The following is a 144179-nucleotide window of genomic DNA, read 5'->3' on the forward strand; positions in this document are numbered from 1 at the left end:
CCTACAGCATGGCATGGTGGGAGTTGTAGTTTTACAACAGCTGGAGAGCCACAGGTTGGCCATGCCTGCTTTAGGAGAAGTCAGAGCCAGACGTGATCACGTTTACACTGCCGGGCCCTGTCAAAGTGCCGAGGGCGCCTCTAGGTATACCGGCAACGCCCCCGTTGTTCTTAGAGGCATATATATATATATATATATATATATATATATATATATTTTAAAACCTCATTTTTCTCAGTAATGCGGACACATATGAACATGGGACCAACACAGATGCCTTCAGCTGCCAAGTGCACATGCAACAGGTCAGCCAGTGTCATAGGTACAGATCTGCTGACAGAGGCCTTTTAATATAAACACATTCTTATTTGCCTATAAAACAATACCGAAAAGAACAACACTGTCTCTCTACAATTAACCTGGGAGTTTTGCATCAGTTAGAACCATATGTAGAAACCAATAATGGACGCTCTAAAATCCAGAAGACAGCAGTAAACGCTTAGAAAGAGTCTATACAAAATCCACCTCCTGAGTCTGTGTAAAACCAAGACAAACTTAAGAATGCATGCACGCTTTAGCAGCATTGAGCCAAATAAAAATGTGACTAAAATGTTAAAATAGCATTAAAATGACTAAAACAGATAATAGGCTAGAACTAGAAAGGACATGAAAAGAATCAGCCTTAGAAAAAGGTTAAATGGTACAATATAAGAAATGCTCCTTAGTCATTAAAAAGGGAGGCACCGATATTCTTAAGAGGTGTCGGAGCTCTTCTACATGGTAACATGCTGTCCCAGCAGCAATCGGCCCCGCCACCCAGCGCAGTAAGCCACTGAACGATTCAGGGCCGTATATGGTCCTTGAAATAGCCACGAGGCCTCATGCACACAAACTTATTTTCTTTCTGTGCCTGTTCCGTTTTTTTTTGCGGATCGTATACGGAACCATTCATTTCAATGGGTCAGCAAAAAAAACAAAAAAAAAAAAAAACGGAAGTTACTCTGTGTGCATTCCATTTCCGTTGCGCAAAAAAATAGAACATGTCCTATTATTGTCCGCATTATGGACAAGGATAGTACTGTTCTATTAGGGGCCAGCTGTTCCGTAATATACGGAATACACACGGACGTCATCCGTGTTTTTTGCGGACCGCAAAATACATACGGTCGTGTGCATGAGGCCCGACTGTGAACTTCACTGTACGAGCCAACAAAAGTAAGCCTTTAGGGTACCTGCTCACTGCGTGCAGATTTGTACGCAGACAATCCACAAAAAATCTGCACTAAAACCGCACAGAAATCCACACCATTTATTTCAGTTTCATGCCAATATAGATTCAACGCGGCACTCACCGTTAAAATTCTTCACTTTATTTCATATTTAAAATCCAAGTGTAGGCAAGCAAGCAACAGCAGTTTCACGGGGGTGTGTGCTTCCTCAAGCCTCGGTCAGCTGTTACTTTATTTTTATTTTTTTCCCATCTGTGGATTTTATGCGGTTTTGATGCAGATTTTTGTGCTGCGTTTTTTTGGCAATGCTGCACAGAATAATAAAGCAAAGTGGACGTGAGAGTTGTCAAATCTCATTCACTCCGCTGGTACTGGATTTCGCTGCGGTTTTCCTGCACGTGAAACTGCGCTGAAAAAAAAACAAAAAACGGTACGTAATCTGCATCATGTGCAGATGCCCAAAAGGTTCACACACAACGCTTTGTCGCATGCATGGACCCTGTACAGCTGCAGGAACATCTACATGGGTAATATAAAATCCACACTGACTTACATGTCGAATTCACCCTGTGCATTCCAAAGGCTGAAACCCACTGGGGAAATCCACAGCATTAATGCGGCTGCACACGGTGCAGATTTATGTGCAGAAAATACACCTGAAATCCGCACCAAACCTGCACTATTTATTGCGTTTTTTTGGTGTGGATTTTCTGAAGATCTCACGGGTGAAATCTGCACAAGAAAAATGCAACAACTGATTTAAAAATCCTCACAGCAGGTCTAGCTCCACACCTAAGAAAAAAAGTCTACATGAAATTTGTCCGATGTGGAAAAACCGCACGTAATCCACATCGTGTGCAGGCACCCTGAAAATCTGCAAAAGCTCAGCTCTGTTGCCGGTACTGTAAAACGCTGTGGATTTGCCGCACACAAAGCCGCAGTGTTCCAGTCCCACGTGGACATAAGTGCTCGGCTATTCCCCGCTAGAAGCGTTGCTTCCATGATACAAAGTCTGGAAAGAGAATTCATTGTGTGAATGGTGATATGGATCTATAGATATTCTAACTCTAGTCTATTATCGGTTATCGATGCACTTGCTGGCATTGGATCATCCGGTTACACTGCAGTGACCGGATTTCTAGAAGTACTTGTGTGTAAAGGCAATGTGACAATCTTAAATTTCATTGTAGTATAGACATGGCTGCAAGATCTGCAGAACTCCTCATTCTACACCAAGATGTGCGTCCTCTGATGTTCGTAAGGTCAATGTGCCCTGGGTTACAAAGTCGCTAAAATCCTTAAAAAGGAAACGATAAGCACACAGAACGTCTGTCCTACACCCAGAACAAGAGCCTCAAACGGAATCATTTCCTTGGCAGCGGCTTTGTAAACTCCGGCAATGGCGGCACCTGCGAGACAAAAGGAAAAACATATTTAAGGGTTTTATAGGAATTCAATATTGTTGCCCTACCCTTAGGACAGATTGGTCGGGGGGTAGCCTTTTGTAAAATGGAGAGGATGTGCGCTGCTCCAATTCACAATATATAACTATATGAAGAATAGATCGCTATTTAGAATAAGTGATTTTTAAAAATACCTTTAATGGTGATACAGTGGGTATAGGTATGTATATACCAACAGTGAGTACTACAATTTCAAAAGGTTTATATATAAATTTCTTTTGACAAGGGAGTAGTAACCCCTAACAGAGAACATGTGCTAGTGATACAATGACTATCAATAGACTTACGGTGGTCCGAGGATCAAAATCGAAAAAATTATTATATAAATACGATAGGGTCTGAGGGAAAAGGGCAGGGCAGACTGGATGCTTACCCTAAATACTGCTCAGCCCAGGGTAACCCCCTGATGGTGGAGGTTCCCTGTCCCCGAACCTATACCTGTCAACTCCCTAGTTTGACCCTAGCCAGGGAATAATGATAGGTATACAACGATAATATCAAAATATACCGGGGAAAAGGGCAGGTGGCTCAGGTGATCAGAGTCACCACCCGTCCTCTCCGAGATTTAAATAAACATATACAGAAAGAAGGAGTATGAAGAATAGCCATCGGCCATGCATGCACAGTGCGCTCTGTTCTAGAAACAGGTGTGGGTTCTAGAGATGGGAACTACACCTATTAGATACCCATGTATGAGATGGACCAACCGCTTTAATGCTTCAGCAGACCAAGACATTTGGTCGGAAAAATTTGGGCAAGGCCCTCTTCTGTTCCAGCATGACTGTGCCCAGTGTACAAAGCAAGGTCCAAAAATACATGGTTGGGCGAGTCTGCGGAAGAACCTGACTGGTCTGCACAAAGCCCTTAAAGGGGTTCTGCACTTTGTCTAAACTGATGATCTATCCTCTGGATAGATCAGCATCTGATGGGCGGGGGTCCGACACCCGGGACCCCCACCTATCAGTCGTTTGAGAAGGCAGCGCCACGGCCTTCACTGTTTACCGCTGGCCAAGTGACGTCACGACTTGTATCAACTGGCATGGGCGCAGCCAAGCTCCATTCAAGGGAACTGAGCTTAGCCGTGCCCAGGCCAGTGATACTAGTCGTGACGTTACTGGGCGAAGGCCGTGCCACTGCCTTCTCAAACAGCTGATCGGCGGGGGTCCCAGGTGTGAAGATGTAGTATCCGATTGTTTGAATTTCATTTTCAGAGACATTCTTCGCAAATCTGACATGTGTCACTTTATGTGGTAATAACTTTAAAACGCTTTTACTTATCCAGGCCATTCTGAGATTGTTTTGTCGTCACATATTGTACTTCATGACACTGGTAAAAATGGAGTAAAAAAAATTCATTTTTAAATTATAAAAAAAAATACCAAATTTACCCAAAATTTGGAAAAATTAGCAAATTTCAATTTCTCTACTTTTATAATAGATCATAACTCCAAAAATAGTTATTACTTTACATTCCCCATATGTCTACTTCATGTTTGGATCATTGTGAACGTAATTTAATTTTTTGGGGACTTTTAGAAGTTTAGAAGCAAATCTTGAAATTTTTCAGAAAATTTCCAAAATCCACTTTTTAACCACCTCAGCCCCCCTAGCTTAAACCACCTTAATGACCAGACCACTTTTTACACTTCTGACCTACACTACTTTCACCGTTTATTGCTCGGTCATGCAACTTACCACCCAAATGAATTTTACCTCCTTTTCTTCTCACTAATAGAGCTTTCATTTGGTGGTATTTCATTGCTGCTGACATTTTTACTTTTTTTGTTATTAATCGAAATTTACCGAAATTTTTGCAAAAAAAATGTCATTTTTCACTTTCAGTTGTAAAATTTTTCAATAAAAACTACGTTTCTATATAAATTTTTCTCTAAATTTATTGTGCTACATGTCTTTGATAAAAATAAAAAAAAATTCAATAAGTGTATATTTATTGGTTTGGGTAAAAGTTATAGCGTTTACAAACTATGGTACAAAAATGTGAATTTCCGCTTTTTGAAGCAGCTCTGACTTTCTGAGCACCTGTCAGGTTGGTCCTGAGGTTCTACAATGGCCAGACAGAACAAACACCCCACAAATGACCCCATTTCAGAAAGTAGACACCCTAAGGTATTCGCTGATGGGCATAGTGAGTTCATAGAACTTTTTATTTTTTGTCACAAGTTAGCAGAAAATGATGATTTTTATATTTTTTCTTACAAAGTCTCATATTCCACTAACTTGTGACAAAAATAAAAACTTCCATAAACTCACTATGCCCATCAGCGAATACCTTGGGGTGTCTTCTTTCCAAAATGGGGTCACTTGTGGGGTAGTTATACTGCCCTGGCATTTTAGGGGCCCTAATGCGTGAGAAGTAGTTTGAAATTCAAATGTGTAAAAAATGTCCTGTAAAATCCTAAAGGTGCTCTTTGGAATGTGGGCCTCTTTGCCCACCTAGGCTGCAAAAAAGTGTCACACATGTGGTATCGCCGTACTCAGGAGAGGTAGGGCAATGTGTTTTGGGGTGTCTTTTTACATATACCCATGCTGGGTGAGAGAAATCTCTCTAAAAGACAACTTTTCCCATTTTTTTTTTATACAAAGTTGTCATTTGACAGAGATATTTCTCTCACCCAGCATGGGTATATGTAAAAAGACACCCCAAAACATATTGCCCTACTTCTCCTGAGTACGGCGATACCACATGTGTGACACTTTTTTGCAGCCTAGGTGGGCAAAGGGGCCCAAATTCTTTTTAGGAGGGCATTTTTAGACATTTGGATTCCAGACTTCTGCTCACGCTTTAGGGCCCCTAAAATGCTAGGGCAGTATAAATACCCCACATGTGACCCCATTTTAGAAAGAAGACACCCCAAGGTATTCCATGAGGGGCATGGCGAGTTCATAGAAGATATTTTTTTTTTGCCACAAGTTAGCGGAAAATGATTTTTTTTTTGTTTTTTTTCTCAAAGTCTCCCTTTCCGCTAACTTGTGACAAAAAATAAAATCTCCCACGGACTCAATATGCCCATCAGCGAATACCTTGGGGTGTCTTCTTTCCGAAATAGGGTCACATGTGGGGTATTTATACTGCCCTGGCAATTTAGGGGCCCTAAAGCGTGAGAAGAAGTCTGGAATATAAATGTCTAAAAATTTTACGCATTTGGTTTCCGTGAGGGGTATGGTGAGTTCATGTGAGATTTAATTTTTTGTCACAAGTTAGTGGAATATGAGACTTTGTAAGAAAAAACAAAAAAAATCTATTTCCGCTAACTTGTGCCAAAAAAATAAATAAAAAAATCTTCTATGAACTCGCCATGCCCCTCAAAAGTGATCTTTTTATAGCGCTGCAGCGATTTTAGTGTTTTTGCAGTGATCAGAAAAAAAAATAAAAAAATTCTGGCACTGCGGTGGGGCGGACTAAACGCAAGTGTGCGCACAAGATCTGGCCTTATCGGGCGAACACTGCGTTTTTTCCTGCGCAGAATGAAAGGAACGCCATGTGGTTTTTGCTGGGCTGGTTTTTTGACACCATGTCCCATTTGAAGCCCCCCTGATGCACCCCTAGAGTAGAAACTCCAAAAAAAGTGACCCCATTTTGGAAACTACGGTATAAGGTGGCAGTTTTGTTGGTACTATTTTAGGGTACATATGATTTTTAGTTGCTCTATATTACACTTTTTGTGAGGCAATGTAACAAAACAAAAAAAAAAAAAAAAAAAAAAAAATTGCTGTTTTGGCACAGTTTTTATTTTTTGTTATTTACAACATTCATCTGACCGGTTAGATCATGTGCTATTTTTATTATTTTTATAGAGCAGGTTGTTACGGACGCAACAATACCAAATATGACTACTTTTTTTGTTTCAGTTTTACATATTTTTTTTTTCAAAAATACTTTATTTTTTAGTGTCCCCACATTCTGAAAGCCAGAGGTTTTTTTGGGGCGATTGTCCTACATAGGGGCTCATTTTTTGCGGGATGATGGTTTGATTGGCACTATTTTAGCATGCATATGACTTTTTTGACATTTTTTTTTTTTTACGGTGTTCACCTTAGAGGTTAGGTCATGTGATATTTTTAAAGAGCAGGTTCTTACGGACGAGGCGATACCTAATATGTATACTTTATTTACTTAAGTTTTACACAATAACAATATTTTTGAAACAAAAAAAAAAAAGATATTTTTCTGTCTCCGTATTCTGAGAGCCATAATTTTTTTTGGGCGATTGTCTTAGGTAGGAGCTAATTTTTTGCGGGATGAGATAGATGACTGGCACTATTTTGGGGTGCATATAAGTTTTTGATCGCTTGGTATTACACTTTTTTTGATGTAAGGTGACAAAAAAAAATAAAAAATTGCTTTTTTTGTGGCACGGTTTCTATTTTAATTTTATTTTTTACGGCGTTCACCCGAGGAGTTAGGTCATGTGATATTTTTATAGAGCTTGTTGTTACAGACGCGGCGATACCCAATATGTCTACTTTTTTATTTTATTTAACACAATAATAGCATTTTTTTAAACAATAAAAAGATTTTTGCATAACTTACCAGTAAAATCTCTTTCTCGCTCTTCATTGGGGGACACAGGAACCGTGGGTATAGCTATGTCCTCTAGGAGGCGTTGACACTAGTAAAAGCTGTTAGCTCCTCCCCTGGCAGCTATACCCCCTCCAGCCTGGAGAGAGAGCTTCAGTTTGTGTACAAGCAGAAAGAGAAGCAAGCCAACCAAAGAAAAACACGTGGAACACCAACTATGGCAAAAGACCCAACGGGGTTCAAACAAGCAACAGCTATAACTGTGGTTGAACAACAATACTGGGTGGGTGCTGTGTCCCCCAATGAAGAGCGAGAAAGATTTTACTGGCAAGTTATACAAAAATCTCCTTTTCTCGCCCATATTCATTAGGGGACACAGAAACTGTGGGACGTCCAAAAGCAGTCCACAGGGAGGGAAAAACCACAGACCCATGGAAGCAAGCGTCCCTGCAGGCATCTAAGAAACTGACGCCCGCAAAACTACGCGGCCCGATGCAAAGTATGCACCTGGCAAAATCTTGTGAATGCGTGTAAGGAGGACAAGAAGCCGCCTTGCACGACTGTGCAGCCGAAGAGCGATTCCTCAGAGCCCAAGATGCGCCCACCGCTCTGGTGGAGTGAGCCATGACACCTAAGGGCAGAACCCTGTCTCGGGCGTGGTATGCTTCAGCAATTGCAGACCGAATCCAACGTGCGATTTCCACCTTGGAGGCCAATTCCTTGCGAGGACCCTCCGGAATGACGAAAAAAAAGGGAGTCTGTACGGCGGAAGGGACCAGAGGCTGCTAAATAGATCTTCAAAGCTCTGACAATGTCCAAATGGTGCAACTCCTTTTCCATAGGGTGTGAAGGAGAGGGACACAGTGAGGGAAGGAATTTCCTCATTAATATGGAAGTCAGAGACTACCTTCGGAAGAAAAGAAGGGACAGGCCGGAGAACCACATTGTACCCTACGAATAACCAGGAAGGGTTCTCTGCAAGAGAGCGCCGCCAACTCGGACACCCGTCTAATGGATGCGATAGCAACCAGAAAAAAACTACCTTCCAGGACAGGAGTCTGAGCGAAAACTCCCGCAAGGGCTCAAAGGGGAAGCCTGGAGCGCTGAGAGGACTAATTCAGATCCGAAGGAGTTAAAGGAGGCCGGTACGGAGGACCCGTATGTGCCACTCCCAGAAGGAAGGTTCTTACAGGCCCTAGGGGGCCAGAGGACGCTGGAAAAAGATAGAAGCACCGACACCTGAACCTGCAAAGAACTAGGGGCCAGACCAAGGTCCAACCCTGATTGAAGAAAGGATAGGACCCTAGGGAGAGAAAACACGGAGTGAGGGAGTGTTCCGGTTTCACAAAAAATCCAGGAGGACCTCCAGGTCCTGTTATAGATCCTGGACGATGCAAGCTTCCTGGCCTGAATCATAGTGCGGATGACATCAGCCAAAAAAAACTCTTCGCATCAGAATGGAGGTTGCAATAGTCCCGCAGTCAACGAAGAGACCTTAAATGCTGATGGAAGACTGGACCCCGAAGAAGGACGTCTGAGTGGCAGCGACCAAGGGACGTCTCCTAGAATGAGAACGAGGTCGGCGTATCACGCGTGACGGGGCCAATCCGGAACAACTAGGATTGTCGGAATGCCCTCCATCGTGATCTTCCGTAGAACCCTGAATAGGAGGGAGGGGGGGGGGGGGGAGAGCACATAGAGGAGGGAGAACTCCTGCCAAAGGGAGATCAGGACATCCACGTTGCATGCTTCCGGATCTCTTGCTCGTGATAGAAGGGTGGAAAACTTTGTGTAGACACAGTTAGCACACCCAGGACCAATGGGAAGGATTCCCTGTAGAAGAAGGAATGTGGTGGGCGCCGCAGCCCACCAGTCGGGACCAAACATGTCTGGAAGGGAAGGCCACAACGAATAATCTGTGCAATGCAGATGAGGGAAGGCAGTAACGTAGGAGCTACTAAGGCTTGCGGGGTGGCTATGAGCCTTAAAATCTCTACCTGGAAGGGAGCTGAACAGGAGCAACTGGCAAGCTAACGCCAGGGCAGGACCACTACCTGAGGGGAATGTCCCACTGTAGCGACCACGAACTCGAGCCTTAGCGTACAATCTGCCCCTGTGGAGGAGAACTGGTTGTAGTAGCTAAACCAGGGTGCCAGCATAAGCACTTTCCCAATAAGGAGGAGTGGTGGATAGAGAATACAGAGTCAGTGAAAACACCCGACTCAGTGGAACGCACGCACCATATTAGTTCAAATGGTGTACGCACTATGTATTGATGCGGACAAAATCATGACCAACTGGAACAGTGGAGGCCCATGGAGATGGGGGGGTCTCTAGGACACATAAGTGTTGCTAGGTAACCCCCTGAAGACAGAGGAAGTCATAATCATGCTCAAAACCAGCACCAAAAAGAAGAGGATACGATGTGGAATAGCTACCGTATCCACTGGCGGTACCCATATGCCACTAGATGAAGAGTACCGGGCACCCGCGGGTACCGCTGTTGCCACGCCCCACTTGCGAAATAAGATAAGGCATCCAGGAAGCCAGGCAAGGTAAGTCATACTGTATTTCTAGCCCCCTACCCCAGCAAAGGAGGGGGCCACCCGCAGAGGCCACCAAATTCAGTACTATAAGAATCCGCCACCTGCAAAGCTGTGCAGTAAGCACCCCAGTATGTAGTGGTAAAGCAATTACCACTCCCACAGTAGTAGCCAGCGCTTGCCCCGTCAGCGCAAAACTGAGGGGGAGGCCTGAGACTATCCCGTAGAAGCCATGGTTCAGCTGAATTGCGGCATCCCAAGATGCTCATTAGTCCCCCGCTAATGGATCACTAGTGGAAGGGGGTAATGCAACAGGAAGCACAGTGATGTGCAACACTCCGGCTATGGAAGGGATAGCGAGACAGTCGGGACCGAATCCAATGGCAGTGGAATTACCCTACCTATGCAAAGTGGAATGGATACGGCAAGTACTAAGCCAGCGGTAGGGAAAATACTCCACCTGTGAAGAGGGGGAAGGCGGGGGGGGGGGTCAATGCCTACAGCAGGAACTAGTGCATATGGCGAGTCCTTACCCCGTGGGAGTGCAATTATTGCACTTAAGTAAGTTGCAAACAGTGAAAATGTCATTGCGCCACCTATGGAAGGGGCTAATGCATACGGCAGGTACTGAACCCCGTCCGGCACTGAAAACCAATGTTATTGTACTTAGTCCACCTAAGGAAGGGGACAATATATAAGGAGAGTACTGTATCCCATAGAAGGGCAATACTCCACATATGGAAGGGGCTAATGCATACAACAGTACTGCTGGCCACCGTAGACGCAATCTTGGGAGACTGCTTCGGGTGCACGTCAGAGACTGAATTAGTGATCGATCCCCCCCCCCTCCCCGACTGACCCTCTCCGGGGAGGGAAGGTATGTCCGAGCATGACCCAGGGAGGAAGGGTGGGGGTGTGGAGATATCCACAGAGAAAGGATGTCCTACTCTGTGGTCCGCTTGCGCGTACGTCTACCCCTCAGGACCTCGCCCCTGGCAGTTGTGAACTGCGCAGGTGGGGGCTCATCAACCAAACTACCCGGAGGGTGGAATGGGAAGTCTAGAGGTCCATCCACTGGAATGCGCAGGCGGTGCATTATCAACCAAACGACCCGGGAGGGTGGATTGTGACGTTCCAGAGGTGCTCCACTGTATTGCACTGGTGGAAAATAATCAACCAAGCTACCCCGGAAGGTGGGTTGGGAACGGTCAGAGGTCCTTCACTGTATTGCGCAGGTGGGGCGTTATCAACAAAACAGCCGCGGAGGGCGGATTGGGAAACTACGAGAGGTTCTCACGTGTCCGGAATAGGGCACGGGCCCAGTTTGGTGCCGCACAGTCAGAGTGGATTGTGACTGAGGGGAGTAGGGCCCGTATGGATGTAAACGTTTGTTTTTATGTCTTCCTTTTTTCTTTAACTGGAATGCCTAGCCTCAAGTGGATAAGAGGCAGGCAGGGGTTAACTGTGCAATAAGAAAGCAATTTTTGCACTGCCCATCTATCCCCTGATAATCCAGTGCCTGCCTAACAGAAGCGGCTGGCCAGGAAGGGTTAAATAGGACTTGAAGCCCAGGGGCGGTGCTGAAGGGGGTGGGGGACAGCTAGGCGGGAAGAATTCGCGTCAGCCCGCCCGCCTCCCTCCCCCTCTCATACTTGTGGATGGGAATGGGATAGTAGGCTGCGAAGCCGGGGCCTAAAGTTCCGATGCTCGGCCAACCGGGACCCTCCCCCTCTGTACTGAAGTCAATCGAAGGGTAGAGGGACCCAGAGCGAGGAGCGACATGCACATCCTGGCCGTGGGTGCACGCCCCGCGGGCCGGGATGACAACAGGGGAAGGAAGAACCTGTAGGCCCCATTTGAAGCAGGGGCCTAAATTTTGCGACGCCCGGAAGACCTTGATGTTCACCCCGCGGGCCGGGAACTCGTGACAGCCGGAGGCCCCCATGCAAGTCTACCCCTCAGAAATGCCTCGCGGCACGAGTCTCCCGCAAGGGCTCAGGCGTCCGCGATCATCAGAGGCATTAACCCTTTAGGAGCGGCGCGCTTGGCGCCCGCTCCCGAAAAGGTCGGAATATGGCTCCCTCCCCCATTAGATATCGGGGAGCGGGAAGTCTCATCAGCTCCCCTCCCTGCCTGCTCGGCTGCCCAATGTACCAGGAGGACATGGGATTAACCTCCTATATGCCTGAGTTCACCATCGGCAAGAGGGGGGGGGGGGGGGGAATGAGGGGGCCTGACTTCAGGGGTGCAGTGCTACAATAAGTGGAGCCCGGGCCTATTAACCCTATAGCCCCCTTAAAACCATTGCTGCCAAAGGGGGAGAGAAGGAGGGGGAAGAGGGTTAACCATATTTACCTAATCCGGTGTACTCACCTCATCTTCATCCTCTTCACCCTTCATAAGTGGACCTAGAATGTCACCTAGTTCCAGCAGGGTCACCTCCTCAGAGCTGGTACCAGAGTGGCAGGAGTCTGGCATGGTGGGAAGGTCTTCTCTTTGGCGGACCTAGGTGACCCTTCTGCTGGAGGGATGCAGGGGAGCGAGGCTGCCCTGGTCCACCTTGTCTTCTGGTGGGGGGAGGAGGCAGAGTGGCGGCGAGCCAACGCTGGCATGCTCCCCCTGGGAGAACAGGGAGGCGAGGAGACCACTGTTTCCCACCTAAAAGAAGAGAAAAAAAATAAACTAAATTAAAAAATCTTCAGAAGCTCCTATTGACACTAGAAAAAACTGAAGCTCTCTCTCCAGGCTGGAGGGGGTATAGCTGCCAGGGGAGGAGCTAACAGCTTTATCTAGTGTCATCGCCTCCTAGAGGACATAGCTATACCCACGGTTCCTGTGTCCCCCAATGAATATGGGCGAGAAATGATGTTTTAATGTCTCCATGTTCTGAGAGCTATAATGTTTTTACTTTTTGAGCGATTTTCTTGTGTAGGGGCTCATTTTTTGCGGAATGAGGTGATGGCTTTATTGGTACCATTTTGTGGAACATACGCCTTTTTGATCACTTTGTGTTGCACTTTTTGTGATGTAAAGTGACAAAAATGGCTTTTTTCTTTTTACAAAGTTTTTGTTTTTTATTTTTTTATGTTGTTTATCGGACTGGATGGATCATGTGATATATTTATAGAGCCGGCAGGCACAGACGCAGCAATACTAAATATGTCTATTTTATTTATTTTTTCCTTTTTTTAATATTTTTTCTTAATTAGGGGATTTTTTTTTTACATGTGAAACTTTTATAAAAATAAAAATAATACAAGACCTCTGGGGGACATTTGACCTCATTTTTTTTTTTTCAGTATTGATTTCTCCTGTAACTGGGGCTGACATGGTTGCCCCAGTTACAGGGGAAATACACCCCCCAGAGAGGCTGTACAGCGCTGTACAGGGCTGATAGAGGTCTGTAGAAGACCCGACAGCTCCTGCACTCCCGCGGCCCCAGCGGTCACATGACCACCGGGCCAGGACAGGAAGTGCATAGCGCTGTGTATACAGCGATCTAGAAGGCAGGGACACTTGGGAACTGTCCCTGCCTTCTCTCAGGGTTGCTCTGCTGTCACTGACAGCGGGCAACCCGACCTGCAGCCGCACGATTAGCGTTCAGCTGCGATCTCTGAATGGACGTTCCAGAATATCCATTCAGAGTTGAACATCCACTCATAGGACGTTTATATCCTATGGGCAGATGTGAGGTGGTTAATAAGGGTCATCTTATGACCTGTGAATGCAGGTGCAGGGAGTGAGGCTTTGTCTACATATCTTCTCAAGGTCATCTTCGGATTCCACCTCTTTTGTGTGCATGAGCCCTAAAGCTGTAACTCTTCAGGAAAGAAGCTCATCTTATGGGGAAAGGGGGTTAGTTTATGGCGAGTCTGCAGACAGCCTGAGCATGCCATCCCTGCCACCGCTCTCCCTGTGGGCCTCCTTAGCACACCTGCACTGCCAACAATGGCCGAGGAGGCTGAAGGTCCCCAGCATCAGCAAGGAGCTGAAGTATTACTGCTCCATACAAGCTGTCCCTCCACCAGCGCGACTCAAAAATAACGTGAGCATAAAGTCAGCTGGGCAGAGGGAAGTTCATTCACAATCCACCGCCGTGCCCGGGCATGCACAGTACATTGCGCATTGTGGGCAGAGGCATACTGATATGCAGTGCGCATGCGTCGGTGAAACACACAGGCGGTGAATTATGAATGAAGACGAAAATGACGCCACAAGAATACAGGTCTGGCCGGACGATACAGAGGGGAGCAGTCAGGCGGCGAGCACCGGGCACTTGTGATCAGTAATTTGCATATCTTTAAAACTTTGTTTTTGCCACTTTAGAGACTGAAAAACTAAAGCCAGGTACCATCATGGGTACGCATCCGCCTCCCACCATGGGTACGCATCCGCCTCCCACCATGGGTACGCATCCGCCTCCCACCATGGGTACGCATCCGCCTCCCACCATGGGTACGCATCCGCCTCCCACCATGGGTACGCATCCGCCTCCCACCATGGGTACGCATCCGCCTCCCACCATGGGTACGCATCCGCCTCCCACCATGGGTACGCATCCGCCTCCCACCATGGGTACGCATCCGCCTCCCACCATGGGTACGCATCCGCTTCCCACCATGGGTACGCATCCGCCTCCCACCATGGGTACGCATCCGCCTCCCACCATGGGTACGCATCCGCCTCCCACCATGGGTACGCATCCGCCTCCCACCATGGGTACGCATCCGCCTCCCACGTTATGTCGGTGACAGACTCCCTTTAACTTTCCCTACATGATCAATGCCATTTATTTATTTATCTAAAGTGACAACTCCTTCAAGAGTGGATTTTCTTGTGCAAAATCCACAGCATAAGGCTCCTTTCACACTAGCGTTCGGGTGTCCGCTCGTGATCTCCGTTTGAAGGAGCTCACGAGCGGTCCCGAACGCATCCGTCTGGCAGCAATGCATTCTCAATGGAGGCGGATCCACTGAGAATGCATCCGCCTGCCAGCGTTCAGCCTCCGCTCCCTCCGCTCAGTGAGCGGACACCTGAACGCTGCTTGCAGCGTTCGGGTGTCCGCCTGGCCGAGCGGATCTGTCCAGACTTACAATGTAAGTCAATGGGGACGGATCCGCTTGAAGATGACACTATATGGCTCAATCTTCAAGCGGATCCGTTCCCCATTGACTTACAATGTAAAGTCTGAACGGATCCGCTCAGACAACTTTCACACTTAGAAAATTTTCTAAAGTTTTAATGCAGACGCATCCGTTCTGAACGGATGCGAACGTCTGCATTAAAGGAGCGGATCCGTCTGATGAAACATCAGACGTATCCGCTCCGAACGCTAGTGTGAAAGTAGCCTAAAACAGTTCCAGACGAGACTCTCACAAAGTCACATATATAGTGTGGTAATGGACTGCGGTGCAGATTGTGAAGTCCGCAGAACGTCGTTTGTCCGGATTTTGGCAAATCCGTGTCAATCTGCAAGTAACACATAAGGACTTTTGGTGTGGAAACGCAGAAAAATCCGCATAAACTACGCGGCCATGTGCATGCGCCCTAAAAGGCAGCCCTTAGGACTTCTGTCAGCTCCCAGACTGTCTCTGTAGTGATGAAGTCAGCATCCTAACATATGGCCGGCCCGGGTAGAAGAGTATAATGTCTACAAGGCCCCATTCAGATGACCATATGGCCGCCGTGCCCGTGTGGCGCACCGCAAACAGCAGCTGTGCATATCACTGGCTCCGGCCGTGCGAACTCCGTGCAGCGGTGCGGACTTATTGCCTTGAATGGTTCCGAGATCCGCAAGATACGGCAAAGGATAGGACGTGTTCTACCTTTTGGGGTTAGGAGGCACGGACGGGCTTCCATGTGTTTCTGTGGGGCTCCGGTCCGGCGCGGCGGCTGTGCGGTTGTCTGAATGGGTCGGTCAGACACTGGTTTTACGTTCATAGAACAGCATGATGATGATGGGGGTTGTACTTCACTTACTTGTTAATATCCCTGCAGATATTGGTTCCAGAATACCCATAAGCAGGATTCCCACCGACATAAACCGTCCGTATTTGTGATGACGAAGCGTGAAGAGCGCCAGCAGCCCGGCGGGTATGTGAAAGAAGAGGGAGGAGACCAGTGCCCACAGGAAGACGCCATACCACATCTCTGCAAGAAGCCATCAAATAAGAAAGTGGCGTCAGGGACCGTACACAGAACCCCCTACTACACCTCGTCAGCGCAACCCCAAGAGCAGGACGGGCCAGCACCAAGCGGGTGACCCTATACTTACCCAGGTCCACACCCAGCACCAGCATGTGAAGGGCTGACAGACACAACTATGGCCCCTGCACTGACTGCATGTGGACCGTGACCACGTGACCACAACATCCACAGACTGGCACCAGAGAGCCACCGAACCACGTGACCGCAGTTATCAGGTGTAACGGCACTACGTCACCTAATAGACTGTCTGCTCACCCGGGAAGGCGCACAGGGCCGTGGCGCTAGGGCACACCGTCGCATTTCCGACCCGCGGGACTAGACTGAGGCTTAAGATCTGTTTCAGTAGCCCGGTCTCGCCTCCCGGGACTCCTCCGCTGCTGCTGCTGTCCATACTTCCGCCATCCACAGCGTCACAGGCCGCAGCGACTCCCCAGTGTCTCCCAACTCAACTTGCCCGGGCCTCTCATCCCTTCACACCGGGACAGGCAATACTGGAAACTTAGAAGCTTTCAGCCAATCAGCGAACGGGGAGGGACTCTCTGACTGGACATACTCGTCAGTGAATGGATGGAAGTGGTGTCAATCATCTGCTCAGCCAATGACAGACTTGTTATCAACGTGGAGTATGGCAGTGGCGTTTTATTTGGCTTGCTGACGTGCTGTCACGCACTGACAAGCGGAGGGCCGCCGGGCCGTTACGTAGGGTAGATGGCTCTGCGCATGCGTAGCTTTTTGGGTTAAGAAGGCTTAGCAATGGGAAACAAAAGGAAATGGTCATTTATGAAGGCTCTACTCACAATAATCGTAATTCATCTTCATACTACAGGAAGTGATATTTTTATCTTGACTGTTTTTCCAGGAGTTGCCCTAAACTAATGGACCTACTGTAGGGCAACTCCTGGAAAAACAGTCAAGATAAAAATATCACTTCCTGTAGTATGAAGATGAATTACGATTATTGTGAGTGGCTGGAGGGTGCGTCAAGACTAGAGGTGCCCTAATTGTAGCCCACCCTATCCTTTTGTGACACCCCCTGACGCATACCTGCTTGTGAAAAGATCCAGTCCAAATGTATTGGGGGAGATTTATCAAAAACTGGCTTAGTTGCCCGTAGTAACCAATCAGATTCCACCTTTCATTTTCCAAAGGAGCTCTGAAAAATGAAAGCTGGAATCTGATTGGTTGCTACGGGCACCTACGCCAGTTTTCCTTTACATCAGTTTGAAAAGTCTCCCCCATCCAGACCCTTTAACCCCTTAAGAACATGGCTTTTTTTTTTGCGAGGGTGCATCGCTGTATTTCAAAAGAAACATAGAAACATAGAATGTGTCGGCAGATAAGAACCATTTGGTCCATCTAGTCTGCCCAATATACTGAATACTATGAATAGCCGCTGGCCCTATCTTATATGAAGGATAGCCTTATCCCTATCCCATGCATGCTTAAACTCCTCCACTGTATTTGCAGCTACCACTTCTGCAGGAAGGCTATTCCATGCATCCACTACTCTCTCAGTAAAGTAATACTTCCTGATATTACTTTTAAACCTTTGCCCCTCTAATTTAAAACTGTGTCCTCTTGTAGCAGTTTTTCTTCTTTTAAATATTCTCTCCTCTTTTACCTTGTTGATTCCCTTTATGTATTTAAAAGTTTCTATCATATCCCCTCTGTCTCGCCTTTCTTCCAAGCTATACATATTAAGGTCCTTTAATCTTTAAGCCATTACTTTTTAATTTTCCTGTTGCCATAACTACGAGAGCTTGTTTTCCTACATGATTTTAAAGGGTCACTGAGTTTTTAAAGGGGTTATCCCAGGATGGAAATGCCCCCCCATAGGCCCGGTCTCCGCACCGCCACCGCTGCTTCTTCCTGTGCGCAGATGAAAACAACCAGTGTCGGGAGAGCAGCCAATGGCAGGCAGTGGTGGGGACAACCCTCCCTTGCATCGCGGGTGACACTAGGGAGGCTTGTCCCCGTCACCGCCTGCCATTGATTGCCTCCTCCCCCTGACACCGGATGTTTTCATCTGCGCACGGGGACCAGGGGCGGTGCAGGGAGCCAGGTAAGTAGAATCAGTGTCATTTTCACGTATAAAAATGAATCTCTGTCTGATATTTATGACGGCCAGAAAACTGGACCAATCTGCTCCAAATTTGTCATATAGGTAATCAAGTTGCTTAGAAAGGTTTTAGACCAGTTTCAGCTCTCTAGGACGTACTGTTCTTGAGATATTCATTTTAAAAAAAGCAACTATGGCACATCAGATCACGTCACTGTTATGGGAGCACTGTGGATGTCACTGTTATGGGAGCACTGTGGATGTCACTGTTATGGGGGCACAGTGGATGTCACTGTTATGGGGGCACTGTGGATATCATTGTTATGGGAGCACTGTGGATGTCAGTGTTATGGAGGCACTGTGGATGTCACTGTTATGGGGGCACTGTGGATGTCAGTGTTATGGGGGCACTGTGGATGTCAGTGTTATGGGGGCACTGGGAAAGTCACTGTCATAGTTGCCAAATGTCCTGAATTTACAGGGACTGTCCCTGTTCTGAAGAACGGTGGTGTTACTTGCACCATTTACTTCTATGGGTCTTTGTGTAGTCTGATAAAAAATAGGGTAATGTGAACAGGCCCAAACGGTGACTGCAGAGAACACAATGTAACTGGAAGAGGAAGAGACTTGACAAACTGATGACAAGGGCCAGCTCCGTCCTGGGGACCCCCCTAGAACCAGAGAAGGATTCTATCCAAGCTGATCTCCATGCTGGAGAATAACTAACGTCCCATGTATAAGACGGTGATAGCATTGGGCAGTACCGGCAGTGACCGACTGCTTCACCCCGTGTGAGAAGGAGCGCTATCGGAGGTCATTCCTCCCCGCTGCTGTACAACTAACGCCAACCCAGGCGGAGATAGACCGCACTCATCGCCTACAGGTTCCTGAGGGTATCAGTCCATCCAGAGACCGGATGCTATGAGCTGTGATATTTCCCAGGACCCTGTACTGTAAATAATGCCTTGTTGTACTCTCTGTGCTGTAACACTGTGAATGTCCCCATGGTGGGACTATTAAAGGATTATCTTATCTTAATAAGGAAATGAACTGTAATAAAGCCAACTGTGACCAGTTTTCTATTGGAGGAGATTTATTAAAACTGGTGTAAAGTAGAACTGGCTTAGCCACCCATAGCAACCAATCAGATTCCACCTTTCATTTTTCAGAGCTCCTATGGAAAATAAAAGGTCGAATCTCATTGGTTGCTATGGGCAGTTCTGATAAATCTGTCCCAATATGGAAAATCTTCGCAGCTCTACCACCGTGCTCTCCCTACACAATATGCCACAGAAGTACACTGGTTTTATTGCATGGTATCTCACTGCAGACATCAGCACCAATCACGCATGCGCCTCAGGCAGGGTTGTGCCTAAACTCCATGAGCCGCAAGGGCCTGGTGATGGCACAAGGTCATGTGATATGCAGCAGAGTAATATCTCTACAGCCCATGCGCTGCAGTAATAAAGATTAGTAACATATTACAAAAACAATAATAACTATGGTGTTTAGGGTGAGGCGCATGGTCCTTTTAAAATTGAGGGTTTCTTTATATGTCACGTGACCCTTTGACGTCGTACGGTCCATACGTCGCATAGAGTTTAGACTCTACCGTACAGAGAAGTCGCTGAATAATTCGAGCACGCGCTCTGGGGAGTCTCATTGCGCATGCCCAGTAGAATGACCCGGCTGGGTTGTGGGGCATGCGCAGTGCCGTGTTGGTGGCAGGTTACTGCAGGTCAGAACGGCGTGCGGCGCCGAGTCCAAATACACGGTTATGTCTGACTCCGAGGACTACTCCTCCTCTGACGACGAAGATTACGTCCCCTCTGGTAGGTGCTGCGCCACATACATCGTACAGGAGCCTCTGTAGAACGACCAGTCCCAGCAGCCCGAGCTGTGGTTATACCGGAAACTGCCCATAGAGGGGGTCAGGCTCAGCATGTTCTGGAGCAAAACCTACGGGAAAACCCCCCAAATATTGTCTGAATGCCTATGGTGCTGTCCTAAAGAACACTGAGTTCATTGTCTGATTGGGGACATGTTTTACTTGTCACATCCACAGTAGTCGCAGGATGGAGAATGCCGCCATGTATGTCAGGCTCAGCGCTCATGCACACAACCGCCTCTATTTTGTGGTCCGCAAAAAAATACGGATGACGTCCGCGTGCATTCTGCATGTTGTGTAACGGAACAGCCGGCCCCTAATAGAACAGTCCTGTCCTTGTCCGTAATGCGGAAAATAATAGGACACGTTCTATTTTTTTTGCAGAACGGAAATACGGAAACTAAATGCACACGGAGTAATCTCAAATTTTTTTTGCGGACACGTTGAAAAGAATGTTTCCGCCTACGGTCCTCAAAAAAACCGAACAGACACTAAAAGGAAATTTTGTTTGTGTGCACGAGCCCTTAGGGATGTGGAGCAGGACGGATCCAGCATGACGCACAATGTAAGGCCTCGTGCACGCGTCCGTGCTCAAATCTGTGAAGAGGCAGTGCGTGATGCCTCCGTGTGGGATCCGTGTCTTGCTGTCCGTGTGCCATCCATGTTTTACGGACAATGCACAGCTGAAAAATAATTCATCTTAATGTTCCGTGAAACACGGATGTAACACAGATGGCGTCCGTGTTGCGTCTGTTTCTTTTTTTCTCCACGGAACCATAGACTACAATGGGTGCCGCGTGATGGATCAAGATAGGACATGCTTCCATGCTAAAACCACTGATGTGTGAATGGGGACGTGTGCTGTCCGTGGAGAACATGTACAGGACACGTCCGTGAATCACTGACGTGTGAATGAGGCTTAAGTCAAGGGTGCTGGATCCGTTTTCTTGGACACACAAGAAAACGGATCCGGGGCCCATTGACAAGCAACGGATGGCTATTTTAGAGATAATACAATGGGATCCCTTCATAACAGATGCAGGCGGTTGTATTATCATTACGGAAGCATTTATGCTGATGCATGACGGATCCAGCAAAAACGCAGATGTGAAAGTAGCCTTAAAGGGGTTGTTCACTCCTGTGGACCCTCCAGCGTGGCCGGTCCTGCGGTGGGAATCACACTTGTCTCATCCGCTGCTGGATTCCAGCGCCCCCCCCCCTCCAGTCTCCCCAGGTCAACATCTGGTTTGACTCGGATCGCATGGTCACTGCAGCCAATGACCGCCTGTGGTGGTGATATGTCACCCATGCGTCATGTGACCCAGTGACATATCACCACTGTAGCCAGTCATTGGCTGCACGGACCACGCGACCTGGGGAGACTTGAGACCCGTGGCACCAGAGAGGGAGTGGTAAAGCTGAAACCCACCAGTGGGGATCAAGTAAGTGTGTTTACCACCGCGGGTCCGGCCACGCTGAGGGGTCTTCAGCAAAAGTCCCATTTAAGGCTACACGTGACTGAAGCACAGTGGAAAAGTCCGGATATGGCTGCGGATTTCACCCTCTCCATTGCCAAGGGCGAAATGCGGGGTGGAGATCCGCAGCACAGACTGACAAGCAGATTTCAAATAAGCAGCGCAAGTCAATTTATGCAGAGTGTGTGTGTATGAGAGCTCTGCCGGTACTGTGCAGCGCTGCGGCTTTGTCGTGTAGAAATCCGCAACTGAAAACTTGTCAACTTTCAGTCACACGAGGGCGTATTCTAAGGCTACTTTCACACTGGCGTTTTGGCTTTCCGTTTGCGAGATCCGTTCAGGGCTCCCACAAGCGGTCCAAAACGGATCAGTTTTGCCCCAATGCATTCTGAATGGATAAGGATCCGCTCAGGATGCATCAGTTTGCCTCCGTTCAGTCTCCATTCCGCTTTAAAGGCGGACACCAAAACGCTGCTTGCAGCGTTTAGGTGTCCGTCTGATGAAACTGAGCCAAACGGATCCGTCCTGACACACAATGTAAGTCAATGGGGACGGATCCGTTTTCACTGACACGATCAGGCACAATAGAAAACGGATCTGTCCTCCATTTACTGTCAATGGTGTTCAAGACGGATCCGTCATGGCTATGTTAGGCTGCGTTCACACGGGCGAGTATTCCGCGCGGGTGCAATGCGGTAGGTGAACGTATTGCACCCGCACTGAATCCGGACCCATTCATTTCAATGGGGCTGTTCACATGAGCGGTGATTTTCACGCGTCACTTGTGCGTTGCGTGAAAATCGCAGCATGCTCTATATTCTGCGTTTTTCACGCAACGCAGGCCCCATAGAAGTGAATGGGGTTGCGTGAAAATCGCAAGCATCCGCAAGCAAGTGCGGATGCTGTGCGATTTTCACGCATGGTTGCTAGGTGACAGTCTATAAACTGTATTATTTTCCCTTATAACATGGTTATAAGGGAAAATAATAGCATTCTGAAAACAGAATGCTTAGTAGGTGATCAGTTGAGGGTTAAAAAAAATAAAAAAAATTAACTCACCTTCTCCATTTGTTCGCGTAGCTCCCTGTCTCTTCTTTACTTCTCAAAAGATGAACTATGGGCTAAAGGACCTTTGGTGACGTAAGATCACATGCTCCAATCACATGGTCCATCACCGCGGTGATGTACCATGTGATTGGAGCATGTGATCTTACGTCATCAAAGGTCCTTTAGCCCATAGTTCATCTTTTGAGAAGTAAAGAAGAGACAGGGAGCTACGCGAACAAACGGAGAAGGTGAGTTAATTTTTTTTATTTTTTTTAACCCTCAACTGATCACCTACTAAGCATTCTGTTTTCAGAATGATATTATTTTCCCTTATAACCATGTTATAAGGGAAAATAATAACATCTACACAACACCGAACCCAAACCTGAACTTCTGTGAAGAAGTTCGGGTCTGGGTACCACAGTCGTTTTTTTATCACGCGCGTGCAAAACACATTGCACACGCACGATAAAAACTGAACATCGGAACGCAATCGCAGTCAAAACTGACTGCAATTGCATTCCTACTCGCGCGGGTTTGCCGCAACACACCGGGACGCATCCGGAACTAATCCGGACACGCTCGTGTGAACGCAGCCTTAAAGAAAATACAACCGTATCCGTTCTGAACGGATGCAGACGGTTGTATTATCTGAACGGATCTGTCCATGATGGATCCGCACACAACGCGAGTGTGAAAGTAGCCTAAGTGCACTTCCCCCCATAGGTCTTTTGCTGGCATTCTCTGCACTTTGTTTTACATTTTTACATCTTTCACTATAGTGGGAAAAAAAGGGCAGAAAAAACCCTTGACACAACCACTTAGAAAAGAAAGGCCACTAACAAAGTGCAATGAAAACCACAGCAAAAAGGCGGTGCCTTAAAAAATGCATGAGCTTATTTTTATTTTTTTTGTTAACCACTTCCCATCTGGGCCATTTGCCCCCTTCCTGACCAGGCCTAATTTTGCAAAACGGACATATCTCACTTTATGTGGTAATAACTTTGGAACGCCTTTACTTATCCAAGTCATTCAGAGATTGTTTTCCCGTGACACATTGTACTTCATGATAGTCATAAATTTGAGTCAATATATTTCACCTTTTATTTATGAAAAAATCCCAAATTTACCAAAAATTTAGAAAAATTCGCAATTTTCAAAATTTAAATTTCTATGCTTTTAAAACAAAGTGGTACCTCATAAAATATTTATTACTTAACATTCCCCATATGTCTACTTTATGTTGGCATCATTTTGGAAATGTCATTTTATTTTTTTAGGACGTTAGAAGGCTTAGAAGCAGTTCTTCTAATGTTTAAGAAAATTGCCAAAACCCACTTTTTAAGGACCAGTTCAGGTCTGAAGTCACTTTGTGGGGCTTACATAGTGGATACCCCCCATAAATTACCCCATTGTAGAAACTACACCCCTCAAGTTACTTAAAACCGATTTTACAAACTTTGTTAACCCTTTAGGCGTTCTACAAGAATTAAAGGAAAATGGAGATCAAATTTTTAAATTTCACTTTTTTGGCAGATTTTCCATTTTAATCCAATTCTTTCTTTAACACATCGATGGTTAACAGCCAAACAAAACTCAATATTACCCAGATTCTGCGGTTTACAGAAACATGTGGTCATAAACTGCTGTATGGGCACACGGCAGGGCGCAGAAGGAAAGGAACTCCACATGGTTTTTAGATGCCATGTCCCATTTGAAGCCCCCTGATGCACCCTTACAGTAGAAACTCCCAAGAAGTGACCCCATTTTGGAAACTAGGGGATAAGGTGCCAGTTTTATTGGTACTATTTTTGGGTACATATGATTTTTTGATCATTCATTATAACACTTTATGGGGCAAAGTGACCAAAAAATTGGTTGTTTTAGCACAGTTTTTTATTTATTTAATTTTACAGCGTTCACCTGAGGGGTTCGGTCAAGTGACATTTTTATAGAGCAGCCAATGTCAGGCGGGGACGAGCCTCCCTCGCATTGCGGCACAGGGAGCGGGACAAGTATATTCCCTGTGAGGGGCCAGGCACGTGGTGGTGGGGGGGGTTCTTGAAATTGGATAACCCCTTTAAGAAAAAAACACTGCAAAAATTCTGTTTGTCCCATAGACTTAAATGCAACATAATAAAGCTGCAAAAAATGCGATGCCTGAGGCCACACAAATTTGCTGTGGTGTTTTTTTTACTACAAAGAAGCCATAGATTTCACTTGGATTTTTTTTTCACAACAAAGGGCTTTTAGTGCTTTTTTTATGTCAGAGGTTTTTTTTCCCTACGGAGGAGGAGATGGGAGAAACGCCAGTGCTTCAGCATGCTGTGTTATTATCCCCTTAGTGATATCCTCCGGAAGTTGGTGTTTTAAACATGACATCAGCTTAGAAGCTGAGCTTTGTCATAACTGTGTTAGGCCTCTTGCACACGACCGTATGTATTTTGTGGTCCACAAAACGCGGATCCGCGAAATACGGATTATGTCTGTGTTGTACCCATTTGACACTTTGTAGTCAAGTATAGGACTCCCTTTATTTTTTGTGGAAAGCGCACAGATGATCCGTGTACTTTGCGCATCTGTATGTCTGTTCTGCAAAAAGATAAAACAAGTCATATACTGGCCTGCAAAATGCGTACAGTGGACCCAAGTGAATGGGTCCGCAAAAAATGCGGATGCAGCACGGATCCGCAAAACTGATACAGTCGTGTGCTTGAGGCCTTATACAACAATTTCTGCCAATGTCTGTGATGGGACTGAAAATAAAGTAAAAAAAAAAAATAATAATCTACAAATTGAAATCTCCCCCTTTCCCAATTTTACAAGTAATAAAAATATGTAAAAATGAAAAAATCTTTGATACCGCTGCATCTGAAAATGTTTTGCCTCCAAGGTTTCCATCCCTAAAATTGTATCAAGACTCAGTCTTTCTTTTAAAAAGGACCTCTCACCTCTCCTGACATGCCTGCCTATTGTAATAGCTCCATGCATTCCCCATGTAATAACCATTCTGGAGCCTCTATTCTTATTGCTCTATGTTGTGCCGTTCCTTTATTATTTGTACTAGAAGTTATGAATGAATTGCCAGCAGTCTGCAGTAAGGGTACAGAGGGGAGGTAACCAGTTGGGGGTGTGTATCTGCACAGACTGACTCTATCCAATCAGTGCTGCCAACTGGTAACACCCCTCTGTACCTTTACTGCAGAGTGCTAGCAATTCATTCATAGCTTCTAGCAGGAATAATAAAGGAACGCCACAACATAGTCCTAAGAATAGATGCTCACAAATTGCTATTACATGGGGAATGCAAGTAGATATTAAAAAAGACGAGTCAGGAGGTCCTCTTTAAGTGTGTCCTCGGATATGATCCACTCCTCCTCATCGAGAAACGTGGACAGCCAGCCTCGTGATTGTACCATCGTTCTGCCATTATCACCACATGTAAATAGGCCCTAACCTGTAATAAAGCGCAGAACACATAACAAGTGTCTTTGTGTCTTAGGGGGAGAATACAGTGAAGACGATGTGAATGAATTGGAGAAGGAAGAGGACGGTGATGATGAAGAGCAAGAAGGTGGAGGGAAAAAAGAATCGTGCAAAAAGAAGGATAAGAATTCTGTTTTAGCAAGGTAAGCAGACCAGTGGCTCCACTATGGACATCGCCTGCCGGAATAATGTGATGGTTATATGGGAGAAGCATATTGCCAAATCTCTTTAGGACGGACTTCTTTTCCTGGAAATATGTGGCGTATGTCTGGTGAGCTCCCAGTAACCTGATGTGTGCAGTGTATCGGATACTGTGAAGGCCTCACTGCTTGCAATTGCTGTTCCACACCTCAGCCATGGTCGTATATCTTCCTCCATAGGTGCTCCTTCACATAAGGGAGCGCTATTTTGAGGAGTCAGGGTTTCAATGTTCAGGCTTCTTGATTCAGTTATTGAAGCCAAAGGAACAGATCAGAAACTAAGGACACTTATAAGGCTACTTTCACACTAGCATTAATATTTTCCAGTATGGAGATCTGTCATAGGGTCTCAGTACCGGAAAAAAACGCTTCCGTTGCCATAATACAACCGCATGCATCCGTCGTGAACGGATCCGGTTGTATTATGTCTTCTATAGCCATGACGGATCCGTCTTGAACACCATTGGAAGTCAATGGGGGACGGATCCGTTTTTTATTGTCAGAGACGGATCCTTCTTGCTCCGCACCACATGGCGGACACAAAAAACGCTGCAGGAGGCGTTTTGGTGTCCGCCTCCAGAGCGGAATGGAGACTGATCAGAGGCAAACGGATGCATCACAGAAACGGAAAGACAAAACACGAGTGTGAAAGTAGCCTAAGACTATGGCTGCTCTCATGCCGTCACATTTTCTCGGAAATCTCATAAACGACCATGCTTTAATCTAGAAGTGCTGGGAAAAAGTTCATTTTCATGTGGATTTCGATTTTCCAAGCCGGCAATCACTACCAGCCCTCTGAAGTAAGAAACGTCCGTCATGGCATCAGAGGGAACGTGGTCTGCTCTTTCATCATGTACACCACATTTAGCTTAGTAAATTTCCCCCAATGTTTTCTTTTCCCATAGAAAACGGAAGAAAGGTGTGCTGTCCCTGAACTTAGAAGAAGGCCCCGGGGAGAAGGAGGACGAAGATGATAGCCCAGAGGAGGACGATATAGGGACATTTGATGAGTTGAAAAAAAAGAAATTGGAAGAGGCAAAAAAGAAAAGAGAAGAAGAGCTGTGGTCAAGTTTTCTTTCTGATGTTGGAAAGCCACCAAAAAATCAACCTACTGTTCCTGTAGCCCAGAATAACCAGGTGATGTCGGTGTGCCATGCTCCACAAAGTGTGTCCTCTACAAACAAAGCAATGTTGGGCTATTTGTAGTGTATACTAATTTAAAGGGGTTGTCCGAGTGATTAAAAAGAAATATAAAGCACTGTAAATCTGATGGGGTACATAACCTTATATCTTATTACATGGTTTCTTAAATGAGTTAACATCCTTTATATCATGTCACAATTTAGAAGGAGGTAGAAGCAAAGAAGAAAGATGTCACCCAGTCTTCAAAGGAGGATTCCGAGAGAGAGAACAGCTCCAAAAAACTCACCATTACCAAAGTGTTTGATTTCGCTGGGGAAGAAGTCCGGTAAGTTTCTCTGCTTTACTTGGTCAAACTCCGCAAGAAGTAGAATGTGGTGTGATGGCTTAGACCTTCGATACAGACTTCTGGGATTGTTAGCCATCTTCATGCATTACCTTATGGGGCTAAACAATACTTTTACTACTTCTCCATTTTGGTCACTGACCTTATTGCTGTGGATGTAAACCCTCTAGCTTCCCTTAGATGTGCCCTGTAGATCCACAGCTCTGCACTGCTCTTCTGTGAATTTGCCTGCAAGTGAACATAGAGTAGATAGAACACCATTAAAGGGGATCTGCCACTTAGAACACTTGCCCACAGAAGAGGGCATACGAGTTTGATCCCTGGGGGTCCTATCGATCACAACAATGGGGGTCTGCAAGTGCCACCAAATTGCCCCATGTGAACAGATCTGTGATGCGCATGTGTGTCCTCCACTTCATGCACTCAGTTCGGCGGAATTTGCAGACCTCCATTCTTGTGATTGATCAGGGTCCCATTGTATGGACAGGAATGTCAAAAGTGGCACGAAAACAGCGTTATCAAGTTTTCTCGCCCAGTTTCCTTGGGGGACACAGAAGACCTTGGGTATAGCTCATCTCCCTAGGAGGCGTGACACTAAGTGAAGACTGTTAAGCCCCTCCTCCACAGCTATACCCTCAGCCTGGAGAGAGAGACTGCCAGTTTTTGCTTAGTGTCCAAGGAGGCAAGACACTCCCTGCTCTGCAGGGCTGGTTTCTCCTTGTTTAAATTTTAGATTTTTACTTTTTTCTTTTCTTTTTGTTCCAGATCATCAGGGACAACAGAGACGCACTAGACCTCTCTGTTTCTCCCGGGGTTGAGCTGCGCCAGTGCCGGTCACCCGCACGGCTGCCTCCCCCACAGAAGGCAAGGTGGATCAGGGCAGCCCAGCTCCCCTACATCCCGCCAGCGCAAGGGTCGCCCGCACGCCAAGTCCCCCTTCCAGCGTCCTGCCACTACGGTGCCAGTAGCTGAAGGGGCGACCCTGCTGGAACGGACCGAGGGTGAAGACGTCTATGGTGAGAGATTGGCTTCTCCAGCCCAACGTCCCCGTCCCCCCCGGTCTCCTGCGTGCCTGACCCTATACTGGGCCTATGGACCCTTCTGTCCCTGCTAGACCTAGGCTGGCCCCTGGGCTGCCGCAGGGCGACATTCTGCTCCCTCTCTCCTGGCCTCCATAGGTCATTGGCACCCTTCTCCCTACAAGAAGAATGCCTGGGGAGCTGCAGAGGTCCGCAACTAGCTGCCCCTGACGGAGGGGTTATGCAGGCGTCCCACCCTCACAGGCACCCGGTCTCAGGGTCCCCCTCCCTCTTACCGGCTACTGCTTCAGGGCCAGAGCCTTGCTGCTCCTGACCCTCCTCTGCCCTCACGGGCACCGGCCCAAGGGCAAGGTGGTTGTGGCTGTTGGCCACATGGTGCGCTGTTATAAGCCAGGGCCCGCTCCATGGGTAAAATGGCTGCCGAGCGCAGGGTCCTCGCTTCTGGGCAGCGGGGTGGGCACCCGCGGCCTGCAATATGAGCGCTATGCTTCAACAGCCCCAGGCCGACCGTCGGAACATTCCGGTCGGCCGGGCACCGCAGGCTTTACGGCCGCGATCCCGGCGCTCTATCCGGGTCCCCGGCTCTTCCGGCCCGCGGGGTGGGCACCCGCGCCCGGCATGTGCATGCGCCGCTTCGTTCCCCGGCCGGTACTTGAATACTGTGCGGCCCCGGTCAGCCGGGCGCCGCTAATAATTTAGGCCCCGGCTTCACGGCCTACAATTACTAGGCCGCAAAATTCCGGCCTCTGTTGGAGGGGGCTGGAACTTCTCCAGGCGGGAATTCTTCCCGCCGGGAGGTTCCCCCGCCCCCAGGGGATCGCAGCGCCGCCCTCCAGGCCGGATCCCTGTTAACCCTTTGGGTACAGGCCGGCTTCAGATGGCCTGTATGGGTGCCCCCAGGGGATCGCAGCGCCGCGGTACAGGCCGGCTTCAGATGGGCCTGTATGGCTGCCCCCAGGGGATCGCAGCGCCGCCCTCCTGGCCGGATCCCTGTTTAACCCTTTGGGTACAGGCCGGCTTCAGATGGGCCTGTATGGCTGCCAACCCCCCCGTGCCCCTGTAGGTGGCTCCCCTTTCTGTTATATATATAAAAAAAAAAAAAAAAAAAAAATTTTTTATATATATAACTTGTGGGCTGCGCAGAACGCTGCAGCCTCATGTCAGTACATGCCCCCCTTCCCTAGGCGGCATGTCGCACTCCCCGGCTGCGGCGCTGCCAGGGTCATTTTACCCTCCTAGCCCTCTCTCACGATACGGCGCTGGTCAAGTGCATGCGGCCCTTTCTGTAGGCAGCATTCGTCACCCTCTTCAGTTATGGTACTGCCATGTGCGGGACCCCCCTCCTGGGCGGGATACTGTACTCTCCCTGGCTGCGGGTTGGCCTTGTGCATGATCCCCCTTTCATTGGCGGACTACTGCAATTTCACCGGATACGGTGCTGGCCATGTGCACGACCTCCTTCCATAGGCGGAACGCTACACTCTCACTAGATTCGTTGCGATCTGTGCATGACCCCCTTTCTTAGGCGGAATACTGCACTCTCACCAGATACGGTGCTGGCCATGTGCACGGTCCCTTTCCATTGGTGGAACGCTGCACTCTCACTGGATTCGTTGCCGATCATGTGCGTGACCCCCTTCCATAGGCGGAACGCTGCACTCTCTGAATTCGCTGACGCCCATAGGCATGACTCCCTTCCGTGGACGGCATTCGGCACTCTCACTGGATTCACTGCCAGCCATGTGCATGACCACTTTCCATAGGTGGTATGATGCACTCTCATTGGATTTTCCCTGTGGCGGCATACATACACTCCCTCGGTCGGTGATGTTCTCTCGCCGGTACGTTGTTGGCCATGTGCATGAACCCCATACATGGCGGGGTGCTTGCACTCTCACTGGATCCGCTGCCGGCCATATGCATGACCCCTCTTCCGTGGGCGGTGTACGCACTCTCACTGGATTCGCTGCCGGCCATGGGCACGCCTCCTTCAGGTGACATGCACACATTCTCACCGACTGATCGCACTCTCCCTGGATGCGATGCTGACCGTGTGCATGACCCCCCCCCCCCCTCTTTTCTGGGCGGCATACTACACTCTCACCGGATACGTTGCTGGCCTTGAGCATGGCCCTCTAACATGGGTGGAACGCTTGCGTTCTTATTGGATACCGTGCTGGCCTTGTGCGTGACCACCCCTCATTCCATGGGCGGAATTTTGCACGCTCACGAGATTCAAGGCTGTCCTTGTATGTGCCGTATTGGACTTGCACATGTTCCCCTTCATTGGGAGTAGTTACACTCTCATGAAGTTGCGGTGTTGGGTGAGTTGTTGCACACTCACTTAATGCTAGGATAGCCCTGTGCATGTCCCCCTTTCACTAGGGGACCTCCTGCATTCCTGCTGGATACTGTGTGGCTATGTGCATGGCGCCCTTCTGGGCGAAGTATGGTATGCCCTACTTCTCTGACGTAGGTACGGCCTTGGGCATTCCCCCCTTTTTTTTTTTTGGGGCGGGCTTTTGCACCCTTGCCGACTGCAATTTGCCAGGTACATTTCCCCCCTTTCGGGGCGGTCAGTTTTGCGTTCCATCGCATACCATACTAGTCTTGTGCATAACTCCTTTTCAGTTTGCACTTTGCACTTCCGTAGATACTGTGGCACTCTGGCTGGCCTTCGCTGAGTGATATTTTTGCAGTGAGCGGACGTTTTTTGTGCGTTGTTTGGGCCGTGTATACCTTCTCGTCCCGTAGGTGGGTTGGCCTTCTCACTGCTTACGGGGCTACTCGTACGTATCCCTCCTTTCCTCCTGCGACATATTTTTTTCTCTTGGGAGACGGTGTTTGCAGCAAGCCTTGCACTATTCTCTAAAGAGATCATTCTGTCCACCTGTGTAAGCCTAAGGTGTTGTCCAACAAACAATAAATGAATGCCTTATATATAAGTAGACGGCCTCTACCTGCTCGCTACTGCTCCGAGCTGGGCGGTGCTCATTCATTTCGTTGGCCCTTCCGCCGGGGAGTGTTCGTGGTTCCTAGACACGTACCCATTCGTCTTCCCGCAGCATTGTTTCCCTGCGCTAGTGGTCACATGGTCGAGAGTGCTGTCTGCAGCGCCCTTCGCATTCTATGTTGGCTCTGGCGGGACTACGGTCCCCTCGCCTACTACTATTTCCTCCTACCAGGTTCGGGCCGCTCTTCTTGGGAAGGTCACCCAACTTCTCTTGGGTGCTCGCTTACCCAGGTCCGGAGGACATCCACCTTGAGTTCTTCAGGATATTCGCCTTCTGCGAAGCGGTGAACCGGGCGTCTCAGTGTAGCGGGGTTCTGCTTTTGAGCTGTCCTATGGCTTCTCTATGCCCACTCCTCCTTTCTTTTGGAGGGTGTTATCCCGGCCTCTGTCTCGACTGCCTTTTCTCGCCGGTTCTGTTTGGCTCCCACTCGGTACGGATCTCTCCGATGTGGCTTCTGTTCCGGCCACGCTTCAGAGGATGTTCCTTCTCTGCCCTCCCCTCTGGGAAGAGCATGGTTGTTCAGGTGGATGGTTCTGGTGTCTTGTCCACACTGACTGTACTAGCTGTGTACCTATCTAACGGGTCTACCGCGTTCTGTCCTCCCGCTGGGTGCAGATTGCGTTTTTTCCATTCTAGGCAATGTTTCTGCTATGGATTTACCTTCTCGGTAACTTGGGAGGACTACCATTTAGTCCGTCTTCCTGTGGTGGCTACATCGGCTTGGGCTTTAGCCTGTCTTGTCCTGGCATCGGGCGGTTGCTGGGCGGACCCTTCGGTTCCTGTCCGTCTGCTCCCCCACTCCGGGTGGATACGGGACAATATTGTTCGGGGCCGACGGGACCAGTTCTACCGACCGTTCTGCCCGTGTTACTGATCATTGGGTTTTCGCCCGCTTGCCCAGGCGACTCTAGTGAGCTCGCTAGTGTTCGCTTCTAGCCGAGTTTTCGTCCAGGATCTGTGGTAGGACTTAGGGCTTTACCTGGGGTTCTGTGGGAAGCTGGGCGTTCCCCCACTCTGCCTTTCTCTCTCCATGGTTCTGTCTTTCTCCAGTCCGGCCTGGACCTGGGGCTGGGACTCCGTTGCTTGAGGTATCAAGTGTCGTTCCTGTCCTTCCTCTTTCAGCGTTCCCCGACCCTCTGGGCCTGTCAGGAACTTCTTCCATGGAGCGGCTCTTGGGTTCCTTTGTACTGCCCTCCGTTACCGTCCTGGGAACTACATACTGGGCTCTTGGCGCTCCAATTTTTCCTTGGAGCCGTTACTGAAGTCCTCTCTACTCCTTCTGTCCTGTACGGTTGGGTTTCTGTAGCCATCGTGTCTCTGACTGGTGCCTGAGTGGCGGCCCTTCTTGTTCCGAGCCTTCTGTCTTCCCCCAGGACAGGGCTGTTCTCCATTCCGTCTCTTCCTTCCTTCTGAAGGTGGTGTTTGTCCTTCATTTCATTGAGGCAGTCGTCCTCCCCTTCCCACCCCCGGGAACGGACACTTCACCGATTTGGACGTTGTTTGGGCCTTGCAGTTTTTTTTTGTTTTTTTTTACTTGGAGATCTCCGACTCTTGTCGACGTTCGGTCTCTTGTGTTCCCAGGAGGTCCGCGCAAAGGGTTGAGGGCCTCCAGGGTGGCTTTCCTCCGCTTTCTCAGTGTGGCTCTTGCTGTGGTTGTCGCACCAAGGGCAGGGTTCTGCTTTTGGTGTCACCATTCATTTTGCCAGAGCTGTCGGTTTTTCCTGGGCCGGAGGCATTAGGCTTCGGCCATGCATTTGTAAGGTGGTCACTGGTCTTCCTTGCACACCTTACCGAGTTCTACAGGGTGCATACTCGGCCTTCGGCGTATGCTGCCTTGGGCCGCCTGGTCTGCAGGCGGCGGTTTTTTGTTGCCTTCGGGTGCTTCGCCTTGGTGCTGTGGTCCCTCCCCCTTTGGACTGCTTTTGAACGTCCCAAGGTCTTCTGTGTCCCCCAAGGAAACTGGGCGAGAAAACGAGATTTTTGTATAACTTACCAGTAAAATCTCTTTCTCGCTCTTTCCCTGGGGGACACAGCACCCACCCATTCTTTGTTCTTCTCTGACTGTTTCCGAGTTTGTTTTACCCTTTGGGTAGTTGGCTTGTTGGTTCCACTTTTTGGACTTTGCCTTTTCTCACTACTTGGACACGCAACTGGCAGTCTCTCTCTCCAGGCTGAGGGTATAGCTGTGGAGGAGGGGCTTAACAGTCTTCACTTAGTGTCACGCCTCCTAGGGAGATGAGCTATACCCAAGGTCTTCTGTGTCCCCCAAGGAAAGAGCGAGAAAGAGATTTTACTGGTAAGTTATACAAAAATCTCGTTTTTTCATATACTACTTTGAATTCCACTATATACATTCCATATTGACCAGGGGAATGGTATCGCTCATTTATTTCCTGGATAAATAAAGGAGGAACAACACGTGTAAGAATAGATGCTCCCAAACTGTTATCACATGGGGAATGCAAGTAGTTAGTAAAATGGACGTATCAGGAGAGGGGGCAGGTCCTCTTTAACCACTTCACATCCGCCCATAAGATATAAACGTCCTATGGGTGGATGTTTATCTCTGAATGGACGTTCTGGAACGTCCATTCAGAGATGGCAGCTGCATGCTAATCGTGCAACTGCCAAGCGAGGGGCCCCCTGTCAGACAGTGACATCAGGCTACCCCAGAGAAGGCAGGGACAGTTCCCAGGTGTCCCTGCCTTCTAGATCGCTGTATACACAGCGCTCAGCAAGCGCTGTGTATACAGGTCAGGAAGCACTATGCGCTTCCTGTCCCGGCCCAGTGGTCATGTGACCGCCAGGGCCAGGAGAGTGCAGGAGCTGTCGGGTCTTCCACAGATATCCATCAGCCCTACACTGAGGCTGTACAGTGTTGTATTCTGCAGCCTCTCTGGGGGGGTGTATTTCCCCTGTAACTGGGGCTACTATGTCAGCCCCAGTTACAGGAGAAATCAAGAGTGGAAAAAAAAAGTGAAGGTAAATGTCCCCCAAAGGTCTTGTATGACCTTATGGGGGACGCAAAGTGTAAAATAAAAAATTAAAAAAAGGTTTCACATGTTAAAAAATAATAATTCCCAATTAAGTAATAATAAAAATAAAAAAAAGTTAAAAATAGAAAAAAATAGACATATTTGGTATTGCCGCGTCCGTAACAACCGACTATATAAATATATCACTAGAATTAGACAACAGATCCGATGGCACTGCACAACACCCCTCTTCCTCCAGACACCATTCTGTGTGTCCCCTGGTCAGGCGGTGCTCAGCTGGTATCAGGTATTAGTAATTCACATATAATGGAAGAAAATACTCCGGCGGCACTCACCGATCAATGTTTTCATTTACTTTATTAACCACGGGTCGGGAGCAGACACGATACAGTGCAACCAAACAAACAGGCAGCGGTGACAGCCGTTTCGCCCACAAAGGGCTTCCTCTGGCCACAGCTCACCAATCAAGCACACCTAACACCTTTTATAGGTAAATGCACTAGGGGCGTATACCCACTCCGTCACTTCTCGTCCACAACGCGGCTCAGGTGTGCGGCGCTGCTGCAATCGCACTCACCCACCTCCGCCACACACAATTACAATAAAAGTGTGTACTTTAGTGGTGGCACGATCGCTAACCTGCCGGATCACCATACACCGTGTATTGGTGGGTTCGATCCCGTTCTGTGCCATCTGCCCATCACTCTGCAATCAAGCAGTACTACTTCATAAAAGGACATCAAAACATACAGTATATCAGGTGATATTAAAAACAATAATGAAGACTGAGCAGATCCATAACAAATAATTACAAAAATACGCTTGTCTATTTTTTCATTTAGATCAGGATCCACCTGCCTTCCCTTCTAAGAAGTTCACGATCCCTGTCCCCTCCCCTCTGAGAGGTTGGGACAACCTCCAGACCTGCAAAGCGTAAGACTACTGTCTCCGCCGTGTACCGTGCGGACATGTTCTACTAATCGTGGGACCCCTTTGCCTGAGGTAAATGATCCCACATGTTCATGGAACCTTTCAAATAGACAGCGTATGGTCTTAGCAATATAAAACCTACCGCACACACATAGTACTAGATAGACAACAAAACGACTTCTACATGTTATCAATGTGTTCACGCTATGATGAAAATCTCAGAACGAGACCAAAGACCCTTGTAAATTCAATTTACAAAAGGAACAACTTCCACAACGTTTATTCCCCTGTGGACGCCAACTATTCAGCCATTTTTCCAGTTTTTTTTTTTTCTTAAAATGGCTTCTTACCAATTTATCCCTTAGGGTATGACACCTTCTGAAGGATGTGAGGGGTCGTAAACCCCCAACATCCCCACGACTGGCGTCTCCCTCCAATATGTTCCAATTATCCTTAATGATTTTTTTTATTTGCTCTGCCATCGGGCTGTATTTAAATGAAAAAACTACTGGAGGCGGCTGACCTCTATCATTAGGTCTTTTTTTTCTTTGCTCGTGGTCCCCCCCCCCCCTCCCCCCTCGGACAGTATCGGATGCTCGCATCATTGTGTCATTTAATAATTCCATGGGGTAACCCCTAGAGGACAACCTACTCTTCAGGTCTCTTGCTTGCTTTTGGAAACTTTCTTTGGTGGTATTAATTCTGGCCATATGGCACAGCTCGCTTAACATTAGTTGGATGGAAACTCGAGGGAGTTGGTGGCCGTGGGTTTTCTAAAACCCTCTGTCACCAATCTACCTTCCTTAACGGATACCAGGACGTCCAGGAATTCTAATTTTGCACCTCCAAATACATATGTAAATTTCATATTCCTCTCATTTACTCTATTGAGGTATTCTACGAAATCACTGAACGTTTCTTCATCACTACGCCACACGATGAAGACATCATCCACGAACCTAAGATAGGTGTGGATATGTGGAAGATATGGGTTGGCAGTCGAGTATATATATCTATCTTCAAAACGTGCCAAGTAAAGGTCGGCAAAGGTGCAAGCCACGGGCGTACCCATAGCAGTACCGCACCTTTGCCTAAACCAACTGTTCCCAAACATGAAGGCATTGTTTTTTAGTATTAAGGCAAGAGCCTCTTCAACGAAATTCAAAAAAGTCTCACTTTTGTTCACATTCTCCATCCTGGGAAATCCACGTATAAAGACTCTCAACATCCAGGGACACCAACTGAAATCCTTCCTGGACAGATCTTAATGCCAGTAGCATGTCGGATGTGTCCCTGAGATGTGAGGGCATCATACGCACAGTTGGTCTACGAAGCCAATCTAGATATCTGGAAAGGGGCTCAGTCACTGACCCAACCCCCGAGACAATCTATTTCTCTTTCTCTATATAAAATTCTTCTCCACATGGATCTCATGAGTGGGGTCCCTCTTTAATTCCTCATATATATTAACATCTTTTAATTGTCTATGGGCCTCACTGATATAATAACTTTTACTTAAGAGGACCACATTACCCCCCTTGTCCGCCGGCTTCACAATGATATCCTCGTTGTTCTGTAGCCATTTCAAAGCCAGTTTTTCTCTTTCTGTGATGTTTTTCTTAGCCTGGGGGTAAACCAGGGCCTTTACCCCTTCCAGGACTTTTTGCTGAAAAACATCAATACTGGAACGTGCGGGCAATGGGGCTATACGTGGACCTAATACCGCCCATAAACTCTTGAGATACCTCCGTATCCTCTGTCCTGTTGAGCTCACCGCCCACCATCCATTCGAGGCAGGAGATCTCTGCGGAATAAAAATTTGCATTCATACTGAATCCTAAGTATTCACCACCGCCTTCCCTATATCAACCTTTTTCTCCTGTGTGTACGGTAGGTTCTTAAAAATCCGTCTCAAATTCAATTTTCGTATAGCCTTAAATAAATTGATTTCAAAATCAACCGGGTCAAATTGTTTCTACAGACTGTAATTTAGCCCCCAGGTAAGGACCTTTTCACAGTCTGGCGGCAATTCGATCCCGGTCAAATTGACAACTAGGTTCTTCACACCCTGACTCTGTCTGATTCTTCCACTATTGTCTCCAGGACACATGCTTCCGCTTGAATCCTAACTTGCCTCCCCTTGTGGTTTTTGTTTGACCCCCGCCCCCTTCTGACTCTCTTCCTAAAGGGCCCGTGCCTCCTTGAGAGCTACCCGCTCCTGACAGACTTAGGGGGCCCAAGTCATCTGATAGACTTGAATCTGAATCAGTAGTCCAATAATCACTTTTCCTTCTAGGGGGGTTGTCGTTTTTTCCTCTGTGGCTTGTTGCACCATTCAAAAACCCTCTTTTGGTCATAATCCTGTTTGTCTCTGACAAATTTATCAAGTTTTTTTCCCTTAATTTCACTTTGTGTAACGATAAGTTTCCTATCTAAGCGTTTATTAAAATTTTGCAATTGTCCTTCTGGGAGATGTGCATTCAGCGTAGATCTTGCCTTCTGTAATTCCTCTTTAATCGTTTGATATTCTTTTTCATTTCTTTTTAACACTGTCTCTAAAACCTTCATGGAGAATTCAAGATGTATTTGTTGCCACTCCGCTACAAATTCAGGATCCTCTTGAAACTGAGACATTTCTTTATAGATTCTGAGTCCCCTTGGTACTCGATTGCTTTCGCTGTATGACCTGCGGGAGTTCATTGTCCAATACATACGGACCTCCCTCTCCGCCAGTTGAGTCACTTTAATTTCCAGTGACTTAGTGCTCAATGTATCATTTAAATCTTCTTGGTTACACTGTAAAAAATACATGTCTGCTCCCACTCGACCCTCTTCTACACCTAAGTGTGTCTCTAGCTGCTGTGTAATTTCCATTACGGGATTTTCTTGCGATAAGCCCATGGAGATATGAGGTTTGATGCGTGCTCAACCGTTCACATGCAAATGGCAAAGTCCACAAAAATCACTAGAATTAAACAGATCCGATGGCACTGCACAACACCCCTCTTCCTCCTGCAAGTGCAGCTCCAGACACCATTCAGTGTGTCCCCTGATCAGGCGGTGCTCAGCTGGTATCAGGTATTAGTAATTCACATATAATAGAAGGAAATACTCCGGCGGCACTCACCGATCAATGTTTTCATTTACTTTTATTAATTTTATTTATTTTAGTTGGTGTCCCTGGATGTTGAGAGTCTTTATACGCGGATTCCCCAGGATGGAGGCGTTGAGGCAGTAATTGAGATCTTAAAGAATATGGACAAAAGTGAGACTTTTTAGAATTTTGTTGAAGAGGCTCTTGACTAATACTAAAAAACAATGCCTTCATGTTTGGGAACAGTTGGTTTAGGCAAAGGTGCGGTACTGCTATGGGTACGCCAGTGGCTTGCATCTTTGCCAACCTTTACTTGGCACGTTTTGAAGATAGATATATATACTCGACTGCCAACCCATATCTTCCACATATCCACACCTATTTTAGGTTTGTGGATGATGTCTTCATCGTGTGGCGTAGTGATGAAGAAACGTTAAGTGATTTCGTAGAATACCTCAATAGAGTAAATGAGATGAATATGAAATTTACATATGTATTTGGAGGTGAAAAATTAGAATTCCTGGACGTCCTGGTATCCGTTAAGGAAGGTAGATTGGTGACAGAGGGTTTTAGAAAACCCACGGCCACCAACTCCCTTTTACATCACTCGAGTTTCCATCCAACTAATGTTAAGCGAGCTGTACCATATGGTCAGAATTAATACCACCAAAGAAAGCTTCCAAAAGCAAGCAAGAGACCTGAAGAGTAGGTTGTCCTCTAGGGGTTACCCCATGGAGTTATTAAATGACACAATGATGCGAGCATCCGATACTGTCCGAGGGGGGGGGGGACCACGAGCAAAGAAAAGACCTAATGATAGAGGTCAGCCGCCTCCAGTAGTTTTTTCATTTAAATACAGCCCGATGGCAGAGCAAATAAAAAAAATCATTAAGGATAATTGGTACAAATTGGAGGGGGACGCAAGTTGAGGGGAAGTTGGGTGTTTACGACCCCTCACATCCTTCAGAAGGGTGTCGCACCTAAGGGATAAAATTGGTAAGAGCCATTTTAAGGAAAAAAAAACTGGAAACATGCTGAATAGTTGGCGTCCAACAGGGGAATAAACGTCGTGGAAGTTGTTCCTTTTGTAATTCAATTTACAAGGGTCTTTGGTCTCGTTTGGAGATTACATCATAGCGTGAACACATAGACAAAACGAACGACTTCTACATGTTATCATCTAGTACTATGTGTGTGCGGTAGGTTTTATATTGGTAAGACCATAACGCTCTCTATTTGAAAGGTTCCTAGAACATGTGGGATCATTTACCTCAGGCAAAGGGGGTCCCACTATTAGTAGAACATGTCCGCTACGGTACACGGCGGAGACAGTAAGTCTTACGCTTTGCAGGTCTGGAGGTTGTCCCAACCCCTCAGAGGGGAGGGGATAGGGATCGTGAACTTCTTAGAAGGGAACGCAGGTGGATCCTGCGTTCCAATACTATGGGCCCCCTTGGGCTAAATGAAAAAATAGACAAGCGTATTTTTGTAATTATTTGTTATGGATCTGCTCAATCTTCATTATTGTTTTTAATATCACCTCATGTATGTTTGATGTCCTTTTTATGAAGTAGTACTGCTTGATTGCAGAGTGATGGGCAGATGGCACAGAACGGGATCGAACTCACCAATACGCGGTGTATGGTGAAACAGTGCCAAAACAGCCATTTTTTTGGGGTTTACCTTGCTCACAAAATTTTTATATAGAGCAATTAAAAACTATATGTACTAGGGGTGGGCGATATATGCGATATAAATTGTGCCACCATATGGATTTTGTGCATATCGCCGGACCGCGATATGATCGCGCTCTTCGCGCGCACCATGTTCTCCTGAGCCGCACAGTGGAGAAGGAGGGAGTCCCTCCCTCCCCACTGCGCGGCTGCCGCTGACCACCAATGAGAACAGAGTAGGAGGGGAGGGACTGTGGCCACTGCGCCACCAATGAATGTGCCAGCCATATAACCGATCGGAGCTCCGATCGGTTACCCTGGCAGCCAGCAGTCACGCTACTGAAGTCCTGGCTGCCATGGTATGTTAGTGAGCAGCATTATACTCGCGTGCGCCGTGGCCGCCGGGCGCTCCTTCTCATAGGTCTGTGCGGCGCATTGCTAATGCTTATAGCATTAGCAATGCGCCGCACAGACCTATGAGAAGGAGCGCCCGGCGGCCACGGCGCACATGAGTATAATGCTGCTCACTAACATACCATGGCAGCCAGGACTTCAGTAGCATGACTCCTGGCTGCCATGGTAACCGATTGGAGCAATGATGGGGGGGGGGGGGGAGGGGGGCGACGACCCTGTGGCCACTGCCACCAATGATTAATACTGGGGAGGGAGGGGGGGTGGGTTTGGGTTACCAGAGGGGGCTGATAAGAGGGAGAGGCTGGGGGGCGGATCAGGGGCTGGGGGGCACATGAGAGGCTGGGGGGCACATGAGAGGCTGGCTGCCATGGTCATGTACAAAGCAAGGGGCAGCAGGGAGAGTGTAAAGTCCTATTCACCCTAATAGAGCTCTATTAGGGTGAATATGACAAGGGTTCTAGCCCTTAAGAAGGCTAATAGTTATTAAATAAAAAGTAAAAAAAAAAAAAAGTTTAAACCCCCCCCCCCCCCCAAATATAGAAAACAAAATATTGCGATATGCTTAAAATTATATTGCAATATAGATTTTAGGCCATATCGCCCACCCCTAATATGTACCCCAATAAAGTACCAATAAAACTGGCACCTCCCGTATATCCCGTAGTTTCCAAAATGAGGTCAGCTTTTGGGAGTTTCTACTGTAAGGGTGCATGAGGAGGGCTTCATATGGGACATGGCATCTAAAAACCAGTTCAGGTAAATCTGCCTTCCAAAAACTATACGGCGCTCCTTTTCTTCTGCGCCCTGCCGTGTGCCCTTACATCAGTTTACGACCAAATGTGGGGTGTTTCTGTAAACCGAAGAATCGGGGTAATATTGAGTTTTGTTTGGCTGTCAACCCTCAATGTGTTAAAGAAAAAATTGATTCAAATGGAAAATCTGTCAAAAAAGTGAGATGTCATCTCCATTTTCCTTTAATTCTTGTGGAACACCTAAAGGGTTAACAAAGTTTGAAAAATCAGTTTTGATTAACTTGAGGGGGGTAGTTTTTACAATGGGGTCAATTATGGGGGGTTTCCACTAGTAGGAAGCCTCACAAAGTGACTTCAGCCCTGAACTGGTCCTTTAAAAAGTGGGTTTTGGAACTTTTCTTAAACATTAGAAGAATTGCTTCTAAGCCTTCTAACGTCCTAAAAAAAAAAAAGAAGACCTTTCCAAAATGATGCCAACATGAAGTAGACATATGGGGAATGTTAAGTAATAAATATTTTATGAGGTATCACTTTCTGTTTTAAAAGCAGAGAAATTGAAATTGTGAAAATTGCAATACATAATTTTTTTTATAATTTTATATTTTAGTTATTTTTTCTTCAAAATTTTGGATTATTTTGTAAATAAAGGTGAAATATATCGACTCAAATTTACCACTGTCATGAAGTACAATGTGTCGCGAGAGAACAGTCTCAGAATGGCTTGGAAAAGTAAAAGCGTTCGAAAGTTATTACCACATAACGTGACAGGTCAGATTTGCAAAATTAGGCCTGCTCAGGAAGGGGGAAATGGCCCGGATGTGAAGTGGTTAATAACCCTTCACAAAGAATATCCAGACTCCCTTTATGAGGAGAGTGCCGCCCTGTCCTCCAATGACTGCCATCATGCCAGTGTGAGGAGGGTGAACGCTCAGGACTGTGGCATATTCTTTGTAGAGGGTTATTAGACAAATGGCACAATATCTTTTGGACCTAAGGGGACAGGATCATATCTTGGTTAGAGGTTTTCCAAATGGTACACATATACATAGTACATAAGGCCGAAAAAAGACATTTGTCCATCCAGTTCGGCCTGTTATCCTGCAAGTTGATCCAGAGGAAGGAAAAAAAAAAACAGTGAGGTAGAAGCCAATTTTCCCCACTTTAGGGGAATAAAAAATTCCTTCCCGACTCCAATCAGGCAATCAGAATAACTCCCTGGACCAACGACCCCTCTCTAGTAGCTATAGCCTGTAATATTATTACGCTCCAGAAATACGTCCAGGCCCCTCTTGAATTCCTTTATTGTACTCCCCATCACCACCTCCTCAGGCAGAGAGTTCCATAGTCTCACTGCTCTTACCGTAAAGAATCCTCTTCTATGTTTGTGTACAAACCTTCTTTCCTCCAGACGCAGAGGATGTCCCCTCATCACAGTCACAGTCCTGGGAATAAATCAGGGATGCTCAACCTGCGGCCCTCCAGCTGTTGTAAAACTACAACTCCCAGCATGCCCAGACAGCCTTCAGCTATCAGCCTACAGCAGGGCATGGTGGGAGTTGTAGTTTTACAACAGCTGGAGGGCCGCAGGTTGAGCATCCCTGGAATAAATAGATGATGGGAGAGATCTCTGTACTGACCCCTGATATATTTATACACAGTAATTAGATCACCCTCAGCGTCTTTTTTCTAAAGTGAATAACCCTAATTTTGATAATCTTTCAGGGTACTGTAGTTGCCCTATTCCAGTTATTACTTTAGTTGCCCTCCTCTGGACCCTCTCCAGCTCTGCTATGTCTGCCTTGTTGACTGGAGCCCAGAACTGTACACAGTGCTCCATGTGTGGTCTGACTAATGATTTGTAAAGTGGTAGGACTATGTTCTCATCACGGGCATCTATGCCCCTTCTGATGCAACCCATTATCTTATTGGCCTTGGCAGCAGCTGCCTGACACTGGTTTTTGCAGCTTAGTTTGCTGTTCACTAAAATTCCTAGATCCTTTTCCATGTCAGTGTTACCCAGTGTTTTATCATTTAGTATGTACGGGTGACTTGCATTATTCCTTCCCATGTGCATAACTTTACATTTGTCAGTGTTAAACCTCATCTGCCACTTCTCTGCCCAAGCATCCAATCTATCCAGATCCCTCTGTAGTAGTATACTGTCCTCTTCAGTGTTAATTACTTTACACAGTTTAGTGTCATCTGCGAAAATTTATATTTTACTATGCAAGCCTTCTACAAGATCATTAATAAATATATTGAAAAGAATAGGGCCCAATACTGACCCCTGAGGTACTCCACTAGTGACAGTGACCCAATCTGAGTGTGTACCGTTAATAACCACCCTCTGTTTTCTATCATTTAGCCAGTTACTTACCCACATACAGACGTTTTCTCCCAGTCCAAGCATTCTCATTTTATATACTAACCTTTTATGATGTACAGTGTCAAATGCTTTGGAGAAGTCCAGATACGACATCCATTGATTCGCCGCTGTCAAGTCTAGAACTTACGTCCTCATAGAAACTGATTAAATTAGTTTGGCATGACCGATCCCTCACGAAGCCATGCTGATATGGCGTTATTTGCTTATTTCCGTTGAGATGCTCTAAGATAGCATCTCTCAGAAAACCTTCAAACAGTTTACCCACAACAGATGTTAAACTTACCGGCCTATAGTTTCCAGGCTCTGTTTTTGGACCTTTTTTGAATATTGGCACCACATATGCTATGCGCCAATCCTGTGGGACATTCCCTGTCAGTATAGAGTCCGCAAATATCTGAAATAAGGGTCTGGCTATGACATTACTTAATTCCCTTAGGATACGGGGGTGTATGCCATCCGGTCCTGGCGATTTGTCTATTTTAATCTTTTTAAGTCGCTGTTGTACTTCTTCCTGGGTCAGACAGGACACTTTTAATGGGGAATTTATTTTTACATTCAGCATTTCATCTGACAGTTTATTTTCCTCAGTGAATACATTGGAGAAAAAAATATTTAACAGCTTTGCTTTCTCCTCGTCGCTCTCTGCGACTCCCCCCCTCATTACTCTTTAAAGGGCCGACACCTTCAGATTTATATAATTGTAGAACATTTTAGGGTTAGTTTTACTCTCTTTGGCAATTAATTTCTCGGTCTCTAGTTTGGCCGCTTTTATTAGTTTTTTACATGTGTTTTTATATGCTTTTTTTTTTGTCATTTAATGCTTTCTTTACAGTTCTGTTTATCCACATTGGTTTCTTTTTGTTCCTTAACCTTTTATTCCCATACGGTTTGTACCTCTCACAATGAGCTTTTAGGATGCTTTGAAAGATATCCCATTTTGTGGCTGTATTTTTATTTTTGAGGACATTGTCCCAGTTAGTTTGGCCTATGGCCTCTCTTAGTTGGCTAAATATAGCTTTTTTGAAATTTGGTATTTTTGTTCCTCCCTGTAGAAACGCTCTTTTGAATGATAATTGGAAGGTTATTACTTTATGGTCACTATTTCCCAGGTGTCCCCCAACCTGCACGTCTGTTGTTCTGTCAGGCCTATTGGTTAATACTAAGTTCAGTATGGCCGTCCCTCTAGTCGGGTCCTGAACCAGTTATAGCTCAGTTAACTCAAAATGAAATAAATTGTCAATTCTTAAAATTATCTGTAGGATTCTGCTCCAGTCCTCCTCCGCTGCTGTAGAGGATATCTTCACTGGCTAATCTTGACCCATGCACTGTGATGTGCCCTAAGGGCAGGGGATGTCCTAAGCAGGCACCTTATTAATGCTTCTGGAGGTTCTCAGAACTGGAGATGTTGGTCATGGAGGCATACTTACTTATTTTTGAAGCAATACTGTTGAAAAGCAGTACAGTCACATTCTCCCAACCTGAACTTCAGCTATAGTTTACAAGTGCTTTGGAAGTCCTGCAGTTTAATCTTAAAATCCCTTGACTATCAGCGCTATGCATGACGGAAGTAGTCACTTTAACCACCTCCGGACCGCCTAACGCAGGATCGCGTTCCAGAGGTGGCAGCCCTGCGCAGAGTCACGCATATATGCGTCATCTCGCGATGGCCGAGATTTCCTGTGAACGCGCGCACACAGACACGGAAGGTAAGAGAGTTGATCTCCAGCCTGCCAGCGGCGATCGTTCGCTGGCAGGCTGGAGATGTGTTTTTTTTAACCCCTAACAGGTATATTAGACGCTGTTTTGATAACAGCGTCTAATATACCTGCTACCTGGTCCTCTGGTGGTCCCCTTTGTTTGGATCGACCACCAGAGGACACAGGCAGCTCAGTAAAGTAGCACCAAGCACCACTACACTACACTACACCCCCCCCCCGTCACTTATTAACCCCTTATTAGCCCCTGATCACCCCTGATCACCCCATATAGACTCCCTGATCACCCCCCTGTAAAGCTCCATTCAGACGTCCGCATGATTTTTACGGATCCACTGATAGATGGATCGGATCCGCAAAACGCATCCGGACGTCTGAATGAAGCCTTACAGGGGCGTGATCAATGACTGTGGTGATCACCCCATATAGACTCCCTGATCACCCCCCTGTCATTGATTACCCCCCTGTCATTGATTACCCCCCTGTAAAGCTCCATTCAGATGTCCGCATGATTTTTACGGATGCACTGATAGATGGATCGGATCCGCAAAACGCATCCGGACGTCTGAATGAAGCCTTACAGGGGCATGATCAATGACTGTGGTGATCACCCCATATAGACTCCCTGATCACCCCCCTGTCATTGATTACCCCCCTGTAAAGCTCCATTCAGATGTCCGCATGATTTTTACGGATGCACTGATAGATGGATCGGATCCGCAAAACGCATCCGGACGTCTGAATGAAGCCTTACAGGGGCATGATCAATGACTGTGGTGATCACCCCATATAGACTCCCTGATCACCCCCCTGTCATTGATTACCCCCCTGTAAAGCTCCATTCAGATGTCCGCATGATTTTTACGGATGCACTGATAGATGGATCCGATCCGCAAAACGCATCCAGACGTCTGAATGAAGCCTTACAGGGGCATGATCAATGACTGTGGTGATCACCCCATATAGACTCCCTGATCACCCCCCTGTAAAGCTCCATTCAGATGTCCGCATGATTTTTACGGATGCACTGATAGATGGATCCGATCCGCAAAACGCATCCAGACGTCTGAATGAAGCCTTACAGGGGCATGATCAATGACTGTGGTGATCACCCCATATAGACTCCCTGATCACCCCCCCTGTCATTGATCACCCCCCTGTCATTGATCACCCCCCCTGTCATTGATCACCCCCCCTGTCATTGATCACCCCCCCTGTCATTGATCACCCCCCCTGTCATTGATCACCCCCCCTGTCATTGATCACCCCCCCTGTCATTGATCACCCCCCTGTAAGGCTCCATTCAGACATTTTTTTGGCCCAAGTTAGTGGAATTTATTTATTTTTTTCTTACAAAGTCTCATATTCCACTAACTTGTGTCAAAAAATAAAATCTCACATGAACTCACCATACCCCTCACGGAATCCAAATGCGTAAAATTTTTTAGACATTTATATTCCAGACTTCTTCTCACGCTTTAGGGCCCCTAGAATGCCAGGGCAGTATAAATACCCCACATGTGACCCCATTTTGGAAAGAAGACACCCCCAGGTATTCCGTGAGGGGCATATTGAGTCCATGAAAGATTGAAATTTTTGTCCCAAGTTAGCGGAACGGGAGACTTTGTGAGAAAAAAATTAAAAATATCAATTTCCGCTAACTTGTGCCAAAAAAAAAAAATTTCTATGAACTCGCCATGCCCCTCATTGAATACCTTGGGGTGTCTTATTTCCAAAATGGGGTCACATGTGGGGTATTTATACTGCCCTGGCATTCTAGGGGCCCCAAAGCGTGAGAAGAAGTCTGGTATCCAAATGTCTAAAAATGCCCTCCTAAAAGGAATTTGGGCACCTTTGCGCATCTAGGCTGCAAAAAAGTGTCACACATCTGGTATCGCCGTACTCAGGAGAAGTTGAGGAATGTGTTTTGGGGTGTCATTTTACTTATACCCATGCTGGGTGAGAGAAATATCTTGGTCAAATGCCAACTTTGTATAAAAAAATGGGAAAAGTTGTCTTTTGCCAAGATATTTCTCTCACCCAGCAAGGGTATATGTAAAATGACACCCCAAAACACATTCCCCAACTTCTCCTGAATACGGCGATACCACATGTGTGACACTTTTTTGCAGCCTAGGTGGGCAAAGGGGCCCATATTCCAAAGAGCACCTTTAGGATTTCACAGGTCATTTACCTACTTACCACACATTAGGGCCCCTGGAAAATGCCAGGGCAGTATAACTACCCCACAAGTGACCCCATTTTGGAAAGAAGACACCCCAAGGTATTCCGTGAGGGGCATGGCGAGTTCCTAGAATTTTTTATTTTTTGTCACAAGTTAGTGGAAAATGCTGATTTTTTTTTTTTTTTTTTTTTTTTTTTTTCATACAAAGTCTCATATTCCACTAACTTGTGACAAAAAATAAAAACTTCCATGAACTCACTATGCCCATCAGCGAATACCTTGGGGTCTCTTCTTTCCAAAATGGGGTCACTTGTGGGGTAGTTATACTGCCCTGGCATTCTAGGGGCCCAAATGTGTGGTAAGGAGTTTGAAATCAAATTCTGTAAAAAAGGACCTGTGAAATCCGAAAGGTGCTCTTTGGAATATGGGCCCCTTTGCCCATCTAGGCTGCAAAAAAGTGTCACACATCTGGTATTGCCGTACTCAGGAGAAGGTGGGGAATGTGTTTTGGGGTGTCATTTTACATATAGCCATGCTGGGTGAGAGAAATATCTTGGCAAAAGACAACTTTTCCCATTTTTTTATACAAAGTTGGCATTTGACCAAGATATTTATCTCACCCAGCATGGGTATATGTAAAAAGACACCCCAAAACACATTCCCCACCTTCTCCTGAATACGGAGATACCAGATGTGTGACACTTTTTTGCAGCCTAGGTGGGCAAAGGGGCCCATATTCCAAAGAGCACCTTTCGGATTTCACAGGTCATTTTTTACAGAATTTGATTTCAAACTCCTTACCACACATTTGGGCCCCTAAAATGCCAGGGCAGTATAACTACCCCACAAGTGACCCCATTTTGGAAAGAAGAGACCCCAAGGTATTTCGTGATGGGCATAGTGAGTTCATGGAAGTTTTTATTTTTTGTCACAAGTTAGTGGAATATGAGACTTTGTATGAAAAAAAAAAAAAAAATCATCATTTTCCGCTAACTTGTGACAAAAAATAAAAAGTTCTATGAACTCACTATGCCCATCAGCGAATACCTTAGGGTGTGTACTTTCCGAAATGGGGTCATTTGTGGGGTGTTTGTACTGTCTGGCCATTGTAGAACCTCAGGAAACATGACAGGTGCTCAGAAAGTCAGAGCTGCTTCAAAAAGCGGAAATTCACATTTTTGTGCCATAGTTTGTAAACGCTATAACTTTTACCCAAACCATTTTTTTTTTTTACCCAAACATTTTTTTTTTTATCAAAGACATGTAGAACTATAAATTTAGAGCAAAATTTCTATATGGATCTCGTTTTTTTTTGCAAAATTTTACAACTGAAAGTGAAAAATGTCATTGTTAAATTTTGATTAATAACAAAAAAAGTAAAAATGTCAGCAGCAATGAAATACCACCAAATGAAAGCTCTATTAGTGAGAAGAAAAGGAGGTAAAATTCATTTGGGTGGTAAGTTGCATGACTGAGCAATAAACGGTGAAAGTAGTGTAGGTCAGAAGTGTAAAAAGTGGCCTGGTCTTTCAGGGTGTTTAAGCACTGGGGGCTGAAGTGGTTAAATATGGCCTCCGCTCAAAAACACAGTGGGTGCATAGCCGCCGGGTTTCTGCTGGTTTTGCAGAAATTCAGCCCCTCAGATGCCTTGTTTAATTGTGACCACGACACCTGAGTAGTGTAAGGGTCCATTCACACGTCCGTAGTGCATTGCGGATCCGCAATACCCCCGGCCGGCACCCCCCATAGAACTGCCTATTCTTGTCCGCAATTGCAGACCTGAAAATCCGAGCATCCATTCAGTCCCCATAGAGAATGAATGGGTCCGCACCCATTCTGCAGAATTGCGGAACGGGTGCGGACAACACTTGCGGACGTGTGAATGGAGTCTAAAATGTGGGAGCCTCACGCTCTCGGGTCGTTAACACCTTCTCCTCGCAGAGATTGAGGAAGCTTTTAACTCTTAATTAGCGATGAAACGAAGCAAGCTTTGGATGCTAAATCCGAAGTCGCTTCGTTCAAAACTTCGGATTAATACTGTATAGAGATCAGTCTCCGCACAGTATTAAAATGTATGGGCTCCGATGAGCCGAAGTCATGTGTGACTTCTTTGAATAACTTCAGTAGTTGATTTTTAAAGTGAATAAAGCACTTTAAAACTTGCGATACAACTGGTACGGCTCTGTAGTATTTTCTTGAAAAGACAAGCAGTCCCATTGAAGGGAATGGGGACGCCTTATGGGGACGTAATTACACCTGCACACCACTACAATTATTGCGGCGAGCAGGTAAGCAGAACAGAGAAGGCAGCACTTGTATGAGCACTGCCTTTTCATTAAACAGCTGATCGGCGGGGGTGCAGGGAGTTGGACCCGTGCTTTTCTGATATTGATACCTATCCTGAGGATAGGTCATCAATAGTAAACAGCGGACAACCCCTTTAAGTTTAGTGTATTTTCTCCCCTATTTGTGGAGCCTCTTTGTTCCTTGTATTGACCACTAGGGGGTGCAGTTGCACCATCAGTGTTGGGGAAAGCTGCTGTTCTGTTTCCTGTGTTAGCCCATGATATCATTGAGGAGGCCTGTTATAGGAACTGCTTGGTAAAAATCAGCTCATTCTGTCCTGGCAGATGCTCGGGGCCTCTTATAACAATCACAGTCTTTATTCCGTCTGCTGTAATGTTCATTTTAACCTCCTGCATTTGGGAGTTGTCTTGAGCAGGGGCCCAGCTTTAAGAACAAGATGGAGCTCTGCCCTATTGCCATCTGATGCAATCATTGAGAGTGGGGCTCTCACAATGCGTATGCTCCCCTGGGATGCTCTTCAGAATTACCAGTGACGTGATGCTATAGGAAGATTAAATTAATAAGCATTTCTTTTCAGGCCTTGTGTCAGGATCTCAGAGTTGTTCCTATATATTAAGTGACCCCCCCCCCCCCTCTCCCGGACCTGCAGCATTTTTAGGTATCTATTATCCAGTGGTTATATATCTGCCACTCTTTACAGTAGGCTGGGAAGGCCATGTCAAGACTGTATAATACATTTAGATTGTAAGCTCTTAAGGATTGTTGGTTCACGTCCCCCGTGACATGTGGCCCAGTGACCTGTCACTTGGGGGCACGTCACTCCAGCAGCCAGTTATTGTCCGCAGCGGCACACCTGACCCCGTCCACTTTACAAGCAGGAAACCGGAGTGCAACGCACCAAAGGAGCCGGAACGGAGTAGCCGGGAGCAGGTAAGTATGCTTCCCTCCACGGGTCTGGTGGTCAAGGGAATTGGGGGCTGCTTAAAATTGTCTCAAAGCTAGAGAATTTAAAGGGGACCTCTGAGGACAGCCTAAAGTGTTGAAAGTTGTTGGCACTTATGTGACAATGTGCTGTCGTTTTGTTGGCCTTACAGTTCACTCATTGCAGTATGGTGGCAGGACAGCAGTGTATTTATGAGATACAGGCTCCCTCACCTACCTGCTGCTTTAAAGAGCTTTCCTTACACTGGAAGGAATATTCTGTAAGTTCTACTAACCCAAATCATATGGTCACGGTAGATGAGGGAAGCAAACAAAATGAAACAAAACAGCAGGCTAGGCCCCACAGCTAGGGAACAGGGAAAGGTCACCTCCTGACAATCCCTGAGCCTTTCCCTGACTGCTACCATCGAGATTTGTTCATGTTGGTAGTGTTCATGCACACCAACCTAAACCCTGCTGCAACTGGCACAAACCCTCAGCTAGGGAGCTGGCGAAAAGACAACCGGTTCCTTGCACAAGATGATGGAACCAGCGTCTACCTAAGGCCTAGTCAGTACAAAGAGAAGGAAGGAAGGAGAACTTAACTGAAGACTAACTGGGAGCAGGAGATCCACCAAACACCAGCAGAGATCTCCAGGAGAAACCACAAGGGCTATAGTGAGAGGCAAGAATAAATAGCATCACTAACTAACTAATGAGCAGAACCTGTGAGGGGGTGGGATCCTGCCCAAAGCCACAACAAAGCAATCTGTCAGGTTCACGTGCAGCAAGTCTGACAGATCTTCTCAGATCACTCACAGGGCTGGGTGTGACACACATTCACAAGTACGTGAGAAACCAGCGTCTGTTACTGCTTTATGCTGTCACCAGAGGGCAGGACAGGTTTTCTTTTAAAAATGAAAAATGTAAAGAATGCAAAGACAAGACATAGAGTATGTACATACATGTTGAGTGGTTCCCTCAGGTTACAGTATTAAAGGGGTTCTGAAAATACCTTTGCCTTGTGCGTTTCAGTGCAGGGCAAGGGACAGCATCGGAGCAATACTCCAGTGCTCAACTCGGAGGGGCTGCCTGGGTGAAGAAGAGGATAGGTCTGGGTTCAGCTCTGAACCTGGACAACCCATTTAATTGGTTCTGGGAAGACCATTGTAACTTGAGTCCATAACTCTATGGAAAACTACTAGTACAGTTGACCCCCAAGATACAATGACCTCAGGATACAATATTTTCAGCATACAATGGACTTTCCTGGAGCATCATAAGTTGAAACCAGACTCTGCATACAATGTCTCAGACCCAGATCAACCAATTAAGGGCGGGTTAACATCTGCGTTGTGAACTCCAGCACTATAATCCGGTCACTGTATCCGGCATACATGCCGACTTTCAGACGGACAAAAAATGCTACAAGCAACATTTTTTGTCCGGCTAAAAGTCTGCATGTATGCCAGAAAGTAGCCAGATTACCATTACAGTGAATAGGGATCCGGTGGTGCACGGTGGTATCTGGCTATGCGGCAGCCTAACATGGCCATTGCTCTGGTAAAACGCCTGTATTGGTTGTCTGGGAGCTCGTCTTTACAGTACAGTGCAGTACTACATTTCCTGTGCACCCTCTGTCTGTGTCAGGGTGAGCTGCTCCTTTGGATGTCAAGTGAGGGCGACTACATTTTATTTTTTGGGTAAACTGTATGCTATACAGACCCTGAAGAAGTTCCTGTCCTCATCATAAATAGTGAGTTACAGCTCCCAGCAGACGTTATACAGTATGTAAGGACTTTCTTTATCTGCCATAGTTATCTATATGCTCATTTGAATCTTCATTTTCTCTTACCTAGGGGTGACGTTTTGGGGCTTTGGAACCAATTACTATTTTTCCCCTCCCCCATGACTGCACCCATGCGACTAGGATCTCCCATCCAGGACAGGAAACCTGAAGAGATAAAATGGTTCACACCCCCACCACATCTCAGTTCAGGTTTCCTGTCCTCCGGATAGGAGGTACCTGAGTAGCTCTTGCTCCTTTCTTACTTGGTTCTCACCTCCTGGGGACTGGGGTAGGTCCGGGTCTACAATACCGTAATGGGACCTATACCTGGCGGCCTAAGTCTCCTTGGGAGTCGTTGCCTAAGTCTGTCCTGCTTCCTGCCTCCTTCCAAGCCTCATTGGGGAGCCGCTATGGCCGTGTTCAGGCGGCTCCCGGTCCATAGTTGTGCGGTGGCCAGCGTCCTGCTTCCAATATGGCAGCGCACATTTCTGATGCGCTCTGCGGATGTGGTTATTCCCGGCGCTGGCCGGAAGGGGGAGGGCACCTTCTTACATAGGCGTATTTGGGCCTAGAGTTAAAAGGAGCCGAGGCGCGTTACAAGTCGGCAGCAGAAGGGGACAGCCAGCCTTGGTGCGCACACAGTGCTGTACAGGATCTGGAGTTTTCCACAGGCATGTCGGAATCAGGTGACGCCGGACGCGACGATCCCTTGGAACCCTCGAGGCCCACAAGCCTGGTATTGGACCTGAGGAGTGGAGAAGCTTGACTCTACAGTTGGTGAGATTTATCCTCTCATAATAACATTGGGTGTTTGCTTTATTTTTGTAGGTAGCAAAAACACCAAAGAAATCTTCCTGCAAAACTAAACCTAAAGAGTGTGGAGGATGTAGAGTAGCTTTATTACCTTCGTATGTTAAACCACTTTGTCAAGCTTGTATAGACAAGTTAGTTTTGGTAGAATCCCATAGCTTATCTAAAAGCATCAAGGCCTGAAATAAGGTGTGAAATTAAGTCCTTCGGTCGGAGCCGTCCGAAGTCACCAGAAAGGTGTAACTATAATATGGACTCTGATTCAGATTTTTCTAGGGAGGACGAGGACATAGAATCCGACCAGGTCTTATCTTCTGATTTTTTCTTTTCAGATGAGGATTTAGTGGGGAAGGCTCTATTCCCACCAGAAGATACCGAGCCTTTGTTAAAAACTGTTAAAACCACTATGCAATTAGAGGATGTAAAACAGCCTAAAACTATTGCTGTCCAGGTGTTTGAGGGTCTCGGACCTAAACGTCAGAGTTTTTCCCGTTCATAAGAACATGGAAGCACTGATTAGAAAAGAATGCAAAAACCCTGACAGGAACTTTTTTTATACCGGTTTCTGTTAAAAGAAAATATCCATTTGAAGAGTCAGTGGCTGGAGTATAGGACAGAGCTCCTACCGTAGATGCCCCTGTAGCTAAAATAGCCAAGAAATCGGCTCTTCCTTTTGATGATTTAGGCTGTTTAGGAGATCCTTTAGATAAAAAAGCAGACGTTTATCTTAGACGTGCCTGGAAATGTGCCTCAACAAGTCTTAGGCCGGCCATTGCCGCCTCTTGTGTCTCCAGGTCCTTAAGGCTATGGTTAGATCAAAGAGATCATAGAGTCTCATATTAAAGACAAAATCCCTACAGAGGATTTACTGTCTTCCCTCCCTACCTTCCTTAAGGCAGCAGATTTCCTTGCAGACGCTTCTACTGATGTGGTCCGTTTTTCTGCCAGAGCAGCTGCCATGTCAAACGCAGCAAGGCGTGCTATTTGGCTTAAATCGTGGAAAGGGGATCAAGGTTCTAAGTCGACTTTGCTCTCTCCCATGTGAAGGTTCTAGGGTGTTTGGTTCCTCTCTTGATGACATCCTAGAGAGAGCCTCAGATAAAAAGAAGGGTTTTCCGGTTCCCCAGAAAACTTCTTTTTTTTTTTTTGTAAACCCCAGGGCAGTTTTAAAAGACAAAGGGGTAGGCAGAGTGATAGAAGAGAGGGAAAATTTCCTAAAAGATCTGGGGGAGGGGGGGGGGGGGGGGGACAATAGACCAAAAGACAAACCGCAATGACGCCAGAAGTCAGGTGGGAGGAAGACTGTCTCAGTTTTTCCCAGCCTGGGGGTCCATTTCTAAGAATAAGTGGATCCTAAGTGTAATAGAAAACGGATTCCGGCTGGAATTTCTTTTTTGTCTCGAAACCAAATGGAACGTTCAGAGTTATTTTTAATCTGAAGAAATTAAACCAATCCCTAGTCTACAAGAAATTTCGCATGGAGACAATAAAATCTACTGTGAGTCTCCTCTTCCAGGATTACTGGATGGCAAGCCTGGATCTGGAAGATGCATATTATGATGTTCCAATCCATTCTTCCTCCTAAAAGTTTTTAAGAACAGCAGTCTGGGTTCAGGGGAAGTTGATGCATCTCCAATACAGGACGCTTCCCTTCGGAGTATCTCAGACTCCAAGAGTCTTCACCAAAGTGGTAGCAGAATTGGCAGCTTTTGTAAGGCCTCTTTCACACGAGCGTGACGGATTAGGTCCGGAGGCGTTCAGGGTGCGTTCAGTGAAACTCGCACTATTTTGCAAGCAAGTTCAGTCAATTTTGTCTGCGATTGCGTTCAGTTGTTCAGTTTTTTCCGTGCGGGTGCAATGCGTTTTGATGCCTTTTTCACGCGCGTGATAAAAAACTGAAGGTTTACAAACAATATCTCTTAGCAACCATCAGTGAAAAACGCATCGCACCCGCACTTGCTTGCGGATGCAATGCGTTTTTCACGCAGCCCCATTCACTTCTATGGGGCCAGGGCTGCGTGAAAAACGCAGAATATAGAACATGCTGCGATTTTCACGAAACGCAGAACTGATGCGTGAAAAACAACGCTCATGTACACAGACCCATTGAAATGAATGGGTCAGGATTCAGTGCGGGTGCTATGCGTTCACGTCACGCATTGCACCCGCGCGGAAAACTCGCTCGTGTGAAAGGGGCCTAAGACTGTCAGGAATTACTCTGGTTCCCTATCTGGACGATTTCTTAATAGTCTCTCAGTCAAAAGAGGGGCTAGAAAAAGATACAGAATTCCTCTGCTCCACTTTAGTGAACTTAGGATGGATAATAAATTGGAAAAAATCTAATTTTGATTCCTTCTTAAGTTAGTGTTTTTTTGGGAATTCAGTTCGACTCTTCCTGGAAGGGGAAGAAAACTCCTTTGCAGACAGGAGTCTATCAGGGAACAAGTATGGTCAGTCTTCCTTTCTTACCAATGTTCTTTCAGGGAGGCGATGGCGGTGCTCGGGCAGATGACATCAGCGATCCCAGCAGTACCTTATGCACAGATCCACTCCAGAGATCTTCAAGTGGACATCTTAAGATCGTGGGGTAGCTCCCCTTGTTCCTTGGATCAAAATTTCCACCTTTCTTAAAAGACTAGACTCTCCCTGTTGAGGTGGACGGTGCCAGAAAAACTATCAGCAGGAGCTCCATGGACATTTGCAGACCAGACTATAATTACCACAGACGCCAGCCCCTGGGCTTGGGGAGCCCACTCCCAGAACAGGTACTGGCAAGGGAGGTGGGATTTGAATGCAAGGAAAGCATCCTCCAACTTAAAAGAATTAAAAGCAGTAGAGATGGCACTGAAGTTGGCTCTTCCGGAAATAAAAAACAGGAAGATTGTTTTCTATTCGGACAATTCAACAGCGGTGGCCTACATAAACCGTCGAGGAGGAACAATGTTCTCTTCTCTTTTACATCTATATAATGCTTTTTCTTTTAGTGGTGCATTTAAAGGGGAAGGAGAATGTCATAGCCGACTTCCTCAGTCGGGTTTCAATAAAACAGGGAGACTGGTGTCTGAACAAAGGAACATTTTTTTACAGATAGTCCAAAGGTACGGTCTTCTACAGTGGATCTTTTTGCCTCAAGAGCCAACAGGGAGGTGGAGAGATTCTTCTCCCTCATTCATTTGGACAGCCCGTTAGCAGTGGACGGGTTAGCACAGGACTGGAGCCAAGAGTTAGGATATGCCTTACCTCCATTTTGCCTTATCCCACAGGTGTTGAAGAAAATAGAGAGAGAAGGAGCCGCTGTTATTCTGATAGCTCCAAAGTGGCTAAAGAGGTCCTGGTACTCGAGTCTTCTGAGGTTGGCAGTACAACCTCCATGGACTCTGCCATTGAGAGAGGATCTTCTTTACCAGGGTCCGTTAGTTCATCCCAGCCCAGAAGTTCTTCATCTCCTCGGTGTGGATTTTGAAAGGGAAGTCTGGTCGACAAGGGGATTGTCTGACAAAGTGCTCTCCACTTTGCTGAAAAGTAGGAAGGCGGTTACCTCTAAAAAAAAAATATATAAAAGTTTGGAATATTTTTTTTCTAGCTTCCTAGGTCATAGCCCAGACCCCTTTTTAAATCTCCAGAAATACCAAGGATCCTAGAATTTTTGCAAGCAGGGCTAGATAGGAATCTTAAGGCATCCACATTAAAGGTTCAGGTAGCTGCTCTAAGTTATTTCTTTGATTCCAGGTTAGTAGATCATCCATGGATTAAAAGATTCTTGTCTGCAGCCTCCAGATTGCATCCTTACTTAAGACCCTTGTCTCCTCCCTGGGTTTTAAATACAGTCCTTTTGAACCATTAAGTGAAATCACTATTAAAATGCTTTCTTTTAAAATGGCCTTCCTTCTAGCAATAACCTCTGCTAGACAGTATCTGAGATACAAACTTTCTCTGCCTTCCCTCCCTATACCATACAATTTTAGAGGACCAGGTGATTATTAGACCAATTCCATCCTTCCAGCCCAAGGTCTCCGATTTTCACAGAAGTCAGGATGTGATACTGCCTTTTTTGTCCAAATCCAGCCAATACGTTAGAAGAAAAATTCCATTGCCTAGACGTCAGAAGATGTCTAGTGTTTAGCTTCCACGTCACATTGGAGGATAGATGAGAATCTCCTTATCCAGTTTCAGGGTAAATATAGGGGTCGCAAGGTTTCTACTAGTGTTATTGCTAGATGGGTAAAGAATGCTATTTCCCTTCCCTATTCTTCCCTTAGCCTGCCTCCTCCAACGGGGTTTTGAGCTTATTCTACCAGGGCTATGGCAGCCTCTTGGGCGGAGAGGGCAGATGCTTCTCTGGCCCAGTCTTGCAGAGCTGCTACTTGGAGCTCTCCCCATACCTTTTTTAGACATTACAGACTGCATCTGGACTCAGATGCGGCCTTTGGGAGGAAAGTGCTACAAGCTGTAGTCCCCCCTAATTTTGTCTTATAGTTTATTCTCGCATGGGTGCCGTCATGGGTGAGGGGAAAACAGTAATTGCTCTTACCAGTAATTGTTTTTCTTGAAACCCATGACCCAAAAAAAAAATAAAAAAATTATATATATATATATTATTTATTTATTAGTTGGTAGAGTTACTTTCCTAAAAAGAATGGAGGTCTGTTTATTAGATGTGTGAACCATTCCAACTCTCCTGGATGGGAGGTCATAGTCACATTGGTGCCATCATGGGTTTCAAGAAAAACAATTAAGGTAAGAGCAATTATTGTTTTCCATAGAATTAGGAACTCAAGTTACAATGGTCATCCTTGAACCAATTAACATTGTAACTTAAAGGGGTTGTCCCACTAAAAATATTATACAGTTTTCAAACCAGCACCTGGATCTGAATACTTTAATAATTGCATGTAATTAAAAATGTATCATAGCCACTTCATTATTCAATAAAATCCATCTGTATTGCGCCACCTGCTGTCTGTTTGTTTTCTTATTTCTTTGACCTGCTCACTGAGAAGGCCGCACATGCTCATTTTCATCCAACTGCTTCCTGAGCTGTGATAGGGTCAGCATGGACACGCCCCCTGAGCTGCAGCAGAAAAGACACGCCCCTTGAGCTGTCAGCTTGATATAAACTAGAAGAGTAATGAATGAGGAGATCTCTGGATCCATGTGAGGTACAGGGCTGGTTCTAGCTTTGTTAGAAAGAGATTATCATGTTCTATATGATGACCATTGTAAGTGGTTCCAAAGTGAAAAATGAGGCGATTTTAGAAAAAGATAACTACAACAGATAAAGTCTTTACATATAGCAGTCAGGAGTAGATGGTGGAAGATGTAAATCACTTTCTATGATGAGGACACTAGCTTCTTCAGGGTCTATAGTATACTGTGTACCAGAAAAATAAAATGTAGCCGTCTTCACCTGACATCCAAAGGAGAAGCTCATCATAGCACAGACAGAGGGCAGTTCAGGACATGTAGTACCACACTATAAGGCCTCATTCACATGAGCGTATTTTTGGTTTGCATCCGATTCAAATTTTTGAGGATCAGACGCGGCGGACCCATTCATTTCTGTGGGGCCACTGCATGCTGAAAATATTGTATCCTGAGGCCAGTGTATCTTCAAGGTCCACCATATGTTGAAACAGCATATAGGCCGAAATGCGCATGCTAATGGGTGATGTTCAGTGTGATAACTGATGTTTTTTTTTCCCAACAGCCATCTTTTAGACTCCTTGATACCTTTTTGCTGTGCTGTAATCTTCAAATTGTTGTCAGGATAACATATCTCAAGGAATGAAAGCGCATAAATTTACGCATATAATGTAACATGGCTCTTCTGACAAGTCAGTTTTAGTAAATACCAGCATTCATTATGAAATAATAATATTAGGGCACATTTTCTGAACTCTATTTTGTGCTTTTTCTCAGTTTTCCTATTTGAAATGCATGAATGAATTGATAACTGAGTGTTACAGCCTTAGTTTAGGAGTACTTTTTTTTTCATCATCTTTGCCAGCTCTGTGCAGCGCAGTTGTTTTCATGCTGCCTGGGCTTGCAGTTAGCTGGATTACAATGTACAGTACTACAGTTCCCTTTTTAATTTCTGTAATCTTTTGTCCTAAACAAACTGTTTCTTCAAAGCTTACCATAGCAATCAGCAGCTTTAATTTCCACTGTGTGCTTTCTCATCAGGGTAACAAAAGAAGTGGATTGCTCATCCAGGGAAGCCAAGGAATTTATCAAGCAGCAAGAGAAAGGACAATTGGAACAGAGTCTGCCACCTTCAAGGACAGTCGCAGCAGCCAGTTCAGGGTGAGTTGTGCACCAGTGAGTGCAACATCTGAAAGTTGAAAAATTAAATGCACCTTTTACAAATACTCCCTTCTTCCCTACTGAAGAGGAAGCCACACTCTATACACTTTTCTGTGGCCTGCTTCTTCAGAATGGGATTTAGGGAGACTGGTGAATGATATGAACGAGCGTCACCTAAACTGGGCTGTATCTATTTGGACAATCAATTTAAAGACATACCATGTAGTAAAGACAAATGCCCATACCGTTTTTCTACATGTACAGATGTACGGTACATACTTTTTTGTCTTAGCACATGGCTCAATTATCCATCTCCTCTTATTCCATAGCACCTTTTTTTGGTGCTTTACTCCTGGACAGGATTTCCCCTATGCGCTATAACTATGGGTAGAAAAGAATTCAGATCCAGGTGCTCGTTTGAAAACTGTAGAACATTCTTCGTGGGACAACCCCTTTAATTCCTGGAGAACCCCTATAAGGACAAGGAAATCGTAGTACACAAGCGACAGATGCAGACATACGAAAAGGGACCACTAGATGGAGGAACTGTTTTTTGTTTTGTTTCTTTCAGGCAAAATATTGACTTCACTTCCATCCACAGTTGTACAGAGCAGAAACCTTGTAACCTACTGCCCTCTTGTCCGCAGACCTAAAAGCATCTGTTGTATTCTTCATAAGATAGCAGCGCATCTTTTATTTCTACATATTGCACATGGGGCTTGAGAATCGAATCTGTTTCGATTTATGATTTTAATTTTTTTATAAAAGTATTATTAGTTTGTTTTTGTTTTTTTGCTGTTTTTTTGCCGTATTCTTTCTGCTTTGTATGGTGGATAAGCGCACAGCAGTTAACCTTTGAAACAGGATTGCCTATGATGTCTAGTGTAAGCAGAGTAAGGCTACTTTCACACTAGCGTTTTAGTTTTCCGGTATTGAGATCTGTCATAGGGGCTCAATACTGGAAAAAACGCTTCAGTTTTGTCCCAATTCATTGTCAATGGGGACAAAACTGAACAAAACGGACTGCTCCAAAATGCATCCCGTTCCGTTTAGTTGTGTTCCCACACCGGAAAGCAAACCGCAACATGATGTAGTTTTCTTTCCGTCCTGGGATGCGGAGCAAGACTGATCTGTCATGACCCATAATGCAAGTCAATGGGGACGGATCCGTTTACTCTGACACAATAGAAAACTGATCCGTCCTCCATTGACTTTCAATAGAGTTCATAACGGATCCGTCTTGGCTATGTTAAAGATAATACTGTACAACTGGATACATTAATTACGGATGAGGACGGTTGTATCATCAGTAACAGAAACGTTTTTGCTGAACCCTGCCGGATCCAGCAAAAACGGTAGTGTGAAAGTAGCCTTAGGGTACATTGACATGAACGTATCTTTTTTTTTTTTGTGTGTGTATAGGATGCAGACCCATTCATTTCAATGGGTCCGCAAAAAATGCGGACAGCACACTGTGTGCTATCCGCATCCATATGTCTGTTCTGTAGCCTTGCAATAAAAATAGAACATATCCTATTCTTGTCCGTTTTGCAGACAAGGATAGGCATTGTTACAATGTATCCGCAAAAAAAACAGATGCCATCTGGACCGCAAAACATATACAGTCATGTGAATCTAGCCTAAGGGTAATTTCACACCACTGCTATATATTTCCGTTGTTCTGCTCTTTTAGTGGAGCAGAATAAGGAAACTAGTGCTGGAGAAGGGACATAACTGAAACGAACTGAGCTAAACACACTCCATTGAGTACAGTGTTTAATTTAATTTGGGATCCAGTTTTTGTTTTTTTTACCTCTTAAGGACACAGGCGCTGACCGCGGCATAGAAGGGGTTTGTGTTTGAGTGAGCCCATCGAGTCCCTGCGCTGCTGTGACGGGGACTCGATGTCTCAGAAGGCAGCCCGATGCCGTGCAGAGGCTGCCCAATGCCGTGCAGAGGCTGCCCAATGCCTTGCACGGCATCGGGAACTGCCTTCTACGGTAGCCGAGAAGATCCAGCCTCAGGCTGGGTCTCCTAGGCAACCTGTTAGTGTATGACACCGAGTCATACACTAACAGGCAATGTATTACAATACAGATGTATTGTAATGCATTGCAGAGGGGATCAGACCCCCAAAAGTGAACATCAGAAATGATGTAAAGAAAAAAAAGTTAAAAATAAATGTTTTTAATAAAATTAATAAAGTAAAAAAAGAAAAAAAAACGCCCCTTTCCCCTTGTTTTAATGTAATGACCAGCTCTATAAATAGATCACATGATCCACCCTCTCCGATAAATACCATATACAAAATAAAAACGGTGTAAAAAAAAATGCCATTTTTGTCACCTTACATCACAAAAAGTGCAACACCAAGTGATCAAAAAGGTGTATGCCCCCCAAAATAGTACAAATTTAACCGTCACCTCATCCCGCAAAAAATGAGCCCCTATCTAAGACAATCGCTTAAAAAATAAAAAAAACTATGGCTCAGAATATGGAGACACTAAAACATAATTTTTTTTTTGTTTAAAAAATGCTGATATTGTGTAAAACTTAAGTAAATAAAAAAGTATACATATTAGGTATCGCCGTGTCCGTAAGAACCTGCTCTATAAAAATATCACATGATCTAACCCCTCAGGTGAATACTGTAAAAATGAAAACTGTCAAAAAAGCCTATTTTTTTGTCACCTTACATCACAAAAAGGGAAATAGCAAGCGATCAAAAAGTCATAGGCACCCCATAATAGTGCCAATAAAACCGTCATCTCATCCCGAAAAAAATGAGCTCCTACACAAGACAGTCGCCCAAAAAATAAATTAAACTATGGCTTTCATAATGTGGAGTCACTTTTTTTTTTTTTTTTCAAAATGCTTTGTTATGTAAAACTGAAACAAATAACCCCAAAAAGTAGTCATCTTTGGTATTGTCGTGTCCGTGACAACCTGCTCTATAAAAATACCACATGATCTAACCTGTCAGATGAATGTTGTAAATAACAAAAAATAAAAACTGTGCCAAAACAGCTATTTCTTGTTACCTTGCCTCACAAAAAGTGTAATATAGAGCAACCAAAAATCATATGTACCCTAAAATAGTACCAACATAACTGCCACCCTATCCCGTAGTTTCCAAAATGGGGTCACTTTTTTGGAGTTTCTACTCTAGGGGTGCATCAGGGGGGCTTCAAATGGGACATGGTGTCAAAAAAACAGTCCAGCAAAATTTGCCTTCCAAAAACCGTATGGCATTCCTTTCATCTGCGCCCTGCCGTGTGCCCGTACAGCAGTTTACAACCACATATGGGGTGTTTCTGTAAACTACAGAATCAGGGCCATAGATTTTGAGTTTTGTTTGGCTGTTAACCCTTGCTTTGTAAGTGGAAAAAATGGATTCAAATGGAAAATCTGCCAAAAAAAGTGAAATTTTATCTCTATTTTCCATTAATTCTTGTGGAACACCTAAAGGGTTAACGACGTTTGTAAAATCAGTTTTGAATACCGTAAGGGGTGTAGTTTCTAGAATGGGGTAATTTTTGGGTGGTTTCTATTATGTAAGCCTCACAAAGTGACTTCAGACCTGAACTGGTCTTTTTAAAAAGTGTGTTTTTGAAAATTTCTGAAAAATTTCAAGATTTGCTTCTAAACTTCTAAGCCTTGCAACATCCCCAAAAAATAAAATGGCATTCCCAAAATGATCCAAACAAAGTAGACATATGGGGAATCAAAAGTAATAACTATTTTTGAGGTATTACTATGTATTATAGAAGTAGAGAAATTGAAACTTGGAAATTTGCAAATTTTCCCAAATTTTGGGTAAATTTGGTATATTTTTCTTTAAATAAATTTTGCGGAACGGGTGCGGACCCATTCATGTTCAATGGAGCCGGAAAAGATGCGGACAGCACACAGTATGCTGTCCTTTTCCGCGGCTCCGCAAAAAAAAAATAGAACATGTGTGCGGACAAGAATAGGCATTTTTTTTTTTTGTGTTTATTTATAGAAAACATTTTAAGATTTCTAATCCAAATCCCAAGGGGATACAAAGACAGCAGACAAGAAGTCTGCAATCCTGTACTCATACAAGGATCCCTAACCGGGAAATGCATCAGAATAAATCAATGACAATATATTGCTAGACAAGTAGGCAGTCCCGTGTTACATCATGGCATATTTACGAGTCCAGTACGAGACACCCATTCACACACACACATACACCCTGGAGTCCCAGAGCCCTGCATCTACAATCAGATAGTACCCTGCGCACTTAACCACAAGCCCCAAATCTGATCGAACCTGCATAGGTGAGTTTGTACAACTGCAGGTCAGCGTTTATTAGTTTGATCCAGGAACCAAGTGTGGGGTTCTTTGGTGGTTTTCAATTCAAAAGGATTGTTTTCCTCCCATAGAACAAAAGTAGACGGAGCAACTTCCTTCCATATTTGGTAGGAACTATTTCTGTCACCAAACCCAGCAAACAGACAATAGGGGAAAGTATCCCCGGGAGCCCCAGCTTTGAGGAGATAAAACCACAAATTTCACTCCAGTACGCCCGCATGACAGGACAAGTCCATACCATATGATACAAAGAACCGACTCTCCACACCTGGTACAAGAGGGGTCTGGGAGCTTACGCATATGATGCAGACGCACTGGAGTGAGATAAACTCTGTGTACCAACTTAAGTTGAATGAGCTGGTCACGAGAGCTTAATACCGCGTTCTTCCAAACAGAGCTCAGTTCCTCCAGGTGAGACGCCTCCAGATCCGGGATATCAACCCTCCGACGCTCAAAGGAGCGACGGAGTGGAGAGTCCTGCATTTTCATAATTTCAACATAAAATGATGAAATAGGTTTGTATGGTTGTTTTAACCGAGCCACAGACTCAATGGGGCCACACTTCAAACACAGAGATAAAGCTTTAAATTGGGCATCACAGGCGTGCCTCAGCTGGAGGTACCGATAGAAACATGTACGGGGTAAAATGTATTCTCTGCGAAGACTCTCAAATGAGCAGAAGACCCCATCTACATACAATTGAGTGAGGTACTTCACACCCTCTTTGGGGCCAAAACTCATAGTCCAGTAAATGACACAGTTCCTGCAATTGCTTATTGCGCCACAATGGTACATATGGGGACCAAGCGTCACTCCCTTCACTCTCCATGTGCGTCGTGACAAACTGCTTCCAAGCCATCACCACTGCCGCCATCGCTTCAGTGTAATGCAAGGCTGAAGTCCCTCCTCCCCGATATACCAAGTTGGCCAATGCCTCACAAGAGCCGCCTCTAACACCACTGCAGGATTATTAGCATCCGCCCTAATCCACCAGGAGGCATTCACGAACTGGGCAGCAATATAGTACAAATACATGTCTGGTAGTCTTAAACCTCCCTGATTATATAGGGCTTTCAGAGATTTCCTAGCAATGCAAGGGGACTGGTGTTTCCACAAAAAAGGGGAAAAAATCTTGTCCAGGGAATCAAAATGGGTATGGGGATCTTTGTAGGAGCTGCTCTGTATAAATATAGAAGTTTCGGTAACAAGGCCATTTTTATCTTATTTGTTCTACCTATCAATGTCGTTGGCTATTTTTCCCAAGCCTCGAGTTTACAAGTAATATACTCCATAGTGGGGACTACATTGAGCCGATAGAACTGTTTGGGATCTCTGTGCACCTTGATCCCCAAATAGACAAAACATTCAACTACTTTCAGATGTGACAGGGGCGTTATATCTGAGGGATCCATCTCATCTATTAAACATAGACTAGATTTACTCCAATTGACTCTGAGGCCTGAGTATGTCCTAAAGCCATCTATGATATCCAAAAGAGCCTCCAGGGAGGGACCCGCATCGGCTAAATACACTAGCAGGTCATCAGCGTAAAGCGAAATCTTTCCCTGTATTCCAGCTATAGACCATCCCTCAATCAAACCCGATCTATTGACTAATTGGGTAAGGGGTTCCATTACTAGGGCAAATAACATAGGTGATAAGGGACACACCTATCTAGTACCTCTATGAAGGGCAAAGGTATGCGACAGGTATCCATTTACCCTAACCCTTGCCATGGGAGCTTGGTATAGTAATTGTACCCACCTTATGAAGGATTGGGGGAAGCCCAGACAACGTAATGTCTCCCACAAAAAATTCCACTCAACCGAGTCGAATGCCTTTTCATTATCGAGAGACGCGATCACTCGGGAACCTGCGTTATCATGTGAGACCTGTAAATTGGTAAATAATCTTCTAAGATTAATATCAATGGTTTTACCCGGCATGAAACCAGATTGATCAGGATCAATCACTGACCAAATTACATCTCTGCGGCGTCTAGCGAGAAGTTTAGCTATGATTTTCGCATCTACGTTTAAAAGGGAGATTGGTCTATAGGAGCTGCATTGGTCCGGAGGTTTCCCTGGTTTATGGATTACCACAATAGTCGCCTCCTTGAATGTTGGAGGCAATCTATTGCACTCGAAGGCGTAGTTTAAGAGTTTAAACCAAACGCGCACTTTGTTTGTCCATATCCGTCTTATAACATTCTAACGGCAAACCATCCGGACCAGGAGATTTCCCCACCATCATGCTTTCTATTGCTGCCCTAACCTCCCCCACCTCAACGGGAGCATCCAGAAAAGATCTGTCCGAATGTGAAAGTGGCGTAAGCTGGACGTTCTTCAAAAACCTCTGAATATCACTAGATGCATAGGGCGTTTTAGATGTATATAAGTCAGAATAAAAACAGGCAAATTAAGTTCAAAATATCCCCTGGTTGGGAAAACTGATTGGGAAAACCTTCCCCATAATATCATCTAGTACTCCTCTCTGAAAGGGGAAGGAATGTATAGGCCCACCACTATGTAGTCTCTTCCCCGCATAGCAGCATAACATACCGCCCGACAAATCGGTCTGCACCCAGTGGAGTTTAAAAGGTATTGATTTAGATACCAGGATAGAGACTCCCCTAGCTTAATTACTGTATATAGCATGGAATGATGAACCCACCCATATGCGCTTCAATGCTAACAACTTTTGGCTTCTTAAGTGAGTCTCCTGGAGTAGCACCATATCTGGTGAAAATTTCTTCAAGTAATTGAAAACAAGAGATCTTTTCACTTTGTCGTTAAGTCCCCCTGACGTTCCAGGAGATAAGTTACAGCACGCATCATGTAATAGGTCCAACCACATAAGTCACAAAACTCCCAGGACATCCAGGCCATTCCCTCACCCACACACACCACAAGACAGAAGACAAACATACATAACATTTAGTAACCCATCACAGTAGCAATGTTAGGCATAACACTCCACCCTGCCCAGACCACCCCAACCTATCTGAGCCTATCATCCCAAACTTAAGGACTAGCAATTCTTTTCTAAATCGGAGAGTCCCAGTAACGTAAACGAAACAGTCCCCAATTAACCTGAGAACATGTAAATTTACAGTAAGTGAAGACGTTCAGACTTTCTTCAGCTCCCACAGATAATTTGGACATCCGTGAAGTGCACCATGGTATTGAAGCCTAGGAAGTCCTGGAAACTCAGCCTCTCCTGTCAAGCCAGTCCGATGCATCCTCCACCGCTCCACACTTGTTTTGCTGAGTTCCCGTGCTTCAAAGTCAAAATCAGCACCGATGGCCAGGATATACATCGGATGCTGGAGGAGCTGATGCCAGACGCGTCCTCACTCCATGACAGTTAGGCCACCAAGAATAGGCATTTCAATTGTGGTGTCGGCCCAGTGTTTTAGGATCTGCAAAACACTGCGGACGTGTGAATGGACCCTTTAAACTCGCTTTTGTTCAGATTTTATATAAACACGGTTGAGGAACTGTACCGTAATTGGTGCTTATTTGTGTTTATATTAAACGTGACACTGTTGCCAATCACTGGCCTCTGCATGATCTGCTAGGTAATTTATAATTTATTATTTATTGCAGTCACTTCGCAAGGGTTGTCCGGTTTCTTCCTGACACAGTCAACCCCTTTCAAAGTGTTTTTAATCATTTTTAGTTTTTGTGTGTTCCTTTTACGTAGTTTTTAGATTGTTTCACTGAGTCTTTAGATGAAACCTCACCTTCGGACGGCGCGCTCTTCTTGCTCTCACCGCATACTGGTCGTCTTCCGGCCCTTCACTGCACTGTGACCTGACGCCCCGCAGCACGGTGCTCGGAAGAAGACCCAGCATACTAGTGAGCGCTTCCATAATGCAAGTGCTCATTAGTGTTTGCTTTATAAGATGGAATGCCATTCCCCCCCCTTCCCCCACACACACACACTTTAGGGGGGGAAAAAGTGCATCTAAGGCCTCATGCGCACGACCGTTGTTTTATTCCGTGTCCGTTGTTCCGTTTTTCGTGATTTTCTGCGGACCCGTTGACTTTCAATGGGTCCGTTGAAAACTCGGCTAATGCACCGTTTGTCGTCCGTGATCCGTGGTTCCAGTCCGTCAAAAAAATATAACCTGTCATATTTTTTTTCAGGGAAAACGGTTCGCGGACCCATTCAAGTCAATGGGACCGTGAAAAAACGCGGAGGCACACAAGATTGTCGTCCGCGTCCGTTTTTTTCCTATCATTTGCATGGCAAACTTGACTTTAGACTTTTTTTTTACTTTCCTTCATGTCTGGTGATCCTCCAAAAATAAAGGAAGGCACACGGAAACAAAAATGGATCACGGAACAATAGAACCCCATTTTGCGGAACTGAACACAACGGTCGTGTGCATGAGGCCTTATAAAGCAGAAAATACGGGTGCATTGTTAAGAAGGCGGGGGCACGTTCATTGATTGGTCAGTATACTGTTGCTCTAAATTAACCTTGAATGGGCCCCCTCTTTCCAGGAGCCACCAATGGCAGCTGTATGGGCTCCCTCAGCTACGTATGACCTTGTCATCATGTGAACAAATGGTTGTTTACTTGTGCTCTGTGGCAGAACTGATTAAATCGCACAATTTGGGAACCATGTGGTTTTCCTTAAATGACGGCTCTTTGCAGCCTGAGGTTGACGTAACGAAGTGCTTTGCAGCCGCCATTAATCTTTAAGGAGGCACAAGCCTGTTTTTAAATGATATCATGAATAATACATTTGCCAATGAGCTTTACACCCAGGCTTGTCCAGAACTTGTCTCTCGCCAACCCGTTACTCTAATCGAATGCCAGTCTTGACGCCTCATCTTCATAATACTTTCCAGCGGACTGGGGTTATAAGAGGCTGAGATCACACGCTCAGTAGGGAGATGCTGTCAGGATAATAGAAGTGCTGTGTATAAAAAAGGAGAAAAGTTACTGCACATTATGTTGGGTTTTAGATTTGATCTTCTTCCCACTGAGGTCTATAGGGAAAATGCAGCCCTGCAAGAACACCAGGGGTAGTGCGTCCTGCAGATGGAGAAACCACGCCGCACAGGCTTGAAACATATCTGAATGAAAGTGTATAGCCCCCGCTTTGTATTTGTACAACCTCCTCCCTCAGCTTTCTGTGACCTGATTGTGGGGTGCTGATCAGTTTCACTGACAACTGAACACAAGGTTGGCCAGAGGCAACTGCCTGTAAGGCTCTACTAGGGACATGGCCTAATAGTGTGCCTAATAGGGCTCATGCACAAGGCCTTAGTTTTGGTCTGCATCCGGTCTGCATTTTTTTCCCGTGGATCTCCATGGGACCAAAATAGATGTGGACAACACTTCTGCATGCAGTCCGCATTGGACTAGTAGGACAAAAAATGTTAAATTAACTTAAATAAAATGTAAAAAAAAAAAAGGCACATTAAATATTTTTTATTAAAAAAAGGCTGTTTTGTTATAGGAAATTAAAACCCCTTACAGGGCTCCAGATGGCGACCAAAATGGTCGCCAATGCTACTTAAAATTGCTAAATGGCGACAAGACTTTCTAGTTTTGTCGCCATTTGCGCCTAGACTCGCCGCTGCTCTGCTTCTCACACACAAATAACTGACATGCACAGGGGAGAAGGAGGCAGTCCCTCACCGCTGCCACCAATAGGCTGATAGAAGTGAGGAGGGGAGGGGCTGTGGCCACTGCGCCACCAATGAATATAGTTTATGCTTAATACAAACGCAGGCTGCGCTGCGGGTGCCGGCCATATCCCATACCCGGCACCCAGCCTCTATGACTGCACTCTACGATCCGCCGCTATTAACCTCTCAGGTACGGCATCTAGCAGTGCACTGAACCCCCCCCCCCCCCAGCATTATAAAGTAGAATCATTGGTGGCGCAGTGAACCCCCCCCCAACCCCAGTATTATAAAGCAGAATCATTGGTGGCGCAGTACGCCCCCAACCCATGTATTATTATCATTGGTGGCAGTGGCAGTTCCGATCGGAGCCCCAGCAGTGTAAGCCTGGGGCTCCGATCGGTTACCATGGCAGCCAGGACGCTACTGAAGCCCTGGCTGCCATAGTCGGCTCCCTGCTGCTGTGTGCACAGAGCAGCAGGGAGAGTGTGAGGTCCTATTCACCCTGATAGAGATCTATCAGGGTGAATAGGACAAGGGATGAAAGATCCCAGGTACTAGCCCCTAAGGGGGGGAAATAGTTATTAAATAAAAAGTAAAAAAAGGTTAAACAAAACAACAAACTCCAAAATATTAAGTTTAAATCACCCCCTTGTCCAATTTTACATATGTAATTTTTTTTATTGTTATATATTTTTAAATTATATGTATTTTAAACTTGGCGACTAAATTTTTCAGGTTAGGCGCCAATGGCAAAAATGCAGGTTTTTTTTTTTTCTCCACAATCCCACCTGTCATATATAGAAAGTTTTATGAAAGCACAGTCACACTTTAAACAGCATAAAACTACATGAGACAAGTAGAAACTTCTCCAAGTTTACTAGCGGTGTACTCTGTATACAGTCACGCCTTGCTAAAAACACTTTTCCTTTCACCACCTCTCATCGGTCTCCATTTTTTAGACACTTTTCAAACGTTCCTGTCAGAGGTAATCGGTGTCTAAACCTTAAATTTGGTACAAGTTGCACCAGAATTCTGGTGCATTTTTGGTAAATCTCCCCCATAGTTTTAGAGATCAATTGAACTCATACGGTAACTTTATGTTAAATATTTGTCTACAAAAACACCTACAGCTCTCGCTTTTTACAGTAAATCTCATAAGAATATTTTGACTGCTTTGACCCCCATTTGGACGTATTGACGTTTATTGGAGAGACTTGTCGGGTTTCAGCGGCACTTTCACATTTAACACACATTGATATTCAATACTTTTGCCATTTGTGGTGATGCCTCATATGTGTTATTTAGATGCTTTGCTGACCGTAAGACCAGAAATAACAGGGGTAAGTTATGGTTTCAGTAGGCTATTGCTGGTTTTCCGGCATACTGCCACTACAGATGGCAAACTATAGTACCAGGACATTAACCTTTTTAACCCCTTCAGGACCCTACCATTTTTCACCTCAAGCACCAGGCCGTTTTTTGGAAATTTGTTCCTGTGCCTTTAACTGAAAGAAAAAAAATATATAAAAACATGCAATTCAACATTTTTTTTTTTGTCACCTTGTCCCCCCAAAAAAGGTGAATAACATTGATCAAAAAGTTGTATGTACCCCAAAAATGGTACCAGTAAAAACTTCAGTTTGTCCCACATAAAACAAGCCCTCGCACAGCTCTGTTGAACAAAAATAAAAAGTTATGGCCATCAGAAAATGTTGATGCAAAAAAAAAATCCCCAATAGAGAAAAAAAAATCTTTTTTTTTTTTCCCCTGTAAGCCGCATGTTTAATCGCAATTTTATTTTTGTCATCGCCCAGGCCCCAAGCATAGCCACTGCAATGGACGGTACTGTAAGAAGGTTGCAGTATCAGTTACAGTGCTGCGACCTCCTGATCTAATATTGACAACTTATCCTGAGAACAGGCCTTCAGTTCTGTACTTCCGGAAAACCTCTTTCAGTCCTATAGAAGTGAATAGAGAGATGTGCATGTGCGGCTATCTCTCAATTCCCAGCCGTGTAAGACGGGGCCCTTTTTTTCGACATAGGTGTGGGTCCCACACTTTATTGTTTTACGTCTCTGTAACAAGTTGTGGTCTTGTTTTAGAAAATGTTTTGGGGGGTACACAAGACTAAACCGATCAGCATACAATATTTAGTGTGAACATGGTGATTATAAACGTATCATCACTTCTGTGGCACTGCAGTATAGAGGTTCTGGGGTCCCAATCCAGTAGACCGTAAAGAGAAGAACTGTGCACTCTTCAGATTCTTTATTAGAGGGCAATCCACTCAAAACATCCTGACGTTTCAGTCCACTGGACGTTCCTCAGATGTCACTGCCGTACTAGAAGATTATACAGCTTGGTGCAGTGTATAAATGGAATCCGTATCAAGTTACGCCTTTGGGACTTCTGTTTATGCAAGAGTTTACTGAGCAGCACTTTCTAGAGTCGCTCTTCTCTTTGTGGTCATCATACATTTATGAACTCTTTACACTATCTAGTGAGTGAATGCCACTGTCTGCTTTCTTCTGTGTGTGGAGAACACTAACTATCCTTCAGAGATCTGTGAGATACAATGGCATTTTGCAGTGTGACCCTGGACTGAGTCCACCTGAATGCCCTCATCGGAGCAGTCCAGCAGCATCTCCATCAGCCTAGGGCCCTTCCACTTCTGTACATACAGTAAACAATGTCCTGTCACCAGCAATCTGTCATTCTGCAGCTTAGACTGCAACCTTCAGGAAACCTTGCTGATTCCAGGGATGCAGATTCTGAGTCTGACAGCCTTTCTCCTGGCAAGTCCACCGCCTGTCATCGACAGGTTCTGCTATATTTGCACGTTCTTTCGTATTTCTGGAGAGGATGCGGTTATTTTCCTACTTACGAGTAAGGCATGCCCATGGATCCATCTCCACTCAGTTTAGGACGTAAATGCAAATAAGTCATCTTTTTGAGAGTTTTGGACACCAAGTTTAAATAACTAGCAGACCCGCTGCATTCATCGAAGGCTCTTCTATAAATGCTAGCAGATGTTTCAGTGAAAATTATCAGTTTGAACATTTAGCTTTGGGTTACAAATGTTGTGATGAGGATTTTCCTCACAAGTTTTGGAGTTCAGGTTCCATCTTGCGACATGTAGCCACCAAAGGAGGGAATTTATAGGTGTATATTTTTTTTACAGATTTATCCTTGAGTCCGTTTTGTAGGTGCTTGGTAAGTCCATCTTCAGTGAGCTCCCTCTAGTGTTGGTTGTGGGAAGCCAGAATTTTTTTAATTTTATGTTAAATGGAGTCGGTCGGCAGTTTTGTCCACTATACTGCTGACAGCACCAGGTAGGGACTGGGGAGAGCAGTAGAAGCATACCTTTTTGTGGAGCTTTTCTCATTAGGAGTAGTGTGAATATGAAGATTGAGTCAGCTAGATTATGCTCCTGCATTGAGCTGCTTCACAACCCTTCTGCTCTGAGGGACAGTTGTAGTGATCTCCTGGTTGGTTGCTACAGCTGGTGCTCAGAGGGGAGGGTCTGTCAAGAAGCTCAGTGTAGAGAGTATTTCACAGTGAAGCCCCACCTCCTGGGCACTTGCAAGAGTAGACTCTCTCGCTGATTAAAACTTCATATTCACACTACTCCTGATGAGAAAACAGTAAGCAAATTGTATGTTTGTTCTGCTGTCCCCAGCCTATCTCTACCAGCAGTTTAGCATGGTTAAAAGTGCTGACAAACTTTCTATTAAAGCGGTTGTCCAGCCTTTAAGTGATGGCCTGTCCTCACAATAGGCCATCAGTAGCCGATTATGGGGATCTGGCACCCCGGCTGATAAGCCGTTCTGTGTAGCTCTGTCGGCTCTGGAGCTACAAAGCATAGTCATCATTGTAGAAAATGTTTTGCCGTAGAACCCAGCTGACTCTTGGATTACTGCCGCAGTTTGCGCTGCCTCTAAATCCGCACAGACTAGTCCCATTCAATTTCCACATTATTATTTTATTTTTTCCAGAAATTACATTTCAACTCCTCTAGAGGAAAAATCCATGTTGCATGAACTGCTGTGCACATTCCCAGTAAAAACATTGGCAGACTTATGTTAAGCATATTTCTGCACAGAAAATGCAAAGAAATACTCATAAATCGCCGTGGTAAACATGCCCCAAGATGAGCTGCCCATTGAAGGGGTTTGTCTTATATAGGACATTGTTGGTATAGCATAGCAGCGGACTGCGTGCAAGCTGCGCAAGTGTGGCCACCCCTCTATTCACCACTATGAGACCTTCAAGGCGAACAGCAACGTGGCTATTTTGGGAAATCCCATAGCAGTGACTGGAGGGTGGTTGTGCATGCACAGTGTGCTCTTCCTTCACTTTGGGGTCGTTCTGGAGATATGAGCAGTTCTCAGAGGTGGGACCTGCACCATTAATGCCTTATCCTGGCAACATGACATAAATGTCCCAGATGGAAATACCCCTTAATACCAATTAACTTCAGCAAATAGAATGTGTTGTGTACAGAAAGTTAATATAAGGCACTTACTAATGTATTATTATCCATATTGCTTCCTTTGCTGGCTGGATTCATTTTTCCATCACATTATTCACTGCTCACTTCCATGGTTATGCCCCCCCTGCGATCCATCAGTTGTGGTCGTGCTTGCACCCTGTAGGAAAAAGTACTAGCCTATGTGCACTCCCATGGTTCCGGTGCTTTTTCCTGTTGTGTGCAAGCAGAGGTCTTTCCTGATTACATTTAGGCTACTTTCACACTAGCGGTAGCCTTCTCCGGCAGGCTGTCCCGGTGGGGGCACAGCCTACCGGATCCGTGCTACCGCTAGTGCACCATGCCCGCCTGAAGTCTGCTCCCGCCCCATTCAGCATGTTGTAGTTTTATTCCGGCCGCGCCTCTGCATGTTTGCCGTGCTGCGCCCGGACCCATTATAGTGAATGGGGGCCGGAGGCGGACTTCTGGTGGCACGGTGCACTAGCGGTAGCGCAGATCTGGTTACCGCTAATGTGAAAGTAGCCTTAGGCCTCTTTCACACTTGCGTTGTTGGGATCCGGCATGCACTTCCATTGCTGGAGGTGCCTGCCGGATCCGGAAAAAACGCAAGTGTACTGAAAGCATTTGAAGACGGAGCCGTCTTCCAAATGCTTTCAGTGTTACTATGGCACCCAGGACGCTATTAAAGTCCTGGTTGCCATAGTAGGAGCGGAGGCGGTATACTTACATGTCCGTGCGGCTCCCGGGGCGCTCCAGAATGACGTCAGAGCGGCCCCATGCGCATGGATGACGTGATCCATGCGGATCACGTGATCCATGCGCGTTGGGGCGCCCTGACGTCACTCTGGAGCGCCCGGGGAGCCGCACGGACGGTAAGTATACTGCTCCCCCGCTCCCCACTACACTTACCATGGCTGCCAGGACTTTAGCGTCCCGGCAGCCATGGTAACCATTCAGAAAAAGCTAAATGTCGGCTCCGGCAATGCGCCGAAACGACGTTTAGCTTAAGGCCGGATCCGGATCAATGCTTTCCAATGGGCATTAATTCCGGATCCGGCCTTGCGGCAAGTGTTCCGGAATTTATGCCGGAGCAAAAAGCGCAGCATGCTGCGGTATTTTCTCCGGCCAACAAACGTTCCGTACCGGAACTGAAGACATCCTGATGCATCCTGAACGGATTTCTCTCCATCAGAATGCATTAGGATAATCCTGATCAGGATTCTTCCGGCATAGAGCCCCGACGACGGAACTCTATGCCGGAAGACAATAACGCAGGTGTGAAAGAGCCCTTAGTCTGCATGGCAAATAGAGATGAGCCTTTTCAGGTTAGTATCCCTATAAAACCCTGCAGCTTACACAGTAGGGTATTTCAAAATGTCGTAGTGGTACAAGTATCAGAAACAAAGCAATCCAGCAACCACTTGATGTCCTTTTGTAATGAAACACAAACCTCTATTTCTGTACATTTCACAAGCTCCAGAATATTATGGATGCGTGTTGTTTTTTTTTTTGCTTCAGTTGTTTTCCTTCATCTGAAATGGCATTAAGTATGTGCCAGTGGCATTCCGCCACAGCAATAAAAATGTTATTTTCAAGCGTGGATGAAGGGCAAGTACGACTTGGGGATATTACGGAGGGCAGTGCAGTGTTGCATTGCAGGGAGAAGGTTCTCATTATCATTCATTGCATTTTGTTAAGCTTGCCTTAGATGACACCACATCAGCAGAGGTGAAAGCACAGGGGAGCGTTGAAGTTTAGAAGCTCCTTTTTTTTTGCTTGCTTGTCCACTTTAGTGGAAACATTTTCAAGGTTTTAATATTAAATAGCACAATGAATTTCTGCTACCGGCACCAGATATTTCACTGGTCTGGTCTTCATGTGAAAGAGTGACTACAGATAAGAAAGCACAACGTGGTATTTGGATCCTATCCCAGTTTTGATAAAACTGCATTATGTAGCACTTAAAGGGGTTATCTTATGATTAACCCCTTTGGGACACATCCTTATTTCACCTTAAGGACCAGGCCATTTTTTGCAAATCTGACCAGTGTCACTTTAAGTGGTGATAACTTTAAAACACTTGGACTTATCCAGGCCATTCTGAGACTGTTTTTACGTCACATATTGTACTTCATAACACTGGTAAAATGAAGTAAAAAAAAAATTCATTTTTATTTATAAAGAAATACCAAATTTACAAATTGTTTTTTAAAAATTGCAAATTTCCAAGTTTCATTTTCTCTACTTCTATAATACATAGTAATACCTACAAAAATAGTTATTACTTTACATTCCCCATATGTCTACTTCATGTTTGGATCAATCTGGGAATGATATTTTATTTTTGGGGGATGTTACAAGGCTTAGAAGTTTTCAAAAACCCACTTTTTAGGGACCAGTTCAGGTGAATGACCCCCATTCTAGAAACTACACCCCTCAAGGTATTCAAAACAGATTTTACAAACGTTGTTAACCCTTTAGGTGTTCCACAAGAGTTAATGGCAAATGGTGATAAAATTTCAGAATTTAGATTTTTTTTGGCAAATTTTCCATTTTAATCCATTTTTTCCAGTAACAAAGGCAAGGGTTAACAGCCAAACAAAATGCTATGTTTATTGCCCCGATTTTGTAGTTTGCATATAACACCCCATATGTGGCCGTAAACTACTGTACGGGCACACAGTAGGGCGTAGGGAAAGGTGCGCCGTATGGTTTTTGGAAGGCAGATTTTGCTGGACTAGTTTTTTTGACACCATGTCCCATTTCAAGCCCCCCTGATGCACCCTTTGAGTAGAAACTCCATAAAAGTGACCCTATCTAAGAAACTACACCCCTCAAGGTATTTCAAAACTGATTTTACAAACTTTGTTAACCCTTTAGGTGTTTCACAAGATTTAATGGAAAATAGAGATACAATTTCAAAATTTCACTTTTTTGGCAGATTTTCCATTTTAATAATTTTTTCCAGTTACAAAGCAAGAGTTAACAGCCAAACAAAACTCAATATTTATGGCTCTGATTCTGTAGTTTACAGAAACACCCCATATGTGGACGTAAACCGCTGTACGGGCACACAGCGGGGTGGCAGAATGGAATGGAATGGAATGCCATACGGTTTTTGGAAGGCAGATTTTGCTGGGACCGTTTTTTTTTTTACACCATGTCCCATTTGAAAGCCCCCTGATGCACCCTAGAGTAGAAACTCCAAAAAAGTGACCCCATTTAGAACTACGGGATAGGGTGGCAGTATTGTTGGTACTAGTGTAGGGTACATATGATTTTTGGTTGCTCTATATTACACTTTTTGTGAGGCAAGGTAACAAGAAATAGCTGTTTTGGCACCGTTTTTATTTTGTTATTTCAACATTCATCTGACAGGTTAGATCATGAATATTTTTACAGAGCAGGTTGTCACGGACTCGGCGATATTGGGGTGCGTATGACTTTTTGATCGCTTGCTATTACACTTTTTGTGATGTAAGGTGACAAAAAATAGCTTTTTTTCACCCTTTTTTTTTTTTTTAACGGTATTCACCTGAGGGGTTAGGTCATGTGATAATTTTTATAGAGCAGATTATTATGGACGCGGCGATACCTAATATGTATACTTTTTATTTATTTATGTAAGATTTACACAATTATTTCATTTTTGAAACCAAAAACAAAAAAAATCATGTTTTAGTGTCTCCATATTCTGAGAGCCATAGTTTTTTCAGTTTTTGGGCGATTATCTTAGGTAGGGTCTCATTTTTTGCGGGATGAGGTGACTGTTTGATTGGTACTATTTTGGCGTACATACAACTTTTTTGATCACTTTTTACCTTTTTTGGGAAGTAAGGTGGGCAAAATTTCAATTTCATCATAGTTTTTTATTTTTATGGCGTTCACCGTTCGGGGAAAGTAACATGACAGTTTTATAGATCAGGTCGTTACGGACGCGTGATATATCAAACATGTGTAGGGAATTTTATTTTTTTCATTTTTAATCAGTGATAAATGTGTGTTTTTGTTTTTTTTTTCACTTTTTTTACTTTTTTTTTGACCCAGACCCACTTGGTTCTTGAAGATCCAGTGGGTCTGATGTCTGTATAATACAGTACAGTACACCATATAGTGTACTGTACTGTATTTTCACTTTACAAAGTCTAATTAGACTTCTGCCTTTAGCAGAAGTCTAATCAGCACCATGGACAGCCTCTGATCAGTACTATGGACAGCCGGACGCCTGTGAAGGCGTCCGGTTGCCATGGTACCCATCACTCGCTTCCACAGCAGAGCAGTAGATGATGGGGAGGGAGAGGGGCCCCCTCCCTTTCCCATCGGGGACTGAAAAGGCACAGCAGCCCCCGATGGGAGAGGGAGGGAGCTCCCTCCCTCTTAACCTTTTCCATACAGCGGTCCCTACGGACCGCGGCATGGAAGGGGTTAAACGCATGGCATCTGTGCCAGCACAGATGTCAGGCGTTTCGAGCAGAGTGTCAGCAATGTGCTGACACTCTGCAAACCGCTCGGCTATCCTGAGAGAGGGGGCGGGCGGATGATCGCATGCCTGCCCGCCCCCTCAAGCACTGCCCTGCCGCCCGCCCTCCCTGCCGCACTCCCCGCACCCCCCCGCTGCGCCCGCCAGCAGATAACAAAGAGGGCAGCAGGGGAGGGGGGGTTAAACATTAAAATAAAGCTTATTTGAAGTTTCTGCTCCCCGCGGTCTCAGAAACTTCCCAAACCGCGGGTCTGAATTGACCTGCGGTTTGCTGCGATCGCCGACATGGGGGGGGTCACAGGACCCCCCAGCGCATCTAGCCAAGGTGCCTGCTCAATGATCGGAACCATATGACTGTGATCGGAACCATACATGACATACCGTTACGTCATGTGTCTTTAAGTACCAGGACAACATGATGTACCAGTACGTCATTTGTCCTGAAGAGGTTAAAGGGGTTGTACCATCTCAGACACTAGGATATGCCCCCAAAGTCGGATAGTTGCGGGTCCCACCGCATTTTTTAAAAGGGAGTTTTTAATGCATCCCTATGATGGAAAACTGTCCTTTTTACTGGAGCTTACAATGTACGGTATTTCTTTTTCTTGATAACTTTATGTACATCAAGTTGACATGCTGCAGATTTTGAAATCCGCACAGTAGGTCAAAATCCAGGCAGAAAAAATCTGCACCGTGTGCATGAGAATTTCACATTCTAATAGAATACAATATACATGACCTATGGTGCCGATTTTCAGCACGCAATCCTGATCGGGTGCATTTAGCCTTGGGGTACTGTTTGAGGAGATCTTCACACTGCTGTTGTGATTTGTCATGCTATGTATGACATGGAGGGGACACTGGCTCCTCCATTGGGTTTAAAGGTTATATTAGTTTTCTAGAGATTAGAAAAACAGTGACTTTCCCGCCAGTCGGCCATTTTTTACCAGCTACCCGGCAGCACCAGACAGGTGCAACAGAGTATCCGGTCTACACATAAAGTGGACAGTGCAACCTCCCCAAAAGAACCCTCTAAACCCCTGCTAGGACTATATCCTTAATACAGGGGTGCAGGACAACCTCAGCACCACCTCTGCATGCTCCTCTGGTGGGCCCATAGCCACAAAGAAGCCAATTGAGATATATAAGTACTCACAATAGACTTGCATCAGATACACTTGCTCTCAAATCAATATAATAATGGGGCCACAAAAGGCACAAAGTGCGGCAGACAAACTGAAAGAGTTCGCAAGACAGCCAGAGGCTACCGCAGCGAAATGTGCACACAAGGGATAGCACTGCCTCAGACACTGTAGTTCCTGCAACAGCTCCTGAAGATGCTCAGGGTGAACCCACCCTTAAGCAAGTATCAGCACAAGTCCTAGAGGCTATTGTGGCCTGCAAGACGTCTCTTGCAGGGAAACTTACATGTCCTGAAAGAGCAGAGGGTCGTACTCCACATGAGTTTATAGAGAAGTGGATTAAAGAACTTTTCCTGGATGCAAACTTCTCTTTGGCATTTGCAGTTGAAAGGGCTCACAGGCACATTGATTCGTAGTGTCCCCTCAATAATGTACAGAGTGAATATACAGTCGTGGCCAAAAGTTTTGAGAATGACACAAATATTAGTTTTTACAAAGTTTGCTGCTAAACTGCTTTTAGATCTTTGTTTCAGTTGTTTCTGTGATGTAGTGAAATATAATTACACACACTTCATACGTTGCAAAGGCTTTTATCGACAATTACATGACATTTTTGCAAAGAGTCAATATTAGCAGTGTTGGCCCTTCTTTTTCAGGACCTCTGCAATTCGACTGGGCATGCTCTCAATCAATTTCTGGGCCAATTCCTGACTGATAGCAACCCATTCTTTCATAATCACTTCTTGGAGTTTGTCAGAATTAGTGGGTTTTTGTTTGTCCACCCGCCTCTTGAGGATTGACCACAAGTTCTCAATGGGATTAAGATCTGGGGAGTTTCCAGGCCATGGACCCAAAATATCAATGTTTTGGTCCCAGAGCCACTTAGTTATCACTTTTGCCTTATGGCACGGTGCTCCATCGTGCTGGAAAATGCATTGTTCTTCACCAAACTATTGTTGGAAGAAGTTGCTGTTGGAGGGTGTTTTGGTACCATTCTTTATTCATGGCTGTGTTTTTGGGCAAAATTGTGAGTGAGCCCACTCCCTTGGATGAGAAGCAACCCCACACATGAATGGTCTCAGGATGCTTTACTGTTGGCATGACACAGGACTGATGGTAGCGCTCACCTTTTCTTCTCCGGACAAGCCTTTTTCCAGATGCCCCAAACAATCGGAAAGAGGCTTCATCAGAGAATATGACTTTGCCCCAGTCCTCAGCAGTCCATTCACCATACTTTCTGCAGAAGATCAATCTGTCCCTGATGTTTTTTTTGGATAGAAGTGGCTTCTTTGCTGCCCTTCTTGACACCAGGCCATCTTCCAAAAGTCTTCGCCTCGCTGTGCGTGCAGATGCGCTCACATCTGCCTGCTGCCATTCCTGAGCAAGCTCTGCACTGGTGGCACTCCGATCCGGCAGCTGAATCCTCTTTAGGAGACGATCCTGGCGCTTGCTGGACTTTCTTGGACGCCCTGAAGCCTTCTTAACAAGAATTGAACCTCTTTCCTTGAAGTTCTTGATGATCCTATAAATTGTTGATTGAGGTGCAATCTTAGTAGCCACAATATCCTTGCATGTGAAGCCATTTTTATGCAACACAATGATGGCTGCACGCGTTTCTTTCCAGGTCACCATGGTTAACAATGAAAGAACAATGATTTCAAGCATCACCCTCCTTTTAACATGTCAAGTCTGCCATTTTAACCCAATCAGCCTGACAATGATCTCCAGCCTTGTGCTCGTCAACATTCTCACCTGAGTTAACAAGACGATTACTGAAATGATCTCAGCAGGTCCTTTAATGACAGCAATGAAATGCAGTGGAAAGTTTTTTTTTTGGGATTAAGTTAATTTTCTTGGCAAAGAAGGACTATACAATTCATCTGATCACTCTTCATAACATTCTGGAGTATATGCAAATTGCTATTATAAAAACTTAAGCAGCAACTTTTCCAATTTCCAATATTTATGTAATTCTCAAAACTTTTGGCCACGACTGTACACCCATTATATAGATCCAATATAACAGCATCTGAAACAGAGATAGCTACCTATTTAGAAGACATGTCTCTCCCCAAACTCACCACATCACAAAGTGCCCAATTGGATCAGCCTATTTGCTTGGAGGAGATACTGCAGGCAATAGCCGATCTAAATAACGGGAAATCCCCGGGCCCAGATGGGCTCCCCAAAGTATACGCCAGATATGCAGAGGTGTTGCCCCTCCAACTGCTGACAACCTTTCACTCAGCTCTAGAAACGGGACACTTACTGGAGTCGTTTAAGGAAGCCACCGTAATACTCCTGCTCAAACCTGACAAGGATCCTCTTGATTGCTGATCGTATAGACCCATAGCACTGCTAAATGTGGACTACAAAATCCTAACCAGAATTTTAGCCATTCGTCTCAACCGGGTAATTCTATCATTATTCCACGAGGACCAAATAGGCTTTATGCCAGGAAAGTCCACCACAGAGAACATAAGAAGGATACAGGTGGTTACACAGCTGGGATATTCCATGAATGCAGACGGGGCACTAGCGTCGCTAGACGCAGCCAAAGCATTCGATTCCATAGAATAGTCATATCTAACTGGCTGTCTTCGAGGCTTTGGGTTTGGACCTCAGTTCCTTAAATGGATCAGTATCCTGTATAGCAAACCGATAAGTAGGCTTCTGGTCAATGGAGAATTGTCGGACAGTTTCCCCCTTCATAGAGGGACCAGACAGGGTTGCCCCTTATCACCACTTTTATTTACCCTTGCAATTGAAATCTTGGCCATTAAGGTGAGAAACAGCAATAACGTAACCGGAGTAACCATGGGGGAGAAGGAGGTTTGAATAGAATTGTACGCTGATGACATGATTTTATATCTGTCATCACCTGAATCGTCTCTCAGTAATGCGGTGAATCTGATAGATGAATTTGGAGACTACTCGGGTCTGAGAATTAACTGGGGGAGATCGGTGTACATGCTACTGGGCAGGGCAGAATGGAATGGACCCTCATATCTCTCAGCTGTAAGTGATGGATAACTTTAAATATCTAGGAGTCAAAATCACCAAGAGATATTCCCAGGCTCTATCGCTTAATATGTGTCTGCTGATTGAACGTATCCGGAATAAATTTAACAACTGGAAACCATTGCCTATCTCGGTGGTAGGGCGGATTAACTTAGTTAAAATGATTATACTCCCAAAAGTGCTATATACCGTTCAACATGCAGAGATGCATATATCTAAATCAATGTTCAAAGAATTAGATGCCATGTCTAGGGTTTTTATATGGGGCAGATCCCGTGGCAAACTCAGCTTAGTATAGGTATGGCCCTACCGGATTATTTTATATATTACCTAGCTGGCCAGTTAAGGCTCGTTAATACCTGGGTAACAACAGAAGACCTGCCTACCTCAGAGGCCTTCTTTAAAACGTGTCTTAAATGCAATACTTTGTGGTTGGTATTGGAGGGGCCATCAAAATTCCAAAGGTCAATGCTACCATTACATACATTACACAAACAAAGGATAAACTGAGACTAGACTGGTATAGTAGCAAAATATACAAATACTTTATTAAACAATACATAAAAAAGTTTATTATATGTGATGTATTACATCAGATAAAAAGGTAGACTACACCTGAGGGGACATAACATAGTTACATAACAATTAAGGGAAGAGGGCAGTGAGGCTACCAAAAAGCTAAGACGTACAATAAACGCACTGACCTATACGGATGTCACACGCAATTGTCACAGATGTCCAGAAAAAGTGCAGATGTAGATCTCCAAATATATATATATATATATATTATATGTTTGGAGATATACATCTGCACTTTTTCTGGACATCTGTGACAGTTGCGTGTGACATCCGTATATGTCAGTGCGTTTGTTGTTGAACGTCTTAGCTTTTTGGTAGCCTCACTGCCCTCTTCCCTTAATTGTTATGTAACTATGTTATGTCCCCTCAGGTGTAGTCTACCTTTTTATCTGATGTAATACATCACATACACTCACCTAAAGAATTATTAGGAACACCATACTAATACGGTGTTGGACCCCCTTTTGCCTTCAGAACTGCCTTAATTCTACGTGGCATTGATTCAACAAGGTGCTGATAGCATTCTTTAGAAATGTTGGCCCATATTGATAGGATAGCATCTTGCAGTTGATGGAGATTTGAGGGATGCCCATCAAGGGCACGAAGCTCCCGTTCCACCACATCCCAAAGATGCTCTATTGGGTTGAGATCTGGTGACTGTGGGGGCCATTTTAGTACAGTGAACTCATTGTCATGTTCAAGAAACCAATTTGAAATGATTCGAGCTTTTTGACATGGTGCATTATCCTGCTGGAAGTAGCCATCAGAGGATGGGTACATGGTGGTCATGAAGGGATGAACATGGTCAGAAACAATGCTCAGGTAGCCCGTGGCATTTAAACGATGCCCAATTGGCACTAAGGGGCCTAAAGTGTGCCCAGAAAACATCCCCCACACCATTACACCAACACCACCAGCCTGCACAGGCATGATGGATACATGTTCTCATTCTGTTTACGCCAAATTCAGACTCTACCATTTGAATGTCTCAACAGAAATCGAGACTCATCAGACCAGGCAACATTTTTCCAGTCTTCAACAGTCCAATTTTGGTGAGCTCGTGCAAATTGTAGCCTCTTTTTCCTATTTGTAGTGGAGATGAGTGGTACCCGGTGGGGTCTTCTGCTGTTGTAGCCCATCCGCCTCAAGGTTGTGCGTGTTGTGGCTTCACAAATGCTTTGCTGCATACCTCGGTTGTAACGAGTGGTTATTTCAGTCAAAGTTGCTCTTCTATCAGCTTAAATCAGTCGGCCTATTCTCCTCTGACCGCTAGCATCCACAAGGCATTTTTGCCCACAGGACTGCCGCATACTGGATGTTTTCCCTTTTCACACCATTCTTTGTAAACCCTAGAAATGGTTGTGCGTGAAAATCCCAGTAACTGAGCAGATTGTGAAATACTCAGACTGGCCCGTCTGGCACCAACAACCATGCCACGCTCAAAATTGCTTAAATCGCCTTTCTTTCCCATTGAAGCAACTGCCATGTGATTGGTTGACTAGATAATTGCATTAATGAGAAATAGAACAGGTGTTCCTAACTTCCTAATAATTCTTTAGGTGAGTGTATAATAATCTTTTTTATGTATTGTTTAATAAAGTATTTGTATATTTTGCTACTATACCAGTCTAGTCTCAGTTCATCCTTTGTGTATGTTTATGTACACTGAGTGGGTACGTTACTATAGGGTACTCTCCATCACATAGGATCACTATATGTGAACACAAATCTATGTGCATTCTGTGACTGTTGTATTTTCATGGCATAAGTTAGCCCAGACGGTCTGGAGAGAAGCTAAATCACTAGCCAAATTTAGAGGTAGTTTCAGACATACCTTTGTGGGGAAATCAGTCCATACCAAATATACAGGGAGTAATGGGAGCGGATAAATTGAAGTTGGCGGGAGCCAAAACCCTAGGTGATATTTATGATCAAGGGATTATGATGACATTCGAGGCTTTGGCACAAAAATATAATATACCACGCACCCATTTCTTTTCATACCTACAACTTGCAGTACAGAGCAAATTTCCGCACGGCAGAACCAGAGTGTCCAAATATCCACTCATAGGAGTTGTTAAAACCCAGGGTCCCAGAGGATTAGGATCGGCAATTTTCTCACACCTAGTACGAGTAAAGATTAGCACAGAGCCCCTCCCAATGATGGACAAATGGAAAAGAAAGATACCCACACTCGCAGAAGAATCAATATTGGATTTATTTCTAGTCGCATCTACGAGTATCGCCCGCAATAAATAACAATATAATCCAACTTTATATCATTCACCAGTCATATTTAACTCCAATTAGGATGTACAGAATGGGTAGAGTGCCATCTCCAGCATGTCCGAGGTGTGGGGAACAGGAGGCGGACTTCTGGCACATGATCTGGAGCTGCAACCAGATAGCCACCTTCTGGAAGGAGGTGATTGATCTTCTTTCCTCATTACTATCGGATCGGGTGCCGTGCACTCCTGAGGTCTGCCTGCTAGGAATACTGAATGATGATAATTGGGATCACTATACAACGATATTCCTAAGGGAATCCCTGTTTATGGCACGTAAATGTGTAGCACTGAGATGGTACAGCCCCAATACACCGAACTTGACCATGTGGAAATTGCAAATAAATCAGATCCTACCCTACATGGTACTGGTATACAAACATCGCAATAAACCACAGACATTTGATAACATTTGGGGATTGTGGTGTGGGGCAGCACAAACCAAGTATTCAACCTCGAGAATGCGACAAGCAATATCAGTGGCTCGAGGAGACGTGGCTCAGTAGGTGTATTGGGACATTCGTATACATCAACATTGCTACGCTTTAAACAATGTCATAGGGGTGGGTGGCATTGCAATGGATGGCTAGAGATGTGTCTAAGACCGTTACTGTATTATTGGTTACACAGTTTTCTGTATTAAGAGAATTGGACCATACAGGTATTGGAACCTCCATATATACATTGTATTTGGCAACAAAAGTGTATGGTACTGTTGTATTTCGAAAAATAACTGAAATAATGTGGCCTAAGTGGGAGGAAATGCTCAAAAACCCCAAACCCTGTGTCGTGTTTATAACCGGGGGAGCAATTCCTCCGCATGTGATCCGTTGCTAACGGCAATCCCCAGCAAAAATGCATACAATGGAGGATGTCTGCAGCGGACCACATACACCACAACGGCACCCTACACAAGATGGGATAATGTGTGGATGCAAATATAAAAATGCACCCTTCGCAGTGATTTATGCATTTTTATATTCTCATCCACACATTATCCCATCTTGTGTAGGATGTCATTGTGGTGCATGTGGTCCGCTGCCCACATCCTCCATTGTATGCATTTTTGCTGGGGATTGCCGTTAGCAAAGGATCACATGCGGAGGGATTGCTCCCCCGGGTATAAACACGCCACAGGATTTTTTTTTTTTTTAGCGTTTCCTCCCATTTAGACCACTTTATTTCAGTTAATTTTCTTGATATGTTTAGAATGTGCCATTGCATACTGCTGGTAGCCTTCTGTTGCACCTGGTAGCCTGTGTCACATGGCCTGTTATAGGTGGGCTTACAGCCTTAGCATCTCCCCCACTACATGAGTGATATCACTATGGAGGTATGTGGGAGCTTGGCTGTAAGTTGTTTCTTAGCACCTCTCAGACCGTGTTCACACACCGTAGGTAGTCTAGTGGTAGGAACCATGCCACACTGAGATACCTTGACGGTGGTGCACAAGGGCTCCGGTGTGTTCCTGACTGGAATACATTGGCTAAAGTCTCAGTTCTTAACATTAGCTTGAGGGATTAGCCAGTACTGTCAGTTGCATATCATTGTGGTGCACCCTTCGCAGTGATTTATGTATTGTTGTATTTCCATTTCTGTCAATAAAACAGTTAAAAAAATAAAATAAATTAGAGATAAGGGTTATTAGATGACTGGCACAAAGTGAAAGTAAAAAGTAGGATTTACACAGCTAGACAAACAGTTAATCCTTTGTGACAGAACGGCTCAATAGTTTTTTTTAACAAAGACCAGTTGAAAAAATAATTTTTAGCCCACAATGAGTAAAATGCAATCATAAAAAAATTGCCTGCGGATGTGTGTATCGCCTTTTAAAGTGGTTGTACCACGACCCAGGCCTATAACCCTATCCAGAAAATGTCCGACTGCTGGGACCCCCTGCTATCCCTAGAACAGGGGCCCTCTGTTCCCATTTTGAATGGAGTGGTGGGCACGCATGTGCGCTGCCACTGTTTTCAACTCTATGGGACTGCCAGAGATGGCCAAGCTTTCGAGTGGTTCTCCGGGAATAATGACTTTTTATCTAACGTCCACAGCCTTCCTCTGTAAAGAAGAGATTTATACTTGCCTGCTCCTCCACGCTAGCTCTCACGTGTCCATGTTCCAGTCCCCAGACTATTTACATCCGTCACTGCATGGCCATGGCCACATGCTCCGCTGAAGCCTGTTATTGGCTGCAGCGAAACATGTGACCATGCAGCGCCAGATATATACAGTCCGGAGACCAGAACATAGACATACGGGAGCAGGGAAATATGAATTTTCTCTTTATGGAGGTAGGCTGCGGACATTAGATTTCCAGTGGCCCCCTTTAAGGCTCTGCATTTGCACATTTCATTATGAAAACTTCTATATCTTCTATATGTATTTTGACCGACAGGGTATAAATCTACAGCTTCAGAATCGCCATCTAAGGTTGCATAAGTTTGCTGGTAGATATGTAATCCTTTCATTTCCATTATGTCATTACAGTGTGAAAAGACCTGCTGGGATTGGCAGCATACTTGGAACATTAGGCTCCAAAAAGCAGAAGATGAGCACACTGGAGAAATCCAAGCTGGACTGGGAATCTTTTAAAGACCAAGAGGGGATTGTAGATGAATTGGCTCACCACAATAGGGGCAAGGATGGGTAAGAGCATATTTCAACAAATGTTTACTGTACGTGGCCATGTAGACCATGCTGTGGTATGCCCAGTCCACTGCTGCGCCACTCTACTCCTGCTCTGCTTCATGTCTGACAGCGCAGACTCTAGGCTCCTTCCTGCATCCAGCACGCTCTCCTTAACATAACGCATGCGCCAAACTCTACATCAGAGGTCCGCACAGTCAGATATGAAGAAGCGGAACAGAAGTGCAGGAAGGGGTTAACAAGCTAGATCTATTGAAGCCAGCCTGTCCTTGTGGCTGGACAAACCATGCAGTCACTCTGACATCACTGTCCATCCTGTTCAAGTGAATAGGATCAACAGTGGTAATTACACGGCACCCGCTGCTACAAAGGAGACGACGCACAAATACATTTTGAAGAGGAAGCCGCACTCGCACAAGAGCCACGACCTCCTAAAACATGGCGCCCGTTTGTGTATGCAAAGGGTGCCATAGCCGGCAGGTCTCTGCTGTTTCAGAGGCCCACAGGTAATGTCCACGACCGGCAATATACAGTCATTGAAGCCTTTAGATGCCATGGTGAAGCGTGACCACAGCATCTAAATGGTGAAAAACCTGGAAGCGCAGTTCCAGGTTAAGAATGGCTTTCCTGTGTGGCGATCAGGGATGCCGGTTATTAATTCTAATACGCTGAAGAGACCCAGCGTATTAGAACTGCAGTTCAAATGTTGGCCAGCAGGTGGCAGGCCAACATAGGAGATCAGCAATTAGAGATAAAGGCTGAATACTCTAACTGGCAAAATAACTAGTATAATACACTGTGCTACTTTTGCATTGCAGTATATTATGCCATTTAGAGTCCATTCAGACGTCCGTAGAACGGGTCCGGATCTGTTCCGCAATTATGCGGAACGGGTGCGGACCCATTCATTTTCAATGGGGACGGAAAAGATGCCGACAGCACATAGTGTGCTGTCCGCATCCGCATTTCCGGTCCGCGGCTCCGGAAAGAAATAGAGCATGTCCTATTCTTGTCCGCAGTTGCGGACAACAATAGGAACCCTCTATTAAGTGCCGGCGATGTGCGGCGTCAGTGTTTTGCGGTCCGCAAAACACTACGGACGTCTGAATGGACCCTTAGCCTAAGACTGACAGCCATCTTATTAGACAGTGCCTCATACAGGATGTAAAGGGTGCACAAAGATGGTCTAGTAGTGCCTAATGGTCTGGAAATCTTGATCATCTGGAATGGGAATCTTTTTGATCCATGCCAGATTATCAGACTCCCCTGGCTATGGTGCTCATGTTCTAGAATTAATGGAGCCCTCAGGGTTGCAATTTCTTTTCCAGCAGCAAAGCAATCCCTGGTTCTGGATCATCGTCATTTTCTGTGTATTTAATGGGTTTTACATTATGCAGAGATCAAGTACAATGTGAGAGAGTGTTGCCTTTCAATAATAGTGCTCCATATTAAGTGCACAGAGGAGGCCGGCTGGTCCAGCCCTGGCACTGGATTGTGCAGTGTTAGCAGCTGGCACAGCTCCCCCATTGAACACTGTGCAGCTTGCTGACCTGACTCAGCATGCTCTTGTCGTAGTTAGTTTCTTCTTGCCTGAGGAGGAGGTTACAGCTGTATTCTTGGCATGAGATCTTCTTATGTAACCCTCCCGGACGCTACAAGGACTTCGCATTTTCCCTTAATTATTCACATGGCATTGTGAGGCTGAGCCTTCTGCACTGCAGGCCAGATAGCAGCAAAAGTGTTAATTTTCTTTTTCCGTGCAGAGTTTTGAAGCGCTTATGAGCTAAATGTTCACTCAGTTTAGGGAATGAGAGGTGACTATGCTAGCATGTCCTATTAAGAATGTGTCTCTCTACTGTATTATCTGTGTTACAGGCGTAGACTGCGGGCCCAACGAGGGGGACGTTCTACTAAATAATTGTCTGGAAGTCCGTCTGAGCTGCCCTTTTACACAGAGATCAGTAGTTGGAAGAGGGGCACTTTTTAGTTTTCAGCCCAATAAATACCTGCTGCTGTCCACAATGGGGGGAGTTGTTTCTGTATCGCTGTTTTATTTTGTCTATCACTGCCGTCCTAATAGATTTCATGGGCACCTGTGTCTAATTTAAAGAGGAGCTGTCCCCTCTACTGACATATCAGTTTTATTAACTACTTGCATTCTTCCTGTAATAACAATTCTGGAGCTTCTATTCTTATGACTCTGTGATGTCATTCCTGTATTATTCCTGCTAAAAGCTTACAAATTGCCAGCAGTCTGCAGTAAAGGTACTGCTGGGTGTTACCAGAAGCGAGTGTGTCTGACTCTGTCCGATCAGTGCTGCTGGTATCAACTGCGTAGAGACACACCCGCAACTGGTAACACCCAGCTGTACCTTTACTGCAAGTTGCTGACAATTCGGTCATCAACTTCTAGTAGAAATAATAAAAAAGGAATGGCACAACATAGAGCCATGGAAATAGATGCTCCAGAATTGTTGTTGCATGGGGAATGCAAGTAGTTACTACTACAGACATGTCAGGAGAGGTCCACTTTAATCAGTTTATTAACTATGTAAAAACAACGCATTTCAGGACTCTACCAGTCACTTCCTCAGGCAGTACACAATATAGAATGCCTGAGGAAGGGACTGCTACAGTGCCGAAACATGATATTTCCATCCAGGCAGTGTACTAACTTAACAGGGTTATCCAATACTATAAAAATCGCCCATATGCCAGGCCCCTCACAATGAATATACTTGCCCCGCTCCCTGCGCTGCTTCTGGTACCTGCACCGCCACTGCTGCTTCTCCCCGTGCACTGGTGAAAACATCCGATGTCCGGGGGTGTGCTGCAGCCAAAGGCAGAAGGGGACAAGCCTCCTTAGCATCGTGGGTGGCGCTAGGGAGACTCGTCCTTGTTCCCGCCTGCCATTGGCTGCAGAACACAGCAGTGCACGGGGAGAAGCAGGAGCAGCGTGGGGAGCAGGGTAAATATATTCCCTGTGAGGGGCCCGGAACATGTAGGACATTTTTATAGCATTGTATAACCCCTATAATCAGAAAATGACCTATTATTTACATAGTTAATATGGTTGAAAAAAGATACAAGCATGCTCGACCGAACACTAATTTTACTCTAGCATCGTGATGCTGGGCACATCGCGGTGTTCGGCTGAATACCACATGTGCTCGAGCGCCATGCTAGAGTCTCCTCCCCGCACGTTTGTTGGCTGCTACGCAGCTAATAAACGTGCAGGTAAGTACTGCAATTCACTGTAATGCTGTAGCCATGTTGGTTACTGGCATTACAGTGATTGGCTGGCCGGAAAGCCGTAAATAGCTCGCAATTGTTTGCCTGCTGCGGACAGCGACATTATCTGCGCTACATATCATGTCTAACATGTGCGCAGCCTAAAAATATCTGACATCCAGTGTACTTTTTCTGTAGACGGTGTCCGCTGCAGATGGTTACATTACCTGCGCTACATCTCCTGTATAACGTTTGCTTACCTGAAATATCAGTGACATAGTGTCATTTTTTTTTTTGCTTCTGGTGGCAGCAACATTACCTGCGCTACATCTCCTGTATAACGTTTGCCCATCCTAAATATGTGACATTTCATTCAGTGTCATTTTTTATTAGGCGGTGGTGACAGAGACATTACTTGCGCTATACCTCCTGTTTAACGGGTGCACATCCTAAAAATATCTGTGACATTCTGTGTACTTTATTTGCGCATACACTTACAAAACCACCGACCATGGAGAGTCTTGGCAATCAAGTGATCCCACACTCGGATATTCCGAGGAGCTGTTTTCATCGCCATTCCTTAATTTGGGCCTCTCGCCAAGCCCGCTTGAAGAGGGACATGAGGAGATCTTGTGCCCTGATTCCCAAAATCTTGAGCATCCACAGTCAGAAGAAGATGACGGTGGGGAACGGCAATTAGTGTTTCATGAGGTGGATGATGATGAGACACAGTTGCCAATAAGTCAACCGCAATTAGTGTCTAAAGAGAGGTTCATGATGAGGATGAGACACAGTTGTCAGTAACTGAGGTTGTTGTTAGGTCAACAAGTCAGGAGGATGACCAGAGCGAGGAAGTGGAAGAGGAGGTGCTGGACGATGAAGTCACTGACCCAACCTGGGAAGGTGGCAAGCCGAGCGAGGGCAGCAGTACAGAGGGGGAGGGATCCGCAGCAGGCTAGAAGAGGCAGTGGAATGGCAAAAGGTAGAAGTCGGGCCAAACAGGTCCGCAACTGTTCCCCGTAGCACCCCCTCGCGGCAATCTCCCTTGCAAAGGGGTAGGTGTTCCACAGTCTGGTGCTTTTTTGAGGAAAGCGCGGACGATAAAAGAATTGTCATTTGCAACCTGTGCTTTACCAAAATGAGCAGGGGCGTGAACACTAGCAACCTCACCACCACCAGCATGATCCGCCACATGGCATTTAAGCACCCTAATAGGTGGTCCGAACGCCTGGGTCCACAACCAGTGTCTGCGGGTCACACCACTGCCTCCTCTTCCCCTGTGTTGCGTGCTGGCCAATACCCTGTCCAAGACCCAGGCCCGGATGCCTCCTGCCATGCACCTGGACCTTCGCAAGCACCATCAGCTAGCACATCCACTTCTGTGTCGCAGCGTACAGATGTCTATACCCCAGACCTTTGAACGAAAGCGCAAATACCCAGCCACCCACCCACAGACCATAGCACTAAATGCGCACCTTTCCAAATTGCTGGCCCTGGAAATGTTGCCATTTAGGCTTGTGGACACTGAGGCTTTCCGCAGCCTGGTGGCGGCGGCTGTCCCGCGGTACTCTGTCCCCAGCCGCCAATATTTTTGACGGTGTGCAGTCCCAGCCTTACACCAGCATGTGTCCTGTAACCTCACCCGTGCCCTGACCAACGCAGTTATTGAGAAGGTCCACTTGACGACTGACACATGGACAAGTGCTTTTGGCCAAGGACGCTACATTTCCCCGACAGTACACTGGGTGAACGTTGTGTAGGCCGGGAGCGAGTCGTTCCCTGGGATGGCACAGGTGCTACCGATGCCAAGGATTTCGGGCCCTACTTTGATCAGGGTTTCCGCCACCACCTACGTTAGTGGATGCAACCCCCCTTTTCTCCTCCTCCTCCACTTCCACCTCTGAATTATTATCTTGCAGCACCAGTCAGACATCAGTAAGTACCTGGAAGCAGTGTAGCACAGCAGTGGGGAAGCGGCAACAGGCCATTCTTAAACTGATCTGCTTGGGTGACAAACAGTACACCACCGCAAAGCTGTGGCAGGGGATAAGAGACCAGACTGAGCTGTGGCTCTCGCCACTCAACCTACAACCAGGCATGGTTGTGTCTGATAATGGCCGTAACTTGGTGGCGGCTTTGAAGCTCCGCGAGCTCACACACATCTCATGCCTAGCCCACATCTTAAACTTAGTGGTTCAGCGGTTTCTCAAAACCTACTCCAATTTGCCTGAGCTACTGGTGAAGGTGCGCCGCGTGTGTGCCCATTTCCGCAAGTCATCGACTGCTTCTGTCGGTCTGTCAACTCTGCAGCAGCGCTTACAATTGCCAGCTCACCGACTCCACGTTCCACATGTTGGCCAGGCTTTGTGAGCAGCAGAGGACAGTAGTGGAATAGCAGCTGCAACATGGTCGTCGCCTTTCCAGTCAGCTTCCGCTCTTCACAAGCGACGAGCGGGCATTGATGTCTGACCTCTGTGAGGTTTTACGCAGCTTTTAAGAATCAACACAGATGGTGAGCGGCGATAACGCTATTATCAGCGTAACATCCCACTTCTGTGTCTACTCAAACGCTTGCTGCTCACAATTAAGGCGGACGCTTTGCATGTGAAAGAGGTGAGAATGGGAGAAGACATTACACAGGGTGATAGCCAGACCACCCTCAGTTCGTCTTCTCAGCACAAATTGGATGATGATGAGGAGGAGGAGGAGCAGGAGACGATGCCTCTGCTACAGAGGGTAGTACCCATGGAAGTTTTATTCCATCTGTTCAGTGTGGATGAGTAGAAGAGGAGGAAGAGGATGAGGAGATTGAGAGTCATCCTCCTGATGAGGACAGCGAAGTCTTGTCTGTTGGGACTCTGGCACACATGGCTGACTGTGTTATGCTGCCTTTCCCGTGACCCTCGTGTTGTACGCATTTTGGACAATACCGATTACTAGTTGTTCACCCTTCTCGACCCCCGCTACAAAGAGAACTTCTCATCTCTCATTCCTATGGTGGAGAGGACGAGCAAAATTGTGCAATACCAGAAGGTCCTTGTGGAAAACTTGCTCCAAAAATTTCCAGCTGGCAGCAGAGTACGTAGTTCCTTGGCCAACCAAGGAGGGGAGACGAGGGGAACATACAGCAGTTCCAACAGAGGCTGGGCAACACTCTCCAAAGCCTGGGACAGTTTTATGACACCCCACCAGCACCCTCAACCTGATGTGCGGCCTAGTGTCACAAGGAGGGAAAAATTTTGGAAGATGGTGAAGGAGTACATAGCAGACCGTGTCAGTGTCCTCAGTGATCCCTCTGTGCCTTAAAACTATTGGGTGTCCAAGCCGGACACGTGGCACGAACTGGCGCTCTACACCTTGGAGGTGCTGGCCTGCCTTGCCGCCAGCGTTTTGTCAGAGCGTGTATTTAGTGCTTCTGGGGGCATAATAACTGATAAGCGCATCCGCATGTCAACTGAAAATGCTGACAGGTTGACTCTAATTAAAATGAACAAGGCCTGGATTGCCCCTGACTTCACTACTCCACCAGAGGAAAGCGGCTGAACATAAAGGCACTTTACATGTGGCTTTTATGGTGGATTGAATACACTGTATTCCCATGTACCTCTTCCACCACTAAAAAGGGTATATAGTTCAATCTCCCTTTCCTCCTCCATCATATCAACATGCTTATTAGGCTGCCCTCGCTCCTAATGTTTTAGAGATTCAGCTCAGCAGCAGGCCCTCACCCCTAATGTTTTAGAAGGTCAGATCAGCAGGCCCTTGCTCCAATAGTTTTTGGCGGTCACCAGCAGGCCATCAATCATGATTTTTCAAGGGTGTATGATGCCCTTTTTTATGTGTAATAAAGGGTGTATTGTAGGGCCGGTTCCTTGTAATTTTTGGCAGCCCTTTCACTTAGTGCATAGGCTTTATAAGTGTAGGAGTCCCACTACCTGTACTATTGTACTACAATGTGAATGAGGCCCTCCTTTATGTGATATACAGGTTGTATCGGAGTGCCTCTTCCATGTAATTTTTGGAAGCACTTATATACAGGAAATAATGTTTCCTAACAATTTTTTCTCTAAAATCGATTTGCTTTTCGGTTTTGTGCGTATTAGTGTCGGTCTGTAAAAGTTGCGTACTACTTGGACAACATCGTTCCCAGCAGCGACCTGGGAGTCCAAGATGCATCCAGACATCCTCCCCATGCTGTTCCCGAACCATTTCAGTGGTGTTTCCATCAATTGTATGACCTTTTCCTATGAACCAGACACCCTCCCCTCTTCAGAGCAGGGGGTGCCTGGTGTAATGCTCGGATTCTCCCATTGACTTCCATTGTGCTCGGGTGCTCTGTAGAGCACCTGAGCATCCTGAGGTGTTCTACTAGAGCACCCGAGCACTTTGGTGCTTGACCAACACGATTAAACACTTTTTAAAATAATTTTTGATGTTTTTTCATTTTTTCATGTCACAATATTTAAGCATAAACCATAAATTCCTGCAGTTTTCGCAATTGCCACTTCAGAGTCTGTACAGATCACTTTACCGCAGTTACCTGTTTATCGGTCATCCTAACCCTGCCTGTAATGATATCACCTCTGTGTATAGATAAGGCAGGATCCACCATTCACCATAGGTGATATCACAGCTCCTTTCTGTCCTCTGCACAGGTCACAGATAATGCCTAAAAACTCTCCCATAAAAGTCAGTTAGGTCCCCTCCTGACCATTGTGTCTATGGACCATGGGGCTGCCGTAAAGCAATTTTTTTAATGCTTTGTAAATGCTGTTAAGAACAGATCAGACAAGATGGCCGCCCCCATAATCATATTCAGGATATAGAATAAAAAAAAATAAAAAAGAATTAGAAAAAAGGATATGCGTTACTATCTGGTTTTAGCTTGCAGATAAAATTTTTGGTGACACATTTCCTTTAAAATGGACAGCACCCAGACCAAGCACTGACCGTTTCTGTTGAATGGGAATGTTGACATGTCCGATTTTCCACACGCACCGTCACTCCATGAAACTTGGGCGAGTTTCCAGTGCGAAAGGAGTCTTATACATCTGCTTAGCATGTCAGGTATTTTATACGTGCTTATCCTCGTCTATCAGCCAAAATGTAGATCACCCTCAGAAGGAGTCATTGTAGGACTCTGGACGCCCCAGTTTCTGGGATCATTGGGACTCTCGTTGGTCTATTTAGTCTTTATATTAAAGTCTGAGGGAACTTGTCATGATGAAACCGGTGTCTGATCTGCGAGCACCTTGTTGTAGAGCAGAAATAGCTGAGCAGGTGGATCTTTAGATACTTTGGGAAATGATTCCATATAACATGTCATTTTATTAATTTATTTTCGTGCTCTTTCTTGGCTTAGGAGTCCAGTGGGCGGTCCTATCAGTGATTGACAGCCTCCTCTCTATTAGTGTTCAGAGAGAGACTAGAACTCACCGATAGGACCGCCCTCTCTAAGCCAATGAATGAAATATTGTGCAGAATCTTGCATCAATCTGTCCAGCTTTTCCTGCCCTGTAACATGCATGCTGTCAATGTGACAGGTCCCATTTATATGATTTAATTTTAATGTCTCTCCTGTTATATTTTATTCTAGCTACATTGAAAGGAAAGCCTTCTTAGAGCGAGTAGATTATCGTCAATTCGAACTTGAGAGAGAAATCAGACTAAAAAATATGAAGCCATAACAGTTATCATCTTACTGTGAAAGAAGTTCCATGGATACGGTCGGGTTGTCAGAGTGCCATCACAGAAGAAAACAGACATCACTCTGAAAGTCTGTATATTTGAACTGTAATATGAAAATTGAAATTCTTTTAAATGTGTTTTTTATTTTTTTGGCACTGAGTGGTTTCGAGGAGTGTGAAATAATAAATCTTTGTAAATTTATAATTTTCGTTACTATGCTGTCCATGATGGTGCTCCAGAATTTTGTATGTATGTAGAGGGTCCCCACTGATCCACATTTATTAATAATGACATATTTTGCACCAATGATACTGGAGAAAGTAGTGACAAAAATAAGGTGTGACAAAAAAAATTGTGACAAAAATAAGGTGTGCCCTGAATAAATCTGGTGCGTCCAAAATTGTCTGCTTGAATTTATTTTAATTTTTTTTTGTCTCGTTTACATTCGTACTACTCATTTGCGCCTTTTTTTTTTTTTTTTTTTTTTTTTAGTCCTTGCCTTGGATAAATTAGTACCTTTTTATAACTCAATCATGCCCAACATGCAAGCGGTGCAAATAAGGCACAAGTTTAGCGGCAGCTTTTTACCAAGGGTATTCCTGGGCGGGAAATTGGCATATCACTAGGATATGCCACCAATGTCAGAGAAGTGCAGGTCCCACCTCTGGGACCTCCTGTCTATCCACTCCTATCTCCAGAACAGGGCCTCTAGATTAGGGTGAGCTGCCGCACAAGCATGGCCATCCTCCGTCCACCGCCACAGGACTTCTGAAAATACAGAGCCAGCGGTCAGCTATTTTCGGAAATCTCATACCACTGAACAGAGGGTGGCCACACCTGTGAAAAAGTTCTCTCTTTACTTTGGGGGGCCCTGTTCTGGAGATAGGAGCAGGTCCAAGAGGTTGGAACCTGCACTTATCTGACATGTGTGGCATATCCTAGTGTAACCTTTGTGATTTCTGCCAAAATTAGGCATAAATGGGCCAGAAGGTTTTTATAGTCTCATGTAACCAAAGACTAACCTATTTTATATTCAGAAATTACACTGGTTATGCTTTTTATTAGTTAAATGAGGGACTTAACCGTAAACGGTGCATAACAACTATAGGTTCCTGCGATTCACCATGGAAATATGGCGAAAGTCTGAAGCAATTAAAGGGATTGTCCCATCAGGTTAGCAGTGGGGTCTCTACCTATTGCTGACTTGCTTCAGGCAGCTCAGGACTATAACACATGCTGTAACTCAGGACTGGTCAGTACATTGATTATAAGTCTTATAATCGCCCTGCAGTCAGCATACCAGAACAGGTAGATCGCATTTAGTCAGTATTCCTAAGAATTGGCTCATGCTTTATTACTAAAGGTATTAAAAGTTGTGTATTCAAATTAGTTTAATAGCACAAATTTAAAGGGGTTATCCTGGAAAAGATAATGAAGACCTAGCGTCAGGATAGGATCGATAAGCCGTTTCGGAGCACAGCACTGTACGTTGTATAGCGTAGCTTGGTATTGCAGCTCAGTCCCATTTACTTGAATGGAGCTGAGCTGCAACTGGATCACGTGACCGATGTACAGTTAGGTCATTGGCCTAGGAAAAGTCTGCGGCGCTCAAGGAGCACACAGCCTCTTCTAGCAGGTGATCGGCGGGGGTCCTGGGTGTCGGACGCTGCATATATGATATTGATGACCTGTCCTGAGTATAGAACATCAATATCTTTTCCCGGATAACCCCTTTAATACATTGCTCAGTACAGGATCTGGAGTTGTTTTTTGTCACCTTTCTAATTGTGACAATGATTAACACTCTGCGTGACTACGAAGCCCAGCCTACACTCATAAAAAAATCTTCCCCCAGTGAGTTCCAAGTTCCATGCTTTCCTTTACATAGTGTGCGAAAAAATAGGGAGAATGGAGCGCCACATGTGCAGAATCAGTAGTTTTGTGTCAGGTGAAAAGGTAAGGATGTGCTTACCGGGTGTAGATCTCTCAGCTGGTTATTTGGTACCCCGACCAGTGGGCAGTTGTCCTAGGCTGCAGCCATGGTCTTCTGCGTTTGCTCAAGGGCAGTCAGCAGGTAGAGCAGAAACTTAAAAAAAATGGTGCAGGATCTTAGGAGGCGCTGAGTCCAGGCAGCACCTCCTAAGATCCTGCACCATTTTTTAAAGTTTCTTCTTCTTCCTTTCCATAGTGAATGACAAAGCTTTGGCTGCCTGCAGTCACCACCAGGGGCAGCACAGTGCTTTGCTACAGAACTCAATAGGAGCTGTAAAAATCTGTATGCAGTGAGCTCCCCCTAGCTGCAGCTGCCAAAGAAGTGGTGCGAAACGGAAGTTCAGTGCTTTGCCCCCTTTTCACCCTCTGGATGAGTCCATAACTTTTTTTTTTTTTTTTCCCCCACCAGAAAAGTTTTAGACGCTTGTTATCCTGGTTTAGTTTGTTTTCAAACTTTCCCTAATTCTATGCTGTTTTGGGCCCCTTTCAGACGAGCGAGTTTTCTGCGCGGGTGCAATGCGTGATGTGAACGCATTGCGCTCGCACTGAATCCGGACCCATTCATTTTAATGGGTCTATGTACATGAGCGTTGTTTTTCATGCATCACTTGTGCGTTGCGTGAAAATCGCAGCATGTTCTATAAAAGTGAATGGGGCTGTTTGAAAAACGCATCACATCCGCAAGCAAGTGCGGATGCGATGCGTTTTTCACTGATGGTTGCTAACTGATGTTTTTTGTAAACATTCAGTTTTCTATCACGCATGTGAAAAACCCATCAATGCGCATTTCACCCGCGCGATAAAAACTGAACGCAATCGCAAACAAAACTGACTGAACTTGCTTGCGAAATTATGCGAGTTTTCCTGAATGCACCCGGACCTAATTCGTATCGTTTGTGTGCAAGAGGCCTTAGAGCTGTGAGTTGTGTGCAGCCCAAGGTTAAGGAGGAAGATATTGACTTCCCAATTTTCTGCTCTGATCTGTCTTTGAACAACAATAAGGCCTTATGCACACTAACGGATTTTCTGTGTGTCCGTTCAGTTTTTTTTCGGACCTTATATAAAACCATTCATTTCAACGTGTGCATTCTGTTTTCGTGTGCATTAATTTCAACGTGTGCATTTCATGTCCGTATTTCCGTTCCGCATTACGGACAAGGATAGTACTGTTCTATTAGGGGCAAGCTGTTCCGTTATGCAAAATACGGAATGCACATGGACGTCATCCGTATTTTTTGCGGACCGCAAAATACATACGGTCGTGTGCATGAGGCCTAAGTCAGAACAGGATATGTTGGATTATTTGGAGATGCAGTGAAAGCTGCCAAGATGCAAACAGCAGAGGTCAGACTATCCTCACTCTGATTTCATTGCGGATATTGAGAGGGGGCATTCGTATTTGACTAGCCCCTCTCATTGCATCATAATATCTACAGAGCTTTAGTTAGTGCTTTGCAGTCATTTTAATGAATGTATTAGGAAAATATTAATTCCCTAATATGATGACCTTGCTCCCTTTAGCCATGATTGATTCCGGAAAATGTTAACCAATGCTTTGTAAAGAAAATTTTTATAAACGTATTAATATTTCTTTACCATAACTTGTGTTGCTTGAGAGGCCACTCTTCCTTGTTATGACAGTGGTATCTTCCAAGCACACGCTAGTCCTGTCCATAACATGGCAGTAGATGGAGGAGCATATGACCAGACACGTCACTCTATATCCTCCATTGTAGCACACTGCATCCAAGGATCCAAAAGTAGGGTCAGCACATGTACTGTAGGTTTCAAATACAATTATGAAGATCTATTGGGAGTCCTGAGTCACCAGTGAGCTATGATACAACGAAAGCAAATAAGTTATAATTTGGGGGAAGGTCTGTCCAAACCGTTATTCTGGCCATTACTGGCGACTCTGTTTTTTTTTTTTTTTTCTCCTAATTGCATTTGAAGCCTATGTGTGCTTTATTTTTATTTCTTTATTATTTTTTTTGCATTTTTGAAAGGGTTGATCGTTGACATCGTTGGTCACCAGGGGAACATGCACCAACCTTTACCTAGGGACTAGGGTACGCTGCGGTTATCTACATAACACAATGGATCTGCTTTGTGTTACAATGGAGGGTGCAGAGTTATGTGTCTGGTCACATACTCGTCCATCTGTAGCCATACTATGGACAGGACAGGCATGTGCTGGGAAGACCACTGTCATATCGAGGTTTGGCCTCCCCGAACTAATGATAGATATATTAGTACGTTTATTAAAGGGACACTGACAGGGCCAAAAAGCATATTAAGGTATATATATGACCGTACAGGTCTTATAAAGTGTATAAGAATCATGTAAGTATCCCCCCTGTCCACCTTATAACTACAGTAATGTGAAGTTTTATAACCTGCTGGAATCGGGTTCAATCTGCCCAAGGGGCGGTGTTTCACCTCAGCTTGCGCCCAGCCAGCCTCGCCACAACTGCCGTTTGAAGCGCCGCCCAGCTCATCAATATTCACTTCACTGGGCGGCTACTAGTGTCCCCGGCCATCTTCAGCGCATGCGCCCGGCACCCTCACTGGCCGGGATCGCATCGCGCCTGCGCACAGTCTCATTCTCAGAGGCAGCCTAGTAGCCGCCCAGCGAAGTGAATATTGATGAGCTGGGCGGCGCTTCAAACGGCAGTTGTGGCGAGGCTGGCTGGGCGCAAGCTGAGGTGAAACACCGCCCCTTGGGCAGATTGAACCCGATTCCAGCAGGTTATAAAACTTCACATTACTGTAGTTATAAGGTGGACAGGGGGGATACTTACATGATTCTTATACACTTTATAAGACCTGTACGGTCATATGTATACCTTAATATGCTTTTTGGCCCTGTCAGTGTCCCTTTAAACTCTTGTTTACTATGCATTGACTGATAATTTCCTAAAGCAGATAACTAATTTGCGCAAAACGATGTAACTGTACGGCGTATGTGCGTAGAGGTATGCAGAGCAGGCTTAGGAGATAACTCCATACATGGCAGATGTCTGCTGTTTTACACAACTGACACCTGCCTGCAGCAGCCGGGATCAGAGAGAGCTCAGATCCTGGTCGCTTAATCCCCTCAGATGCCACGGTCAGTAGTGACTGCAGCCTCTCACTGGTTAGACAGATAGATGACGCTTCATCTGTCCTCTGATTGCCCCATCATGAGAGCCTGAGGTCTTCCAAATTAAGGCTTTTTACATAGAAATATGGTGAATGGTGCAAGTAGGAGATGAAAAAAAAGGTATTAAGTTTAAAAAAAAAAAAAGATTTAAGAAACCCCTTTCCACATTTTCTCATGTTAAAAAAAAAAGGAATATGATTTAAAAAAACAAAAAACATAACTGGTATTTCCTTAAAGGGGTTATCCCATCATAATGATCACTGTTAAATCTGTTAATGATTTGACAGTGATCATTTTTGTAAATATACTTTATTAACAAATTCCCACCGATTAGGAGAAAATTCATCCCCACTTACCTTATTGTTGTGACTCGGTCTCCCCTGGTTACGACCACCGCTCTTCCGCAAGATCCCGATGGTCGCGCTTGCCCAGAAGACTTCTTCTTTTCTCCCGGCCGGGCCACTCGCTGTCCTGAACGCGCACGCTGCCGCGCATGCGCGACGATGACTTCTTCCCGGCCAGAATAGTACAGAGCTGCGAACGCGCACGCCGGCTCTGTACTATACTGGCCAGAAATAAGTCACATTGCGCATGCGCGGCAGCGTGCGCGTTCAGTCCAGCGTGCGGCCCGGCCGGGAGAAGACTTCAATCAAGATGAAGCCCGCCCCCAGCCAGAATCCAGGAAGTGAACGCGCGGTGGCAGCAGGTAAGTATGAAACTGCTAAGTGGGATAACCCCTTTAACTGAAAATGTCCAAACTACTAAAATATTATTTATTTTGCATGGTGACCACCATAGAAAAAAATTCCAGTGCCAAAATTGCTGCTTTTTGGTCACCCCTCCTCCCCAAAACAAATAAAATATGATCAAAACATTGCATGTACCACAAAACAATACCAGTAAAAACAACCGCTAATTCCGCTAAGAACTAGCCCTCAAACACCTCCGTTGATGGAAAAAAAAAAAAAATTATGGGTGTCAGAATATGGCAACACAGACCAAATTTATTTTAAAAAGTAGTAAAAGATGATAAAAGCTATTTGGTATTGCCATAGTTAGATGGGCCTGCAGAATAACAGAACAGCAGGACCATCCTGACGGATCTCTAGAGCTAGCCTAATGCCTCCCATATCATTTTAATTGCAGTGATCGGTGCGAAAAAATTTAAAATGTCCTTTCCAGAATTATCCTGGTTACAAATAACATGATGGTTTGCAGAGAATTTGAACATCCTTTCGGTTGACCTGTTTGCAGAGTACAGGCTGCTCAGTGTGGCAGCCTGTATTCAGTCAGTACGGTTCTGGGGACTTACAGAACTCCTCATAGTGGAGGGTGAGTTGTATTAATATTTATTACGATTACACCGATTATTGCTGGAGAATTTACTCTTGTGTGTCTGTAGACATCCTAGTTATGTCAGTCGTGGCGTTCTTGAGATCCTCCTGCCATCTGATGCTCTGTGTAATGGTGCAGAATGGCGCGTACTAGTTGTGACATATGCGAGGTCCATACAAACACGTCTTGCAGGATCCGTGTACACATCCTGTACATTTCCCGCTTCACAGAACTTGTCACCTCGGTGTAAAATCAATCTGTGGGTGTATTACTTTGGGACTTGCTGTGAAAGCCGTTCCTCTTACATAACGCACACAAGCTTTGAAGAATGCAGAGCTTTTACATGACTTGGCACAGACAGGTCCTTCAGTCTCTGAGCACCCCGCTATCTCCTGCCATGCTCGACTGTTCTGCTTGACGGCATCCTATGCAGCTGGTCATAACAGCTGGTGCTGCACCCTCAGTAGGCACATTGACTGTGTTTCTTGAGATGAGATACAGAAGCTAATGGTGGGTATGATGTATGTGAAGGAAACTATCGCATTTGACAGCGTTCATCAATATTAGGTATTCTAGAAATAAATGATCACCCAACATGATTTATATCGCACCAGTGTGCTCTATAGCACATTACACAGATTGTATCTAGTCAGATCTGTCCCTTATGGGGGGGCTTATCTCACTAGGTTGGGCATGCTAACATATTGCATGTCTCTGCCACCTTAGAACTACACAGGTGGTTGGTCAACCACCTTTGCGGTCCACAAATCATATACGGTCGTGTGAATGTAGCCTTAATTTGTATTTCACAAGGTTATTCCCATCTCATAAAGTGATGGCGTATGACTAGGATATGCCATCACTTCTTGATCAGTGGGGTCTGACTGCTGGGATCCAAAACTGAGCTTGAGAATGAAGCGCTGTGCTGCAGCCCATATTCTGTTATTAACGTGATTAATGTGAAGATAAAAAAAATAAGGAAGGGAGAAGAATTCTAGTAGAAAATGTCACGTTGATAGATTATCACAAGTGCAGAAAGAAATACTTCTGTAGATATGTCTCTTAACTTGGCCTTGTTACCGTCCTATATTTTTTTTAACGCCCCACAGAAACAGTTGATTAAAACATTATTTTTTTTTAAATCCTTATACTTAAATGGTTATCCCATGATTAATGTAAAAAATGAAAATCAGACATCATATAGTACATGACAATCTCTTTCTTATGGCTGTATTACACCAACAGATTTTCTGACCTATCATTGGTCAGATGGCCGTTTACACACACCAACTATTGGTCTCATTGGATAGAAATTGGTTAGATAATCTATTGGTGTAATACAGGCCTAACAAAGCTAAAACCGGCCCTGTACCTCACATGGATCCAGAGATCTCCCCATTTACTGCTCTGCTATATATGATATCAAACTGACAGCTCAAGGGCAGTCTCTTTTCTGCTGCAGCTCAGGGGGCGTGTCTGTTCAGCTGGAGCTCTCTCCCTATCACAGCTCAGGGGGCGTGTCTGTTCAGCTGGAGCTCTCTCCCTATCACAGCTCAGGAGGAGTGTCCATTCTGCTGGAGCTCTCTCCCTATCACAGCTCAGGAGGAGTGTCTATTCTGCTGGAGCTCTCTCCCTATCACAGCTCAGGGGGCGTGTCTGTTCAGCTGGAGCTCTCTCCCTATCACAGCTCAGGAGGAGTGTCCATTCTGCTGGAGCTCTCTCCCTATCACAGCTCAGGGGGCGTGTCCATTATGCTGGAGCTCTCTCCCTATCACAGCTCAGGAGGAGTGTCCATTATGCTGGAGCTCTCTCCCTATCACAGCTCAGGAGGAGTGTCCATTCTGCTGGAGCTCTCTCCCTATCACAGCTCAGGAGGAGTGTCCATTCTGCTGGAGCTCTCTCCCCATCACAGCTCAGGAGGCGTGTCCGTTCTGCTGGAGCTCTCTCCCTATCACAGCTCAGGAGGAGTGTCCATTCTGCTGGAGCTCTCTCCCTATCACAGCTCAGGAGGAGTGTCCATTCTGCTGGAGCTCTCTCCCTATCACAGCTCAGGAGGAGTGTCCATTCTGCTGGAGCTCTCTCCCTATCACAGCTCAGGAGGAGTGTCCATTCTGCTGGAGCTCTCTCCCTATCACAGCTCAGGAGGAGTGTCCATTCTGCTGGAGCTCTCTCCCCATCACAGCTCAGGAGGAGTGTCCATTATGCTGGAGCTCTCTCCCTATCACAGCTCAGGAGGATCAATTAGAAAAATGAATGGGCGGCACTGCGCATCAGTCGCGGTCCAGGTGCACGGTCAAAAGGTAGATACCTCGATACTTGCAATAGAAAGACCAGCACTCCGTAATTCCAGTGATGAAAGAAGGTTTCTTTATTCGTCACCCATATGTGACGCGCGTTTCGACACTAGTCTGTGTCTTTATCAAAGTACAGGTGAAAACAGCTCAAAATAGTATACAAATGGCACCATTAAATACAATTCAAATAACCCGCCTCCTAGCCACGTCAGTGGTCACATGGCAAGGGGCGGACTAAACCGCCCCTAGCCATGTGATAAGTCACGGGGTCAGAGCGTCATACTGCTAAGCAACCCATCCAAACAGACTAATCAAGAGTGGAGTACGGTAAGACATTTATCTAATCCATGTACTATTATCTATCAGAGCAATTTTTAATCCTTTACACATCTGGTTTACACAATTTGTGAGTAGCGATACATTAGAGTTAAACCGTCTCCTCCTCATGCAAAAAATCATATGGTCACGGAGGCAACAATGCCAGTCACATGATATGTCACATGACATAGCACTGTTACGTCTCCGATCCAAAAAGTGTTACAAAAAAATGTTGAATTTCACGGAAGATAGGTTGCGCTGCAGTATTAAAAAATCCATGTCAGGTTCAAACATATTACAGAGAACTGAGGTATCAATATTTAGTTACAAAGCAACAGCATGCATAGATACACAGTAACAGTCCTCAATTATCTGTTACACACATAGGATCAGAGAAAACTACTCAGTGAATATTCCTTATTGAGGCCTTTGGGGGCAAGCGTCTCAAGTCGATGGATCCAATATGCTTCACGCTGGTGGAGCATCTGGATCCGATTTCCTCCACGTCGAGGTAAGGTCACTTCTTCTAAAATTTGAAAACGCAATTGTGAGATGTGGTGATTTTTTTCTTTAAAATGTTGGGGAATAGGTAGCAAGGTGTTTTCTTTCCTAATTGTGGACTTATGTTTTGCTACCCGGTCCTTCATACGCATTGTCGTCTCTCCAACATAGCACAACCCACAGGGACATTTAAGTAAATAGATCACGAAACTGCTGTCACATGTGAAATGACCCCGAATGGGGATTTGTTGTCCTGTCTGTGGGTGTGCTATGTTGGAGCCTTTGATCACGTTAGAGCAGTGAACACAGTTAAGACAGGGAAATGTTCCCTTCTTAACTGTAGAGAAAGTGAGCTGTCGCTGAAGCATCCTGTCACTTCCTACGTCCGCCCGGACAATCATGTCTCTGATATTTTTATTTCGCTTAAAGCACATCATGGGACGGTCCCTAAATTCCTGAATTGCAGGATATGATTTTTGTAAGATGTTCCAGTGTTTATAGATGACAGCCTTAACTCGGTCCATCCAGGGATTGTATTTCACCACTAGTGGTATTCTCTGTCTTTTGTCTTTCCTTTCTGTGGGGTTTCCTATCTTATCTAGCTGTTGATGTAATAGACAGGGCGGATAGCCTCTGTCTATAAATTTCTGAGTCATCTCCCGTAACCTAAGATCACGTGTGTCCTGATCCATAACAATATTGGCCACTCTTCTATATTGTGAGTATGGCAAGGATTTTTTTACAGTCGATGGGTGATTACTCTGGAATGACAAGAGACTATTCCTGTCAGTTTTCTTGACATATAAGTCAGTGGTAATTCTATTGTCAGTTCCCCTAATCACCCATGTGTCGAGGAAGGAGACACGTTGTGAGTCTTGGTGCAGGATAAATTTCAGCTCTGGTCTTATATTGTTAAATTAGTCCACAAAGCTCAGGAGGAGTGTCCATTATGCTGGAGCTCTCTCCCTATCACAGCTCAGGAGGAGTGTCCATTCTGCTGGAGCTCTCTCCCTATCACAGCTCAGGAGGAGTGTCCATTCTGCTGGAGCTCTCTCCCTATCACAGCTCAGGAGGAGTGTCCATTATGCTGGAGCTCTCTCCCTATCACAGCTCAGGAGGAGTGTCCATTATGCTGGAGCTCTCTCCCTATCACAGCTCAGGAGGAGTGTCCATTCTGCTGGAGCTCTCTCCCTATCACAGCTCAGGAGGAGTGTCCATTATGCTGGAGCTCTCTCCCTATCACAGCTCAGGAGGAGTGTCCATTATGCTGGAGCTCTCTCCCTATCACAGCTCAGGAGGAGTGTCCATTCTGCTGGAGCTCTCTCCCTATCACAGCTCAGGAGGAGTGTCCATTATGCTGGAGCTCTCTCCCTATCACAGCTCAGGAGGAGTGTCCATTATGCTGGAGCTCTCTCCCTATCACAGCTCAGGAGGAGTGTCCATTATGCTGGAGCTCTCTCCCTATCACAGCTCAGGAGGAGTGTCCATTCTGCTGGAGCTCTCTCCCTATCACAGCTCAGGAGGAGTGTCCATTATGCTGGAGCTCTCTCCCTATCACAGCTCAGGAGGAGTGTCCATTATGCTGGAGCTCTCTCCCTATCACAGCTCAGGAGGCAGTTGAAGGATGAAACTGAGCATGTGCGGCCATCTCAGCGTGCAGGGCAAAGAAATAAGAAAAGAACAAACAGCAGGTGGCGCTGTACAGATACATTTAATTTAATTATTTAGTGGCTGTTCAACAATTTTAATTACATGCAATTACAAAAGTATTCAGATCTAGGTGCTGGTTTGAAAACTATAGAATATTTTTAGTGGGACAACCCCTTTAACTGCTTTTGTTGGGGGGGGGGGGGATGTCCTTTATATAGTCCAGGATTTACAGTATATAATGAAATTATATAATGTTAATGATAGCCACCAGGAGATCCTATTACCACTAGAGATCAGTGATTCGACCTCGGATGAAACATCCGAAGTCGATTCGCATAAAACTTTGTTCTAATACTGTACAGAGCAGGAGCTCCGTACTGTATTAGCATGTATTGGCTCCGATGAGCCGAAGTTATTGCTTTGCGAAGTCTCGGGAGACTTTGCGCGATAACTTAATAAATTAATTTATACTGTAAAAAAACATTTCCCGAACATTAAATCCACCTGCCTATTGTGTAGGTCCTCCTCCTGCTGCTAAAACAGCTCTGACCCATTGAGGCAGGGTCTTCCCAAGACCTCTGAAGTTGCTCTGTGGTATTTGGCACCAAGACATATGCAGCATCTCGGGATTTTCTGGGCTTGCTATGGCATGTAACAATTAACCTCCTGTAGTTGCTTTCCTTGTATACATGTTCCCCAGGCTTTATTTCAGTTTGGACTCAACTGACCTGTTTTCACCATGTAATCCAATCCCTCCAGTTTGTTTCCATCCTGTTTGTAGATCTTCCTGTTGCTGTATCCAACCAAACCCATGATGCACTTCTCCATCCTTTGCCGCAGCTCCAGTACCGTCCCTAACAACGCACAGCTGGTTTATAGCTCTTCCTACACAGCAGATTTTTTTGTCTTAAATCTTCATATCTCTTAATATTCAACCTATATTCATTTAGTCAAATTGTAATTGCCCATTTTGTTTGTCCAGTGTACCATGTCCCACGGGGACACCTTCAACCATATGCAACATTCTTAGCATTACAAGTAGCATACCACCAATGCTCTGCTGATGCCATATCTGCAGAGTTCAAACTTCCTCTGGCTTTTACATTAGCATAAAAACTGTGCATTGGGAGCTTCACGGCATGGGTTTCCATGGCCGAGCAGCTATATACAAGCCTTTTATCGCCAAGCACAATGGCAATCATCAGATAGAGTAGTGTAAAGCGCACCACCACTAGAAATGTGTTCTGTGGAGTGATCACTCATATCTATCTGGCAGTCTGATGGACGAGTCTGGGTTTGGTGAATACCAGGAGAATGTTATCTGCCTAACTGCATTGTGCCATTTGTAAAGTTGGGTGGAGGAGGGATAATGCTAGGGGGGTGTTTTTCAGGGGTTGGTCTAGGCCCCTTACTGCCATTAAAGGGATATCATAATGCTTCAGCATACAAAGACATTTTTAACAATTGGTTGAACAACCAGGGACAGTCTGGGGAAGGCCCTTTTCTGTTGCAAGGTCTATAAAGTCATGATTGGGTCAGGTTGGTGTGGAGGAACTTGACTGACCCGCACAGAGTTCTGATCTTAAACCAACTGAACACCTTTGGGATGAACTAGAACAGAGATTGTGACCCAGACCCTCTCATCCAACATTAGTGTCTGACCTCAAAAATGCTCTTCTGGAAAAATGGGCAAAATTCCCCACAGGCACACACCAAAATGTTGTAGAAAGTCTTATCAGAAGAGTAGAGGATGTTTTAGCTGCAAAGTGGGGACCAACTCCATATTGATGTCTATGAATTTAGAAAGGAATGTCATAAAAGCTCCTGTAGGTGTCATGTGTAGGGGTCCCAGTACTTTTGCCCATATGATGTATATGTTGAACCCATCCCCTCAAGATAGATCCCTTTTGCTTTAAGCCCAGGGATGCCTCAAATTGAGAATGTCATAGCTTATTGTTTGCAGAAGATGTTTTATTATTTTCCATTGATGCCAAGACCCCTGTTAACAAAGACATGAGAATATTTGAGAAATATGGTCCTTTTGCTGGAATAAGTATTAATTTGATTAAATCCTCTGTGATTCCTCAATGCAAAGATATGGTGCAAAACTTGGAGGATTGCAATCAGAGTAGATAAGGGTCTCCAGGGTCTCCAGGGAGGTGGGAGACTATATGTCTCTCCATGTTTCCCTGTTAGGCCACTGTCACACGTCCATGATGACATCCGTGACAACATGGTCAGTGGTTCATCCTTGAAGATGTCTGAAGGATCCATATTTGCTCTGCCTGTGTCATCTGTATTTCATGGACACTGCTAGGCTGAAAATTAATTTCCAGAGCATGTCCTACCAATGGTCCAAACCACGGACTAAATACAGATGTCATCTTTGTTGTGTCTGTTGACCCATAATGTACAATCTGTAATCATGGTCAAAAATAGGGCATGCTTCTATGGTGTCACCATGGACCTATAGTTCATGGAAGACGACTGAGGTATTAGGAATTAATGGGTATCTGAATTTTACTTCTATTTGTCACAATACTTTGCTGGGTTCGGAGGAAATACAATTAAATGTTATTGGGAGAAATTATAATGTAATATTGTATATATATTTTAAGTGGTCTCAAAGGGTAAAGTGAAATCTTTTAGGGAACTTCAGCAAGAAGTGGGTTTAAAACATGAGTATTATTTGCAAATTCACTGTATGATGCACTACGTTCATATTTGTATAATGATGAGTTTATTGAAATACCCTGTCTGGTGATGGCCAGTCTGTGCACTTCGAGTTCTAGAAAGGGCAGCTCTTTCTCATAGAAAAACTTTATGGTTCTAGAAAAGGAAAAAATATTACAACCTTGCTGGCAAATCGTGTTGGAAGACATGTCCCCTGAGTGTTAGAATGATGCTTTAGCAATGGTGGCTGATACTACCAGAAATTAATCAATCCTTTAGATTATCTCAACTTCTTGTAATTTATAGGTCCTACTATACCCTAATACAGATGTACAGTTTTTGTTGAGTAATAATTAATCAGATTGTCTTAGGTGTAAGAACCCAAATGCTGATCTTGTTCATGACATGTGATAATGTTCCAAGATTCAACGGTATTGATGTTCTATTATTGAAAAAACCTAGTTGCGCTCTCCTGGGCAGACATGGGCACTGCTCCACTTACCAGCCTGCTCCAGCGGCCTGGCCTGCTTCCTGCCGGCAAGGCCTCTTCTAGCTTGCTAGTTCTCTGCGAAGGTGTGCTGTATTCATTTGTCTGCCTGTGTATCAATCTCTGCCTGTTTACTGGAATCTGACCCTCCGCTGCCTGATCTCCATATCGACCCTTTGCTGCCTACCCTGACCTCCAACCGTTTAGCGCATACCACATAGTCCGCCAGCCTGACCTCAGCCTGTCTCTGACTATGATTTTGCCTAACCCCCTTGGTGCTCAGTACTGGTGTCTCTGGCCCCCCGTAGGTCAGTTGTCAATCACATAGAGACTACTTCAGGAGTAGTAGCCTAGTTGAACCCCTTCACCAACGTCCAGATCCCTGTATAGAGGTTAAAGAGTGAATACAAGAGGACTGCCATGATAACTTCTTAGGATTAGCCCAGAGTCAAATGTGTTGGTTGACAACTTAACACAGTGGTTCCACACCTACTGCCATAACAACTAGCTTTTCAAATTGAGATACCGGTGGATGCTAAAAATGCCGTCTTAAATATGAAAAAGGTCAATAAAATGCCTGAGGAGGCATTTAGGATAGAGTTAAAAAAGCAAATTGTGAGAAGGTTGATGTCTGTGCATTGGAAGATGAGGTTCCTCCTTAGATTGAGGCTTGAACACAGTCCATAAATTCATTCGAACGTGCTGAAAATGTGCTTTGGAAAAGCAGGGTAAAGCTAAGTTACATGAAAACTCTGGGGCATGTGGTTGGATAATTACATGTGTATTTTTCCCCTGATACACGAGAAGAGATTGGGAACTTGCCAGGGTAATAGGGGGTTCTAGACTGGTGATTTTTATTTTATTCTTGTATATCTAAATGTTTGCAATAAAAATGTAATTCAATTAAAAAAATACTCTAAGGGTACTTTCACACTTTTCCAGTGTTGAGTTCCATTATCAGTTCAGTCCCTCTTACGTTTTTTGGTTTTTTGACCTTTAAAAATGCAGAAAAAATAAATACCAGATCCGTTTTTTCGGATGACACTGGAGAGACTGATCCGGTATTTCAATGCATTTGTCAGACGGATCCGCATCCATTTGCGTCAGTATTGCCGGATCCAGCAGGCAGTTCCGGCGATGGAATCCTCTGCTGCAAGTGTGAAAATACCCTAAGCTTTTAGGTTAAAAGCTCTTTAAAGAGGACCTTTCACCTATTCTTACTCTATGAACTAAGTATACAGCCATGTGGAGCGGCGCCCGGGGATCTCACTGCACTTACTATTATCCCCAGGCGCCGCTCCGTTCTCCTGCTATGCCCTCCGGTATCTCCGTTCCCTAAGTTATGGTAGGCGGAGTCTGCCCTAGCGCTGGCCAATCGCATTGCAGAGCTCACAGCCTGGGAGAAAATAACCTCACAGGCTGTGAGCTCTGCGCTGCGATTGGCCAGCGCTAGGGCAGACTCCGCCTACCATAACTTAGGGACTGGTATCTCCGCCTACTATAACTTAGTGAGCGGAGATACCGGAGGGCATAGCGGCAGAACGGAGCGGCGCCTGGGGATAATAGTAAGTGCAGTGAGATCCCCGGGCGCCGCTCCACATGGCTGTATACTTAGTTCATAGGGTAAGAATAGGTGAAAGGTCCTCTTTAAGATGATTATAGACACAGAGATCATACTCATATTTTACCCACTCTTAAATTACCCACTGGAAATTTTTCTGTGACTTAGCATCATATTACTCTGACATTGGTATTGGCACTAATGGAGTGATAATATCTTTGGATTTTTTTGTGTGCTATATACGAGCGAAGGTTGTTTCCTCTTGTAAGGTACTGTATGAAACATGCCTGCCCTTACTGTATATTTATACTCGTGAACTTCATTTCCTATTCATATATTACCTCTGTTCCTCTTGACGTGTTCCACTATATGAGGTGCGGATATCAGTATGCCGCTTTCATCGTAATGAGAATGTTGTACAATTCACATTTTGAAGGTCACTTGTTGTATTAAAGATTATCCAAGCATGAAGTTGAGGTAATAGTTCTAAGCTAATGAACCAAACTTGTTCTGCACAATTTCAATCCTTGGAACAAAAGCCTAAGAGGAGAGGGCAGAATCACAGAGGAAGAAATAAATCTGAAAGAACCACAATAAACCGTCACCGAGGTCATGGATCTGACACGATGTTTAGAGCAAAGATTGACAGAACTCCTCGTCGCCTAATGTTGTGCCGGAGATGTCCACTGCCTGAAAAGTGGTTTGGGCTACAAGGAACTTTCATTTAAAGAAAGGCTGCTCACCATAAGCTCTGTAGGGTGTTAGTATCCGTATTGCGGTCCACACACCTTCTGTGTGCAATTTTAATAACTTCCATCACTAGACATGACTATTTTCTATCATATGTAGCCCTTGCTGTACTTTTATGTTGTAGGGTAAGATCAGTCTAAAGCTAAATGAATGTACAGCCAGTTTCATTTAGCATCATATTGCAGACACAAGACTGAGAACCTCTTTGTGGTTCTACTCAACCAAGCATTATAAAACAATATGGTGATCAAAATGCAGTCCAGAAAAGCCAGGATGTGCAGATCCTCTGTACTACAGAGCACGGGAGAGCTGACAGATCCTCTACACTACACAGGAGAGCTAACAGATCCTCTAAACTACACCACACAGGTGAGCTGACAGATCCTCTACACTACACCACACAGGAGAGCTGACAGATCCTCTACACTACACCACACAGGAGAGCTGACAGATCCTCTACACTACACCACACAGGAGAGCTGACAGATCCTCTACACTACACCACACCACACAGGAGAGCTGAAAGATCCTCTACACTACACCACACAGGAGAGCTGACAGATCCTCTACACTACACCACACAGGAGAGCTGACAGATCCTCTACACTACACCACACAGGAGAGCTGACAGATCCTCTACACTACACCACACAGGAGAGCCGACAGATCCTCTGTACTACACCACACAGGAGAGCCGACAGATCCTCTATACTACACCACACAGGAGAGCCGACAGATCCTCTGTACTACACCACACAGGAGAGCCAACAGATCCTCTGTACTACACCACACAGGAGAGCTGACAGATCCTCTATACTACACCACACAGGAGAGCCGACAGATCCTCTATACTACACCACACAGGAGAGCTGACAGATCCTATATACTACACCACACAGGAGAGCTGACAGATCCTCTATACTACACCACACAGGAGAGCCGACAGATCCTCTGTACAACACCACACAGGAGAGCTAACAGATCCTTTATACTACACCACACAGGAGAGCTGACAGATCCTCTACACCACACAGGAGAGCTGACAGATCCTCTACACTACACCACACAGGAGCGCTGACAGATCCTCTACACTACACCACACAGGAGAGCTGACAGATCCTCTACACTACACCACACAGGAGAGTTAACAGATCCTTTATACTATACCACACAAGAGAGCTGACATATCCTCTATACTACACCGCACAGGAGAGCTGACAGATCCTCTATACTACACCACACAGGAGAGCTGACAGATCCTCTATACTACACCACACAGGAGAGCTGATAGATCCTTTATACTACACCACACAGGAGAGCTGACAGATCCTCTACACTACACCACACAGGAGAGCTGACAGATCCACTATACTACACCACACAGGAGAGCTGACAGATCCTCTATACTACACCACACAGCAGAGCCGACAGATCCTCTATACTACACCACACAGGAGAGCTAACAGATCCTCTATACTACACCACACAGGAGAGTTAACAGATCCTTTATACTATACCACACAAGAGAGCTGACAGATCCTCTATACTACACCACACAGGAGAGCTGACAGATCCTCTATACTACACCACACAGGAGAGCTGACAGATCCTCTATACTACACTACACAGGAGAGCTGACAGATCCTTTATACTATACCACACAGGAGAGCTAACAGATCCTTTATACTATACCACACAGGAGAGTTAACAGATCCTCTATACTATACCACACAGGAGAGCTGACAGATCCTCTATACTATACCACACAGGAGAGACAACAGATCCTCTATACTACACCACACAGGAGAGCTAACAGATCCTCTATACTATACCACACAGGAGAGACAACAGATCCTCTATACTACACCACACAGGAGAGCTGACAGATTCTCTATACTACACCACACAGGAGAGCTGACAGATCCTCTATACTACACCACACAGGAGAGCTGACAGATCCTCTATACTACACCACACAGGAGAGCCGACAGATCCTCTATACTACACCACACAGGAGAGCTGACAGATCCTCTATACTACACCACACAGAAGAGCTGACAGATCCTATTACTACACCACACAGGAGGGCTGACAGATTCTCTATACTACATCGCACTGGACAGCTGACAGTTCCTCTATACTACACCACACAAGAGAGCTGACAGATCCTCTACACTACACCACACAGGAGGGCTGACAGATCCTCTATACTACATCGCACTGGACAGCTGACAGTTCCTCTATACTACACCACACAGAAGAGCTGACAGATCCTATTACTACACCACACAGGAGGGCTGACAGATCCTCTACACTACAGTAGTGGCCAAAAGTTTTGAGAATGACACAAATATTAGTTTTCACAAAGTTTGCTGCTAAACTGCTTTTAGATCTTTGTTTCAGTTGTTTCTGTGATGTAGTGAAATATAATTACACGCACTTCATACGTTTCAAAGGCTTTTATCGACAATTACATGACATTTATGCCGAGTCAGTATTTGCAGTGTTGGCCCTTCTTTTTCCGGACCTCTGCAATTCGACTGGGCATGCTCTCAATCAACTTCTGGGCCAATTCCTGACTGATAGCAACCCATTCTTTCATAATCACTTCTTGGAGTTTGTCAGAATTAGTGGGTTTTTGTTTGTCCACCCGCCTCTTGAGGATTGACCACAAGTTCTCAATGGGATTAAGATCTGGGGAGTTTCCAGGCCATGGACCCAAAATGTCAACATTTTGGTCCCGAGCCACTTAGTTATCACTTTTGCCTTATGGCACGGTGCTCCATCGTGCTGGAAAATGCATTGTTCTTCACCAAACTGTTGTTGGATTGTTGGAAGAAGTTTCTGTTGGAGGGTGTTTTGGTACCATTCTTTATTCATGGCTGTGTTTTTGGGCAAAATTGTGAGTGAGCCCACTCCCTTGGATGAGAAGCAACCCCACACATGAATGGTCTCAGGATGCTTTACTGTTGGCATGACACAGGACTGATGGTAGCGCTCACCTTTTCTTCTCCGGACAAGCCTTTTTCCAGATGCCTCAAACAATCGGAAAGAGGCTTCATCGGAGAATATGACTGTAATGACCGGCGTCACGCACAGTGAGGGAAAAGGGAAAGCCCTGCCCAAGGGAGAGGGAAAGGTGGTGACCCCTGACTCACCTTGCGGCTGGCACCTGACTGCCCTGACGTCCCTAGACGGGTTCCTCACCCGTGCGGCGATCACGTGCCTAAACCCTGGCTTTCCCTAAAATGAGCCCTAGATAGTGAACGGGCAGGTGGGATCGCTAGTCCGCACCACTGACACTAAGAGGGAAACACCAGGGAGAGGACAGACAATACAGACAAACACATACACCCAGGTGGGCGACCACAGCAGACCACAAAGGTCCAACAGGGATCCGGAGGGTAACGTTCTGGACCAACAATCAGAGAATGCAGCAACACAGCTCCAGAGGGTCAGTATAGAAGTCCAGGCAGGAAGCTCTATATCTGGCAACCAGAGAAGTGTGAGAGGGGAATATAAGGAGGTTGGGAGTGCTGGACAAGGAACAGCTGAGGAGAAGGAGCTACGGATCCCTGAGTGAGCCAAAAAGGGTTGCAAAGCAAACCCAGAAAGCTACCATAAGGAAACAGCCCTATCTTACATAGAGCGCGCAGCCAACCGCTGCGACTTCCTGACCCCAGGTATAACGGAGTCAGGCGTGGTTCTTGACACCCTCGTGACAGTACCCCCCTCTCTACGAGGGGCCTCCGGACACTCAGGACCAGGTCTCTCAGGATGAGAGGCATGAAAAGCCCGAACTAGCCTGTCGGCGTTTACCTCAGAAGCAGGAACCCACATTCTTTCCTCGGGACCGTAACCTCTCCAATGCACCAGATATTGAAGAGAGCGGCGGACCCGACGAGAATTAACAATTTTGGATATCTGAAACTCTAGATTACCATCCACAACAACAGGAGGGGGTGGCAGCGGTGACGGTTCTAGAGGTGGAACATATTTTTTGAGTAACGACTTATGAAAGACGTTATGGATTTTAAAAGTCTGAGGTAGCTCCAGGCGAAAAGCCTAGTAGACAACCACACATAGTCATTCACTCCTAGGTCCGGACCTGGCGACCGTCTCTTATCAGCCATGCATTTGTATTTACCTCCCATATTTTTCAAGTTAGCTTGCACCTTCTGCCATACCGATGAAAGAGATGACGAAAACCGTTCCTCTTCGGGAACCCCAGAAGACCCCCCCTCTTTGAAAGTACAGAATTGGGGATGAAAACCATATGCACCAAGAAATGGTGACTTGCCAGTGTATTCCTGACGACGATTATTTATGGCAAACTCAGCTAACGGTAAATATGATGACCACAACTCTTGGTTTTCAGACACAAAACATCTTAGATATGTCTCCAGGTTTTGGTTGGTACGCTCAGTCTGTCCATTCGACTGAGGATGGAAAGCTGAGGAAAAGGACAAGTGTACCCACAAATGGGAACAAAAAGCTTTCCAAAATTTAGAAATAAACTGGGTACCCCGATCCGAAACAACATCGGAAGGGACCCCGTGAAGCTTCACGATTTCACTGATGAATACCTGAGCAAGAGTCTGAGCATTAGGTAGTGCGGGTAACGCAATGAAGTGTACCATTTTGCTAAACCTGTCCACTACTACCAAAATAACTGTTTTACCCGCAGACAAAGGTAAGTCAGTGATAAAATCCATTGACAGATGTGTCCATGGTCTATTGGGAATGACGAGTGGTAATAGAGACCCTGCAGGACGTGTATGTGAAACTTTTGTGCGCGCACAGGTAGAACAAGAAGACACAAAATCCAATACATCCTGACGCAACCTTGGCCACCAAAAAACGACGAGACAATAGCTCCAAGGTTGCTTTACTACCCGGTTGCCCAGCAAGTGCCGAATTATGATGTTCCTTTAATAATTCGAAACGCAGGTTCAACTGTACAAACAATTTCTCTGAGGGGCAAGAGACCGGGGCGTCCCCCTGGGCCTCTAACACCTTCCCCTCCAGAGCAGAGTGTACCGCAGAAACAACCACTCCTCTTTGAAGAATGGGTACCGGATCACTCACATTACCCCCTCCAGGGAAACAACGAGATAGTGCATCAGCCTTGGTATTCTTTGCCCCAGGACGATAGGTAATAACAAAGTTAAACCTGGTAAAAAATAGCGACCACCTAGCTTGTCTAGGGGTGAGACGCTTAGCTGACTCGAGGTATAGAAGATTTTTGTGGTCCGTAATCACAGTGACGGGGTGGACTGCCCCCTCTAAAAAGTGACGCCATTCTTCAAACGCTAGTTTAATAGCTAATAGTTCCCTATTGCCAATATCGTAGTTCTTTTCTGCTGCAGATAGTTTTTTAGAAAAGAAAGCACAGGGACGCCATTTGCCAGGAGACGGACCCTGAGACAGCACCGCCCCCACTCCCACCTCTGACGCATCGACTTCAACAATAAAAGGCTGAGAGACATCAGGTTGGACTAGTACAGGTGCCGAGGTAAACCTCTCTTTTAGAGAGGAAAAAGCAACTTTAGCGGCGTCAGACCATTTAGAAAAATCAGTCCCCTTCCTAGTCATGTCAGTAAGGGGTTTTACAATAACTGAATAATTTTTAATGAATTTCCTATAGAAATTCGCGAAGCCCAAGAACCGTTGCAGTGCTTTGAGGTTCTAAGGAAGATCCCAATCTAAAATGGCCTGGACCTTCCTAGGATCCATACGGAAACCTGAAGCAGATAAAAAATAACCTAGGAATTGTATCTCCTGAACGGCGAAGACACATTTTTCAATTTTAGCATATAATTTATTCGTCCGTAGGACCTGCAGCACCTGTCTGACATGCACCTCATGTGTTCTCAGATCAGACGAATAAATTAAAATATCATCTAGGTATATTACCACAAACCTGCCGATTAGATGACTAAAAATGTAATTAACGAAATGTTGAAAGACGGCAGGAGCATTGGTCAGACCGAAAGGCATAACTAGATTTTCATAATGCCCCTCAGGGGTGTTAAAGCTGTCTTCCACTCATCCCCCTCCTTGATACGAATCAGATTGTAGGCCCCCCTAAGATCAAGTTTGGAGAACCACCTAGCACCCGCAATCTGGTTAAACAGGTCAAGAATGAGAGGAAGAGGGTATGGGTCTCAGATGGTTATCCGATTTAATTCGCGAAAATCTAGGCAAGGACGCAGGCCCCCATCTTTCTTTTTAACGAAGAAAAACCCTGCAGCCACGGGTGAAGAAGAGGGTCTGATGTGTCCCTTAGCCAAGCTCTCGGAGATATAATCTTTCATGGCTTGTCTCTCTGGACCCGAAAGATTATATAACCTGGTCTTGGGTAATTTTGCGCCGGGAATAAGGTTAACCGGGCAATCATAAGGACGGTGAGGTGGTAACGTCTGACAACCCTTTTCAGAAAAAACGTCCTCAAAATCCGAAATAAATGTAGGTAGGGTAGTTATGGAGGCGACTAAGCAATTGCTATTTAAGCAATTTTCTCTGCAATGCTCACTCCGCTCCGATATCTCCCTGGCCTGCCAATCCACCACTGGATTGTGCGCTACCAACCAGGGAAGGCCCAGCACTACCGGAGTGGGAAGCCCCTCCAGAACATAACATGAAAGCATCTCGTTATGGTGGTCCCCTACCCGAAGGTGTAAATTATGAACAATGTGGGTGAGGTTTCTCTGAGACAGAGGAGCAGAATCAATAGCGAATATGGGAATAGGTCTCTGTAGCGTACAGAGAGACAAACCCATAGTGCGGGCAAAATGGGCATCTATCAAATTTACCCCTGCTCCACTGTCTAGAAAGAAAGAAATAGTCTCCGTCTTAACACCAAAAACAATAACCGCTGGCAACACAAATTGCGATGTATGTATGGAGGAAACATATACCCCCCGGCTGACATCCTCCACACAGCCTGGGGTTAGTAGTTTTCCGACGGTCTTTTGTTTCTGAGGAAAGAAGGACAGACATTAATGAAATGACCCCTCTCCCCACAAAAAAAAAAAACCTCACGCCTACGGCGAGCCTCGGGAGGACGGACCTGACGAGTAGTTCCTCCTAGCTGCATAGGTCTAAGTCCGTACAGACTAACTGCTGCTTGAGAGGGGTTACCAATTGCTCCGGTTTTTTCAACCTGTCCCTAAGGCGTCTATCTATTCGGATAGAAAGGGACATAACCGCATCAAGGGAAAAGGGGGTCTCATATAATGCAAGCGCATCCTTAACCCTTTCGGATAACCCAGAGCAGAACTGACTCCTGAGAGCCGGGTCGTTCCATTGGGTATCCGTAGCCCACCTACGGAAGTCAGAGCAATACTCCTCTACCGGCCGCTCTCCTTGTAGGAGTCTCCGTAATCTTGATTCAGCCAGTGCGACTCGGTCAGGGTCGTCATATATGAGACCCAAGGCCCCGAAAAACTCATCCACTGACCGAAAAGCCTGGGATTCAGTGGGTAAAGAGAACGCCAAGGACTGCGGGTCCCCCTGCAGCAGGGAAATAACAACCCCCACCCGCTGTTCTTCATTACCAGAGGAGTAAGGGCGCGGTTTAAAATATAATTTACAGGCCTCACGGAATGTCAAAAACCTGTCCCTTCCCCCAGAAAATCTGTCAGGGAGAGGGACCTTGGGTTCTGCAACAACCTGGTTACCAGTAGCAACCGCTGGGCTTGCGGTCAGTTGTAATTGCTGCTGTTGCTGGAGGACCGACACCTTCAATCCTGCCACCTCCAAAGACAGGCCATGAAATTGTTTGGACAGAGCAGCAATTGGATCCATACTGGATTCTAAGAAGGTAAAAAAAAAAAAATTTTTTTTTACCTACACAAAATAAGGGCCAGATATAATGTAATGACCGGCGTCACGCACAGGGAGGGAAAAGGGAAAGCCCTGCCCAAGGAAGAGGGAAAGGTGGTGACCCCTGACTCACCTTGCGGCTGGCACCTGACTGCCCTGACGTCCCTAGACGGGTTCCTCACCCGTGCGGCGATCACGTGCCTAAACCCTGGCTTTCCCTAAAATGAGCCCTAGATAGTGAACGGGCCGGTGGGATCGCTAGTCCGCACCACTGACACTAAGAAGGAAACACCAGGGAGAGGACAGACAATACAGACAAACACATACACCCAGGTGGGCGACCACAGCAGACCACAAAAGGTCCAACAGGGATCCGGAGGGTAACGTTCTGGACCAACAATCAGAGAACGCAGCAACACAGCTCCAGAGGGTCAGTATAGAAGTCCAGGCAGGAAGCTCTATATCTGGCAACCAGAGAAGTGTGAGAGGGGAATATAAGGAGGTTGGGAGTGCTGGACAAGGAACAGCTGAGGAGAAGGAGCTACGGATCCCTGAGTGAGCCAAAAAGGGTTGCAAAGCAAACCCAGAAAGCTACCATAAGGAAACAGCCCTATCTTACATAGAGCGCGCAGCCACCGCGGCGTGGTTCTTGACACCCTCGTGACAATGACTTTGCCCCAGTCCTCAGCAGTCCATTCACCATACTTTCTGCAGAAGATCAATCTGTCCCTGATGTTTTTTTTGGAGAGAAGTGGCTTATTTGCTGCCCTTCTTGACACCAGGCCATCTTCCAAAAGTCTTGGCCTCACTGTGCGTGCAGATGCGCTCACACCTGCCTGCTGCCATTCCTGAGAAAGCTCTGCACTGGGGGCACTCCGATCCCGCAGCTGAATCCTCTTTAGGAGACGATCCTGGCGCTTACTGGACTTTCTTGGACGCCCTGAAGCCTTCTTAACAAGAATTGAACCTCTTTCCTTGAAGTTCTTGATGATCCTATAAATTGTTGATTGAGGTGCAATCTTAGTAGCCACAATATCCTTGCCTGTGAAGCCATTTTTATGCAACGCAATGATGGCTGCACGCGTTTCTTTGCAGGTCACCATGGTTAACAATGGAAGAACAATGATTTCAAGCATCACCCTCCTTTTTAACATGTCAAGTCTGCCATTTTAACCCAATCAGCCTGACATAATGATCTCCAGCCTTGTTCTCGTCAACATTCTCACTTGAGTTAACAAGACGATTACTGAAATGATCTCAGCAGGTCCTTTAATGACAGCAATGAAATGCAGTGGAAAGTTTTTTTTGGGATTAAGTTAATTTTCATGGCAAAGAAGGACTATGCAATTCATCTGATCACTCTTCATAACATTCTGGAGTATATGCAAATTGCTATTATAAAAACTTAAGCAGCAACTTTTCCAATATTTATGTAATTCTCAAAACTTTTGGCCACGACTGTACACCACACAGGTGTAACAGTCCTACAGGCTCACCTGAGTCAGAGGACTGCTTGCTGGAGGTAGGAGTGGAGCCCAGTGGCAAAGACCGCAGGCAGGTAGTAGGTGCAGGAAGTCTGGCAGAGGCGTAGTCGGTAGGCAGGCGGTGGGTCAGGGCAGGCTGCAGTAAGCGTGGTCAGACAATCCGGATGGCAACGGTGGAGGCAGTTCAGTAGGTAGGGACAAGCAGAAGAGTAGTCAGCAGGCAATTCCTGGTCAGCAGTGGACTTCCAGCAGTAGCAAGAGCAGCAGATGAGGAGAAGCTTGATCAAGGCTCAGGAGCTCAATAATCAGCAAACTGGAGTTCAAGGGGCTGGACTTATATAGGGAAGTACCAGGTGTGGGGAATCAAGGGTAATGAGCAAGGCTTGGCAAGACTGAGGTTAACTAATAGGCTTCAGGGAGGAATGTCCAGAGAGGACGGTAGCCTAGTAAGCAGGGCTACCGCCTGGGATGTGGCTGGTCATGGGTTCGAATCCCGACAACAGGAGAGCTGACAGATCCTCTATACTTTACCACTCAGGAGAGCTGACAGATCCTCTGCACAACACCACACAGGAGAGCCGACAGATCCTCTGTACTACACCGCACAGGAGAGCCGACAGATCCTCTGTACTACACCGCACAGGAGAGCTGACATATCCTCTATACTACACCAAACAGGAAAGCCAACATATCCTCTATGCTACACCACACAGGAGAGCTGACATATCCTCTATACTACACCACAAAGGAGAGCCAACAGATCCTCTGTACAACACCGCACAGGAGAGCTGACAGATCCTCTATACTACACCACACAGGAGAGCTGACAGATCCTCTATACTACACCACACAGGAGAGATAACAGATCCTCTGTACAACACCACACAGGAGAGCTGACAGATCCTCTATACCACACAGGAGGATCTGTCAGGAGAGCTGACAGATACTCTATACTACACCGCACAGGAGAGCTGACAGATCCTCTATACTACACCACACAGGAGAGCTGACAGATCCTCTGTACAACACCACACAGGAGATCTGACAGATCCCCTATACTTCACCACACAGGACAGCTGCAAGATCCTCTATACTACACCACACAGGAAAGCCGACAGATCCTTTATACTACACCATACAGATGAGTCGTCAGATCCTCTTTAAGACTGAAATGGGCTGCACGACGTCATGCTGTGTCTGGAAGCCTTTTAAAGAGCCTATCTTTTTTTCCAGACACAGCATGACGTCTTTTAAAATCCCTTTTTTACAGACGCAGACTGGGATCATAAAGTGGCCCTGGAAAAAAACTAAAAGTGGCCCCCATTTTGTAGTCGTGTGTAAATTGACAGTAGGCAGGGCCAGCAATACCATATTGCAGCACATTATATCACTCCAGCTGAGCCATATACCACAGTGCATCTCAATATACTGCCGTAGCAGCAAACATACATCCCTTAAGACTGCCACTGGTTGGCCAAAAGGAGGGCTGAGGCGTTCTCATGGGCATCTGGCCCACCGGGAAGTTTCTGTCACGCTCTAGTGTGGGAGAGACCCCACACCGAACATAGGAGGGAAAAGGATAAGGAAATAAGGCCTGAAAACTAAGGAAGGAAGATGGACACCTCCTAGTGAAAACCCTAATGAAAGTCCTGACTGACTAACAGTATGAACAGACCCCAGAGGTAGGTGAGTTCATACACAGGAATACCAAAAGTCCTATCTAACCCTAAAAGACCCTGGTACTAATGACAGGAAAAAGACATCCTGTTTCTCCAAAAGGAAGGATGAACAGGAGTCTCCCTAAGGCCTAATACAAAACAACAAAGAAATGCAACACACAGAAAAACCAAAATACAAAGGGAAAGGTAACACTTAATTTCCAAGAAGCTATGGCAGCACCAGGAAGTCAGCCGAGATCCAAACACCAGCTATCCACAGGTCAAACTGAAGCTATAAACCGCACAGCATTGTGGGAGAAACAACTATAAATAGGGAAAGTTAAATGACCACGATAGCAACACCTGGAGGTTAAGGGTGTGGCAAGTACCAGAAACAACACAGACGCCTATTGATCCACAAAGTAAACATGTCAAATCAAACCACGTGTTGCCAGTCTTGGGGACATCCTTATGTCTCGGTACGTTCGTGACAGTTTCCCTGAAGAGTTTATGGCCAATCCGCCCCTGGACGTGGATGAATGATGAGCGGGGCAGAGGCACTAAGTGCTAGCTCCAGGACCTGAGGCAGAGAAAGTGGTAATAGAGAATGTCACAGTAACTCCAGAATGGCCCAAATCACTCCACATACAGTAGTTCCAATCCTCCGTGGATAGAATCACAAAGAAAGAAGCTGCACAAGCAGGGAGAAATCTAAGATGGTGCCAGACAATGTCGAACTGGAGCCCATCTGTCACGGATGTATTAGGGGAGGACACCAAAAGACAATCAATAAGGAAGGGGAAAGACACTAGGCCTCACCGCTAGGGAAGGAAAAGGGTCACCACCTATAAAACTCTGCTCCTGGCCCTAACTCCTATCCGTATGTGCACCTCTCGATGGTAGAGATACCCATACACGGGAACCTAGAAAACCCTGGTGACCCTTAGATGCCCTAAAGATAATGACAGGGCAGAGTCTACCTGTTCCTTCCCTGGTGAAGGAACTAGCGTCTCACTGAGGCCTAGTAAACAACCGGGGAAGGGGGGAATACAAAACACGACAAGCGGAACACTTAACTTCAGAGGATGAAGGATGAACAGGACTTCAACACGAACCACACTCCAGCTCTCCCAAGACCAAATTAAGCTATCCCAAGCAAGGAGTGATGGGAAAAATAAGAATAAATAGGGCGAGGTAAAGGTCACATGATCCACACCTGAACAGGCGGAGTGGACATACCAGCAACACACAGACAAAGTGAAACCAAAAGAGGCTGTCAGATCACTAATGCATAGATAATCTTTCAGACCTTCTGAGACCTGTCACAGATGTGACACCATCAGAGGAAGTTATTGTCACACCGGTGACAGGTTTTAGAAGGTCTGAAAGATTATCTTCACATTAGTGATCTGACAGCCTCTTTTGGTCTTTGTTTCACTTTGTCTGTGTGTTGCTTGTATGTCCACACCTACTGTTCAGGTGTGGATCATGTGACCTTTACCTCCCGCTATTTAGTCTGACTTTACCCATTACTCCTTGCTCTGGATAGCTTCATTTGGTTTTTGGAAGAGCTGGAGTGTGGTTCTAGTTGAAGTCCTGTTCATCCATCATCCATCAGCCTCAGAAGTTAAGTGTTCCGCTTGTTGTATTTTGTATTCCCCCCCACCTTTGTTGTTTACTAGGCCTCAGCGAGATGCTGGTTCCTTCACCAGGAAATGAGCGGGTTGTCTCTGCCCTGTCATTACCATGAGGGCCACCAGGGTTTTCTAGGTTCCTGTGTATGGGCATCTCTACCATCGAGAGGTGCCCATACGGATAGGAGTTAGGGCCAGGAGCAGGGTTTTATAGGTGGTGACCCTTTTCCTTCCCTAGCGGTGAGGCCTAGTGTCTTTTCCCTTCCTTCTTGTTGTCTTTTGGTGTTCTCCCCTACTACACTACGTGACATTATCCAGAGCCCATACCGCCATTTTTTGTTCTGATCTGTGCAGCTATGGATGCTATGACTGCACTGGTTGAACAGCTGCAGAATCTGACTTTGGAGGTAGCCAGTGGCGTAACTACCAGGGAAGCAGGGGAAGCAGCTGCTTCGGGGCCCGGGTTGACAAGGGGCCCGGAGCAGTAGTAAACAGTCAGACTGGCCACACCCCCCTCTACACTCACTTCACTGCTGCTTTAGAATGTCGGAGCAGAGCAGGGAGCTAAGCCCCGCCCATCAGCACGGACCATTAATAGAGGAGCCTGGCTGCTTAGTAGTGCAGCCAGGGCTCAGTACAGTGTGCTACAGGGAGATCCTGTCTCCCCTCCCTCTCCTAACTACTAGTACAGCCCAGCTTCTGCTACAGAGACTGCTCTGTAGTCGGCAGTAACAGGAGGGAGAGGGGAGACTGAAAGTGCTGCAGAAAGAAGAGCCTGTGCCTGTCACTATAGGAGCCCATACATTCCAGGCTCATCCCTGCCAACCCTAGCTGTCCTGCAGCATCTCATGTAGCCCCCCCCCCAGCTGCATTCATCTGCTGTCCTTTGCCCCCCCAGCTGCATTCATCTGCTGTCCTTTGCCCCCCCCCCAGCTGCATTCATCTGCTGTCCTTTGCCCCCCCCAGCTGCATTCATCTGCTGTCCTTTGCCCCCCCAGCTGCATTCATCTGCTGTCCTTTGCCCCCCCCCCCCGCTGCATTCATCTGCTGTCCTTTGCCCCCCCCCCAGCTGCATTCATCTGCTGTCCTTTGCCCCCCCCCTGCTGCATTCATCTGCTGTCCTTTGCCCCCCCAGCTGCATTCATCTGCTGTCCTTTGCCCCCCCCCTGCTGCATTCATCTGCTGTCCTTTGCCCCCCCCAGCTGCATTCATCTGCTGTCCTTTGCCCCCCCCAGCTGCATTCATCTGCTGTCCTTTGCCCCCCCCCCCAGCTGCATTCATCTGCTGTCCTTTCAGAAGCCCCCCAGTCCTGTCCTGTGGGCCCCCTACTTATCTGATGCCCTGCCCTCTAGGCCCCCTATCCATCTGATGCCACACTCCTCTGGGCGCCCATGTGCAGCTTGGGGACACCAGTATGAGGCCAGAATGAGGACTGGAAGATCACGGAGCGGCGGGGAGCAGGCGAGTATGGTTTTTTCAACAACTGTACAATGCACCGCTAGTTCACATCACATTTTTGTCCCACATTTAAGGCTGGGTTCACATCACGTTTTTCCCATCCTTTTAACGCATACAAAAAAACGTATTCGGATGCCTCATACTGATGCCATGACAGTGACATCCGTTCACCATAGAGTTTCATTGCAAAAAAAAAAAAGTATCCATTTTTTTTACCGGCTTGTGCAGGATACAGAACGTGGAGTACTGCATTTTTGTATCGTGTACGTCATTGTCCAGTAAAAACACATGTATGTTAAAGAATCAGATGCCACTGTATGACGCCTGCCTGCCCTTTTAAAAATTTGCTGTGGGGCCCAGTCATTTCTAGCTACTCCACTGGTTACCAGGGGCTCAGACCATGGGGACAGACTACAGTCGGTGTCAGCTCTGCAGCAATACATAGAATGGACGCCTCTCCTACAGCAGGGGTCATCCTGTGCTGTACATACAGTGTCGTGTGATGTCATCTTCACCTCTCCGGGTATATTACCCAGGAAAGCACAATTCTGCAAAAAGGACATGTTCTATCTTTTGGTGGAACGGAAGTGCGGAATGGAACCCCACGGAAGCACTGCGTAGTGCTTATGTAGTGTTCCGTTCCGTGATTCTGTTTCGCACACGGAAGGGTGCCCATTTATTGCTGATCCGCATATGCAGTCCGCAATACGGGAATGGCTGGCCCCTTTCACACGAACGATACGGGTTGGCTCCAGATGCGTTCAGGGTGCATTCAGTGAAACTCGCACCTTTTTTCAAGCAAGTTCAGTCAGTTTTGTCTACGATTGCGTTCAGTTTTTGCTGCGCAGGTGCAATGCGTTTTGATGCGTTTTTCATGCACGTGATAAAAAACTAAAAGTTTACAAACAACATCTCCTAGCAACCTGGTGGTGAGCGTGGTGACGTCGGCGCAGGTCCTGCTGAATGAAGATAGAAGATTTCTATCTTCATTCAGCAGAACCTGCTCCGACGTCACCACGCTCACCACGTTGTCACCAAAGATACTTTCCCTGCCAGGTCCTGAAAGAAGACGAGCCGGGCTGCGCGATCAAGTGGATGAGGTGAATAATTAAATATTTTATTATTTTTTAACCCCTCAAGCCACATGTTACTTAGCATTCTGTATTAAGAATGCTATTATTTTCCCTTATAACCATGTTATAAGGGAAAATAATAAAGTTCGGGTCCCTATCATCTCCTAGCAACCATCCGTGAAAATCGCATTGCATCCGCAATGCTTGCGGATGCAATGCGATTTTCAAGCAGCCCCATTCACTTCTGTGGGGCCTGCGCTACGTGAAAAACGCAGAATATAGAGCATGCTGCGATTTTTTACGCAACGCACAACTGATGCGTGAAAATCACTGATCATGTACACAGCCCCATTGAAGTGAATGTGTCCGGATTCAGTGCGGGTGCTATGCGTTCACATCACGCATTGCACCCGTGCGGAAAAGTCGCCCGTGTCAAAGGGGCCTAAAACTTTGACACGGCCCCCACAACAGTATGATAGAATGACACTAGATGACAGATAGAGTGTGCGTGTATGTATATAATATATATAATAGGAAAAGGATGGCGTGGCAGCCTGGTCTGGTCTAGATCGTGCCAAAGGAGCGGGGTTTACACGGGGGGGGGGGGGGGGGGGGGGCCTATACAAAAATTTGCTGTGGGGCCCAGTCACCTCTAGTTACGCCCCTGGAGGTAGCAGACCTCCGTGCGATGGTTTTGCAGATTTAGAGTCCACAGGCTGCTGGTTCCGGTGGTGGGTTCCAGGCCTGCCCTGAACCGAAGGTAGCTCTCCCAGACAGGTTTTCCGGGGATAGTGACAATTTCATACGGTTCAGGGAGTCATGTAAATTATACTTTAGGCTGCGTCCATACTCTTCTGGTGATGAGTGTCAACGTGTGGATATGATTATTTCATTGCTTAAAGAGGACGCCCAATCTTGGGCTTTTTCTCTGCCGACCGGATCACCATCCCTCCGGTCGGTAGATGAATTCTTTCGAGCCTTGGGTCTTGTCTATGATGACCCGGATTGGATCTCTCAGGCCGAGACCAAGTTACGGGGTTTGCGGCACGGGGAACGTTCTGCGGAGACCTATTGCTCTGAATTTAGGAGATGGGCTACGGATACAGAGTGGAACGATTCTGATCTCCGTAGCCAATTCTGCCAGGGTCTCTCTGAGAGACTGCAGGACGCATTGGCTTTTCATGAAAATCCTGAGTCATTGGAAGCAGCTATGTCCCTTGCTGTACGTCTTGATAGACGCCTGAGGGACAGATCTAGGGGTCCTCACCTTCAGGACGTACTGTCCAATAAGGGTACTGCTTCCTTTGACACTTATGTTGGAGAGACACGGGTGGTTGTGCCTTGTGATGAGCCTATGCAGTTAGGAGGGGCTACTACTGGAACTACTGGCAAAAGCTTGGGTCATGTGAAAGGAGTCTGCTTTTGTTGTGGCAAGAAGGGACATTTTGTAAAAATTTGTCCGTACTTGCAGCATCAAGGTGTAAACAAAAATAAAAAAAAGTTTAATCCCCAAATTACTATTGGTAGTGTGGGTGGGGGCAAGAAAACCTACTTTTGTCTTTTACTGGTAGTACCTGTTTTCTCCTGTCTGCTGAGGTGACGCTAGAGTCCAAAACTGTGAAAACCTAAGCATTTATCGACAGTGGGGCAGGAGTTAACTTGATTGATGGACAGTTTGTATGCATTCACGGGTTGACTACTAATGCATTAGAGAACAGTATTTCTGTCTTTGCAATTGACTCAGCACCTCCCGCCCAAAAATGCCTGTCGCATTTAAAAGTGAGTGATTTGCATCAGGAATCTATCTCCTGTTATATGTTGGAGGGTCTGCCTGCTCCGTTGGTGTTGGGCTTACCATGGTTAAGCAAACATAACCCTAACATCGATTGGCAAACAAGACAAATTCTCGATTGGAGTGATTTCTGCATGGACAACTGTCTAAATGCATCGTTCTCTATGGTTACCACTAAAACTGTACCCTCGTTCATTTCAGAATTTTCTGATGTGTTTTCTGAGAGTGGTAATCAGGAGTTGCCTCCGCACCGGGATTATGACTGTCCCGTCAATCTTATTCCCGGAGCTAAATTGCCCAAATCTCGGTTGTATAATCTTTCGGAACCCGAAAGAAAGGCTATGCGAGAGTATATCACTGAGAGTTTGCAAAGGGACATATTAGACCATCCAAGTCCCCAGTGGCTGCTGGATTTTTCTTTGTAAAGAAAAAGGATGGTACCCTGAGACCATGTCTGGAGTTCCGTGAGCTCAATCGTATTACCGTCCGTGATCCTTACCCCCTTCCTTTGATTCCGGATTTGTTTAGTCAGATTGTCGGTGCCAAGGTGTTCTCTAAATTGGATCTGAGGGGGGCATATAGTCTGGTAAGGATCAAGGAGGGGGATGAGTGGAAGACCGCATTTAATACCCCTGAGGGTCAGTTTGAAAACCTGGTCAGGCCCTTTGGGTTAACCAATGCTCCTGCGGTTTTTCAACACTTTGTCAATGACATCTTTCATCATCTGGTGGGGAGGTTTGTCGTTGTATACCTTCATAACATACTAATTTATTTGCCTAATATGGAGACTCATCAGGATCATGTGAGACAGGTGTTACAGATCCTAAGAGAGAATAAGTTGTATGCTAAGATGGAAAAGTGTGTATTTGCTGTACAAGAAGTGCAATTTCTGGGTTACCTGCTCTCATCCTCAGGTTTTCGTATGGATTCCGAGAAGGTCTGTGCCTTGTTGGACTGGGATCGACCCGAAAATCTGAAAGCGCTTATGGGGTTTTTGGGGTTTACCAACTACTACCGTAAATTTTTCTTGAACTATTCATCGGTGGTTAAACCTTTAACAGACATGACTAGGAAGGGTGCTGATATTTCTATCTGGTCTGATGCGGCATTACAGGCCTTTTCTGCTGTGAAAAATGTTTTGCTTCGGCCCCTATTCTGGTGCAACCGGACGTGTCTCAGCCATTTATTGTTGAGGTTGACGCGTCTGAGGTAGGGGTAGGAGCAATATTGTTGCAGGGTTCTTCACCCAGTAAATGGCGCCCATGTGCATTTTTCTCTAAAAAACTCTTGACTGCTGAAAAGAATTATGATGTGGGGAATAGGGAATTGCTGGCCATTAAGTTGGCGTTCGAGGAATGGCGGCATTGGTTGGAAGGAGCAATTCATTCTATTGTGGCCGCGGCCACGGTCAGTAAGGTGACAGGAGGGGGCCCTAACAGTGGCTGGTGTGTGCCTGGAGCCACGGGACGTGGGCCTGCCTAAAAGAGGGCCAACCCTAGGGAGAGTAGAAAGAAAGGGGTGGGAAAAGGGGGGGGGAAGTGCGAGTATGCGGGCGCGGTGAGGTGAGCTGGACGAGGGGGTTTAAGAAGGGGGACCTGGCCCCTCCCACAATTACAGGCTGCACGCAGCCTTAACTATTTGTGGCCGCGGCCACGGTCAGTAAGGTGACAGGAGGGGGCCCTAACAGTGGCTGGTGTGTGCCTGGAGCCACGGGACGTGGGCCTGCCTAAAAGAGGGCCAAAAGACACCGGGTAGGAGAAGTGCCGTTGTTTAATGCATGTTGGAACAGTATTACAAAACCAAGGAAAGGAATACCTGCCGGGTTTCAGTCAGCGGATCCGGGATGTACCGGGAAAAACAGGCAGATCTCCACCTACCCATGTGACGAATGACGTGCGGAGGCGTCCCGTGCTTGGAAGCTGCTGAGGCAGCTCCGATGCGGAATGAATGTCCTGATATAGTTCAGGGGTCCACCCCCAACCCTGCGACCAGGGATCTGATGTGCGAGACGAACTGTGGCGTGGAAAGGGGTTTCCCTTGGAATGGAAGCAAAGGAGACTCTGGATCTGGAGATGGCGTGGAATCAAGGAGACGTCGGAGTACCACCACCGGACACCAGGCGTTTTCGGACTTGAAGAAGCGGATCTGTATGGGAGGACCGGTTTGGGACGTCTTGGTGGAAGGAAGGCTTAACAACAGATAATCCTGGCTCCAGGACAGCTGCTTCTTCTTCAGAAAGATCGTCTTCTGGGAAGAAACTGAGAATTCTCCTGGACGTAGGAAGCCGTAGAAGCTTAGATACATTGCGGCCTTGATGACCAGACTAACGGAAGGGCCAAAAGGGTTGCCATCTAGGGATGCAGACAGCTGCCTGAATAGTTGGCCGGAGACCGGCCGACGGGAAGGATTTGAGTCCTTACTGCTCTTCTCAATGCCCCTGAGTGTGGCCTTGACGGCTTGGGATGTGAACGCCGAGCGAACCTCTGGATTCTGTAGGACTAAGAAATGTTGTGCCCCGGCTAGGTACAAACGGATGGTGCTGGGTGCCAGCTTGAGGTTGACATGGCAATGGGCCATGAAAGTCATGACGTAAGAAACGAAGGCCGTATCCTGTTGAGGATGGTCCCTGAAAATTTTTTGAAAGAGGTTCCAACCTGTGCTGTAATTGCGGGCCGTGTTGACAGAGAGGGATCGGTGCATGAGGTCCTTGGCGGTTGCCAGCAGAGACCTCAATCCAATATCAGGTCGCTGAAGCCGGGAATCCGGGCCCCGGTCCGGTCTGCTTCTGGACATACCTGAAAGAAGGTTTGAAAATTGAATCTGGATAAGGCATCGGCCGCCGTGTTGCTGGCACCTGGAATATGGGAACATGAGAAATGAAAGTTATTGATCATGGCCAGCCAGACCAGTTTGCGCAAAAGGGACATGACCCTGGCAGACTTGGCTCGGCCTTTGGAGATGATGTCCACCAGGTCCTGACTGTCAGAGATGAACATGACGCTGGAATTAGCCCAGAGGTGACCCCAGACGGACGCGGCTGCCACGATGGGGTAACATTCCAGAAACGGTGATGAACTGAGGGACTGAGGGTCAGAACTGACCTGAGGAGGCCATGGACCAGCTAACCACTGGGACCCGAAGATGGCAGCGAAACCCCGGGATGCTGCGGCATCGGAAAACACCCTGGTAGATGACTGGGACCATGAGGGGACGAACAGGCTGACCCCGTTCCAGGTTGAAAGAAAGCTGTCCCACATGCGCAAGTCTGCCATGGCAGCCCTGTCCAAGTGGACAATGCTGCTGGGTTCGGAGGCTGTAGGGAGGAGCGAGAGCAGGCGGGAAATGAAGGCCCTGCCCGGGGCATCACCCTCAAGGCAAAGTTCAGCCGACCCAGGATGGACTGTAGCTCGACCTTGGTCACCTGGGAAGAGGTGATGGCCCCTGCCACGACTTCCCGGATTTGGGACAGCTTTGCCTCTGGAAGCCTGGCCTCCATCCTGTCTGAGTCCAGTACAATACCCAGAAAGGTGATGGAAGTGACCGGCCCCGAGGTCTTCCCCTGCGATATTGGGATGAAAAGGGCGGCAAAGAGCTCCAGGAGGGAGTGCAGCCCGGATGGCTGACATAGCGGAGGTTCTATGAGGAGAAAGTCGTCCAGGTAGTGGATGACCGCTGGGGCGCTGCCGTGGTGGATCAGGATCCAGTGTAGAGCCTGCGCCAGTTGGTCGAATAACCACGGGCTGCTTTTAGAGCCGAACGTCAACCTGTTGGCAAAATAGAACCTGCCCTCCCACTGAATACCATAGAACTGCCATAGGTGTGGGGCGATAGGCAGCAGTTTGAAGGCGTCCGCTATGTCAGTTTTAGACAACCAGGCGCCTTTCCCGGCGCTAAGGATGAGGGCAATGGCTTCGTCGATGGATGCGTACGTCATGGCAAATTCTTCGGTAGGAATAAGTGAATTGATGCTGGGGATGACGGAATCATGGGGGGCGGAGAGATCGTAAATTAAACGTTTTTTATTTGAATCTTTTTTGGACACTATTCCTATGGGGCTGATCCGCCAGCGAGAAAAAGGAACCTGGTTGAAAGGGCCCAGGAGGAACCCTTTCTCAACCTCCGAATTCAGGAGTTCCTGCACAGTGGCGGAATCTGACCTGGCTGACTGCAGATTGTCGCACTCCCAGTTGGAATGGGGGAGTGCCACCAACCCTGTGTCAAAGCCGAAGCAGAGGCCAGCGATCAGGAAGTCCACGAATCCCGGAACCGGATGTTACCGTAACAGGAGGGCCAGGAGGTCAATGTTGCAATCGGCCAGTCATAGGCGCTTGGACGCCTTCTTGGGACATGTGGACCTAGGGTGAGCCCTGAAGCAGATGGAGCAGATGTGCAGGGCCCTGCAACCGCTGAAGAGACAGGAACCGAAGTTAAAGTTGTTGCATACTTGGCTGTTGCCAAGGTAAACAATGGGTCTGCCTAACTTATCAGTGGAGGAGGGGCTGCGGGGGACCCCGGAGGGGCCTGGGATGACCTTGTCTGGTTGGGCCGTGGCAGTTTGAGGACACCACTCTGTGGAATGAAAAATCGACTGACAAGTCGAACAGGCGGGGGCCCGGAGACCGGCGAAATGCCGGCAGAACAATTCCATGTCCAGAGTAGCCCAGTTGACGGAGAACTGAAACTGGGTCAGCGCGGCGGCGGCCTTGGCTGAAAAGGAGCGGTGGTAGTCGTAAAAAGCCGTGCCGCCGTACTTGTGCCCAAGATCAGTAACCCTGTGTAGATACGTGTCCAGCTCCTCCCGGCGAGCTGGATAGGCGGAGCAGATCACGTCTCTATACAGGCCAAAGGCCAAAACGAACTCAGGTACAGAGAGCTTGCGATTGAGACGGGCATCCTTGGCCCGAAGGACCACCGAGATTTCCCCGCAGTCAAAGGTCTTATTATCTGCGGCATCGTGGGACGCAATCAGGATGGACGCGAGATTCACGTCCTTGCCCGCCAAGATGTCCCTCCTGATGTTGTCCGGCACAAAGTGCGCAGGAGCCACCACGAGAGCAGCCGGGGACGTACCTGGAGCCGGTAGCTGATATAGAGGGGGATCGGTGATGGGGACCACCGCCTGGGATGACGCCGGTGTTCTGGATTCCAAGTCCACCACCCTGGTCCTGATGTCGGCAACGGATGAGATGAGCGAATCCATGGAGGCCTGTAACTGTACCAAGGACTGCTGGATGGCTGGGGGTGGATCTTCTCTTTCAGGAGGACTGGGTTCGGTCATCAACAGCCTGTATAGCTCGGCCTTTCTGGCTGACGCTGGGTGCCTGATACCCCTTCTGCCCAACTCCGCAATGAGCCTTGGTACGGTCCATCTTCGGAGGGCTACTGGGCCGCCTTGGCCAGAGACCGAAGTACCCGGGAGGGACAATGCGTCGTCGACATCTGACACCTGAGACATGGCTCCGAAGATAGCAGAGACCTTATGCGAGACCTGGAATTAGAGACAACAATATGGCAGCTGGAGAGGTCATGGGGACCGTGTACCATGACTACTGAGGCCGTGGGTGAACGTATTTGAGGACGTACCTGAGAGCGTGGAATCAACACCCTTGCCTTACCGTCTGAGGATCGACGGGAACGACCCGGCTGGCCCTGAGGACTGGAAAAGTTAGGAGCGACGTGAGAAAATTGCAGCGCGGGACCTGAAAACCAATGCTGATGCGTGCGGACACACCGCTGTGTCGGCTAATAACGGGAACAGGGAGACGTGGATGAAACATGAAACCAGGAATAAAGGGGTATCTGGGGAGCCAGGAGGCGGAGTTCGAAGACTGCGGTACGAAGGAGGCCTGGATGTTCCAGGACGAGCAGCGAGGAGTGACCTGAAGGTTTCAGGTTGGGGACGTGAGCAGGGTTGCCTGGGTGCCGCAAGATACGTAGGAACTGGGAGACACCTGACGCACCGGCTGACTACCGTAATGGTGGCTGCACCCGTGAGCTAAAGAGACCAGGAACGACCCTGATGCTACAGGCAACAGTGGACGGGGGAGACACCTGAACGCTTCAGGGTACCTGGGCAGAGAAGACACCTGAACGTCTCAGGCTAAGATGGACAGAGGAGACACCTGAACGCTTCAGGGTACCTGGACAGAGAAGACACCTGAACGCCTCAGGCTAAGATGGACAGAGAAGACACCTGAACGCTTCAGGGTACCTGGACAGAGAAGACACCTGAACGCCTCAGGCCGAGATGGACAGAGAAGACACCTGAACGCTTCAGGGTACCTGGACAGAGAAGACACCTGACTGTCTCAGGCCGAGATAGACAGGGAAGACACCTGAATGCTTCAGGGTACCTGGACAGAGAAGACACCTGAAAGTCTCAGGCCGAGATGGACAGAGAAAACACCTGAACGCTTCAGGGTACCTGGGCAGAGAAGACACCAGAACGCCTCAGGCTAAGAAGGACAGAGAAGACACCTGAACGTCTCAGGTTAAGTGAGAGAGAAACATCCTTTGAGTGCCTCCGGGGAGGCAACCCGGGATGCAGGTAAGAGGAACTGCGGGGTGCAGCCCAGAATTACCTACCTGAAAACCCTCAAGCTTGAGAATTCCCGCGAGTGGCCGGCAGCGACCTTCTGCAGGACCTAAACCTGACGTCAGGAAGTCGAGACAAGACACGTCGGGGACCACGAACGCTACTGGCACCTGGGAAAGGAACACACATGTGAAAATTGGGAGCAGCAAGGGCCGGAGCCCCCGTGGGCCAGGCTGGCAAGGCCGTGGGTTGGCAGGGGCGTGAGCGGGCCTGGAGGGCCACGGGTCCAACCTGAGTGGGCGTGGAGGAGCCTGTGGCACGTGCCGGCCTGGCAGGAGCGGGTGGCCTGGTGGTTGGACACAGGAGCCAGGAACGGGCGAACTGGATGGAGCAGAGTGAGATGTGAAGGGGTGCGGACCTGCACCCCACGGGTGTGGGGGGGGGGCCCTTTCCTGGCGGAACGCGCGTCGAGGTACAGATCTTTCAAGGCATGCAGTGCTTCCATACGTTATGGGTGATTGATGCATTCCTAATTTCACTGACCGTGCCCTTATGTAGTGGTCATTTTCTCAATATGCTACCTCTGCTATGTCCTTGCTCTGTTTACACCTTATTATTGTGACCTAGCCTTCTTTTCACCAATGCAGGCTGGCCACCATTATTTTCATGGGCTGGTTGAAACGGCACGGGTGGCAGCTAACATTATGCACACTTAGGATATGCATTCAGCTATGTTACATCAGACCCACCAGAGTGTGGTTTAGCACCTTGGATGTTCTGGTTTGGCCTGTTCTCTGGGGGCACGGACAGCACTGCGGGCAGGACGCCAGCACAAAGCAGGGGTAGCAAGGTGAGGGGCAGCAAATGTGACCCTGTTACCCCAACTGGGGGAAAAACGTAGCAGGGGTAGGCTCCTGCCGCCGCGGCACTGACAGGAGCGTGGGAGGCGGGAGCGGCCGTGGTGTGCGGCCCGGCCGTGGCAGAGGGACGGAGGCAGTGAGCGGGGCTCCCCCTCTGTTCCCCCCCCCCTAGTGGCCAGCGCTCAGTGCGGCAGCCGGCAGCTGGGACCGGGAGCCAGCTGCGCATGCGCCCGACCTCTCGCGAGAGGACGGACGCGTCTGACAGGACGGCGGTGGAGGGAGCTCGCGGTGCAGGGAAGCCGGATGCGGTGAGGGGGAGCGGACCAGCGGCCGACCCCGGTCCTGATGTCGGACGGACCGGAGACACAAGGCGGGAGGCGTGCGGCGGTACTTACCTGGGGAGGCGTGCTTACCGGAAGTGACGTGAGTCACAGGAAGTGCGAGTAGGCGGGCGCGGTGAGGTAAGCTGGACGAAGGGGTTTAAGAAGGGGGACCTGGCCCCTCCCACAATTACAGGCTGCACGCAGCCTTAACTATTTACGGTAATTACGGATCACAAGAATCTGGCCTACTTGGAGTCGGCTAAGCGACTGAACCCAAGGCAGGCCAGATGGTTATTGTTTTTCACCAGATTTAACTTCATCGTCACTTACCGCCCTGGGGTTAAGAACGTCAAGACGGATGCTTTGTCACCTAGCTTTCCTGGGGGGGTGAGTCTAATGACCCTAGTCCCATTTTATCTGAAGGGGTGGTTATATCCGCTCTTTATCCTGATCTCGAGGCCAGGGTGTGCGAGGCACAGGAGGATGCTCCGGACTCTTTTCCTCAGGGGAAGTTGTTTGTTCCCTCCGAATTACGTCACAAGGTGTTCGAGGAACATCACTGTACGGTGCTTGCTGGGCACCCTGGGAGTAGATCGACTGTCGATCTCATCTCTCGCAGATTCTGGTGGCTGGGGTTGCGTAAGTGTATTGAGGACTATGTGTCAGCCTGTGGTACCTGTACACGTGCTAAGGTGACACATACTCGGCCTTCCGGATCTCTGCTTCCATTGCCCATCCCGTCCAGACCTTGGACTACATGCCATTCCCTCTGATGTGGTGTCTGATAGAGGGACTCAGTTTGTTTCCAGATTCTGGCGAGCGTTCTGTACTCGTCTGGGTGTACAATTGTCCCTCTCTTCGGCTTTTCATCCTCAGTCGAACAGACAGACGGAGCGCACTAATCAGAATCTGGAGGCTTACTTGAGATGTTTTGTTTCAGAGAATCAGGAAGAGTGGTCTTCATTTTTGTCATTAGCTGAGTTTGCTATAAATAACCGTAGACAGGAATCCACTGATAAGTCGCAGTTTTTTGGGGCATATGGGTTCCATACACAGTTTGGTACATTTTCTGGTGCTCATAATTCTGGCATTCCTGAGGAGGAACGATTTTCTTCTTCTTTGTCTTCTATTTGGCGGAAAATCCTAAATAACCTGGAAAAAATGGGCAACAGGTATAAGCGTGCGGCTGACAGGAAACGTATAAGTGGTCCGGACCTGAGAGTGGGTGATTCTGTGTGGCTGTCTACAAGAAACATTAAACTTAAGGTACCTTCTTGGAAGTTGGGACCAAGATTTATTGGTCCATATAAGATCACTGCTATTGTTAACCCTGTAGCCGTCCGTCTTGAACTTCCTCAGGTATTGAAAATCCATAACGTTTTTCATAAATCGTTGTTAAAGAAATGTGTTGAACCTGTTGAGCCGTCCTCCTTGCCTCCCGCTCTTGTCCTGGTGGACGGCAATTTAGAATTCCAGATCAGCAAGATTGTGGACTCCCGAGTTCTCCGGAGATCCCTCCAGTATCTCGTTCATTGGAGATGGTACGGACGAGAGAAGAGGATGTGGGTTCCAGCGACCGATGTTAATGCTAGTCGTCTGGTGAGAGCATTCCACAGAGCTCATCCTGATAAGGTTGGTCCTGGGTGCCCGGAGGTCACCTGTAGAAGGGGGGGGGGGGGGTACTGTCACACCGGTGACAGGTTTTAGAAGGTCTGAAAGATTATCTGCACATTAGTGATCTGACAGCCTCTTTTGGTTTTGGTTTCACTTTGTCTGTGTGTTGCTTGTATGTCCACACCTCCTGTTCAGGTGTGGATCATGTGACCTTTACCTCCCCCTATTTAGTCTGACTTTACTCATCACTCCTTGCTCTGGATAGCTTCATTTGATTTTTGGAAGAGCTGGAGTGTGGTTCTAGTTGAAGTCCTGTTAATCCATCATCCATCAGCCTCAGAAGTTAAAGGGCTTCTGTCAGCCCACTAAACCGTTTTTTTTTTTTTTGCTTAATAATAACCCCTACACTGCGATTTATCCATACATAAGTAAAATAAGAATTTTGGTTCAGTAGAATTTGCTAAAACCCTATTTTTATAATATGTAAATTACCTTGCTACCAGCAAGTAGGGCGGCTACTTGCTGGTAGCAGCCGCATCCTCCGATGGTAATGACGCCCCCTCTGCTTGTTGATTGACAGGGCCAGCGGACGGGATCTTTCTCCGCTGGCCCTGCCTGTTTTCATTCAATATCTGGCGCCTGCGCCGCGGCCGTACCTATCTTCAATCGGCGCAGGCGCACTGAGAGGCGGCCACTCACTCGGCCGCTTCATCCTCAATGCGCCTGCGCCGATGACGTCACATCTACACCCGGCGCAGGCGCATTGAGGATGAAGCGGCCGAGTGAGTGGCTGCCTCTCAGTGCGCCTGCGCCGATTGAAGATAGGTACGGCCGCGGCGCAGGCGCCAGATATTGAATGAAAACAGGCAGGGCCAGCGGAGAAAGATCCCGTCCGCTGGCCCTGTCAATCAACAAGCAGAGGGGGCGTCATTACCATCGGAGGATGCGGCTGCTACCAGCAAGTAGCCGCCCTACTTGCTGGTAGCAAGGTAATTTACATATTATAAAAAAAGGGTTTTAGCAAATTCTACTGAACCAAAATTCTTATTTTACTTATGTATGGATAAATCGCAGTGTAGGGGTTATTATTAAGCAAAAAAAAAAAAAAACGGTTTAGTGGGCTGACAGAAGCCCTTTAAGTGTTCCGCTTGTTGTATTTTGTATTCCCCCCACCTTTGTTGTTTACTAGGCCTCAGCGAGACGCTGGTTCCTTCACCAGGGAATGAGCGGGTTGTCTCTGCCCTGTCATTACCATTAGGGCATCCGAGGGCCACCAGGGTTTTCTAGGTTCCTGTGTATGGGCATCTCTACCATAAAAGAAATAGACCCTAGAGGCAAGTAATTTGCTGCAAAGTCTGGTCGAAATGTTTTACATTTTTTCCTCCTGGACCTTTGTAGCCCACTAGGGTATCCGTTTATTATGAGATCTCAGACATTCACCACAGAAAGATATATTATTATTATTTATTATTAAAGGGAACCTGTCATCAACTTTATGCTGACCTCACTGAGGGCAGCATAAAATAGTGACAGAAATGCTGATTTCAGCGGTGTGTCACTCATGAGCTAAAAGTAAGTGGTTGCTGAGAACCAGCATCATAATCATTGCAGCACAGGCCTTGAAAAGAGTCGAATCTACTCGAGAAGAGTCCTGGTTATTCATAATCTCCTGCTCTCACCCATCTGCTGATGATTGGCAGTTCTCTACTAGAGAGAAAGGGAGAAAACTAGGTGCAGTGTCCCACTCGTGATCGTGGGCACCACAAACTAGTTTTATTGTGTTTTATTGTCATATATTATGCCTGTATGCTGTACTTCATCTCATGTCATATTCTCCCATGTCACTATGTGATTTTATATGTAAGATCCATTATACAGGCCAGGTTAGTGTGCACTACACTAGTTTCTCCACTAGATGGGGCAGTGTTACAGAGTATTTATAGCTTAGCTCAGGCCTAGTTAGGTGGTTCTTTTCCTGTAGTCTAGTCAGTGTGCAGCCATCATGGAAGGCCATGGAATGGTTAATGAAGGGGCAGGGGACTGCAGGGGAGAAGGAAAGAAAGGTCATTGGAGGATTTGCACCCCTCTTTTCCCACCGGTTAGATTATGGGGGGGGGGGGGGGGGTGGAGCTGGGAAGTTTATAAAAGAGACGAGATGTGGTAACTGCCTACCTGTTGCCGGGAGTCAGTGTGAGGAACAAGAGTGCAGTCATCTTGTTTCTTTCTCCTCATGGCAGACGCATTGCAGCAGCTCATCCTGGCTAAGGTGTCCCAGGAGGGTATAGGCTGGCTTGAGGAGGTCGTGGCAAAAAGCAGGGAAGCTACGGATGCTGTGGCTGCTGAGCCTGGTTATTCAGATCCAGGAGGTAGGCCTCGGAGGCACAGTCGCCCACCCACTCGCCTCAGCCCCAGTTCCCTTCATATGCCTTCCCAGAAAAAGCCTCCCTCATCCAGGGGGCATAGGTTTGGGTCTCATGGTCGCAGGGCAGCTGCGGGGGGGACACAGCGTGGGGCCAGGGGAGGTAGGGCCACACATGCTTTCACTGAGCTGAGCAGCCTGGCCGAGGGTACTGCTCAGGCTGTACAGCAGGAGAAGGAGGTTGCAGACGCGCTCTGTAGGGAGAAAGTGAGCGCTGTGAAATACATAGTGCAGTGAAATACATAGTGCAGCTGAGTGCAGGCAGCACCAGGGCTCAGCCGACACAGTAAGATTGAGGGGAACGTGGCCATCAAACAGTCTTACCCTCCCCCATGCTTCAGATGCTGGTGCTCCGGTGTCCACCCCTCCCCCTGGCATGTCTCTGCTTGTCTCTGGGCCCCGGCAGCGATTGGCCACGCCCCCTTCTGAGAGAGCTGTTGATAGTTTCCTTCCCCTCCAGGCTTCTGCTAATGCTGTTGCTGTTACCCATTTCGGTCAGCAGGTGGCAGCAGAGTCCTCTGCCTGCATGAGGATGCCTGAGTCCCAGAATCAGTTGGTCCAGGACTCTCAGATAGGTTTGAGCCAGACCTTGGTGGGTCAGGCCTTGGTGCCTTCACCACGGGCAAGGGATCATTTTTCTGCTGCTACAATTGCAGGTACTCCAGCTCGGCAGCACAGAAGATCTCATTCCAGGCACAGAAGTCACAGAGGTCAGACTTCCAGATCCAGGCAATACAGAAGGGATCAGTGGCGTTCGCCTTCGCAGAGCCGTTCCTCTGCTTCATCATCTTACTCATCCCCCTCTACACCAACGCACTCGCGTAGCAGACGTCCCTCTTCTACCCGCCCTCGATCTCGATCAGCAGCTCACGTGGAATCTGTCACAGGATCAGCAGGCGAGCCTTCCCGAAGGGCTTCTCCACAGACCTCGGTAGTCCCCTCTGAACAGCCTTCGGTATTGGCAGCCGCTACGCTCCCGTCTTCCGTTCCCGTGCAGATGGCGTAAGGCGGTGAGTACTCTTGTTTGCCGGCCTGATTGGCTTTATCGGCACCTACATCTGCAGGCAATAAGGATTTAGTTTCAGCTTTACAAACAGTCTTTTTTTTTTTTAATTGTTTATTTTATTAATTTTTGTCAATGAAAAAGTAATACATAGGAAACAAAGAGAGGATTTGCACCAACAAGAAATGCTACTGACTAAACAGGGGAGTCATACATGCAGGTATTAAAAGCTGAGACTTCCGCCAATATGTTCCAGTAAGGAAGATATCAGAGCCCATCACTGCACCACGTCAC

At 46.3% G+C, this 144179-nt stretch overlaps 2 protein-coding genes and 1 long non-coding RNA gene across 4 annotated transcripts; 1 reads left to right on the forward strand and 2 right to left on the reverse strand.

The window, feature by feature from the left end:
• Positions 1–1068: 1068 nt before the first annotated feature.
• TMEM170A (transmembrane protein 170A) lies at positions 1069–16486 on the reverse strand. The gene is made up of 3 exons (XM_040410722.1): positions 16238–16486; positions 15755–15925; positions 1069–2638 (listed from the first exon to the last, which is right to left on the reverse strand). Exons 1-3 carry the CDS (start codon positions 16371–16373, stop codon positions 2508–2510), a joined length of 438 nt encoding a protein of 145 aa, XP_040266656.1. The 5' UTR covers positions 16374–16486; the 3' UTR covers positions 1069–2507.
• Positions 16487–19729: 3243 nt separating this feature from the next.
• CFDP1 (craniofacial development protein 1) lies at positions 19730–97638 on the forward strand. Of its 2 annotated transcripts, none has more exons than XM_040410269.1 (7): positions 19730–19873; positions 25954–26080; positions 27043–27274; positions 27484–27605; positions 59833–59952; positions 88425–88583; positions 97411–97638. In XM_040410269.1, exons 1-7 carry the CDS (start codon positions 19819–19821, stop codon positions 97499–97501), a joined length of 906 nt encoding a protein of 301 aa, XP_040266203.1. In that variant the 5' UTR covers positions 19730–19818; the 3' UTR covers positions 97502–97638. The 2 variants fall into 2 exon arrangements, with proteins under 2 accessions (XP_040266203.1, XP_040266204.1); XM_040410270.1 differs by having other exon boundaries at positions 27487–27605.
• On the reverse strand, positions 79562–83718 carry LOC120980902. The gene is made up of 3 exons (XR_005774588.1): positions 83709–83718; positions 82308–82317; positions 79562–79702 (listed from the first exon to the last, which is right to left on the reverse strand). It is a non-coding gene; the product is annotated as an uncharacterized LOC120980902 (long non-coding RNA).
• Positions 97639–144179: the final 46541 nt, after the last annotated feature.

The sequence above is a fragment of the Bufo bufo genome, chromosome 10, assembly GCF_905171765.1.
Source record: "Bufo bufo chromosome 10, aBufBuf1.1, whole genome shotgun sequence".
NCBI lineage: Eukaryota > Metazoa > Chordata > Amphibia > Anura > Bufonidae > Bufo > Bufo bufo.

What these genes read in the sequence shown, in the direction of transcription:
- TMEM170A (XM_040410722.1), bottom strand. Translation starts at nt 16,373, where the DNA reads ATGGACAGCAGCAGCAGCGGAGGAGTCCCGGGAGGCGAGACCGGGCTA. An exon ending in GGCCCTGTGCGCCTTCCCGG is followed by an intron (nt 15,926 to 16,237) that starts GTGAGCAGACAG and finishes GGCTTCTTGCAG; the next exon opens with AGATGTGGTATGGCGTCTTC. An exon ending in ATCTGCAGGGATATTAACAA is followed by an intron (nt 2,639 to 15,754) that starts GTAAGTGAAGTA and finishes TTTGTCTCGCAG; the next exon opens with GTGCCGCCATTGCCGGAGTT.
- CFDP1 (XM_040410269.1), top strand. Translation starts at nt 19,819, where the DNA reads ATGTCTGACTCCGAGGACTACTCCTCCTCTGACGACGAAGATTACGTC. An exon ending in AAGAATTCTGTTTTAGCAAG is followed by an intron (nt 26,081 to 27,042) that starts GTAAGCAGACCA and finishes CTTTTCCCATAG; the next exon opens with AAAACGGAAGAAAGGTGTGC. An exon ending in CTGTAGCCCAGAATAACCAG is followed by an intron (nt 27,275 to 27,483) that starts GTGATGTCGGTG and finishes GTCACAATTTAG; the next exon opens with AAGGAGGTAGAAGCAAAGAA.